At 45.0% G+C, this 144,179-nt stretch overlaps 7 protein-coding genes across 11 annotated transcripts in view; 3 read left to right on the forward strand and 4 right to left on the reverse strand.

Annotated features, from left to right (window-relative positions):
- Positions 1-1,615, forward strand: part of oprd1a (opioid receptor, delta 1a) — a 7,258-nt gene extending 5,643 nt beyond the window's left edge. The window contains exons 2-3 of the mRNA XM_047019478.1: positions 142-497; positions 1,086-1,615. Of these exons, the coding sequence (XP_046875434.1) occupies positions 142-497; positions 1,086-1,615 (886 nt within the window). The remainder of the gene's footprint in view (positions 1-141; positions 498-1,085) is intronic.
- Positions 1,616-14,987: 13,372 nt separating this feature from the next.
- phactr4a (phosphatase and actin regulator 4a) lies at positions 14,988-27,619 on the reverse strand. Its single transcript, XM_047018918.1, is given in 14 exon segments — positions 14,988-15,410; positions 15,574-15,650; positions 16,316-16,453; positions 16,663-16,721; positions 17,323-17,378; positions 17,606-17,759; positions 17,936-18,204; positions 18,814-19,360; positions 21,347-21,437; positions 21,439-21,668; positions 21,900-23,102; positions 23,238-23,318; positions 23,471-23,644; positions 27,311-27,619. Coding segments are annotated over 14 exon segments (3,156 nt in total). The 5' UTR covers positions 27,372-27,619; the 3' UTR covers positions 14,988-15,394.
- A 19,349-nt stretch (positions 27,620-46,968) lies between these two features.
- Positions 46,969-50,318, reverse strand: edn2 (endothelin 2). Its single transcript, XM_047019322.1, has 5 exons — positions 50,109-50,318; positions 49,317-49,467; positions 49,093-49,206; positions 48,413-48,505; positions 46,969-48,301 (listed from the first exon to the last, which is right to left on the reverse strand). The coding sequence occupies exons 1-5, from the start codon at positions 50,170-50,172 to the stop codon at positions 48,211-48,213; spliced, it is 513 nt and encodes a 170-aa protein (XP_046875278.1). The 5' UTR covers positions 50,173-50,318; the 3' UTR covers positions 46,969-48,210.
- Positions 50,319-53,789: 3,471 nt separating this feature from the next.
- Positions 53,790-75,687, reverse strand: hivep3a (HIVEP zinc finger 3a). 5 transcript variants are annotated; one of them, XM_047019782.1, is made up of 8 exons: positions 75,370-75,687; positions 68,667-68,805; positions 59,316-63,589; positions 58,883-59,046; positions 56,790-56,965; positions 56,568-56,666; positions 55,792-56,471; positions 53,790-55,161 (listed from the first exon to the last, which is right to left on the reverse strand). In XM_047019782.1, exons 3-8 carry the CDS (start codon positions 63,189-63,191, stop codon positions 54,580-54,582), a joined length of 5,577 nt encoding a protein of 1,858 aa, XP_046875738.1. In that variant the 5' UTR covers positions 63,192-63,589; positions 68,667-68,805; positions 75,370-75,687; the 3' UTR covers positions 53,790-54,579. The 5 variants fall into 5 exon arrangements, with proteins under 5 accessions (XP_046875738.1, XP_046875741.1, XP_046875736.1 ...); XM_047019785.1 differs by lacking the exons at positions 68,667-68,805; positions 75,370-75,687 and adding an exon at positions 66,796-67,021 and having other exon boundaries at positions 53,790-55,158; XM_047019780.1 differs by lacking the exons at positions 68,667-68,805; positions 75,370-75,687 and adding an exon at positions 66,796-67,021.
- Positions 75,688-77,475: 1,788 nt separating this feature from the next.
- Positions 77,476-82,378, reverse strand: serinc2 (serine incorporator 2). Its single transcript, XM_047019809.1, has 10 exons — positions 82,207-82,378; positions 80,668-80,829; positions 80,256-80,449; positions 80,023-80,102; positions 79,790-79,927; positions 79,510-79,679; positions 79,288-79,378; positions 78,902-79,055; positions 78,545-78,760; positions 77,476-78,210 (listed from the first exon to the last, which is right to left on the reverse strand). The coding sequence occupies exons 1-10, from the start codon at positions 82,243-82,245 to the stop codon at positions 78,072-78,074; spliced, it is 1,383 nt and encodes a 460-aa protein (XP_046875765.1). The 5' UTR covers positions 82,246-82,378; the 3' UTR covers positions 77,476-78,071.
- Positions 82,379-83,798: 1,420 nt separating this feature from the next.
- Positions 83,799-94,551, forward strand: LOC124467301 (cAMP-dependent protein kinase inhibitor alpha-like). Its single transcript, XM_047019541.1, has 3 exons — positions 83,799-83,990; positions 92,231-92,394; positions 92,610-94,551. Exons 2-3 carry the CDS (start codon positions 92,253-92,255, stop codon positions 92,690-92,692), a joined length of 225 nt encoding a protein of 74 aa, XP_046875497.1. The 5' UTR covers positions 83,799-83,990; positions 92,231-92,252; the 3' UTR covers positions 92,693-94,551.
- Positions 94,552-105,578: 11,027 nt separating this feature from the next.
- On the forward strand, positions 105,579-108,461 carry LOC124467556 (stathmin-like). Its single transcript, XM_047019865.1, has 5 exons — positions 105,579-105,631; positions 107,025-107,059; positions 107,151-107,323; positions 107,501-107,692; positions 107,775-108,461. The coding sequence occupies exons 2-5, from the start codon at positions 107,044-107,046 to the stop codon at positions 107,835-107,837; spliced, it is 444 nt and encodes a 147-aa protein (XP_046875821.1). The 5' UTR covers positions 105,579-105,631; positions 107,025-107,043; the 3' UTR covers positions 107,838-108,461.
- The last annotated feature ends 35,718 nt before the right edge of the window (positions 108,462-144,179 follow it).

Genomic DNA, 144,179 nt, shown 5'->3' on the forward strand with positions numbered 1-144,179 from the left:
CTTGGAAAAGAAAGCTCCTGAAGGTCTTGTCTGCGTTGGAGCTTTCACGTTCATACCAAACTGACAATTCCACATACCACTGCTCTCATCACTGCTAACACAAATCTGTAGCTCAACACATTTCTTTTCATATCTAACTAGATACACTAAGATGAAGACCGCCACCAACATCTACATCTTCAACCTGGCTCTGGCAGATGCTCTGGCCACGAGCACGCTGCCCTTCCAGAGCGCCAAGTACCTGATGAACACCTGGCCTTTCGGGGAGCTCCTGTGCAAGGTGGTCATCGCCATCGACTACTACAACATGTTCACCAGCATCTTCACCCTGACCATGATGAGCGTGGACCGCTACATCGCCGTGTGCCACCCCGTGCGTGCCCTGGAGTTCCGCACGCCTGCCAAGGCCAAGATGATCAACGTGCTGATCTGGGTCTTGTCCTCGGCCATCGGTGTGCCTATCATGGTCATGGCTGTGATCAAGGAGTCAGACAGTGGTGAGGAGGTTATTTGAATGAAATTGGTTGCTCTTATTGTAGTATTGCTCTCAGACCATGGTAAATTATGATTATTAATGATACTTTTCAACATCCTAAGAGACCTAAGTTTATTACCAAAAGTATTCACATAGCTATCCAAATACTTGAATTCAGGTGCACAAAGCAAGGGCCATAAAGACATGGATGAGTGGGTTTGGTGTGGAAGAACTTGACTGGCCTGAACAGAGTCTGACCTCAACCCGATAGAACACCTTTGGGATGCATTAGAGCGGAGACTGCCAGCCAGGCCTTTTCGTCCAACATCTGTCTGACCTCACACATGAAGACTGGTCAAACATTCCCATAAACACACTCCTAAACCTTGTGGAAAGCCTTCCTAGAAGACTTGAAGCTGTTATAGCTGCAAAGGGTGGGAGGACATTATATTAAATCCTATAGTTTAAGAATGGGATGTCACGTTCATTTGCGTGTGAAGGCAGACGAGCGAATACTTTTGGCAATATAGTGTATATACAACCAAAACCAATTTAACAAAGTAATCTGGCAATCACATTACCTCTCCTCCTCCTCTCCTCCCCCCTCCAGGTAAAACTATGTGTATGCTGAAGTTCCCTGACCCTGACTGGTACTGGGATGGGGTAACCAAGATCTGTGTGTTCCTCTTTGCCTTTGTGGTGCCCGTCCTGGTGATCACCATCTGCTACGGCCTGATGATCCTGCGGCTGAAGAGCGTGCGTCTGCTCTCCGGCTCCAAGGAGAAAGATCGCAACATGCGCCGCATCACCCGCATGGTCCTGGTGGTGGTGGCGGCCTTCATCGTCTGCTGGACGCCCATCCACATCTTCATCATCGTCAAGACCTTGGTGGACATCAACACCAGGAACCCGTTGGTGGTGGCCAGCTGGCACCTGTGCATCGCCCTGGGCTACATCAACAGCAGCCTCAACCCCGTCCTCTATGCCTTCCTGGATGAGAACTTCAAGAGGTGCTTCAGGGATTTCTGCCTGCCCTGCCGGACCCAGGTGAACCAGAACAACCTGTCTACAGCTCGGAACGCCACCCAGGAGCCTGTCTCTGTCTGCGTGCCCTCGGGGGTGGGGAAGAAGCCGGTATGACTAGGCATGGACCGGATCCCTCGTGGTTCACGATCTAGAAGGATCCAGCAAGAGCTACATTCAGAGGTCACGCAAATCTCTACCACTGAGTTCTAAGAGGCCTTGAAGGATCGGTTCACATCATCCAGTCTGCACATTTAGACTCAAAACCACCATTGAAGTTTGCAAGAACAGGCAATCAAAGATGTCATTGATTGCTTTTCCAAAAGGTCACCTTGGGGGCGGTTCTAGAGATTATCTACAGTAAGAGGAAGATTTGTCTTTTAGGCAAAATGAGGACATGGGCACTGGTCCGAAGGAACCAATAGTTGAACATGTTATTAACCGCCATGTTCCCAATGTTCTCATGGGTCATGCCAACCACGACAGTTAGAATTAGGTGTCAGTTCTAAAAGGAAGATGACAGGGTAGATACAAATATACAGTAATTCAGTTTTAGATGAAATGTACATGTCAAATGTGTACAATATAGAAGGTTACGATTGTGTAGACCTTTTAGAGATAGAGGGAGAGTTTGAGTAAATGTGTTAGAACAAGTTAAGTGTGAGATGGCTGTTTGCATCTTGTAAATTATACAGTGTCGTGACTTTAAATCATTTTCTGAAATCACTCAGACATTCATTTTAAGTTATTCACTCACCCATGGCCAGTCAGAAAAGACAGACAACAGAATGTGTGAAACTACTGCATTCACCCGTCTAATATGAGGTCTAAGCACTGTGACAGAGCGCACCCCTCATAAGCCTTGACAAACACACTCAAATGGAACAAATAAGCACAGCAGTACAGGAAAGGCCAGTTTCTGAGGCCTTTGTTTCCATGGGAATGGAGGTTGAAGCTCTTGAACTCCTATAAACTCACAATGCCGAGAATCTCCAAAGACACAATCATGCGACACGAGACGCAATCAACACATTGGTTTTTCCTATCAGAGAAATGTTTTTGGTAGGCTTATTTACTATAAGAGTTTTAACTTTTCACCTCTTCATCCTCCTCAGAGCAGAGGCATAACACCCACATTTAAAAGAGAACAAACCGACAAGACAAAACAACTTGTCAGCTATGTGATGAATTGAAGACTCCCTTGAAGAGCGAGGAACCATGGTGTGAAGGCACGCAACCTTGGAGGAAGTGGAGTATTCAAGTTACATTTCCGAATTTGCAATGAATGAAAAAACACAGCTTGATTACTTACGCAAAAGGAAAACTTTTGTAATGTAAGATCTTAGACTTTGGTGAAACGTTATCCAGTATATTAACCTCTCTGTGCTTGTGCCAAATTCAAGATGGTGTTGAATCTTGTATGCCCACTAATTGCTTAAAATAAACGTCCTTCTTTTTCTGGGGTGGTTGAAGCTTGAGTGGTATCTCTGAGCAGAATACAAAACCTTAATACAGTGACAATGGATGTTGACTCTGGGACACACAGCACAACTTAATGTTATGAACTGTATGAATGCATTGTTCTCTGTCCAATGTTAAATCGAACAGCAGCAGCAGAATATTCACTGTGGGCAGAAAAATATCCAACTAAGGGACTGTGTCTGCTGAATCAGTACAGTGTTTTATCAGCTTCTAAAGATTAACCAAGAGTGAAAGATTCTGAGGACTCTTTTGTCCCTCTAATATGTAAATGCTTTTCTACTTCGCAATGCTGTAATTATTTCCCATACATATTTTGTCTGTACTCAAATGTGGACATGTTTACTGCAACTTACATACAGTATTAAATATAGAGTAAAAAGAAAAATGTAACAATGAGTCGCAGTGTATTCTACTACTTTATCTCAAGTTTTATCTATGTGTATTGTTCAGATTTGATCATACAGTAATGTAATGTAACATAATGTTAGCGATTTGTTCAAATAACCTCAAACAATTTTCTAGACATTCTCATAAACATTTGGCTTGATCTCCAGCAACAGATTTCTTCAATTTCATCACACAGACGCTTAATGCTTTTCTTGTTTTAACGACTCCTGTATTGGGACATTGGCTCAAAAAAAAACTACTGTCTCTAGCAAGGTTTGTAGAATTCTCAATGCTTGGTAGATTTACATTTTCTAATTTTCAAGAAGTGTGACTCGAGATTGAGATATAGTATTCAATGGCAACTGTTAATGAATCATTTTACTAGAAATGTACTTAGAGATTTAAAGACTGGCTTACCTTATCACATGCAAGGTGATTACTTTACCTCTTTGAACAGAGTTACAGTAGGATTTTTTTATAACTTATTATTATAAATATTTCTACGGGGATAACTAAAAGGCGTGGTCCTCTGGCCATACTGTACTTGCCATCTCAATATTAGATCAGCATACCTTTTTTGACTCAAAATTGTGTGTTTTGAACTAATGTGTATTAGTTCACTGTTATCACTGTTTTTTCATGCTTTAATATTTTAGTACAAGCAAAACTGTGAATATGTTGATGTGCAAAAAAAGAGTCAAAAAAACTTGAAATGTTTTGTAAGATATAGTCAGCTTGCTTAAATACTTAAGTATGCGCTAAAAGCTTAAATCTGCGCTGTTGACACTTGAAGCCCTTATTGCCATGTTCAAGTAGTAATTTAACTTAATATTGTCCGCCATACTGAAAAGTATCTCAGAGTCAAAAGCCTGTTAAAATGTTTCAACTAACCTTTGAACATAAAATACATTGTGAAGAACAACAATAAATAATATACAAAAAAATAACATGGTGGTGAATCTATTTTGGATTCCTATACTGTGGGTTATATGGTTAGTATAGGATATTATGTGTATTATAGGTTTAGTATACTCTATTGTTTATTATTTTGTATATTTTGAAGGTCTATTATGTTACATGTTAACTTGTCATAGGTGTAAATTTGTTCTGAGTACTTATATGTCATGTTATGCCAGGTTGCTTTGCATTGTCTTGTCCTGAGAATTTCAGTGCCCAGTCTGACCCTGTGTTCGTCTGTGCATCTGACAATAAAAGACTTGAACTTGAACTATGGAAAAACGTGAATGAAAATAAACACTACAGTAACTGTTGGTGGTTTCCTGGTCCTGGTAGACTGAGTTGCTGAGCTACCAACACTTTGTCATGCACAGGCATTATTGCTCCTTTAATTATTAAATTACTCACTTTCCGTGACACAAATACATTTTAAATGTCCAAAGTCTATTATAAAATGCAGTCATGAAATCAAATAGCAACTGTATTTCCAAAAGCCTCCAATCTGGGAAAGCCAGAGATGGCTGCAAGCTTGCCTAGATTCTGCTCAGAGCCGCTATCAGTAAATGAAACTTTCAGCCCTGCCTCTCCTGCAGATTCACACAGCAGCATCAATTGCCATCACCATGGAGACCGGCACAACAAACCATCGCGCCCAGAAAAGGGAGTGAAGTGTTTCTTTTTAATTAAGGAGGTTCGCCTCCCAGTAGCTACTTCCTAATTATCTAGATGGCAATAAAGGAGACAATGGAGAAGAAATGCATGTTTGATGCAACCAAAAAGGAACACAGGCCACGTAACTATATAGCATGGCTAGAGCATAGAATGAGGTCTTCTGCGTTTAGGGACAACAGTGAATGCCCGAAAAGCAAATCCTCATGATACTAATAATGCAAAGCTGTTATTGGTTTTCTATATACATTGGTTTCCAAAAAAATTTAACCTCAAAAAGGTTAACTAAGTGTGTGACATAATACACAGTCCCACTTAGACAGGATCATTAGCCATGTTTACAGAAAGGCATTTCATTCTTGATATGTGAGCCTTTTTGATGCTGAGTCATACATTGCCTTTGTAGAATAGAACATGTAATCATGTGACCAGAGTAATGAAATATGAATGTGACTTTCATCCTATTTTAAGTTTATAAAGGGAAAAGTCGAGAGAGAGCATGGAAAGTGTGGATTGTGGAGTTAAACCAAATTCGATGGGTGAAAGAAATACAAGACAAAGGATGAAGGAGAATGATTTAAAAAAATGCACGTGAAAAATATATTGAACACAAAAGGAACAGAGAGTGGCATGCACATCCCTTCACCACGCCAGAAGAATACCTGTTGAAATTCAGCCACTGATTTTGCAATCTTTACTTCTATATGATGGATCCCCAAAACATGCATAGTCAATTATAACTGAATGAGTTTCAAATAGAACGGAACAGCTTTTCAAAAAAATATACAAAATCGAACTTTTGGCCTTACAGTTCATGTTGTGATAGCGTGAAAGCCTGCATGCCTAACGGTTGGTGTTGAACATTGTGGGATAGGAGTTTTTCATCTCGTGTGTCTTGTGCACGTAACACCATGGGTTCCTGTTCCACACTCCCTGTGTTGCTCTCAACAAAAGTGACTAATTGAATACATCTAAATGTTAATGTGATGGTCTGAGAGAAATGAGGGGAATCCTATTGCTTGAGGACTTTGTCAGATAGGGTAAGTATGTCCCAGTTGAAGAGTTACAAAACAACAACCGTTGGGGAACAGATATAACACTTCAGATATTCAACAAACCAAAAAAACTGTTATAACCACAAAGGTCAGTGTTGGTTTTTAATATCTCCTTCTGTCCAAGGAGAGGTATTATGTGAGAAAGACATCCTTGGAATATGATGACTCAGCCCGTACTGTTGGGATATGTGACAGGGGGTGAACACAAAAAGTCACAATACATTATGCTATCAGTCTGTCCAGTCATTTACGATCAATCACAGTCTGCCCTTTTATTTAAATGATTATTCAAATGACTTCACAGTTACCTCAATTAAGTAATGCTGAATGTTTATCATAGGTGCCAGCGTGAGGCTGTCAACCGTGTTTAGTGAAGAAACAACATTTTCCCTCAAATCTCACATTTGTCAACAAGCTGACATACTCCATTAAGCAGGAAGCTACGCTCTCATGGTTGTCAGTCCCGTCGAACCCTTCTCCATGCTACTGCATCTGAATTGTAAAATGGTGAATTATAAATGCTTCAAGGTTTACCTTTCTCACACATTTCACCCTGAATAATACAATTTGATCAAACATTTACGAGGACGTGACAAGGCTTTGACAAGGGCAAGTGACGTCACTCCTTGGTTATTCCATAATGGGATACTTAACTAAATACGATTTTGAGAGTAACCCTCTATAACATTGTTTATCATGCAAGGGATGAGACATTGGATGACAGCATTCATCCCCTGGTGTTCTGATTGGTGAACTGGTCACTAAATTGGTCTAAAGAGCCGGAGGTAACAGTAAAGAAGTGATGAAAGGGCCATGCAAGAAGACTTTGGTTGGTTGCCCGTTACTGTAAATACGAATATTGCCTGGTGACATAAATGTAAAATGCAAAATTTTAAAAAGAATTGCCTATCTCAATTTCAATGCTACACATTTCAGTTTGAGGCTTGTTTATCAGGGTCAGACAGTTGGTGGTTGTGTTGTACCCTGCATGGGGCCGCCAGCACTGTGGAGGACTGTGGTGGTAGTTCTGAGTAGCCCACCGGGTATGCAGGGAGGAAGAATGCCTCCCTGCTTGCTTCTCTGCTCGCCTTCCAACAGCCGTGTGGGGCAGAGCAACATTTGATTTGCAGCCTCCTGTCTGTGTTCCTTCATACTTGCAATAAACCGAAATCCAGCAGGGCACAACTTGCATAGTTGGCCAAGTGGTTAGGGTTACACCAGAGACACTGAGCGAGGATTTTGATTGGAAAGGGAACTCCTCAACTTCTCCTCAACACCCGTTTCCAGATAACTGAATGGCAAAGTCAAACAGCTGGATTTCTGCTGAGGTTGAATGATTGAGACAAGTACACAAACAAACAAGAATGAACAGAGTCTACGGTAAACAAGATCTTCCCCAGGCAATTTCCGCTTTCTCCTTCTTATTCAAAGGAAACAGTTAAAAACGAACATGCTGTAGATTGAAAACATCAAATACCTGTTTTATGTTTATGGTTAACTTGCTACAGTACAGTATGTACACAGGTTACAACCATTCAACTTTTAGGGGGTGGGGGGCTGACAGATGTTACACTGCCAGCCAATCACAGAACTGTGCGGATGATACGGTATGACGTTGGTGGACAAAAGAGCTTGATATTCTTTTGAGTGACATCCAAAAAAGTACCCTCCCATGGAGAATGTTAAGATCTGCATGCAGACTTGTTGTGTGAAAACAGCAGCTTCTCCTTACCTTTATGCATAGCACTCCTCCAAGGGCATGCTTTCAACACCTGACTGCTGTCTGTCTGAGCAGGCCATCTGTCACATCCCTGGTTTTGAATCTGCTTGAATCTAAGACACAAAGCAATGTGAAAGTTACAAATTGATGGTTCACAATTCTGTGGTCCCGTCATCTCACGGTTCAAAGAACCAATCTCATTATGGTTGTGCTATCAGTCCCTCACACATATATCGAACTACATTACACAAACTCAACATTCATCATGACTGAATGTGGGAGACGAAAACATTGAAAAGGGGACAAACAAGGGCGTTTGGAGGCAAGCCAGTCTTTGTCTGGAATGGAAAGAAGCCCACACGCGGTGCGACATTGACATGGCACTGATGGAAGAGGGACATCTTCAAAGCTGAATTTACATCAGTGAGGCGAGGATAGGAAGAAGAAAAAAGGGCAAACCAGATGGAGTAGCAGTAACATTCAGATCTGCCCTCTCTCATTCATGGGCCATGGGCCCATCAGAAACCCTTCATTAACCACCATCCATTAGTGGCCAGAGATCCATCAGATCCAGCTGTCATCACAAACTACTAGACAAAATACTAGACAGGCCCAAGAGACACTTGCGTTTTTAACAAGCTAATTGTATTTTTTGTCCCTGGTGACACGTAAAATAAGAATAACCATCTGGTCATGCTGGTTAAACCATCTCACGCCATGTAAATGTCAATGAACAGAATATTTTTTACACACATACATACATTTACATGTATTCATTTAGCAGACACTTTTATCCAAAGCGACTTCCAAGAGAGAGCTTTACAAAAGTGCATAGGTCACTGATCACAACAATGAGATAGCCCCAAGCATTGCGGGTGGCCAAACATGAAGCATGCATTGTGAAAAACCAAATAAGTGCCAAAGGCAAGAACCTTAAAAGTGTTTAGTTAAACAAGTTACAATTAAAAAACATGAACCTCAAAAGTGCAAGAGTGTACCTGTAGAAAGCAAGCAACAATAATATGGTTCACAGCGAGTACAATCATTTAAAATCAGTTACAACTAACCAACAAAAGCAACAAGTCTCTCAATAAGAGTCATTGTGATCCTGGAGGAAAACCAACATCAGGTCCAGCAAATCATTCCTAAGTACCTTTGTCCTCCCGGAACAAGTGTGTCTTGAGCCTTTTCTTGAAGGTGGGGAGAGTGTCTCTGATGGGGGTGGGGAGTTGATTTCACCATTGGGGGGCCAGACAGGAGAAGAGCTTGTGTTGGGACCGAGCGTTCTTGAGTGGTGGGACCACCAGAAGGTTGTCAGAAGAAGACCGTAGGTGGCGGGTGGGGGTGTAAGGCTGTTGGAGAGACTTGATATGGCTGGGTGCAGTTCCGTGAGAAGTTCTGTTTTGGCGAAGTTCAACTGGAAGTGGTGCTTTGTCATCCAGGCGGAGATGTCTTTGAGGCAGGCCTCGATCCTCGTTAAGATCCCCGGGGGAACGACAGGTACAGCTGTGTGTCGTCAGCGTAACAGTGGTAGGAGAAGCCATAGGAGTTGATGATTGGTCCAAGTGAGGTGGTGTACAGGGAGAAGAGGAGGGGTCCAAGGACGGAGCCCTGTGGGACACCAGTGGAGAGCTGGCGGGGGGTCGACACTTTGCCTCCCTAGGAGACCTGGTAGGAACTCTCCGACAGGTAGGCTGAGATCCACTGAAGTACAGTTCCAGTGATGCCCATCTCAGAAAGTCTGGCGAGCAGGATCTGATGGTTAACCGTATCAAATGCTGCAGAAAGGTCCAGCAGAATACATACATACATGCATACATACATATAACACTTATTTTACTTATTTACTTATTTACACACACACATTAATCACTATCAATCACCAACTGTTACTGTTCTTTTGATTTATATTTAATTTACATGATTTACTCCACATGTAAACCGCTTCATACTTATAAACCAAGCTCTAAATTATGCTTCCTCTTTGGTAAAGTATATAAACTATAGTTGACTGAGGCCTGTAGTAGATTAAGCTGAACTGGGAACGATTTCACTTGAATTATCATGTATCCCACAGTCATGATCTAAATTTGGCCTAACTGTTGTTAATACAATCACATACTGCAGTACTGCCAAAAGGAACAGGGAACAGAGAGCACTACAGGTTTTCTAATCTCAGTAGGGTAGATTGCCTGCCTCCTCCCCACAAACTACACTTGTTGTTGTTTTTTGCTCATTGGTATTTTCAGCACTATTATTAGCCATGATGAACGCACTAACAACCCAGCATTGATAAACGCTGGTGTACTTCAAAGCGCTCTACCTGAAAGCCCTTCATTCTTTGACATCATATTAGCATTAGTGCGTCAAAGCTACAGATTACTCTACCCTCACTGCCCTACTGTACCACAGACACCAGAGCTAATGGTCTCCTTCAAAGACATTGCCATTTGCAGTACAACCCATTATTGAGTTCAGACATTTATTTTATTATGTCTCTTAATATAAAATTCTCCCCAGAAAAACTTCTGTCTACAGTACGCCCGCCCACTCAAATCAATAAGGATCTTTCTACTCCTGCGGTAGGGCCATTAAGTGTACCTTGAAACCATTAGGATCAGCAGCTAAGAAAGAAATATTTGCCACAATAGGAACCAGTGGCCTGGGAGGACACCTGTGAAATCAGAAGAAGCAGCAATCTAGGGGGCAGATTCTGACACTGTAGAAACTAGCAGCTAATCAGCCTCCCAGGATCCTCAGACTCCTTGAGTGCTTGATAACTGTGGAAACTGAGCTTAATGCTGGTCTACATTCCTTGTCAAACTGGGCTGTGGTGAGTGTTCTGCAGCTGGAGATACACAGTGTGTGTCTCATGGACAGCTTAATGTGAACCCCACAGGCATTTCGTTCTTAATGCCATGATAACATGTCAGATTTCTCGCTTGGCTGTTAATTCCTGGCAAAGACCCGTCAAGCTATCTGTGTGATAAGATCAACATTGAAAACATTGAGTAAAAAAAAAAGTGGTCCGGCATTCATGACGAGCATGGTGTCATGCAGAGCAAGGCAGTGGAGGCAATCAATACCCGGTCAGTTTGGCCCAGCTTGTGCCCAGGTATCGCTGTGAGGAGACAAACTGGAGCAGCAGGAATCCATCTCCTGCAGCTTCACAACAGCCTGTCACCGATATCGGCTGCTCCTCCTCTCAGCACCTTCGCCTACTTCAGATAGACTGATGTCCTAGAATTGTGAACCCCATTTATTGCTACTGTATGTGCCATGAAGACATAGAGATATTTCCCAAATCACAGCTTTAATTGTTATATTTGTCACCAGATAATGAAATGAGTTTTGCCTTAGATTTACTCTTTGCATGCACTCCACAGCAGAGCATGTTTGTTGTTGCTGTAAAAGGATGTTTCAATCCCTGTTTAGCAAGGGATGAACATTTTACAAGGCAAGTCAATTTTTTGAGTGGTAATTGGAAAATCTGCTAGCCTTTCTCGCTCCCTGCTTGAGTGGAAATAATTGATGATTTTTCTGCCTGCTGCAGTTCAACGTCAAGCGCTTATTGTCCCTATTTTGAACGAGATCTTTGAAGGAGGGCTAAATATATAAAAAAAATGTTTTTGAGAACATTTGAGATCACGTAACTCAAATGATCCACAAAGACGATTTATTTTTCCAGCATAATGCCACTGTTTGGAAACAGATAGGCCCAATGTGGACAACTATCTTATGTTAAACACATGTGACATGACTTCCAAATCTTAAGTCTCAAAGGAATTCATCCAGGAGGGTGAACCTTGACATTCTAGGTGAGGTTTTAAATTGGCGGTTTTAGACTAATTCACTTGAAACAGTCTCGGTCTCAGTAGTCAGTAGTTTTCTCTCAAAATACCCTTTCAATTAAATAATTAGTGGAGAGCTGTCTTATATTTCCAGCAACATTTTCATGATGCTGAAAACCAAATGGACCAACTGGATATTCCTTCATGGACAGGCTATAAAGCAACGCTAGTGTAATACAGAAGTGCTAGCCTTACAATAAAAGAAATTGCAAAGTAATTGCAAAGCAACATTTACTGGTAGCCCAGCATAGCCAAGCACAGCCTCCATGCCTTTTGAAGCAGAGTAGCCTACTTTGAATACATTTGGCAGACATTTCTTTACCTCTAGCAGTACTGCTAGGAGAGGAAAGACTACCCTCTCCATTTCTGCAAGGTACATGATTTTCCGGTACCACATGAAAACCTTTTACTGTGGAGACAGAAAATACGATGTGTGGTTGGTTGTGGTGGATCTCTGAGAAGGGGTTATCAGAGCAATTCCTGTGAGTCAGGTACAGAACACCTTTCCTCCCTGTGTTGTAATGATTAATATTGCAATTGAAACTCTCCAACACTCCAACCATGAGAGACCTTTAAGCCATGGAGGAAGGTAAGGGAGCACTGCAGACTCGTTGGAACATGCCCAGGATCGTACATGAAACCAGGTATGCTGTGGTGCAGACCTACGGTGTGGAAAACCTCTCCTACATTCCGTACACCACTGCCAAATGCATCACAATGCTCTTTGGGAAAAAAGAGGCCCAGCTGAAATCTTTATGGCCACATGGCATTCCTAAATCATGCTCTGGTGCTCGATCTTCTCGGTGAGTTTTGCCCTGATTTATCCCTCGCAAAGCCCCGTGGCCGAGCATTAACGCCTAGCACGTCATTTCTTGCTGAAGCTGGTAAACACAGGTACAACACAAGCAGCACCAATCGCCATTAAACAGTGTGTTCCTGTAGGAGAGGCGGAGAGAGAAATGAAAATGAGAAAGTGAAGAGGGGGGGAGAGATGTTAGAGACTCTCATATTGTAATTACAGTCTCGCATGAGTACCCCAACCAGAGTTTTCCCTTGGGCGAGGAGTGGAGGGGTGCAGGGCTATTTGAGATTCCCAGTTCCCCCCTGATAATTCACTGATGCAGCAACTCTCGCATCAATCTCTCCTTTTCTAAACAGTGACCTCCAGTCTGCTCTGGGCTACTGCTCTGGGAGGCAGTTTGTCTTCATCAAGTGCTTTGCCAGCACTATTAGACTGCCTGCCATTCTACTTAACAGGGCAAGAAACTCTCAACAAGACACACGTAATCTCTCCCTGGATTACCAAATAGTCCCTTTCCTAAGAGGACAGGATAATTATGTGACATATGAATTCCCTTAGAATAAGGACGTGATTTAACGTTGCGGTGACAAAATCAAGAGAATGCTTGGGCGTCACCACAAACAGACTCTGAATACTATTCTTGGTCGTCAGGTACAATGAGCATTTTTCCAGAACAAACTCATAAGCAAGAGTCGTTTCATATGAAGGCAAAATGCAGAAATCCTTCATGGCATGGCAGTTTTCAACAAAAAAAAGAAGTCAGTTCCATGCATTTAAATAAGGATTTTGTTCCACTTCTATTAATACCACTCCACACTTGTGTTGATGAAAAAAGAAAATATGTCCAAATGTATATTGAAATGTGTCCTTTGCCCAGTGTAAAGGGTAGGTCTCATGTGCCCTTTCTAAATTCTGTGTTCATAGCTCAGACTTTGCAACAGTACACAAAACAAGGACAAAAACACCAAATCGGAATAAATCAGCATACAAAAAAGAATAAAATGAAAGGGAGTAACTTCACTTAAATAACAGTTACTTTAATATGCCAAACCTAATTAACTGGTTAAAAGATGAAACACCAGAGAAAAGTGGACACTATTAAATCGTGTCCAGTTCATTAGCATTTCAGTGGCTCTCAAGTGAACAACTGGACCCTGATTTGCTTAGAGGGTTAGGTCAAACCTGACAAATAAATAATCTTCAAAAAAATAAAATAATAGTGCACTTCTGAGGAACAATGACCATAATCAATTCAAGGGTTGGGGTTTAAAATTAGAATTCAAACTAAAAATGGAATCAAGGAACAACAGCGCCCTCGTCTGGCCTTCCACCAGCGGATCAAGTGAAGTATTGACAGCAGAAACATGCCTTCTCATGATCACATTTTCTTTTAATTTGAATGGGAGTTGACCATTTATACAGTAGTAGCTTGCAAGAGAGCTTCATAGATCTCTTTGTAAAAAACAAACGAAAAATAAACAACAAAAGAAACTATACATTTGTAATAAACCCTTTTCTGTACCAATTTCTGCAACATTATTGGGTCATACTGCTTTGAAAAAATAGTTGCATAATACTTTAATTCAATTAAACATTTGTTAGAATTAGACAGTCATGAACATTAAAGAATAAATCTAACCTACATGATGAATCTAGAGTGGAGCGGCGGTGACCGCCCTCCAGTCCACACACAGTGTAGCGCACAACCATAGTGAAGTCGAAATCATATGGTCATTCTCCAGCCGTAGTTGCCAATGCCAACCATCAAAGAATCGTAGTGTAAGCTTGGAATTCTAAAGTCACATTATTATTTTTATTATACAAATGACAGTTTTCATGATTCCCATTTAACAGTAAGGTGCATTAATAAAGATTATTCAGCACACAGAATCTATATATAAATGTATCAACTAAATAAAAATCAACCAGTGAGTTATGGTGCTCCATGCCGTAATAGACAAAGTTTGTTCATAAATGCGGGTTTTATACCAACGTGGTTGAAACAGACACACCCTTTCATGTACCAACCTGGTCTCCCCATACCATTTGACAAACAGTATGAACGTAATATATATTACACTTAAAAATGATATGCACATAAGATTAACCCGTCACATCCAAAATAAGGCTGGTACACCAGTGGGTACCCTTGAACAGACATGCATGTCTATACACACACACAATGTGGTTTATCAGAAGAAAACACTATCAACAATTATCAGTTTGAAGAAAAATTATAATTAGTACCGCCTTTACAAATATAATATGAAGATTTAGGATAATCTCTGTACACTATCTTCCCCATGAGGAGATAAAAACATTTTCACAAACTCTAAAATGAAGTTGAAGGCCTCACTGGATCTGTATAGCCTGAGGAGGACGAGAGAGAGAAAGAGAGAGAGACAGAGAGAGAGAGAGCAGACAGAAATAACAGAACAGGAAACCAACTGTCACAGTCTCTCTGTCTTTTAACAACATCTCCTTCCAGACACGGCTCTGCTCCTGTCGCGACAGAGCCCAGAGGAGAACCCCCCCCCCCACCCTCACCCCCCACCCCCCACCCCCCACCCTCAGTATTGGCACAGGGAACATCCAGCGTGGCCCAGGTGAAACAGTCACCGCAAGCTCTCCGTTGGCAGTGAACCGCCATATTTCCTCCTCTGCTTCTGCTCACAGTTCGGGGGCTTGATCTGCATATCTCTGATGCTGTGGCGGCAGACACGCTCAGCAGGGTCTGCAGTGGGAGTGGCAGTCAGGGGACCACAAACGGGAGGTGTTTGGTACCGAGGGCGGGCAGTGTCTGGGCTGAAGGACGGCAGCCCTCGTCCAAGGTGTCCAGACGTGGAGGTGTGCATCCCAGGGTACTTGGAGAGGCGGACGGGGCTGTGCCAGGGGGCTGGGGTCCCCACCATGCCCCCCCCCCCCTCAAGCCCCGGTCTAAGTGCTTATTCTCAAGTGGACACGGACAGTCAGCTAAGGCCGGTGGAACCTGAATACAAAAAAAGGAGAAGGCGTTGGGATAAGGAGACTTTTAATTTCATGTTTGTGTGTGTGTGTGTGTCTCTGTGTGTGTGTGTGTCTCTGTGTCTCTGTGTGTGTGTGTGTCTGTCTCTGTGTGTGTGTGTGTCTCTGTGTGTGTGTGCCACACTGACCTGGTGTAGATCCTGCTCTCCTCGTGGACCTCCATCTCGGAGCTCTTGAACTCGTTGAGTTCCTTGCGGATGGCGGCCTGGCGGGAGGACAGACATGGGCTCAGGTACAGCACAGGTACAGCGCAGGTACAGCACAGGTACAGCGCAGGTACAGCACAGGTACAGCACAGGTACAGCGCAGGTACAGCACAGGTACAGCGCAGGTACAGCACAGGTACAGCTCAGGTACAGCTCAGGTACAGCTCAGGTACAGCACAGGTACAGCTCAGGTACAGCGCAGGTACAGCGCAGGTACAGCGCAGGTACAGCACAGGTACAGCACAGGTACAGCACAGGTACAGCACAGGTACAGCACAGGTACAGCACAGGTACAGCACAGGTACCCCACACAGGCTCCAGTGAGACACACTGCTCTCTGCTCAGAAAACCTCAGAAAGACTCTTCACCGGCTTCATAACGTTTGAACACCATGCGGCTGGCTCAGTTGTGGGGGCTGCATTTGAGATCGTTACCTCCACCATTTATTTTCCTGCCTATTTCACCTCGCTTCTCTGGAGCGGATAATTCACAAGGTACAACTCAACAAAGCCACGGCATTTTGACGCCAAAAAATTGCATCTATTTGGAATGCAAATCTTATCTGAGCTGATTACCCCTCCGACCCTGTACCCCTGTCTCCATGAGTGGAGTTAATGAGCAGTTAATGAGGATCACCTGTGTGTGTGTGTGGTGCACGTCTCACCTTGTCGGCCGGGGTGAGCTTGGTCCAGGGCTTGTCTGCGCGCCGGTCGTAGTCGTTGGCGTGGGTACACTCCACGTACTCGTGGAAGCGCAGGATCTTCCTTTCCTGCAGCTCTGCTATCGTGGGCCTCTGGGACAGCTGGAGGGGGGGGGGGGGAGACAAACTCAGCTACTAGCCCTCAGAGATAGGCATCATGTGCTTGTGACTTGTGATGAGGCTACACGATGAAAGGTTGTCTTTAGAGACATTCAAGGGCATTTTGAGAGGTTTAAACCTTTCATTCGCGGATCGGAGGTCCGTGAGTATTTGTCTGTGTATGCGTGCGTTTCTGTGTGCGCCAGCCTGACCTTTTTGGTAAGCCTGCGCTTAATCTCGCTCCTCTCTGCCCGTCGATCCGCTTCGCTCACTGGAGAGAGAGAAAACATTCCGTGAGAGAGAGAAAGAGAGAGACACTGCCGCCAGTCTCAGGTAGAACGGACGAGCGGCTCTGTAACACGAGCCGTTTTAATCACGGCCAGCACAAGGCCCGCCATTGTCTTAGGAAACGCTCGTCGCTCTGGCTTCACCAGACCCGTCTTGAGGACAACCCCTGATACTTCAGTCTGCATCCGACCGGCATCCATTCAGTTATGTCATATGCATGTCATGTTAATGCCCTTGGGAATTTATGATGAACTCAAAAGAGCAATCACGATCAATTACACAGCAGGATGGAATCGCGAGCAGGACTTTCATGCAAGTACTGTCACAGGCCACAAGGTGGCGTCTGAATTATGCGACAGTCTGAATTTTCAGCCCGCAAGAGCCAATTACAATAGTGAAGAACGGCTCGACCGAAAAGAAAAACAAAGCGTGTAAGCAAATGAGTGCTGCACTCAGCAAAGACTATGGAAATCGACCGAGAGGCGGAGAGGACGCCAAGGTGAACGTGCGCGTCCGAACAATAGGGGTGCGGAAGGGTAAAGAGAGAGAGAGAGAGAGAGAGGGGGGGGGGGGGGGGGGGTTACCTTGGAAAATGTTCCTCTGCTCCAGTTCCTCGAGTGAAGGCCTCTGGCTCAGCCTCCTGTTTACAGATACACGCAGCAGGTTCTCAGTAAGGTCCTCCATAAACAAACATGGCTGAGCGGGACCATGGGACACCCACACAGCATGGAGGCTGCATCACACAAACTGTTCTCCATTCACACACACACACAAAGACAGACAATAAAACACCCACAGACTGGCAGACGCACATTCTCACACACACACACAGAGACACACACACACAGACAGAAGGCCAGGGCTAACCGTGTGAGCGTGGTGCTGATCTTGTTCCTCAGAGCCTCCCACTGCTCCCGGCTCTGCCAGGTGGTGCCGTCCTGGTCACCCTGGGCCTCCATGGCCTGGCGCTCCAGCTTCAGCGCCAGCGTGTCCTTCCTCCTCACACGGCTGGCCAGCCCGCCTGGGACACACGGACACCGCGGTTACAACGGGCCCGTTTCACTGAGGCATACGAGACTAATACACATGGACAGACTACTATGGCTGCTAGGCTCTGTCCATGAGAACAAGCCATTCCCTTTAGGCCTCCTGTGTCCTTACTGATGAAAGGCTTTGAGAAAGAGAAGGGTTCCTTACTGGGAGGGCCTTCGCCCTCGTCTTCATCCGTGTCGTCTCTGTAGAGGATGGGCCCGTCCGAGTCGGTCTCCTCCGCCTCCTCCTCCTCCGAGTCGTCCTCCTCGTCGCTGTCGCCGGGGCCCTCGGGGATGACCGACACGCGGGGGTCGTCCACCAGGAGGCCTCTGCGGCTGCGGGGCTCCAGCTCGGCCTGCCAGGGCCCCGGGGTCCCGCGCTCCTGGTTCAGCTTCTCCAGCTCCTCCTCCAAGTCAAAGTCGTCGTCGTCGGGTCTAGTTGGGAGGAAGGAGCGAAGGGGAGGAAGAAGGAGAGAGAGATTGACATGGAGGGAGAAAAGAGAGAGAGAGAAAGAAAGAGGGTAAGAGAGAGAGAAATAAACACAGACATAAGGAGAGAAGGGCGAGACAAACACATTGGTTCCCAAACTGTGGTAACTGGTACGATCCATATATAAATGAAGCTCCAAGGCTTGTGAACGGATCATGACAGCTCCAGGGGGTCTGGCGTGAATCGGACACTATTCGGAGCAGACAGAGAAAGAGAGACACAGAGAGAGAGAGACAGAGAGAGACAGAGAGAGACAGAGAGAGAGAGAGAGAGAGAGATAGCGAGAGATAGCGAGAGAGAGACAGAGAGACAGAGAGAGAGATAGCGAGAGACAGAGACAGACAGAAAGAGAGAGATAGCAAGAGGGAGAGAGACAGAGAGAGAGAGACAGATAGAGACAGAGAGAGAGAGAAAGACAGAGAGAGACAGAGAGAGACTGACAGAGAGAGAGAGACAGAGAGAGAGATAGCGAGAGAGACAGAGAGAAAGAGAGATAGCGAGAGACAGAGAGACAGAGAGAGAAAGACGGAGAGAGAGAGAGAGAGAGCACTCACAGTCTGAGAGGCTCGATGGTGACGGGGAGAGAGTAGCGGCCCCCGTGCTCCACCAGGAACTCCGGCGGGGACTCGAACAGCAGGGAGTGGGCCCTCTGCGAGCTCCCTGGGTTGGCCGGGGACGGCCTGGGGCTGTTGTTCAGGGCCTGCTGGATCAAGAGGTGCAGGGGGATGTTGGGAGGGTGGCTGGGGGGATCCGTGCTGGGCGCCGGAGGTTCCCTCAGCTGTGGGGCGGGGGCGGGCAGCGGCAGGCTGTGGGGAGGTGACGGGGGTATGTGTGCTGGGGGCGGGGAGGTCGCGTCCGAGCTGCTGTTGTCAGGACCGGGCCCTGCCGGAGCAGCAGTTGGCAGGGTGATAGAGACTGTGGGGTTGGGGCCGGAGGCGGCCCCCGAGGCTGGGGTTGGGGCTGGGGCTTGGGAGGGCGGAGGCAGCGACTCCTCCGATTGGCGCTTGGTGACGGGTGTCATCCTCTTGGGCGGGGTGGGTGGAGAGCGCTTGGCGGGGGCAGGTACCACGATGACTCCACTGGAGGGCTGAGACAGCTCGGCTGAAAGACACGTCACACAGAGACCATCACACACCAGCAGCCCACAACTCAAACAACACTTTCGGATTCGGATTTGAAGGGTTGTGTCTGCATGTCATTTGTGAAGACACGTCAACTATCGACATTGGGAGCAGTAGGGTCGAGGGAGAGCCAAACAGAAAGCCGAGCACATAGTTGCAATGCGAGACGTGTTCACAGATAAAAACGACAAGTCTCATCCTGTGCTGGTGAACGGGCCTCAGCTCCAAACACCCTGAGAGGGATTTCGTTAACAACAGTTGGCAGGCGCACTAGGCTGAGGTCATCGGTCCACACGGTACACTCCATCGCTACATGCAGTTCAGAGGCGTGCTGGAGGGAAGCGCATGCTGTGACTGGTGGTGGTAGGGGGGGGGGGGGGGGGGGGGGGGGGGGTGATCCATGCCGTTTGATTGGTTATCAGAGCCGGTGGGGGGGTGGGCTGTGTGGCCGGGAGGTGGCTCCCAGCAGGGTACCTGGGGAGGGTTGTCCAGCACGATGGCACAGGTGGCTGGGCAGGGAGAGGTAGTGGCCCTGCTCGCCCTGCCGTCTCCAGCTGGAGCAGTGGTGGGGGGCCGGGCGGGCCCTGGAGAACCTGTGCAGGGTGGAGGCTGGTGGGGAGGGGAGGCGGAGGGGGTCAAGGGCGGCCAAAAGGAGGGCTGGAACACAGACAGGGCCTGGTCGCAGGGGGAGCACCGTCCTGGTACTGTGTGGAGTGTGTGTGCCCGTGCAAAACTCAATCGTTTGGACCATGGTGAAGTCAGGAGTACTAGGTTGAACACCGTGAAGGTGGGAACGGTACAGTAGGTGGGAAGCTGATGAAGGTGAAGCCAAAACAACCTAGAGCTCAATGCTCTTAACACAGTGGAGATAGTTGTGAACTTTAGCAAGATCACAGCCCCACTCTTTTTTTTCATTATGTTTAAATGTTCACTGTATGCACCTGCCCACCAAAGTAAATTCCTTGTTTGTGACCACTTACTTGGCGATTAAACACAATTCTGATTCTGGTGAACGAGTCAAGAGGTTTTTCAGGCGAAGCTACATGTGTGAGAGGGGGATATTGTTTTCATAAATACCCCTAGCGGCATTTTGGTTAGAAATTCATAGGGTCTATTTTGTTTACAATCTACTGTTCTAGACTGAAACTCATGGGAGTAAAACAGCAGCAGCTGCAAATCTTAGGGCTCGCAGCTGAGTAGGCAGATACTGTACACTCCTGGTGTGTGAACGTGCGTGTGTGCGCCAGTAAGTCCTGGGAGGCTGAGAGACAGTAGGAAAACACAACAACAAGCCAGCGTCCCAGGGGCCTCTGCTCCTGCCTGCTCAGCCAATCAGACCGGCCCTCTGCGAGCAGCGAGCCTGTCAAAGTGGAACGTCGCTGTCACGCCCAATTAGATTTAGAGGCTGTGAGTGCAAGTAGCATATGTATGGCAACCACGCCTCCCAAACAGGACAGGAATGTTTGAGATTCAAAACAAATGTTACTGTGCGTGTATATATATATATATATGTGCGTACAGGCATTACTGTGTATGGGTGTGTGTGGGTGTGTGTGGGTGTGTAGATCCTCGCAGCAGCAACTGAAACCTGGACAGGCAAGCTAGGGCAGAGAACACGGCGCGCTGCAGAGGGAGCATGTGCTGGTGGTGAGCCAGGTGTCGCGGTGGAGAAGCATCGGGCTTGCAGCTTCCACGCAGCGGAGACAAGCCCCATCCCGCCCTCCCTCAGGACACTGCAGCTCACACACACAAACACACTGACCCAGCACAGCCTGTGCAGTCCTGGGGCGCAGGGGGGGGGAATACAAATCCAACGCTCCTGGAAAGGCGACAGTCACCCGTCTGTCACAATTCTGCAGAAATAAACGCGTTCCTCGATCGCTGTGGGAGAGCGGGGAGCTGAAAAGGAAAAAGCTTTATTGTGTCGAGGGGGTGCGTGGAGCGAAAAGGCGGGGTCTAGACTCACCAAGCAGTGCGGGGTTGCTGTTGCGGTTGCTGGGCTTGGGCGGGGGGACGGGGGGCTGTTTGGCGTGGGGGGGCACGGGAGGGGGGGCGCTCGACTCGCCGGCGGGGGGGGGTGGCGGAGGCGGGGCGTGGAGGGTCGTCGCCCATCAGGGAGACGGTCCTAGGGGGCTTGGCCACTGGTACAGCAGAGGAGGAGGAGGGAGGGGCGGGCTCGAGGGAGAGAGCAGCAGGCTTCTTGGGGGGCAGCATGGCCTGTTTGTGGGGGGGCGGCTCTCTGTGAGAGTCGCGTGCAGACTCGGGGGCAAACCGGGCACCGACAGACCCTACGGAAGGGACAAGGCACACACACACACATTTAGCAGACGCTCAAAGTGCAAACACAACACGCGGTGGTGACGCAAAGTGCTGAGTGCGTAGTACAATGCAGAGCTGAGGAAAAGCTGTTGCTCAACACCGTCAAATAAGCGGCTTTTTTCAGAGTTCAGCCGGAGTGGGTGGGCCTCGTGCTCCTAATCTGCCCAGGTTAGTGATTCACAGGGACACTGGCGTCTTACCTGTGCGTGGTCGGAACAAGTCGGGTGTGATGTTCCTGGTGAGCGAGGCCGTGCCTGTCATCTCGGAGATGGGACGAGGCTTCTTGTGGTCTTGGTACAAGACTGGGCCGGGCCGAGCCTCAGTCTCAAAGTGGGGCCTGGCTGGAGGGCGGACCTCCTCCACGGCTCTTTTAGGATCCGGCCTTCCCTCGCGAGCTTCCTTCCTCTCCCTATCCTCTCTCCTTTCCTTCTCATCTCTCCTTTCCTTCTCCTCTCTCCTTTCCCTCTCCTCTCTCCTTTCCTTCTCCTCTCTCCTTTCCCTCTCCTCCTTCCTATCCCTCTCCTCCCTCCTTTCTCTGTCTTCCTTCCTCTCCCTCTCTTCCGGTCTCTCCCACTCAGTTCTCTTTTCCCCACGGTCGTCCCTCCTCTCCTCTCTCCGGTCGTCTCTCCGGACCTTGTCGACCCTCCTCTCTCTGTCCTCGGGCCTGCTCTCTCTCCTCTCTCTGTCGTCCGCCCTCTCCCGCTCCTCCCTCCTCTCGCGCTCGTCGCGGTCTCTCCGCTCCCTCTCTTCCCTCTCCGCCCGGTCGTCCCTCCTCTCTCGGCGCTCCTTCTCCTCCTTCCTGTCCCCTCCCTCGCGCTCCCTGTCGTCTCGTCGCTCCCGCTCCCTCCTCTCTCGGTCCTCCCTCTCCTCCCTCCGGCCTCGCTCCTCCCTCTCGTCGCGGGGGTCTTTCCTCTCCTGTGGGTCTCTCCTCTCCTCCTTGTCTCTCCGCTCCTCCTTGTCTCTCCTGTCGTCCTTGTCTCTCCTGTCGTCCTTGTCTCTCCTGTCGTCCTTGTCTCTCCTGTCGTCCTTGTCTCTCCTGTCGTCCCGCCGGTACCGGCCCTCGTCCTGGGCGCCCCCTCGCTTCTCCTGGTCCGAGGGCAGGCGGACGCGCCGGTCCGCCTCGGCCGGCAGGCGGGCATGGGAGTCCACGTCCAGCGGGGCGCGGCTGCTCCGCGAGGCGTCTGACGACACCCTGCCCCGCAGGTCGCCGGCGGAGAAGCTGCTGTGGCGCTCGTCGACCTGGGGCAGCCAGGTGGGGTTCAGGCTGGACCTGGAGTCGGAGGAGGGGGCGTCCCCCCCCTGGGACACGCGCCTCCCCGACAGAGAGATGTGGTCCACGTCTAAGGCGGGGCCGTGGCCGTTCTTGGGCAGGGGGGCTTTGGCGCGGTTCACGTCGTTGATCTCTGTTGCACACAGACAGGCGCAAAGGGAGAGAGAGAGACACACAGAAAATATGGGTTTGAGGATGTCGTCGTGTATTTTTTTGAGGCAGGATGATTGTGTGTGTGCCCGTCAGGGGGTTTGTGTGTGGGACCCACCATTTTCGGGGATCTCTCTCAGCACCCCTCTTTCGATCAGCTCCTGTCTGGGTCTTCTCATGGAGATCTTCCTCTCCAAAACTGGAAATAGAATGACAGACGCACTTTGTAATCAAAGATAGAAGGCTAAATATATTTTTACAATATCACTGTGATCGAAGATGGCAAAGGAGAAGGGAAAAGTCCCTTCATGGCACTGGTAGACAGTGTTTAGCCTAAACCGCTTTACAAACCTATAGAGGTTTCCGTGAACTTCTCGCTGGCCTTCTTCTTCCTCCACTTCCAGGGCTTGAAGATGTTGCCGAAGGTGGTGAACTTGCCCTTGCGCTTGGACGGGGGGCTGCTGCTGCCCCCAGAGTTGCCCCCCACGCTCCCGGTGGAACCGCGCTGCAAGTCCACTTCATCGCCTGAGGCACGCCGGTGCAGGGAGAGGTGGGACAACAGAGAGAGAGGGACAACAGAGAGAGAGGGACAAGAGAGAGAGAGGGACAACAGAGAGAGAGGGACAAGAGAGAGAGAGGGACAACAGAGAGAGAGGGAAAAGAGAGAGAGGGACAAGAGAGAGAGAGGGACAAGAGAGAGAGAGGGACAAGAGAGAGAGAGGGACAAGAGAGAGAGAGGGACAAGAGAGAGAGAGGGACAACAGAGAGAGAGGGACAGAGAAAATGAGAGCGGGAAAAAAAAGAGGGAGAAGGAGAGACCACAAATGAGTCTGGTTATCACTTTTTCCTTGTGACAGATCGGACAGACTTCAGGAGTGAAACGTCTCCTCGTCTTGATGCCTCGGAGTAGAGGTGACCAGTGCGTGCCGACACGCCTCACTCATGTCTTGGCGTCAGCGTCCATGTTTGTGGTGTGTACAGTAGCGTGAGGTGTTATGTCTGAGCAGGGTCTGAGACTGGTGCGACATTCCTCTTAGAGAAGACAGGCAGACAGCCCGAGTGAAGGCTGGCAGACGGTCCTCGATTATTGCCAGCCAAGTTCCCCCAGCTGTCCCACCAACAGGAAAGACTACCAGAAGACCTAACTGTCGAGCTGGGGGGCTTTTTTAAACAACATATCTTGTAGGTCTAGAATCTTAAGGATTAAGACCACATTCACGGTTGGGTATCAGGTAGAGTGGAACCTCTTTACAAGTCGAAACAACATCACAAAAAAAGGAATGATCCCAAAATACACTGTAAACAAAGAGGTGTGATCCTTGTTGGAAGGGATTACTCAGACATAAACTGAAGTTTATCCCGCTTGGCTAGAATGAACTACTTATGAGTCAACACCGGGCGTGAAACCCATTTTTAGATGATGATGAATCTCTCTCTCAAAAAGTGCACGCACACACACACACATTGTGTAATATTGTTCTGTGGGGATCTAACAACCTAGCCAAGAAGTGCCTTGCCAAATGAGAAAAAAAGCCAAATGAACCCTTATTGAAAGAGGAAGAGAGAGATAAACACGGTGATCTGATTAAATGCCATGCCAGTATCCTCATATCCATCTGTCTAGCTCAACTTCCCAGAAGAGATGATGATTATTAAAAAGGGACTCAACAGAAATGCCAGTTACATATGCACACATATTCTCCTCACATAAGGATCCACTCTGGGACAAGGCTAATTTACAACACCCTCCTCCTCCTCCTCCTCCTCCTCCCATACATTACACCCGGAGGCAGGTGAACTCTTAAGAATGGAGGTACAACCAGTGCCAGTCACTGTTGCGATGGGCGTCTGTCTAACCTTGCTAATAAGGAGTGGGAGAGCAAAGCAAGGGAGCGTTTGGAGGCAGAACAGGTTGGGAGACGAGTCCAGGCAGGTTGTCTGAGCCAGGTTCAGGATCCCAGGTGAACACAGCCTGCTGGGGTGCCACATCCATCTCACCTCCACCACATCCCCAGTTCGACGGAGCAAGAGTCCTGCTTTTTACAGAACAAGCGAAACCTTGTGCAAACCCACGCCAGACACGGTATCTGAGCCGGGTCTGACCCGTCTGGTCAATACAACACGGGGTATTTGAGGACGCGGTCCTGGTGACAGTGTCACCTGTGGAGGAACAATGGAGTAGGCAGTGGCGTCGACACGCCCAGGGAAACGGTGACAGGGCCTGATGCAGCTCATGTAAAGGTTACATGGACTCAGTCAACCCCTAGAGCTCTCAGTTTAACTTACATGAAAACAGGAATTATTCTTTGGGCTAGGGGACAACTCCGAAACCAGAACGTATCAAAGCAGAGGCCTGGTGAGAGCCTCAGAGCCAGCAGAGCCAGCGCGATACGTCGACTCCGTGGCTCCTGTTTCACCAAGGCTCATTTGCCTACCGTCGCTTGCAGTCTCTCCATTTCCTAGGCACGCTCTAGACTCAACACATGGGTGCCACTCCTTTTTTAGTTGACCCCTGACTGCTAACACCCTTCTCCCCCGGTGAGGTCCATTCATCTCCCCAGGATACACAAGGCTGTCTGGCCTCTCTGCTAGTCCGGTGGGGGTGGGGGTGGTGCGATGGTGTGTGATCTCCACCCGTATGCTGCTGAGAGGCGAGCTGGCTGCAATGTAGGGGGGTGGGGGCCCTCCCTCTCTCCCAAACACACTTGTCTCCCAGCTGTTCCTGACACTTAGCTTGGCCACCAATGGGTGCAGAGAAGGAGAGGAAAAAGGGGGGTGGGGTGGCCTTGGGGTTGGTGTGACGGGGAGGGGCTGGGCCGTGTGAGCCGTGTGTGTCTGTGTGTTGGCATGGCTGGTTGTTACGGGCGCTGAGCAACCCTTGTGCTACAATGGAAGGCGACAACGTGAGATGTCCGGTATCGGTGAAGCCACCGGCAGGAGGAGGAGTGAGGCTGGACGCTGGACGCCAGCGAGGGAGGGCCTCGTGGAACAGACCACCACCACCAGCCCATGCAGCCTCTGCAGCCAAACCTACAGGGTTAACAATGACGGCAGGCTAAGCTGGACTGAGAGCAGCAGAACTTGTTGTAACATAAAAGAAAATCTGGGAACCGTTTTGTCAATGCGCCTATTGTTCTTCAGGCTCCTGAACCCGGTGCCATTGCAGTAACATGGCCAGAGGAGGCCTGGGTGCGCTTATGCAATAAGCAGCAATGCAGTAAGTCCATATGACCCATGCCAAAGGCATGACAAGCCACTGAGTCATTGAAGCTGTGGTAAAAATAAAAATACAGAGTAGACACACACACACACACACACACACGTTATGGTTCACCTTGTGTCCACGTTTGTGTGAAAGACTTACTCATAAAGTGAGTCTTACCCCCCCTCAGTTGTCCTGCAAAGACTTTACCAGCCGTAAGACATTTTAACGATGTAGCCTACCATAACTTCCCTCAAAGTCCAGGAGAAAACAATGCCAGCAACTACAAAGTCCACCACTTTCCCAGTCAACTGTGACCATGTCATGTGCTTTACCCTCCCAGAGGAAACATAACCCCTTCTAAGTGAGCTTCCAAGCACAAGATAGACAACTTGAAGAGGGCTATAAACTGTAGCAACTCGGTCTACTGACAACACAAACAGGTTCCTATGTGTTTTCTGGAGACAGTGCCTTGAGGGCAAACACGCAGTGCAAACACACATCATCACACACGGCAGGAGACAGGATACCAGCATCCTGGGCCCGGACTACATCAACCCAGAGAGGTGGAGATAAGGAAGCATCTGGTGCCTAGCACCCCCAGCTCCTGCAGTATGTTCTTCATGAAAGCCTCCCGTGTTCCAGAGCAAGGGAAGAGAGGGGGGGGAGGGAAGGAGGAGTGCAGAGAGATGACAGAGTCAGGGGAGCTTCGTGCCTTTCACAATCACCGCATTCCATCGGCACACATTCCCCTACACCTGTCTGTGCCTGCTGCCTTTGCCCCTGTACACACACACACACACTCACACACACACAAACCCCAGTGTGTGTAGCCTCCATTGTAAAATCCACATTGACTGGGGGGCACGCCAGCTCTGCTCAAACTCCCACCCCCTCCGGAACCTTCCACCACCCCACCCCAACAGCAGGCAGCCTCCAGGTCCACAGGGGGCTCTCCAGTCCCCATGTCACCCCATGGGAGGACTCACCGGTGTGGTTGTGTAGCGCTGGTTGCTGGGCTGCTGTCTGAGCGCTGGCGCTCTGTCCCATGCTAGCTGAGTCGTGGCTGACGGCCCCGGCCTCTGTGGAGGCCCCGGCCTCTGTGGAGGCCAAAGCCCGAGGCGCCACGGGCTGCGGGTGGAATATATATCGACCGTCTTGCGCCGCTCTTCTGGAACCTGCCTTACAGTGCTCCTGTAACCTAAGACTCTCCTGCTCACCGAGTTGTGCTCACTCTCTCTCTGGACTCGCCCTCTTCCCCTCCCTTCACTGTATGTTTTGGTCTCTCCCTCTCTCTCTCTCTTTTTCTCTCTCTCTCACACACACACACACACACACACTCACTAACTCCCTCAGCCGCCAAGTCCCTCCCTTCCTGGTTTTGGCTTCATAAATAAGGTACGGCAACAAGGCTACACCGGCAGGCTCGCATGCCTGTCATTCTTGAGGGCAGATTTTCAGGGGGCAAAGTTCAGGAGAGGCGAGTTGTCGTGGAGGAGGGGGGGGGGGGGGGGGGGGGGGCTATGATCTGGTTGTCAAGACAAGAGGAGTTTGCAGTGGGGCCCCTCCAGTGCCCTTCCACGGGCTGACACCCAAAGCTCCCCCAAGGGCAAGAGGAGGGCTCTCCAGGGTAACATGAGAAGTGGAAGGTGAGCTGGGCCTAGGTGGAGCTTCGCGCCCGGCAAGAGGAAGTGACATCACGGAAGTGTCAAATGACATTCCGGGATCCGACCATATATGTGCATGCATAAGGGAAAAAAAGGCACTTCGGCCGGCATTGTACTGCCTCGTAATTCTGTGCTAGGAAATAATACCTGAGGATGGTTATCGACAGGACTCAGGTTTTCACTGAGAGGGTTGTTTTACAGCCAATGTGCTGACTTGTTTTAAACCCTTTGTAAAGTTTTAAAGGTAATTTGGAAATGCTTGACATGCTTAAAAGTATCAGAACGTGAACTACTAGACCCATCTGTCTACCTTGAGGGAAAGATTACACCCCCCCACCCACCACACACACACACACTTGCAGTAGGCTACTAGCAGGTCTAACACTGGGTCTCACTTGTGTTTTTATGTATTTCACTCTGGTCTTCACAGCAAGCCATGACACTGACAAACAGTGCATTTCAGCGAGTGTTAAATCTGGCATGAACTCCACAGAGAGTTGTAGAGACAGAGCAGATTGCCCTGATGTCGACATTTCTCTCAGGCCCTCTGGCTTATGTGTGTGGGGGGGGGGGGTTGTGATTGGGCTACCGGACACACTGATAAGGAAGGAGGGAGAGGGAGGGGGGAGGTCTGTCCTACTGCAGGAACAACCATCCCTCTACCAGGAGAACCCCGGTTAGTACAGGCAGGCACACTGGAAAGTACAACAGCAAGCAGTGACGAGGCAGTTAGTCCAGATGGAGCCAGGATAAAGCAGTGAGCCATCTTGTGTATGATGACACAGACACTAGCTAATCTGGTGAGAGAGCACTGAACCTTCTAAAGGCAACACGGTCCTTACTTATACATTCCACGACTGAGAATCTTATCAAGAAAGTTACAATGTTGAAAATGTCCAGCCCACCGTTGCCTGGCAAACTAGGCACAATTGAAAGTAAACATATTTAAAAAAACATTGATATTCTCCGCCATTAGAATTTTCACAGTAAAAAGCAGAGGGCAGCTTCAAGCTCACTATACTTTGGACCATTCAGGAGAGGGTGAACAGTGAACCTCAATGAATGAGTTACAGACATGTTGCCTGTAGGCATCTGCTGGCTTGTTTACCCTTCTTAAGGACCTATGGGGGAGAACCCAATCACCTGGACCAGAAACCATTCAGCTTTGACTGATCGTCTGGTACACTCTGCCACAGTGTGTCACTGTGAGCAAGTCAAGAGAGGAACTAAGCAGTGAGTGTTCATGACTGCTAACAAGTGGGAGGAGCGGGAAGCAGTTGAGAGACGCAAAAAGAAACAACAAAAGAGGTCTGATTTCCAAAAACGTCTTAATGGATTCCAAGAGATCATCATTAAGTAGTTGAGCAACTGGGCTTGTTTACGGGTTATTGCACAGGCCTGTGGCTCCCTCTAGAGTGCCAGTGGGGTTATGGCAGAAAACGAGCCGATTTAGAAAATGACAGGCAGGAATGAGTGGAATGCAAGGCTATGGGTCAGCTTTATGATAAGGCGAATAATTAGGAGCACAACCCTGGGAACTGAAGCTGACTGTCTCATCATATGTTACTGGCAGACAATTATCTCGGGAAAATTGGGTATATTTGAATTCAAATTAGAATTTGGGGGAGAAAGATAACATCACTGGAATGAAAATAGGCTCATGACTCACGAGAACAACACGAAACGTTTCGTCCTCAAAGCACGTCGATGGTTCTAACACAGTCATGGGAGGAAGATAGACACACTGGATGAGTTCAGTTTCACAAAGGAGAGTAGCTTTCAACAACACACTGAGCTTACTGCTGCAACAGGCACAGAGACTTGTATGCACATTATAACACAGGTCATTCTGAAAAAAGTCAGTCTTAAGACAAGGCAATAGCCTCATAGTAGGCATACAAATACAAAAAGCAAATATTTATACAAATTAAATCAAAATATATAAGTAAAAAGAAGTGGCAGCAATTAAAAGTACATCAGGGAGTTAAATAGTATCAAACAAAGGGTTGGAATGCCAATGCTGGGAACAGTCCCCATATTACAGTGAGGGAACAAAGCTATTTTTACTGTCAATCTGGCCAGGCAAGGATAAGAAGATCAAGTCACCCAATCTGTTTAACCCTTTGATTTTGTTGTCCCAAGACCTGACTTAGCTTGACCTGTGCTGTGCTGAGCCAATGAGGGCCCGGTGTGGTCTTGACCCACTGTCCATCACTGCTAGGATTAGCGGGGCCACTGTGGGCCGTCCCAAAAGGCACCAACAACACCCGTCACACGGCCCCACGCAATTCAGCTCTGTCGCATCTCTAAAGCCTGGAGAAGCCCATTTCTATTCAGTGGCCTGCCAGTAATTGCCCTCCAGAAAGACGTCCAAATGCCCCCAGAAAGACGTCCAAATGCCCCCGAAGCAAGAGAAATACTCACACCCAGTCTGCTCGCACTGTACAGCCATCCTAGCTGTAGTCCAATTCAAAACCCAGATTGGTAAAGTCCCCCTGGTGGGAGAGGTGAGGTGCCGGCGTGACACCCGAGTGTGTGTACTGTACCTGACACCAGTGTGTCCCCTGCTCCACACCCACTGTGGCCTGTCGAGAAACTGAGCTCTGGGCCTTGTGTGTGGGCGTGTGGGTGTGTGTCTTTGTCTGTCTTTGCAGGTGTGTCCTCTAGACAAGGCCCTATCAACGACAAACAACGTGTCACAGGCCCGCGTCACTGCCCCGGCCAAGCCTTGAAGGATAGCGTAGCAACTTAGCACTCAGTGTTGACTCACTGTTTTCTGGCCTACTGATACCATGCCTGTCCCTGGCAGGACAGAGACTGGCACACGCAGCCAGAAACTGACAAGTACCTCGCATGAGTAAGGTTTCAGTTACAGAGTTGGAATTACATCATGGATAATAAATGTTGGATAGTCAGCAGTGAAGACATAAACTTGTTTGTGTGTGCGTGTGCGTGTGTAAACATACACACTCATAAGGAAGTGTATTTTGTGTTTTTCTCACCTTGATTTTCCATCACAGTTCCTGCGCAGTCAGCAGAACCTGAATAAGACCAAACAAGGTAAGAGAAGCGGATGAGTTCAAAACAGCTGAAAAAGCAAAGTGAAGCTAAACAACGTAAAAAGAAAACATGACACAGATAAACATGTTTAGTTCCTAAGCCTGAAAACAAAACATGTAAGGACCTTATATCTGTCAAGGGACACTGTCAGTCTTGCATCATTACTGTCTGTCTGAATCCTCAGAATACCTCAGAGTGGTGGTTCCCACTGTACACGTTTAACGTTTGAGTTTGCTTTCAGTAAAGTCTCATCAAGACTATATTTGGTGTTGTACTGAGTAAATGCTCGGATTATTACTGTGTCAAAATGTCCAACAACTTTGATCCTATTACAAAAGGCTTCGAAACGTGCGGAGCTTTGAAAATCCATCTGGCCCTGAGCCATCCTTCCTGGCCTGTCTCACTGTGTGTGGTGACACTGACGTCTCAGTCTGTCTATGGTGGGAACTCCCATGTCACACTGACTGAGCAACCCCACTTTTCTAGGCCACGCCAACGCCTGGATTTACACCGCAGCAAATGGAGAGCAGTTGGGAGAGGAGGAGGTGACCTCACTACAGACGGTGCCAGGGAGGGAAGAGCAGTTAAGGGGAAGGCCAGGGAGAGTACATGCCTCGTCTGTGCCCCACATTCGTCACATGGCGAGGAAAGCTGGATGCGTTCACAATCTATTTCACCTGAGCTTCGCCGCATTGACTTGCACTGCTGAGGCTGCACAGCTAGACCACAGCAACCATGTGTGATCGTCTGGGTGTTTGGAATGTTGATGTGAACAGGCATCGATGGATCGGGTTAGGGTTAGTTAGGGGTTGTCTACAGTTGTGTGTAGACATGATGGATTTGTTTTGGGAACCTATCCAATTATTGCATCATGGGTTTCTCACAGTAGAAAACATCAGAAATTCTAGCTCAAATCCTATAGGGTATGGGTTTGGCCAAGTTTGAGTCAAATGTTCTTAAATGTGACATTATGGCTCTAACCCTGCAATAACTGGGTTTCTTGCTTTGAGGCCTACCTCTGAAGGCTACCGCTGAGGACTAGGCCTGAGGACTAGGCCTGAGGACTAGGCCTACCTAAAAAAGCAGGGCCAAAAGTAAAACCACTAACAGTATTAGTAAGTGGAACGACCTTACTTCTCAGGCAGACAGACATGTGTTCAGCAGGACCATCAGGTGTTTCTTCCCATGGCGTTAATCACAGTTTGTCTAGCTCAAGGCAGCTTCCAGTCGCCCTGAGTGGCTCAGAGTGGCACTTTGAACCAAGTCTGGGAGTGTCCAATCCCCAGGCCCTCCCAGGGCAACATCCAGCCTGACGCTAATCACCAGCCGCCAAGCCCGTAGGAGTGTTTAGCTCACACATTCACAGCAACAACTTAACGGCTGGCCAGCGTGTCATTGGCCGCATCGAAAGTAGGTGTGGCCAGAGCCTGACAGAACGATGGGGAGGGGGGGGGGGGGGGGGGGTATCGGCCAGCGTTATGGAATGTTTCCCACTCTGAGCAAAGTCCGTTCACCAAAACTAGCTCATATCCTTGCCCATGTGACTAGCTTGTGTGAAGAATGATAGAGAGCTCGAACCTGGAGTCAAGCACTTGACCTGCATATCACTGACACGGGTTCGCTTGGCAGGCTGCCCTTTAGCAGAGCCACAGAACCATGGGAACCGCAGGTCAAGAAGGTTCAACTGATTATATTTTCATTCAGCACATATAAAGACTGTTGACAAGCTGTAATTGCCTAGATGTCTTGGGTACATCTGCTGTGCTCGCAATGAGAACTGGGTACAGTACTCTATACTCAGCTAACACAATGACTAGAGAAAGCCTCTTGCTTGAATCCCATTATCCTCACATTCACTATTGACCAGCATTGACCTTCTGACACTGTATTCAACCAGGATAATCCTACAGCCTGTGCAATTCCAGACACCAATGAGAATATAAAGACACATCAAATGAATCGGATTGACACTTTAGTGCAAACACAAAGGATTAGTTAGGTTAAAACAAACATTACAGTATGATTCCACATGTGGTTTGAAGAGAAAAAATCAATTTGTGAGGGTTTGGCAAACTAGGCTATGTTCTTATTTGAGAAGGCTAGCTAGCCTAGGCTACTAGTATGATTTTTCATATCTTCTAATGTTCATTTGTCATTTCTTTCTTATTTTGCCTTTTTCCCACTTGCCTGTTTGTGTCCTCACACTATGTTTATTAGCAAACAAATAACGTACTATGTTTGTTGTTGCATCATCAATAAATACTACGTAATGTAATACCTTACTTAGTAATAGACCCATGTCGGATTCAGATTATTTTGCCTGCATTATGGCAGGAAGTAAATGCATGCCTGGTCAGATGTTGCCTGCCCAACTGGTTTGGTGAGTCCAGTATCTTGTACACCTGCACAGCTGAAGGGGCTTTCTATCTGAGTGTCACACAGTGCGCACCCTGTAACTGAGCCTTCTAATCCACAGAATGTGGGAAGGATCAGGCAGAGATGAACTACAGTGTACTGCAAGCCTGCCATCATCTCTTCACCCAAATCACCAATCTCCCCTCAAACAGATTAGGCTAGTATCCATCTAAGCCTGGATAATGTTGAGTTGGGCCGTTTAGAAAAATATAAAAAAGTCTCCTTTTCAGGGGTTTATCATGTGGTTACTTCTTAAAACTCTCACGTTACATTCTTGGCAGATGCTTTCGTTCAAAGCAAAGTACAGTGCAGGAAGTACTGCAGAAAAGATTAAGGACCAGAAGCGAACGGTTGGATAAACTGTATTTTGGTGGTAGGAGTCAAGGAAAGGTCTATAGCCACATTGCAAACCCAATTGATCTCAAGCTACTTCACTGACATGTTAAGAAGGAAGAGACCGATCACATGCCCCTGGGTCTATTTGAGATGGCCAATGATGCGCATGGTGAGAGCAAACTGAGGTTTCCTACAAATTATTCACTAGACAACTATCAGCACTTAAGCTAGGCTTCCCTGTTGTTCCGTACTCAAATTTCCAAGCTGTGCATCAGGTCTGCCTGACGTGCCACAACTTGCCTCTGAAGGACAAACACCTTTCGAAATGAGCAAGCAGAGCAAGGCAAACACAGAAGTCAAGGTGTGAACACAATGCTTTCAGTGCAGACTACAGAGGAGCACCAAGATAAGGCATGAACTGGCAGCAGAACACACAATAAACACACAGTCCGCCATTTTACTGAATCTGTTTGGTGAGCCCCAGGCAGGTGAGTGATGGCCTGTTTCGGCCGGCTCTGTACAGTAGGTCATGTTTGTACAAACTTTGTGCGCATGCGGGGTTTGTGTGCGATGGCCTAAGCCTCCACGAAAATAAGAGAACAAGGACATTACAAAAGGAATAGCTGAAATAGCAGGCTAGATGGAAGCCGGATTTTCAGGTTTGGTCATTACAGTAAAAGCTCTGCAATGCACATCTCACATGAACAACCAGTTTGACCCAGTATGAAATGAGTTTAACTTCCGTCAGACTAAATCATATGAAACCGGTGAGACCGATTTGATTTTTAAAAGCCTAAACAGAGGACAAGCAGCACCGCTATGGCCAAGCCTAATTATAAACTCTTATCAGACCCTAACTTGCTGCAGCATCAACTGTCCTCTATTTACCTTTGTTCTGATAAGTCTTTGCGAACATCCTACAAAAACAGCCAGTGCTGCTATTCACTACTATCGACGCAATGGCTCATTAGGGGCCGGAGAGAAGAGTGGAGAGGAGCTGGGCTGAACAGGGCACAATCACCCATTGTGTGGAGTTCATTCTGCAAGCTTGGCTTTCATCTCATAAAGTGCCACGTTGGGGTTAGTTAGCAAATGAGCAACATGGCTCTGAATGAACTTCTGTCAACACTCCCAGTTGATGTCATGCTGACAGCTATGCAGTATCCTGCATACAAACCTACAGCCTAAAAAACAATAATTCAGTTCAGTAACATCAGTACGGTTGTCTGGGAAAATCTGAAACATCTGCACTTTGGGCTGAAAGAGACTAAAGGTGGGCACGTTGAGTCAAGTCTGGTGGGCTAGTATAAAGGTTCTCCCTTTCATCGGTGACTGATCTTCCCCCGACTATAGGCTACCACCTGTGATCCCACCTGTGATAAGAGATGGCAGTCATCAATGGCCGCAGGGATCTTAAACCATTAATTAAAGGAAGTAACACAATAGCCTCTCAGAACAGTTTGAAGCTTTTCTTGAACTGAGAGCATAAACATTCTTTTGTTTTTTCCCCCACTTCCTTGAAGTAATTTCAAGTGATAATTTCAAGACCTGTGGTGATTTATTATACAAACCCCTTTATCCCCATTGTCATCACTCAGAGAAAATTTTGACAAAAGCGCCAGTAAAGGAACGTTGGTAATGCTGAAAACGAAAAGTCTTTCGTTTTAGTAAACAAGTGGCAATACATGCACAACTAAATGAAAGTAGATGCACACAATGTTTGTACACTTTCTAAGAACCATTGTTTTTTATTACCACTGTCTTATATTACCACTGTTTACTAACTACTTAAACCTGTCAGTATTTGGTGTTTCACCATCTCCCAGAATACTGAGACCATGTATACATTTACAGCCTCTGAGACACTGATGCAGCTCTGAGGATAACAAAAAAGTCGTGAAACCTATTTTTTATTACTTTAAGTTATCGTTTTACTATTTAAAGTTTAAACTCCACTGGTATCAGAGAAGCTTTCCCTGACATATCTCGTAGTACTATCAAGCTAGCTAGTACAGTACTTTGGCACCACTACAGCGAAGTTTCTGCTAGCTGACCCAGCAACAGGTGGTATGAAATGTAGCTAGTCGATGTAATTTAACTAGTTTACGAAATCAATTCCAAAACATACTAGATAAGGCTAAGAAATAACGAATGACAAGTTCAAGATCTACACTTACCGCGATTTCGCAAGCTATGACAAGTTCAACGCCCCCATCCCCGCTGATTTCTGTGTACAGCACCCTTATCGTGCTCAATCACTTAGCACTCAACACGGAACTCCAGTTGATTCTAGCTTGTAGCTAGACTAGCTACAAGTAGCTAGTCAGTTAGCATGCCGAACAATTAAAGCACATAACAGTGACCCAATAATCAAATATGCCAAACCATCAACGTAGTAATATTTATAATTTACCAAAAGGACGTTTATAAGAAATAAATGTAAATACGAACTTGTGTTTTCCAAAAGTTCCAAAACCCAAACAGGTGTCAGTAGTCAAAGTATAGTAGGTCTTCCACTTGAAAGATTACTGATGCACATGCGCACTGCATGGCTTAGGAAAACTGCCCAGAGAAAGGCTCTGACCTGCCCTTCACTGATTAGCTAACCTACCTTTCAGAACAGGAAACGAAGCAAATTAACAACATTTTTACTTATTGTTTTATAATGTATACTTTCTGGATTATCAAAATATGTTTTGAACATACTAAACTGGGATTATGATAACACGAAAGTTACAAGAATCAGAATTGAACATTGTATGTGTTTGTAGTGTGTATGAGATGTGAGTATGAAGTGTAGTAAAGAGTTAGAGTAGTATGATCTCTGCTGGTCATCAAATGAATAGCAAGGTGGAGATAATGTGAAAGAAGACATCGCATAATAGTTGTTGTGTATGTTCTGCTGCCATCTACTGGGTCAGTGAGATATATCAGAAAACTGATTACAGTTTTTCACAATTGTTAACACACGTTTCTCAAAACAACAAGGGCTTTCTCAAAAACTGCACACACAAAACAAAAAAACCTCAGACAGAAAATGCTAAACTTGACTCTCCCTTTGCCAGAAGGCTCTTTGCCATCAAATCTCTTTACTGTTTACAAAATGGAACTCGTGTTTTAATTTGGTATACACAGCCATATTTTCAAATGACACACACAGACCATTCATTGAGTACACACAACTAAGCATTTGTCTGCACACCAAGCATTTACATCACACTGAAGTGCAAAAGTGAAAACACAATTATAGAAATGGAACACACCATATGAATGACAATGATTCTGGAGAATGAGCCATTTCTCCTTTTGTAAAATGTGTCAGTATTGGCCTACTTTTTTCCATAGTCAAACATAAAACTCTCCTCCTACTTCTCTACCTGCTACTCCTCCTCCCCATTGTCCCCCTCCTTCTTGTCCTCCTCTTCCTCCTCTCACTGTCACCCCTCTCATTCTCTGGTTGTCGATCTCTTCAAAGTTCTCCATTGTTCACCGAACAAAACAGAGGCTCAAGGCACTTTTATGCTGCAGTCCTGATTGCAAATTGCTCAACAGACCTGAAAGTGTAGATATTTGAATATTTGTTTGTTGTAGGTTGCTTGAGAAGTGTGTGCAACAACTGTACATTGTGTGTAGTGTTTTGACTACAAGGTAATTGACATCAGTGTAAAGAAGGAAAGTCAGAGTCTAATGCAGATAAGAGAGTGTGAAGTAGTGCCAAATTGGGTCGAGCAATTGGTACATGAAGTGAAAGTTGTGCAAATTGTTCCGAATTCGCGCTTTTTGTGTGTTAACAACTGACAAAAACTGTAGGTAAAGTGTGTGTGTATATGAGTTAACCAATGCGAAGATTTCACTCATGTAGCTGTGATCAAATTGTGTGCCCTTTGCTTGGTTGGCATTAGAGAATAAAACAATGCCCTCTTGTGGGAATATTGGCCATTCCTTAAGACATTCCCAGTCTTATGGTAAGTTTTTTTCTGTGTTGGTTTTCTGCTAGCCAGCTCCACTCAAAACTGTGAAAAGCAATTTTTGTGTTGAAGGGAGAAATATAAAACAATAACCGCTTCCATCTGGGGTCTTAAGTTGACACAGTTTAAGCATTTGACCATGAGACAACCATGATTCCCACCCTGAGATGCAGGGTGGGAATCATGACTATAATTTATAGCAGTCTATCCCTGTGGAAAATAAGATGTGCCTGGGATCTTTCGTAAACTAGTTAAAGATTTAGATAGGTAGGTAAGTAGGTATGTAAGTAGGTATGTAAGTAGGTGGCTAGTACTTTATTGATCCCAAATGACAAATTGCAACAATGCCACAGGAAAAAAGTGGAAATACACTTGGAAAAACATTAAAAACCAGGTTACCTGCACAAATTACAAATATACCAAATATCAAATACCAAAAACACATTGGGCTGCACACAGTAAAAACACAAGGTTCAATTACGGGATCATACACATTTGGAGAAAACAATTTGACGGTGGTGGCTGGTAAATATTTTCTGTTTCAGTTTCAGTTATGTGTTCCAGTCAGTGGTTGCAACAGACTGAAATGATGAGAAACCAAGGGATATTTCAGATTTGGGGACTTTTAACTAACAAGTTCAGACCTGATGTTGTGAGTAGGGAGATGCTCGGTGCAGCAAGTGGAGGTAAGGGAGTGATAGTCCGAGGAGAGTTTAGTAAATGAGAGTAAATATTTTGACGAGTAACCAGGGAGGGCCGGTTAATTAGAGAAGACAGTGTGCATATGTTTTACAGGAAGCATGTATGGCACACTAAATGGCTAGAGTAAGCAAGCGTGTCATGCTTGTAAACTAAAGGATATGTTTGGATGCAGATCTACAGTATTCAACTAGACCAAGGGGGCACCTACCTACATTTACCTCATCCTTTTCTTCCTGCATCCAAGGCTGGATGGTGTTGAAGGTGTTGAAGGCACTGGGAGAAGTCAGGTGGGGGACTAGAACCTCTGGAGCGGATTCAGGTGGGAGTCAGCCCTGTGTAATCAGTGTCTTCCTATTGATAAACTGCTGGGATAGTACGGGACAGAAGGCAGTAGCATCCTGCAGGTGGGCGGACAGACATACTCCAGCTCCTGACATTAGCTAACAGCTGAGGTATTTGTGGCAGCTGTGCTCCAACCCTGTATGGCTGAATTTACCTAAATCAACCTGACTACACCCTTTAATGAATTTCTGACACACTGTGCAATAACTTTGAACAATTACTGATGAGAACATATCAGATATAATCTGTCTCCTTCTTGTGTTACAGTTGTGATGTTAGACCTTTCAAAGGATAAACCTCTAGATTCATGCTAACCGGACCATTTGGCTATGTTTGACTTCAGCATTTCTGTATAGGTTTTTTTTCACACAGCTTTTCAGTCTATAAAGGTCTTTTTCAATGGCACCAAGAATCCTAAAAAGTGTACTTTGTGGAACACCATTGTGATCTAATTTAGAACATTCACAGCTCATTCATACTGTACTTAGAAACAGCAAACAAAAAGAGGAAATCTTTGCCTCCGAGTCTTGGAAAAGGCTTACTATTAATATGCTTGATATTTCAACAATGTCATGGTGCATAGCAAAAAAAAAAACTGTAATGTGTGCCTCGGTATGCCAGATGTCTTAGAAACTATAAATAGTCCATGAGTTTAGACTACAGCTGTTGACATGCCTCTACGTGATGGACATTTATCTCCCATGACAAACTTTCATGATATGGCCATTATGAGGAAGATGGGTGTTTCCATGTGAAAAATCTGGGCAATTTTTCCTGACCCTCCTTTTCACCTACTTGCACTGACTAGAAGAATGTTGCCCTAATATGGACTTTCAAAGATCAGAGCCTGTTGCCATGTCTTGTCCCATGAAGCTAAAATATGAACTCTAGTTCATTGCCAGTTTAGTCAACAAAGAACATTGTAGGCTACGGCTCCCAGGAAGGAACCATATCTTGTTCCTCTGTTGACATTTTATTTGCCTCGATTTTAATGCTCATCCAGTTTCATTCCATTCACCTGGATATAGTTATGTAACATAGAACAAATAGGTAATGGCATCTCACAGCTGTGTTGCCCAAAGTAATTCCATTCCAGTGACAGGTCTGAGTGTTTTAGTACATCAAAACAGTTGTCCAATCAGCAGAGTGCCACAGACAGGCACACAGGTAGCCTACAAGATTGGTCACGTCCTGTCGGTTTCTGTTGACTTTCACCTTGATTGACAATACGTAACACTTAGCCTACAGATAGCTTTCTGCAGCTTTGGAAGAGAGGTAAGAGGGGATTACACACTCACATGCTAGCATTGTGGGCTACCATGTTCACATTCATTAGTGAACTAGAGTTTTTCTACTTGCAGAGCTGATTATCAGTCCAGCTCATATCAAGGTTACTCGGGGGAACCAGTTGTTTACAGTATTTTCCCATCCTTGCATTGTGAAAAGGCTATGCTTACCGACAACTGAAAAGACTGCAGAGCAGCATACCAGCCCTATCGCTGAACGCCATCTACGATAAACATTAGAATTCCTTTGTTATGAACAATCCAAAACTCATCTCATTTCAGGACTTGGGCCCACACTCAAACTTTCAAACAATTACGTTTATCTTTACGTCCTCTGTATTTGGAATTGATTAACTTAGTGTCTTGACATCTACAAAGTTTGAAAATGAAGGTCACAGACAAGACATAATTAACATAAAACAGACAATCCTTGACTCAGTGTACTGTCCTGTGTATAAAGAGGGGAAACAATAGCACTGAGAATATTGCACTGTTGTCATGTGTGGGTTTTATGACAGACAGTAAACCCATGAGGTTGGAGACAGACATGTTCATGGACAGTGGGGAACTGAAACCAGAGATCAGTCATTACTGCAGTCTGCTTTCGATACTGCTTTGGAGTGACTCATGGTGGAGCCTTCCACAATGCCTGATGTACAAGACCTCACAATACCCGGAATATATACCGATATCACACACCGCTGGAGATGCCCTCCTTGTACGGCTAAGAATAGGAACTTAAGGATCACCTTACTGGCGGGCGGCAGAATGAACGCAGGGATGAAAGGAGGAAGGGAGGGTCGAGCTGTGAGACTGCAACACTCTCTCTTTTATCTCCATTTGACGTTTGTGACACTGGTATGCTCACAGCACCGAGGCCCCTGGCTCAGAAGGACAGCGAGGAGAGTTTGTGACGTCACAGCATAAGCTTGGACGTGCTGCATGGACAGTTGTACTCCAGATTCTTCTCTCTTGTGGGAGTGGCTGATGGAGAGGCCTGATAGACAGCTGATGATGGCATGACTGTACCCACCAGGAGAGAGATCGGCTTTTCATCCTCCAACCAGCACATCCCATTGTTGACATGTCAGAATCATAGTGTTTATTTCAAATCAACATTGAGTAAGCATTGCCTGTAAGACTATGGCAAAAACTTGTGTATGACGATGTATGAGGTTATATAATGACTGGTAAAGTACACCTGATTGATTTTTAACAGTAATTATGACACATTGTCTGTCTATGAACTAACGTCCCAGACACCGAACGTCGGAATGTTATTAAGTCGTCCCACGTCACTGGTGACAGTAGGTCTGACAAACCCTGCACAAACACAACCTGGCAGATTGTCAGGTGAAGAAAACACTTGCACACCAGATTGAACGTTTGTGGCAGTGTCATAGACCTACTGTGTGTCTGTGTAAGTTCTCACATTCCCTGGCAGCTCAATATCTGTCAAATAAATTTGGCAAAAACAAAACCAATCTTGAGTAGTGTTTTAATTGTCCTGAATCACTGGATCATGAGAATGCAATTGTCAGTGATAACAAAAAACTACTTAACTGCACAATTATAACCATTCCAGGCATAGAAAATGAGTCTGCTTTAATTCCCTTCAGACCTTATGGCAGGGGGTGATGGGTATTCGAGCAGGGAGATAAGAGCACGTGTTTGTCTTGTGCCCCATGCATGCCAGGGTCGCGTGGCCTCATTCTACCAGCAGACAAGCCAGGCAGGGGAGGCTCTCTCCACCCTGTGGTTCTGGAGGATACACCCCTGAGTCTGACCTCACCTTTGGAGATAACCAGCAGCTAGGCTGGGCCCGACCTGCTGTCTCTCTGAAGGTGAACACCCAGAGGCTGTCTGACTCTGTGATGCCCACCAGGCTCACTACCGCCCCCTCGCCTCTCAACACCTCACAGAGGAACAAACAACGTCATTCTCTTTTTCCCTCTTCGGGAGAGCGAGGGATCGGGATCTGTGTCTCACAGCCGCCGAAACATCACGGAACCTTGATAAAGAAAGTTATTTAAAGAGATTTAAAGGCTCTTTGTTTTAAGCAAAGGTTATGAAGACTATAATTAGAACAGCCTCATGCCTGGAAAATGTCAGATAAAGTTAATGCAGAAGATACATTTCCTTGACGGGTATTTGGGTGTTTCCTCTTCAACAGGGTAGACATGTCAGAGCTCAGTCCTTATTTACGTAAGTTGGGCTGTGATTGGGTTTCTGTGTTCTGAAAAGGAATGTGACTCAGACGATTAATACTCCACAGTGGATCACTTTACCCTGATCTACAATGATGGTTAATGTTTTGTTGCAAGGTGACATTTACTCATCCCTTCAGGCATTTTGATCCAATCTCTGCCTTAAACTGTTAGGGCTTAGACTGGTAGTCATAGCCTCAGAGCAGACTCAAGTCAAGTGTGTCACCTGTGTGTTTTTATGTGTGTGTGTGTGTGTGTGTGGGGGGGGGTGCCTGTGTGTCCCATACACAGTAAAGAAACCCTTCCAGAAGGAGGCATGGACACAAATGTGATATAGCATAGAATGTACACAAAGTTCAAGTGTGATTAATGTGAAGAAAGATGAGATGTCATTAAGGTATCCAAGTTTATTTTTAGTAAAGCTCTTTATTTGCATTCTTTTGAGAGTTGTCGCACTTCAGGGAAACCCTGCAATGTCTGGTATGCAAATTCCCCATTTTAGATTTTACCCTCTCATCTTCTCAGTAGGACTGTACAGATTGACTCTGAAAAGTGATTCCAGTAGTAGTACTGGTTACTAAAAGGTGCAAGCACAAAAAAAGAGATACAAATTTCTTTCTGAGTGAAATTGACACAAATAACTGGTGAGGGAAAAGCTAGTTTCATTTCTGAACAGAGAGGATTAGTGGTACACACCCAGGTTGTTCTCACCCTCAGCAGCAACATTCTGTCTCCGTAATATTTGTGAAACAGAACATTGCAACTCTGACCTTTCCCTGCAAATCAAACAAATGTGGCAGATAGCGTGCCTGCAGACCATTTCTCTGTTCAATTGTGGACACATTCTAAGAATGTCTCTCTCCCTCTCTTTCTCTCTCTCTCTCTCTCTCTCTCTCTGTCTCTCTCTCTCTCTCTCTCTCTCTCTCTCTCTCTCTCTCTCTCTCTATCTCTCTCTCTCATTCTCTCTCTCTCTCTCTTTATCTCTCTCTCTCTCTCTCTCTCTCTCTCTCTCTCTCTCTCTCTCTCTCTCTCTCTCTCTCTCTCTCTCTCTCTCTCTCTCTCTCTCTCTCTCTCTCTCTCTCTCTCTCTCTCTCTCTCTCTCTCTCTCTCTCTCTCTCTCTCTCTCTCTCTCTGAGACACACAGAAGCAAAATGGACGACTTCATGCCTGGAGAAGGTGAGGAAATACTTAATAAGTGACTGATTCGAGACCCCACACGCTGTCTTAAAATGGTCAGAGCCAACAGTAAAATAGTTGCCTACTCCCGTCACTTGCCCATCTAAGGTACAATTAAAAGTCATCCATTTCTGTTGAATTTCAAGATAAAACTACAAGTTGCCCACTGAACGCATCCAATTTAAACAGTGCAATCCTGACGGCATACCAGGTGAGGAAAGAACTATAATAGATCTGCCTACCCTGCTTTCCCCTGTTATTGATACCACCTATCTGGCCTGTGTTCCCAACCATCTGAGGCCATGGAATGTTCCTCTCGAACCCAGCAGCTTCCTCCAGTGTGCCAGGCAAGAGGCAGCGCCTTCCCCTACCCCCCCTGCCCCCCCTGCCCCTCCTGGCCCCAGACACAACACAAACACAATCAACCCCTGGCCACACAGCCAGGCCCCGTCAACCCGACAGAGGGAGGGAGGGAGGGAGAGAAACAGAGGTTAAGGGAGCTCTGGAACAAGCATGAGTGTGTATTTTTCTTGTGTGTGGGGTATGTGCATGTGTGTGTGTGTGTTTGTGATCGAGAGACTTGTTTGTGAGGGCACTGTGAGGAAGCAGCCCTTTCCTGTAATGGAGCCAGTGGCTGACCAGTCTGGGCCCCCTGTAGATGAGGCTGAACACAGGCACACCTCAGACAAACCTGTTATAGCCAATCATTCAACCCCAACAACAATCCACAAAAAAAAGTTTACTTGCACAGCCTTGCATGACTCTTGGGTCACATTTATGTTGGAGCGAATGTCTTTAGAGGTCTCCAAAGAAAGCAACAGTTGATGAAAGCCCTTCCTTTTCGACCCTGTGATAAAGGATGAGGAAATTGCATATCAATGTGAACTCTGACCACCTGTATGCCTCAACCTCAAAGGTAACATGTCGATGATGTGTCATTGACATCTCTGAGACAAACTGCTGTTTACGGACACCATGCGATCGATGCATCTGTGTGACACGTCTACGTGTGTGTGGCCAGTTACACGTGTGTGCTTCGTCTGCATTCTCTGTCCAAACACAACAACTGCGTGCTGATCCTCCCTATGATGGAGGGATACGCAGGTATGGCTGCCACCACGAGTTTCCTCCGTTTGTGCTTTGTCTTTTGGCATGTCCAGGGGGTAAGCAGATGGTCATCATCGGCCGTTTGAATGGACAAATTAAGATCGCCATCAGCTGCTATGAATGGAAGACGGTGTGTGTTTACAGAGGCTGTCAGGTTGTTTACACAGAGCCACAGGGTCTCGTCGACCAACCGGGCAGCTACCTCCTCTAGCGTACGTGTGCCCAGACACATGGGAAACACAGATGACAATCAACACGACGACTAGCCCCAAAAATGTCATCCAGTACAAACATGTCATAGACAAGTCTGAGAAATCCACGTTCTGGTCTCAACAGGAATGTCTGGTATATGTGGTCTGTGAAAGTAAACGCTTGTGATGATCTGGGACTGGAATAACAAGAAGAAGGCTGACTAATTTAACAAAGAATGGGTAAACGGCTGGATTGGAATGATCGAACCGCAGGGTGACGAGCCTCACCTTTGAACTTAAATACTGAGTCTACATGCAGGAATGTGTGACCGTCTTTGAGCACAGAAATCCTTCTGGGGACATTCACTATTCTGTCCAGGGGGTTGTTTTGCTCCAAAACACTGCACACGTTCCCTTCTAAAGTACGGGCCACTGTTTTTTTTGTATCCGTTAAACAAACGTGACTTTTAATCTGGACCTTAGTCCTTGTTTCCTTTCTGCTGGTGTTTGCCAGGCCCAGACCCAGGGCTGCGGTATCTAACGGCTCGCGTCTGTGTCAGACTGCAGTGACAGCCATGCAGGACGAGCGCCGTCAGCGGTCCCTCTGTGTCCCCAGCAGCCAGCCACCTCACGGTCCCCAGCAAACAAAATCAGGAAGAGAAGGAATGTGCAGATACCGGACCAGACTGTAGCAAGTCTTTATTGTGTGCTATGGAGAGCTTTCTCTGATTGGAACCAAGCAACAGCATAGACCAAGTGATAGCATGTGCAGAAAGAAAATGGTACAGTGACACAGAGTTGTCCATCACTGACGGGGCTCGTCCTGCATTGACCAATGGGGAATAGCATCGCTTTAGAGCAGTTACAATGTGTCTCATCCTACCATAATATATGTGTAGGTGTGTTGTGTGATGACTGATTAAAAAACATTAAAAACATTTGTACAATTTATTTGATGAAGCAGAGTTTATTAAGTGCATGAAAAATCATTTTGCGGAACAGCCTTAGTGAAAGTAAAGGCAGGCTGACACTAAAACACAATCGGTTGTTTCGACTGTAAACTGCCAACCAGTTCTTCCCTCCTGATCAAGATTTGCTAAAAACCGACAACAGACAAAAGAAGAAGAAAACTGTAGGTTGAGAGAGAGTTGAAGAAATAAAAGAAAACAAACAACCCAGCAATGTTATGATAAGCGAGTGATTAAGCGGGCCAAAATCACAACCTCCATCCATTTCGTATCAGTTCCTATCACTGGGAGGAGTGGACACATTTTTCCACTGTTTTTCTCTCTTGTTCTCTCCTGTGCTATAGGAATGTGTCGGGAATGTGAAAAAAGCATCCTGTTTTCATTTCTTACTCTTAGTCAGCCATTACATAGGCCACATAAGTCTGTGCTGGGGGTCTGTATATCCTTCACGATGTCTGGTTAAATAAATATTAAAGGAGTTTGGTCTATGGTAACATCCATGCAGGTTCACTTTTGACCAGCTCTTTGTCTCTAAGCAACCTGTTCATCGGACAGCCTTGTGTGAACAGCTAAGAAAACTGCATTACTGAGAACCACAGTTCTTTGAAATAGCAGAGGTATGTGGGACTTTTCTGGGATAGTAAAAAAAACTACAAACAAAGCACAAGCATCATAAGTTGCTTCACCAAGATACCACATTGAGATACCCATGTCAATACAGTTGAGTTACCTTGAGTGAGTTGTCTTACCATAATGCATCCATTGTGCTCATACACTTGTATCTATACACCTGCAGAGACATCAGCCTCTGTCCTATACCAACTAGCAGTATCTAGAATAAACATCAGTTCATGGAATAAGGCGAGACAAAGACTGCACACATCAGGGATAGATAACAAGTGAAATTACACTAGACACAGACCATGTAGATATACCATAGAGTATACAAAACAATACTGTACTTTCCCTCCAGACTGGAGACTGTGTACACTATGTGTCTGTATAGAGGCACACATGGGACTAAACAGAGGAAAGTGCATACTTGTTCCTGCTTTATTCATCTCATCCAAAATCTGAAGTCAGATATTAGACTTTCCAGTCACTAGAATTATTGTATTAAATTGCAATCAGAAATGAGATGATTTGTTGATGGAAATCTTAAAAAGGTTTAAAAAAAATAATAAACAGAACAAGCATGTTAGTTGATGTATATTTATTCCAACACAATAATGAAGTAACTCGCAACAATAAATATATATATATATATATATATATATATACATACAAATAAGTTAAATAAATAAATTAAAATGATACCATCTCTATAGTTTCTTTTCAGAGCAACTGAATGTGAAGGTAAACTTTTTCTTTTTTTCTTCGAGTGTCTTTGACTGGTAAACATTCATATACGGAGGACACATTACAGCATTTTTATAAACCTAAATCCCCCAAATAAATACAGCACTGGAATATTGAACATGAGTAAAACTTCAACAGTTCACTGACACATATGAGGCCACATATTGGTCAAAGATTGAGGGATGTCAATCCCAGCTTGTAAATAAACAAATTCCTTTGGAGGTTTGTAACATTGTCATGATTTCCCAATGGGTAGTTACTAAGGCATTAAAAGGACATTTTGTTGAGAGAAAAAAACAATTACTGCATTTTTGGCAGGGCTCATGCTATTGAAACCTGCTGGCTTATCTACAATCAAAACATTAAACAGTAGCTACGCAATAAATACTTCCGCCATCACAATAGACCTGCTTTTCTTTTGTGTCAGTAAGATTGTGTGTGTGTGTTTGCATGTGTGTGCGTGTGTGTGTATGTGTGTGGTCCACATATATTTATGGATAAAGCCTAGCTGAAATGAGTATTACAAATAAGATCTTTTAGGATCTGCCCTTCATTATATTTAAGTGATGCATGGACCAGCTCAAACATAGTGACATCTGATCTTATAGTTTCAAGTATATTTTTTGCTGAAGACCAATAAACTTAACCTCTGATACAGAGAAAAAAAAGGATAAAATATTGCTAAATGTATCAGTCTGTACATGATGATTCAGAGTAGGCTAGGCGATGAGCTCTACACCCAGAACACTCTTCTGCATGTGGGACTAAAAGTCCTTCCTAAACAGTCCAGCAGAGTCTCAGAGAACTGGTTGGGGTCCACTGTTTAGGGCTCTTAACAAGCCATGCACACGTTTAATTAGAATAGTCATCACCCTCCCAGTCTAGAGCTCAATATCCACAGGCACTTGCAAGGATTAGATCCTTACGCCCTTCTCCGCTTAGGTCCAGATGTCCAGTCCGTACCAGACCAGACCAGGGAGCAGGCTGGCAGGTAGGCAGGACCAGGCCAGGCCAGACCAGACCAGACCAGACCAGACCAGGCCAGACCAGACCCCATGAACAGTCTGTCATTTTGTTCCATGCTCGCCTCCATCCAGCTCCTCCTCTACATGATGTGGGGTCTGTTGGCTCTGGAGGATTTCTTCCTTGAGGAAGCTGGCAGACGTGCAGCAGTCATATTGGCTTTGACCACATTTCTGTTACGACAAAAATATAAATAAATGTTAGGACTATAAGAGTTGTCTTTAACAACATTTGCAGTTTCATTTTCAGCCATTGTACCATCGTCAAATGTTGTGCTGTGTTACCTGAGGGAGGTCAGAAAGGTTTTGTGGCTAACGTCTGAGCGGGCACCCATCTCTTCGAAAGGGCTGACCTTCAAAATGCTGGAATTCTCAGAGCTGTGGATTAAAATGACAACCGTGTTAAAATTAGGCCAACAAAGAAAGCCTCTTGGCAACCCTCCAGTTGTCTTTTGTATATATATATATATATATATATATATATTGGCAGACAACATTTTTATGGTTTACGACAGATTTCAACTCTGCTTTCACAAACCCCCCTGGCAGGGAACCTGTCCCTGGATAAGACATCGAGGCACCGACTAATCCTCAACCTCGGTTTCATAACCGCAATAATGTAGTGCTGTTACAAACTTCCCCTACGGTGAGGGTGAAAAAGAAACCATCCAAAAATAGAGACATGACTAATAGACCTGCAGCGGCGTGCAGGTACTTCCCTTCCACTCCTACAGTACCATCATAGCCACATCACAGCCACCAGCCCTACTCCCTCTCTCCCTGACTCTCACTATGACCTGTCTGCTTACAAACCACCCTCATGCTGCTCACACATGAACTATCCACTGGAATTATCCTTGAGATAAGTCTCTCAGTTGATACAATCTGGAATGCCCAAATGTAGACGTGAGTGGAAGGAAGTGCCTTGGATCTTGGGAGACTAGTGGGGATGAGGATGGGCTCACCTGTCGTGGCAGAACCCTGAGCAGGTCTTGTCGTCAGGGTGGGCGCACTCACAGCGAGTGGCGGAGCGCCGGCGCCGAGACAGGGGGCTTCCCAAACCATAGGGGGCGATCTTACTGTGGGGGAGAAGGTAGATAAGTCAATGGGTGCAGGTGCGTGTGTCTCTGCGTGTGTGTGTGTGTGATTCTGTGTGTATATGCGTACAGCAGCTGTTAGTCAAACTCACCTGGGAGTATTGACCCAGATTATATCCAGGTGACAGAAGTAGACACATTCTGTGTCCATCCAGTTGCTGCAGGAGCAGCGCTTGGTTCTGACACGGTGTGGGGCAGACTTGGCCGGAGACTCAGACTGACCCGATAAAGGCAGCCCAATACCTAGATAGACACAAGATCGTATGTGGTTAGCACTAGACAACCGCAAAGGTGCTTTAAAGTGATACTGTTTCACATGAACACTGTGGCTGATTTGCCATTCAACACAATTGACCTGGATTTATGTGATAGCTTTTCTAATCTATTGTGAAACTTCATCCAGGTGTTATAAAGTCGGCTCAATATCTTGTTTTCCTTCTCTGCCTGGTTTCCTAGGCGTGGCTGAACCTGCACCGTCTAACAGTGAAACCAGTCTCTGGACAACCAGCAATAACACCCAGGCTGCTTAGACATGATGCTGTAGTGCAAGCTGCTTCTCTAGCTTTCAACATCAGGGGTCTTTATAATGTTATCTCAGATCAAAATGTCTAATGAAAAAGCTAAAGGTATAATAAATATTTATTGTTTATTATTTGAATTCTTTTTTTTTGTTTGATATTTTTTAACAATGCATCCATGCCACTTATGTTTTGTTCCTGATAACAGTAAGTAAAAAATGTTTAAGTCTATGCAATCCTACAATGCTAATCATACCAGTTTTATGTTGAGGAAAACTTCTTCAGTACTTGCAAACTTTACCGGTCTATCATAGAGACCTATAAATAACATCTAAAAAGTGACTAAAAATGAAGTAGCAAGCTTACCCTCTTGTAAGACCACACATAGTGTGAGAGTGACAGTCAGCATTCTGAACAGAGAAAGAGCCATGATCAGTCTCCTTGTATGATGACAGGCTAATATCCAAGAGCAGGTTTTTCACACACACAGAGGGTGCAGTAGAATCTGTACAGTCCGGATTGACGGGTATAGTCGGACAGAGAGGCAACAGGTGCTTTGTGCTGAGCAGTCTGCCTGGCCCTGCTCTTATACGATCATATCCCTGACCCCGCCTACTACCTAGTAGGAGGAAAGCCGTGTTGTTACAAAACAGAGCGTTCCAGCTGTCTCTCTATACATTCCAAGACTCTCCTCTGGCGCGACCTCCACCAGGAAGGAGGAAGTTGAGTGTCAGACAACGATAGAGAGAGGGAAAACTCCATTGAATGTGTTGTTTTGGCCTTCAAAGGGCAGGTCATTGTCAGCCAGAGACAGGAAGTCCAGTGAAGCCATGGAATGTCTATGGGTTTTTCCGAGACGCATGGCAGAGAGGGGAACCTGGAGGTGGGCTAGACCCCAGTTCCATCAGGAAGGGCAGGAAAGATAGTGGCTGATGGGCTCTTGTTTTGCATGTGCCACAAGGCTGATATGGAGTTGAGGGCATGCCGCCAGGCCCCGCGTCCAGCTCCCCTACGGAAACTGATGTCACGGCAGACACTTCCGGGATGAGCCTGCTGCCACACACAAGCCCACGCTATCTAAGCATCCTCCCTGCAGAATGGCATGCGCCCTGACCTTCTTTAGAGATATACAGTAGGGTGACAGACCTTTACAGCCCCGCTGCCCTCAAACACCCACATACACTATGTATCTGTTTGCACTGCTTTGACTGTACCAATGGTTTTTTTACGGAATGCCGTGTGATCAAATTGAGTAACTGGAAATCTTGATAAGAAGAAGGGAGCTGCACTCCACAGTCATTGTAGATAGACAAATACAAGCCAGTTATACAATCTATTCATTGAGCAAGTGTTTTTTCTAAAGCGACGTACTGGGTGGAGATTTGAACCTGCAACCTCTTGATCTGCAGTCAAATACCATCTACCACAGAGCTAATACCACAACTTTGCCCCTGGTACCCTAACTACCAGTGGACAGATTTGAAAACATGATTCAATGGCAAACTGTGGCCACTGGAACCCAATATGCATTTGCTAAGTGGTTATCACACAAGGTAACAGAGGTGAAAGCTTGCTTAAAGGATGAGATGGCGACTATGAATTGGAACATGAACTCCATATTTGCGTGTTCACAAAAACAAACCCATAACAAAGATTTTAGGTACAAAGATACTTCCCCTGAATGGCACACAGGTGTGCACTCTCGCTGCTGTTCTAGAAAACATGAGCCTCAGCAAAAATCCAATGAACAGATAACTAATACGACAGCACCCACGATCAATCCACAGTCCCTTTGTGTCCCTAATGCAACTGCTAAGAGAAATTCTCTCGCTATTCTCACGCGCTGGGGCGCTCTGCAGAACTGGTGAACGCAGCAGATTTAGTTAACCATTGTACTTTGTCATACAGTATAGCAGTGTTTGAAGGTCTCAGGAAACACACCGAGGAATCCTCTGCAGCCTTTTAAGAGCTTGCTGTGATCTCAAACACAGGGATATCACTAGGACAAGGCTTTGGGGACACCTAGGCATGGACAAACAACAGTTTTCAATGACTGGGTAAGAAACAATTTGGGACATGAAGTGTTTGCGAGGGGGTAGACTGAGCGGTAACGGAGGAAATACCAAAGTAATGTCATAATCTACAAAACAATGGCATTTCAGAAACTATTTGTTCCAATGGGGGAAAATATCTAAAACAAATATTTGTCTGATGGCAGGGTGGCGAGAGAGGGAAGCCCCCCCTTATCCCCCCCTCCTCCCCCCCTCCCACTTTCTAGACAGCCAGTGACTCTGCAGTCACAGTATGTGTGCCCTTATCCCATTTTCACTTCCGGAGAAATACGAAACGATGACAAACACCAAGAGACGAGTCACTTGTTCATCCTCTGGATTTCATGGAATTCATTTAGGTCTTTGAAATCATAAACCAATGATCTCACCACACTCACATATTGGGTCATAGAGAGCGAGGGAACTATTAAAAGGGTGTTTAATGATCTACCAAACTGACCAGGATCTTGTCCTAAATTAGATTGGAATGTAGAGGTCATGGTAGATGTCACAGATGACTTGCGTGTTGTCATTTGTGACATATTTTCCTCGGCGAAACCCGGTTAAACATATCATGGATCCTAGTGTGAGATGGAATGAAAAAACTCAAAACATAGATTTGGGATTAGGAAAGAGCCCGGGTAGTGAAGAAAGCAGCTGTATTGTAAGAATTTGCAGCTGTACAAATTTGCACACTCCTTATCCTCTTCCTCATAATTCCAACAGTGTGAGGGTTGAGGGTTCTACATAGTGTAAACAAACATAAACAAGCACAAAGAGCATTATGTTCGTATTTATCACTATCTCTATTGTGAATACATTTACATTTAGCCATTTAGCAGACGCTCTTATCCAGAGCGACTTACAGTAAGTACAGGGACATTCCCGCCGAGGCAAGTAGGGTGAAGGTGCCTTGACCAAACGCACAACGTCATTTAGCACGGCCGGGAACCAAACCGGTAAACTTCTGATTCATCTCAGCCATCTGACCCCCTACATACAGGTGTATCACTGAATCAAAGAACTAGTAGTTGATACACTGGCATTGCCATGGTGACAGAGGCACAATCGGACAGTAGGAGTCACTTACTCATGCATCATAAATATTCAGTATCTTATCATGCCAGCACCACAATAAACAGAGGACAATGTGTACCTCTATTGTTGTGCACTATCATGATCGGGTATAATCACACCACTGTCAACCTATATGTCTCTTTATAAGTATAAGTTTAAATGCACTAGAATATGAATACTGGTAATATGAGAATATTTGATGTAGATTGAAAATTGATTTCATTTGCCAGATGTGATCGAGTGTTAAGCCAACTAACCTATCTTTGCGTCTAAATGATATTACATTGTAATGTCAGTCAGATTACCAATGTACCTTTTTTCGTAACACTTTAATAGGTCTATGGACATGTCCTGTTTGTCTTTGACAAAGTGGGCCGAGAGGACGTGTAGCCCATGATGTCACCCTTTTCACCAAGCTGCAGTCTCAAGCCCCAGGCAGGGAGGCTGCATGCTGACACCTAGTGGCTGCTGCAGGCAGGTTCCTCCATGTGGAGACAAAGGAAGGCAGCCTGGACCACCCTAGCATCTCTCCAGCTAAACACCAGCAGGACAAACGTGCCAACAGAAGGGAAATCATTACTCCATCAAGCAGCTTACATGTATCAAACTACCTCCATATGACACTACTGAACAACCTTATAGCATATGCTTTGTAAAAAATGGTCCCATTTTTGAAGACATGTTCATCTTGGTCATTCCCTGCCTTAGGGATTAATGCAAACACAGGGTTGTATTAGATCAATATCTAGATTGTGAGACACTGCACCAGACTGCAAAACTGGTGCTCGTTCAAGAAAACGGGGTAGTGTTTTTTTTGTTTTGTTTGGCCACAGGGTGGTGCTATTACAAGATAACACAAGGCACTGTACACATAAAATCAAAACATACACAGTGACATCATTTCATTATAAATATGTAAAAACGAGAGCTTTAATGGCAACAGACATGGAAATGACAGAAGTGACTGTATAAAAACAACACAAAATACATGTATCTGTTACATATGACAATATCAACTGTACCATGTGAATGATCATACATGTTTTTGGAGATTATCAAATCATCTGTCAGTGCACTACACGTCAAAATGTGTTATTTCGAGACGTAACCTTCTGAAGATAGTAGAAAAGGATGATGATTTTCTAACCCTGCTTGACTACTCAAACACAAATAGAGGACACATGGTAAACATATTAAAGTCACAGCCTGTAAGTATGACAGTTCAAGCCACAATCTTGACAGAAATTGCACTTCAAAATACTGGTCGGGGTGAATAAATATTTCTAGTACCTTTCTATAATAATTTTGGTCATACAGTACATCGACACGTGAGTATATTTAGCTGTCCAAAAGGTTAACAAGGTAAAGATGGACAGAATAAAATCATTATCATCTAAATTTCATTCCAGCTGCTCTCTAGCATAGTACAGAATTGCATAAGAGCACATCAATAAATTAACAATAACATAAAAAAGAAAGAAGGATAAAAAAAGATTAAAAAACATATACTGCATATTTAACATACATGTATCTATATATTATTCATGTAATTACATAACAGCACATCGTCAGAAGCAGCACAGGAGTACTGTTCAAATTTCCTTTGTCTTCAGTCTCCAAACCAGAACAGGATACAAACAGTACCAACAGCTCCTAGCTTGTAGAATGAAGTCTTTTGCACCTTCCCTTGAGCTTTCCTCCACCCCGCATCAGAGTTTAGTCTGGCAGGAGGGAGGAGAGCTCTGGCCTTGAGATGTCTCTGGAAAAACAGAGCCGTCCGGAGTGTGTGTGTGTGTCACTCCCTGGGCGTGTGTGTGTGAGCTGTCACCCTGCGCAGAACAACAGGGCTCACTCTCCTCTCCGGGGCTGCCCGCTGCTCGCGTGCCCAGACAAACCCGAGGCGTGCACTTCCTATCTCTGACCTCCCGTACCCTGTGGTCCTGGTGGCTGGTGTGCGAGCTCGGTCCGCCCTCTCTCAGGCTGTCCTGACGTTCCAGTGAAGGGAACCTACCCAGTAGGTTCTTCCTCAGGCCAGCAGTCCAGGCTCCGTGCTCCCCGCCAGGGCCATATGGAGCTGGGGCCGTCACTGGACTCCTCACCAGGCTGTAGAGTGGGCTGGTCCTGGGCTGGACCATGTGGATCCCCCCGATAGGAATCATGAGGCTGGGTGTTCTAGCAAGCTGCTGGGAGTGTAGGGGCAGATGGCTGAGAACCCCCTGGACCCCTTGTGGCAGGCCCGGCCTAGGGAGGAGGTGGGGGGGACGAGACCCCTGGACCAACTGGGTCCTCTGCTTGGAGAAGAAAGAAGGGGCAGGAGGTTTCAACTTGATGGATGATGAGACCAACTCGCGGTTATGATTTTCAACTTTTAAAAGGGATAAAATTGGTCGTTTTTATCGCCAGCTGCCCAAGGAAAAACATGTTGTGTGTATTTTAAGCTGCAGCAATATTGGCTTGGTTTGAATAATATAAAAGTAGTTGACTTTCCTTCCTTTTTCAATAAAGGTGTAACTTTAAAATAACCTGGAATATATTAAGGTATCTATATTTGTTTGAATGTTTACTCTTCTGCAATTTGTTTACCCCTTGACAGGATTTGAAAAAAAGGGGGGGATTATTTTAATCTCTCGACTAAACCAGCAGGTAATGGGAGTCTTAGCAGAGTGCGGTGATCATGTGTCCTTTGAATAACATGAATTATACAATATACACACAAAAAAACAGAACACCATAGTAACAATAATGATGTACTCATTTAGCAAACCCTTTTACGTACATAGGGACACATAATAACCTGTGAGCTTGATCTGCCGTCAAACCCTCTAACCACTGAGCTAAACCCGTCCCCTCAACGGAGGTTGTTCTAAACCACCACAAACAAAGGGGATTGGGCCCATGTTATAGGAAATGGAGCGACTTACCAGCCTTGTCATGGGTGTGAAGCAGCCAGCTCGGTCCATGGGGGTATCTGAAGGGGCCTCTCTGGGCGAGCTGGGCCTGTGGAGAGCTGAGGAGCCTGGCAGGCAGGGAGCAGGGGAGCCTGAGGGGCTGCCACCAGGGGACTGAGCTCTGCTGGGGGACGGCTGTCTCCCTGGGGAGGGGGAGACATGACAACTGGAGGGGGACAGGGACGAGGGAGGGGACCCGTGTCGCAGGGCAGGGGACAGCTGAACCCCGAGGGAAGGGCTGTGTTGAGCGGACGGGTCGCTTTTTTGGGAGAGGGTGCGAGCAGGGGACTGGCGTTGGCCTGGGGATGGAGTGCCTGGTGATGGGATGTGTGCCCCTGAGGATGCTGTCCCTGGAGGGGGCTCAGCATGGTGATGTGAGAGCAGAGCTCTCTTCGCGCTGGTAGTAGGAGCAGGGTAGCCTCTCTCTGGCCACTTGGGTTCAGAGGACTGGCTGGACTCAAGCTCCGCAGGCCGGTCTGGTAGGCTGGTCAGCTTGTGTGGGGCGGCGCTGTGGGGGTTGGGCCGGTACCAGGGCTCTTCATCATCCTCATTGTCATCATCATCCTCATCTTCTTCCTCGTCAGTTTCCTCCAGGTCTGAGTACTGATGGTCTTCCTGTGTCTCTGGCCAGCCCGGACAGTCTTCACTGATCCCTAAGATTTCAACATATTCATTTAGAGTACAGACTATATATATATATTGGATTATTGGTCGCCCCACTCCCACGTACACACATACACTAAGTTTACCTTCATCAGCCTCTGTGTAGTCCAGGGAACAACCAGCCATCGGCCACTCATGAGACTTCTTACCGTGGGCCTTGGACTTCATGTGTTTAGTGAGGTTTCCTGCAATCGGGGAAAAGCAAACATAAAAACCTCTGACTTCTAATGATGATGAATGAGATGCATCAGACTTGGGTCCCAGGGCAATTCAAAAAAGAACAGAACAGGTGAGTTCTCCGTCTGTACCTTTGGTTTTAAAGGCGAAGTTGCAGTGTTTGCAGACATACGGGCGAGCGTCGGTGTGCAGGCGGATGTGCTTGTGCAGCATGCTGGGTTTCCGGCAGCGGATGCCGCACTCCTCACACACATACCTCCCCCTGCCTCTTCCCCACACGTACACATACTCCTCATTCGACCGGTAGCTGTGAGGACACCAGGGGAGGTTGGGCTATCAGCACTGAGACATTTTACAGACATTTGTCCATTGATGCGGCTACTCTCACAATGACAACCACAATCGATATGACTGTAAGAGGATCCGGTACAGTGTGGGTCCTGTACTGCAGCACCTGCGAGCTGCAGGCTTGTGTCTTTATTTATCCAGTGTACCGTGTGTGTCTGTTTGGCAAACGCCCTTGTTACACAGTGAACTCACACTCTGGCAGCTGGGCTGGGGGTCCGCCCCTGGGTGTGGGCTGTGTACGGAGGGTCCCACAGCGAGCCCCCCACTTCAGCTTTAACAGAGCAGCTTTCATAACCCCCCACCTCCCCAACCTCTCTCTCTCTCTCTCACTTCCCCCACCCCCTGAACCCCCTATACCCCGCCCTCTAACCTAAGCACACCGCCCGGCGCTCGCCCTCTCTTTCCACACACAGGGAGTCTGCAATCTCGCCCAGGGGCCGGGGGTTTGCTGCTGGCAGCCAATAAAAACAGCCCAGAGAGGGAGGGAAACCCTGGTCCAGACCAGCTGCTCCAAATAAACACCAGGGGAAAAAAAAACGAAAGAAAATAGAAACAAATTTCTAGAACAAACAATCGTTACGATTAGAATCGATGTTATTTTCTCAATCTTCTTAACTCCCACTGCTAAAAATGACTTCCTTGGCTGAATAAATCACAGATGGACCATAAAGGAATACTGTGGGGTATTCAGGACTGAGAAAAACATTGACGCTCTCCGGATACACAAGGGTTATCAAGCTTGAAAACATATCGACTGCCATAAAAGTGACAGCCGTCACGCAGTGTTAAACGATGGCCATTCACAAATTGAGCACAGGCTTTATCTAGAGAGACGGCCCACACACCGAAGCCCTTCACTCACTCACTCCCCCCATACAGGACCCATCGTGAAAGGTCCTTGTTTGACTACCTGGCTCCCCTCCGCTTGGTCTTATCATCCGCCACACACCCCGAACAGACGGCGTTGACGGCGGGAGCGGGCGAGAGGATGAGTCACTCGGAGGAGAAGGCTGTGATGAGTGTCAACGTGAGTCACGACGGGGACCGGCTCACAGACGCACTCCGAGCCACAAAACAACACACAGATGGCCCCTCGCAGCACTCTCCGGTATGACAGGGGTACGTTATTTCTGATAACTAATCGGACAGCGTTTCATACTGTGTGTGATTCAATCGCAGCTATCGAGCTGGCAGTCCGAGGGATGAATCAGACCGTCTCTCTTATGTTTGCCGCCCTTATATCACTGAGTCAAAGTTATATTTACATCTAAAACACTTTATATGTGATATAAAAATATAAACACTACCCTCATTCACAAAGAGGTTAAGTAATACACTTCAGTATGGCTCTATGGCCTACCTGTGATTTATTCAGCAAAGGAAGTCCTTTTTTCCAGTAAACAAACTTGAAAAAACGCTGCATTCATCCTATCAGTCACCATCTAGAAACCAATGGGCTGTACTGCTACTGGACATGAATGGTGGTGATCATTTATGGACATGGGTGTAAATGGCCCTCTGCAGGGGTACAGGGTGAAGGGAGCTAGGTAGTTTCCTGGCTAGGACGGAACTAACAGACGGGCTCTGTTCGAGCAGACGGCCAAGCCTTCTTCCCTCCTGCAGGAGGAAAGACAACACTTCCCAGCATCCAGCTCTCCGCTCGCTGACAGAACCCAATCGCCTGCACTGTAGGGAGTTTGGACCATGGCATACGCATATAGCCACACACTGGGTTGTATTCTGGGGGTTCTAATCTATTTGTGAATGCAGGGATTGGGAAGGTTAAACATGATGTGGTATAGCCTGCATTGCACTGTGTTTGCAGTTTTATCATTTCAGCTGGGTTAGGCCGGAAATGTGATGAAGTCTTACTCACCCTCCTTCACAGACCCAGATCCGTGACGGTTCACCATCTTGGTTGGATGACCGGGGCTCCCCTTCCTCCTTTTCCTTCAAAATGTTCCCCTGGTGTTCTGCTGACCGTTGATCATCCTTGGTCTGAGCCTGGTTGTGATCACACGCTGTGACAGTGTCGTGGACCTACATCCGAGAAAGACATGGGCAAATTCACCAACTCTGCTCCAGCGTGCCAGGAGACAGAGATGGGGGGGGGGGATTCTCATTCAACTTTGTTTCATTATGTATCTCTATGTAAACAGTTGTTACTGGTTTGCAGTTTGAATTGGACAAAAATACAGCATCGTCAAGAGAGGAGTACATTTTTGATGCCATATGATACACACAAGCAATGTACTTCCTCCAGGGAGGACGGGTAAGAGAGATTATCCCAAACATGCTACTTTAATTACCTCAGAAGAGCACGGCTTCGGGGTGTCAGAAGGCTGTGGAGTCTCGATGGTGCTGGAGGACATTGCAGACATGGTGTAGATGGAGGGGCTGGAGCTTTGCTTGCACTGCAAAAGGGACATGGCCGTCTTACTGGACAGGCCCGGGGGGTTGGGGTCGAACTCGCTGGTGGACCACGAGGAATACACCGAAGGCTGCTGTTCATCCAGGGTGGAGGGGTTGGGTTTGATGTAGTTCAGGTAGCACCAGCTGAATGAGGTGCTAGACTGAAGACTTGGGAATGAAGGTCCACTCTGGCTTGCTGGAGAAGGATGACTCTCCTTTTCCTCTCTGGATGTTTCTGTTTCATCTCCAAACCTTTCCTCCTCCTTTTCCTTTTCATGCTCCTTGACTCTTTTCTGCTGCTGTTGGGATTCTGGGCTGAGCTCTATACTGCTAGAAGGGGAGAGCATCCTCTTGTTTCCCCCTGAACCTGACGTTCTGAAGCCCTCCATGGACCCCATCTGGCTGTCTAAAGACATGGCCACGGGGAGTTTATATTCACTGGTACCAATGTTCAGTGCCGAGCACATAGGCTCCTGGGACCTGGGACACATGGTCTGGGACATGGTGGTGTATATGCAACGGGCTGGGGAGAGGGTGTCTGCATGGACACGGACTGCTACTGCCTGTGACACGGGGGGCCTCAGCATCTCTGAGCTGGGGGTGATATTAGGTTGACGTGGTGCCATTTGCGAGGGGGGCGTTAGCTCAGGTTCTACATGATCCTGTGAGGGGATTTTCAGTTGTAGTCCTGTAGACATGGGGAGGTAATGAGCCCTGGCTGCCCCTGTTGGGAATTGGGCAGATTGGGGAGGGAAGGGGTGAATGGAGATGCTAGAACACTGTCCTGATTGGATGAGTTTCGCCAATGGGAGGGGTTCATGGGCTGGGTTCTGAGAGGGTAGGACATCTAAACATCTGGTTGACTGTACACTTTGACTGAGGGGTGTTGAATTGCATGACATGGCTTCAGTTGACAGGGAAGAAGCAGGGGTGGAACTGAGAGGGAGAGGACCTGGGGAGGCTCTGGACAAGGCGCTGGAAGAGGTCGGGTCAGGGCTGGTACTGGAGTGGGAAGGGTTCATCTTCAGGGCACCACATTTGGAGGGCTGCTCCTCCTCCTCTGGGTCTCTGACTACCGTGTGTCTCATCAGGAGACACTTGCGCCTCTCCCTCCAGCCGGCCGCGGAGCGCTCTGGTGACAGGCAGCTGTAGTCAAACGATTTGCTGCGTGTTTCGGCCATGAGGACGCTATGCGGCGGGTCGTGGGGAGCCTGTTCTGAGGCTGAGCGTCTCATCTCTCGGTGCGGGTGGAGTCCAGGGACCGGCAGCGTGTGAGGGGCCCTCGATCTCCTCAACGGTGTTGTCGTCCCTGCTGCCTCCATGTCCAGCCTGTTGGACTCTTCAAAGGAAGCAGAGCGACTCGACGCGTACGAGGCGCTGCTGTCCTGACTCGGGCTGTGGGGGAGGGATGTAGAGTCGAAGCTGGACTCCCCCGATGACTGGGCTGCCTCCGCAAGGCGGAGGCGCTTCTTCTTGGGTGGCAGCTTTTCGATTGGGAGCTGGGCCAGGGTGGGGCTCCTCTGTGGCCACTGAAACTCGTCTGTCCGCTCCATCTGTTTGGGTATGGACGCCGGCACTGGTAACGACACAGACACGCTGGCTGTGTTCGAGTCCTCTGTGACGAGTATCTCTGGGACCTGGACGTTGTGTTGGCGGACCAGCTTCCGGGGTGCTGGTTTGGACGGCGTCTGCTGGGATCGTTTCTGAGACTCCTTGTCGGGTGGAAAGCGGGCCTGCACCTCCTCGAGGGCTTTGCTATCCCCACAGAGCGTCTCCTGCCTCTCAAATGAACTGGTGTGTTGGATTACAGAGAAGCCTTTCCCTGAACTCCTCCCACTTTTTTCCACCTGTGGCCATGCAGTCCGACCGGGCGTCTCGTAGCACTTGCTGCTCTCGTCTCTGCCGGGCACGGACGAGGGAAAGACGGGTAGGGACGTCGCAAGGACGGGGGAGGAGGGATCGTCCAACTCGAAGCTCTCTTCTTTCCTTCTCTTGCGGATCGTTAAGGCGCCAGGCCTCGTGAGATGGTGTGTCAGATTGAGACGGTCCGACTGACATATTGCTATTTCGCCTTCTAGGGTTCGTTGTGCCAAGCAGAGGCTCTGTTTGTGTGTCTTGTAACCTTCCCAGTCCCTGCATCCGGTGCCACAGGACTCACACTCGTATGGCTGTAGCTGACATTGCTTGTGGTCAGGCACTGCGGACATGTGATGATGGTAGTGGGGTTGAGAAACCGGAAGTTCCTCTTTTGGTAATTCAGCACCAATGGGTAGTTCGATTGCAGGCTGTCTTTTTAGGATGCCGTAGCGGCGAGACAACTGTGTTTCTGAAGCTTTCTGTTCATCAAATGACTGGCTAAGGCGAAAGCTACGTGGCCCGGTTCTTGAGGCATCAGTTGAGCTAGCAGCAGACGGCATGGATTGACTTCTCAGAAGAGGGGCGGTAGATGTTTGGCCAGCAAAAGAGTTCACGTTTAAAGACTGGTGATGAAACTTATTACATGGAACACCCATAGTGATGGAGCCACTGCTTTGGAAGCCGGGCTCTGCAGCTTTAGGGCTGTTCAGAGTGGGTTCCTTAAGAGATGACGCTTTCGGAGATTCTGAGCTACTTCTCCTGGAGAGAGAGAACCTCCTAGGCTTCACGCTGTCGATCTTACTCGTGTCCACCACGGCTTCGTTGATGGTGATGAGCTTGGTGATGTGGTCTATGACCTGCTTCTTGGGCACTGTGAACGGGATGTTGTTCTCTTCTTGACCTGATGGCTGCTGGTTGTGATGCCGAGACATCCTCTGAAGGTGCCCCAGGCGCCCGTACTTCCCCAGGATGATTTCTGCATAGCTTTTGGCACTTGTGTTGGGAGGGCTATCTTGGGATTGCTCAGTGCTCTCGGAGCGAGAGAAATAGCCCGATTCTGTGCTGCCCCTACTCGCTAGAATCAGCGAGGAGCTCTTTTCATCGAACGAGCCCAGAGGTCCACGTTTTCCGCGGCTCAGACGCATGGCCAACCGTTTTTTGACGGCAAAGGAGTCATCCATGCCTCTAGGAGGCTTATTAGACCTCTCGGAGTCAACGTTTTTGGTCGTACACACACTCCCTTGTCTGTCCATACTTGCAGCAGACGAAAGCTGTCTGGACTCATCCTCCGACTCTGTAGCCGGCTCTTCTAAGGCCCTCGGCTCGGCAGTGGCGAGCCCAGCCTTCACCCTGTGGGTGTGAGATTTTCGGTGCTTGTAAAGGTTACTCTTGGTCTTGAAGGAGAAGCCACAGGGACCGCAGGGGTAGGGCCTCTCTCCTGTGTGGGAGCGGATGTGTTTTTGGAGGACACTGGGCTTAGCACAGGCACGTCCGCAGTAGGAGCACACATATTTCCCTGGCCTTTGAGGCTTATGCTCCCGTTTCTGCTTAAGGATGCCTTCCTTGCTGTCCTCCGTGGCCCGGGTCTGTGTGGACCGGCTAGGAGTCGACGGTGTGGGACCCGGAGGTCCCGATGATACTCGGCCCGCTCTCTGTGAAGCCGGCTCCGGACGTTTACTCTCCACTCCTGTATCCGAGTCGACGCTCTGCCTCTGGTGCTTGAGACGTTTGCGCTCCGGAGGCTGCCTTTTAGGCTGCTTGTGCTGCTGGGACGTGTCATGGGGCTGCTGTTTAGACTGAGGTGATTGGGGCGGATTTTTCGGGGAGGGAGATCTGGGCTGAGGAGAACCGGGCTGAGGGGGTTTGTGAACTCCGGACTGCTCCCCAGTCGTCAAGTGGCTATGCAAGGCCTCCATAAAATGGAAAAGCGGCCTCAAGTCGACACCTGGGATGTGTCTGCCTGAGCCAGGCCACTGAGGTCAAGCCAATTCATTCAATGGATAATAGACTGAATGTAGTCTAATTCAGCCTTTATGAGATCTGCGTCGACTGGCTGTCTAGACTCATAATTATCTTCAATATTATTGGGCTTTATTGCTTGACAATGGGATGATGCCATCAGAAAGGAAACGGCAGCGCCAGCAGAGGCAGCTGTGATTGGTTAGACTGTGCTGAGAAAAATCTTGTCCATTCGGGCCTGAGGCCTCTCATGTCGTTGGCACACAGGGTGTACCTGCCCTCTCAAACCAGTTCTGGTGTCCTAAAGTATGGAGAGAACTGTCTTCTGATATCACCTCAGTCCACCTCAGAACATCTGGAAGACATACACAGACTCGACAGATTAGATGCCTGACAGACACACTGAAGAAGGTTCAAATCCATCTCTGTTTCACCCTTTTTTACCCTCCACATCTGCAAAATCAGTTATTCCATTCATTCAACCATTCTTCTGAAGTTTTCTCGTGGCTTGCCATAAATCTACTTCAGTAGTTCCAAAATGTTCTTCACCTGAAAGGTGTTAGTTAAGTAGCAAAGTTGTTAGTTAGGTATATTTATGCATCTCTATCAAATCTTTCACTTGGAAGTATGAAGAACACTGACAAAAAACAGGCCCTTTCAAGGCTTTTTAATCATTTGGGTGCTTAGTCACAAACCACTTCCTTGGAATCACACTGTGCAGGCAAGTGAGACTGATTTCTTATCTTGATTGCCCAATGTCCTGAGCTTTTGTTGCAGCCAGATTCTTCATACGCTTCACTCACTCTTTCTCGCTCTCCCAGTTGCTGAAGCTAGTGAAAAAAGGCCAAATGCCAACTCTGTAGTCCTCACATGCCACAGCAGGGAATAAACAGCCCTCTCTTCAACGTTATCAGTAGCACTATCAGTAGTGCTTCTTTGTCATTCAGTCGGTCTTTGTCCCTGTCCTCTGATCTCTTAACATCGTAATCAAGATCAGCATCGGGCTGAGATGGCAGGCACAGTGTTCCTGTCATTGGTGAACATCTTTTCACTCGAGCTGCTCATTGATTATGGTCATACCTATAGAGTTTGACCTTCTGATTGGAGCACTGTAACACGCCGCCTATCTTTACGTTCATATTTGTCTTGTACTCGCATTCCCGACATCCCAAACCCTGCCTCACTCGTCTCTCGGTCTGCTAATTTTCATCCCAACAATTGTGGCATGTTGTAGTCCAAACCGAGTGAAAACATAGTGTTCTCGGTGCTGTGAAATGTATTATCAAAACTGAAAGAGCATCACCATACAGATGTGCATAAAGATGTGACTTGTGTTGTCTATGAACAGTGCATGGATTTATTCTGAATGCTTCATGCATTAACTGAAACTGAAAAAGCTGTAGATGGCTAGAAAACACCAAATAAGAGCCATGTTTATCACCATGGAGAAAAGCTGACCGTTTCCAGTTTGGATAGCCAAGATGACCCAAAGTCCAGTGCATGCACTGGGTGAAAATTCCAGTATTCTTCAAACCACACCGACTGTAACAACAAAACATGCCATCCTACTCACTGACCAGCTGGTTTCTACGCCCACACTCTCATAGAGAAGGGCAAAACCATGTGAGAAGCTGCTGGTCAATATCCAGTATAACAGGTTGACATATCTATACTGAGGGTGTGTAGTTACAATGACTTGCTGGCAGTCACAAAGTTGGAACGCTTGAATGCATTTAAAGAACAAGTCACCAATTAGAACAAGTATAAGTAGGTCAGACAGGAACAGTGCTGCAGATTAACGAAGGGCTTCAAGAAGCGATCCAGGCATCTCACAGAAAATAACACCTGCTTCTTTCTCGGCCTGGCAATATCTGCGAGACGTTCCAAGAAACGGTGGCACGCTCTGAAGCCAAGTGATGATTGGTATGAGAAGAGGCTACATGCAGTGCTATCACACTCCCAGCACACACCCCATAATGTATTCACACGATAAAACAAAAACAACCATATTTAATCACTGAATATCACCTCTCCCTCAAAGTGTAAATGAGATTTTCTGGCAGCTTGTTCCTCATGACATGTACAACAGTGTACAGTACATGATGTCTACGGGTAAGCCGTCACTTAGAGACGGACACACAGGTGGTGCAGGGAAAGACTCATTTCACAGGGCCAACTGATAATAACAGGGCCAACTGATAATAATATTATAGACAGACAGAACTAATTGAGGGAACAATTTCCATGTTATTGTTGCAGCTTAACTCAAATGAGCTAACTCAGTCAATAAGTATCTTCATGTAATGGACAACTGACAGCCAACCACACACCCCCATAGATAGAAAGCCTGTGTAAAAGTGGGTTATGCAATTTCACATAATTGTAAGACTTTTATGCATTTCAGTGTGAAGAAAACATTGTTTAAATGCCTATTTTTTAAATCAAGTCCATTTCCTGCTCTCACACTAATGGGCACCCAGCGGTGGTTCCTATGGTAACGGCCCTAAACCACGCAGCAGCAGATGGAAGGAGAGCTGGAGGGCTAAATTTATCTCCCAGCATCCTCGCTGACTACAGAGAGAGTGAAGCAACCAAGGTGCCACCCTTCCACAAAATACAAACCCAAATCTTTTTAGCAAAAAGAAAACGGTAAGTGTCCAAAAATCTATGCCAGAGAATACTGAATAAATTCCAAACCACTATGTATCCCTCTAGTAGTATGATAGCATACCAGACTACTGTGGCCAACACAAACATAAATGGACTCATTTTGATTCTGCAGTTACTCATTCTGACTAATTCATTCTAAGTGTCCCTCATGGCAAACACAAAATATCCCTAACTGAGCCGTCTACCAGTGTCATGTGACCTTGCGAAAAATTACAAATCCAACTCTGTGGACTTCTGCCGGTGTTATCAAAGCTGGAACCAGCCTGGCATCAGACGGAAAACACATCCCCATCAACAGGCTCTAAAACTCTGCCCCCAGACACCGAGCAGGACCCACAGGGCTCTCCACACAACACACAGCCTTTCCTACGGCGATTGTGTGTGTGCCCGCGCGTGCGTGAGTGCGTGAGAGTCTGTGTATGTGTGTGTGTGTGCACACCTCGGGGAGCCCATAGAAGAGCGGAATGCGGAGCGCGGGAGCTCTGTCACACAGCACAGGGAGCCCATTCACTCCCAGGCGGAGCAGTACGCTGCTACACCCTGCAGAACCACAGCCTTCGCAATCATGCTCTCTCTCCCCTCTCTCCCTCGCACGCAGGCACACACACACACACGCTGAAAACACCTCCACACGCAGCACTGGGCAGCAAACATTGTATGCCATTCATTACACACCACATTGTGTGTGCTGTAGCTGAGACACTCCACAAGATATTTACATTGGATGAAATCCGATTATTATAGAAAAACATGTATCAATACTTAAAAACATGTATTAATAACAAAATAAATACCAACACAGCCCTCTTCCGATCAATCACACTGCTGTCCGACTGTCAGAAAAATGATTTATTGAGAATAATATGGTATAAAAAATATCAATGGATTTACCCGGTAGCAGGTGTTTATTCGTCCAGGTCTGAATGGCAGAGAGAGGAAGAGCAACAAGAGGCGGCAAGACAGAGAGAGTGAGACAACAAAAGAATGAATGAATGCCCGTACGATGACGGAGAGGGGTAATCGAGGCTACACTGTACGTGCTCTGCGCTGACAAACAGGTAGCAGAGTATATCATGCCTATGAATGGGGAGGAGACTGTCTCTCTTCAAACCCTCCCTCTCTTTCCCTCCCTACCTCTCTCTCCCTCACTTTCTCTTTATCTGCCTGTCTCTCTCTCTCTCTCTCTCTCTCTCTCTCTCTCTCTCTCTCTTAGCCAGGACTCACAGATAGTAAAAATGAAGTGGAACCTCCTTATTCGGAAGGCAACGTCAGGCTATGTTGCTCTTGGCTGAGGTTTCAGGCAGCACAGCTGGCAGAGAGCTGAGAGGGGGAAAGGTAAAGGGCCAGGGTGTGTGCGGTGACTTTCACATTTGATAGGGGAGGTCACTTTGTATTTTTAACGCACAGTTTCTCCATTCAGTCCTCACTTCCCGGGAAGGCGGGAAACAGAGTGCAGCTTTTGCTACAGAGTTCTGAGAAACCCCTGAAAACCCCTGAGAAAGCTGAAAACACAAGGACCCAGGTGGAAAAAAGGCTCAGGGGTCCAGTTTTAGCGAGTGGTTCTGGAGAATGTCCACACGCCACGGCCCCTTTCCCTCCACGTACGCCTGAGAGGGATCCAGCTGAAACAAGTCCAGGCAATTCTGACATCACTGACTTCTTTCATGCCATGTTTTTCTTTTCCCTGTCCTTCTTTCCTTCACTTCAACTTTTCAAGAGACTGAAAGTGTGCCGACGTATGTGGTAATGAGGGAATACCAGGCAGCTAGTGGGTGAGGAGGCTGGCCGGACCGCCTTTACTCCAGGCTGCCTGGGTCAGAGAGGACAAGCAGGTAGTGGAACAGACCCAGACCAGACCTAGACCTAGACCGCCACCAGACCCATCCCCAGATACTGACCTATACCCAGACCCAGACCCACACCCAGAGCCAGACCCAGACCCAAAGCCAGGATCTAATAGGCCCAGCAGAAGTACAGGGAAAGCTTCTGTCCTGTCACAGTCATTACTGGAGTGATAGACCTTTTAGTGTTCCTTTCCAGTCTGGGTCTGGCTTATTTCATCTGAGACTAGAGCTCAATGGCCAGGCAGGCCTCAACCGGACCACATAGCAATTCTCTATCTAACAATCTCTCTGTCAATTAATATCTGGGTTCTATTAGTGACCACGATATGGAAAGAGGGAAAAATCCACCAGTGGGAGCTTACTGCATTTTCACTTAACCAAGAACTTGAGAACCTTCTAGATGAGGCCATGCAGAGCAGCCGGCAGTTTATTCAGGAAATAGGGAAAAGCATGAAAAACACAAAGAACAGATTCTTTGTGAGCACTTATACTATATATTTACATCTTACGATATTTACAAGTGCATGTCTGTGGGTTTTTCCTCCATCAAGCCTTATGTAAAAACAGTACTTAAATCAGGTCTTACATTAAAAGTGCATATGCGCCCTACATGTTCCCACTCATTTCCATTGTACATCTTATCTATTAATTGACCGCAATCAGCGTCCCCTCAATGCTCTACAGCGGGAAACGATCAGAGAGTACCTGTTGACCTTTAGAACGGCAGAATAGGCTCAACAAATGCATGCTGAATGCCATCCCGAAGCCTTTGAATGGGCAACTAGATGTACAGCACCAGTAGGTCACAGAGTGAATCCGCAGGGTTGCTTTAAAAACACAAGCGTTCCTTGGTGTGTGTCTGTAGCTGCCAGTTTCCTGAACCACCCTTATTATGGCTTTGCCAGCAATAATACACACCCGCAATATCCCTTCTGAGGCAGGTAGAGGACCTGGGCCGGTGTGTCTTAGCAGTGTCCTCCAGGTTGCTCCAGTGAGGCTCACTGCCGGGCTCTCTCCATCCTGCCACGCCACGGGGGGAAACGGTGCTGCGGGTCACCTGACAAGAGGAGAGAGAAAACCAACGTCCTCAGCCTTCCTGCGGTCCAGGGGGAATACACATGACCTTTAAACGCCACTAAGACAACTGCATCGGTCACTGACATGCAGGGACTTCTTTAATACGAACGTGAACGTTGGTAGGTAGGATACCTAAATGACTGTGTTGTTTGTTTTTGCACAAAATAGGGTATGCTATAGACTGGAGCAGCGTGTACTTGTCTGAGGACAGGAGAGACGTGGGCCTTAAAGGAGAAACTGGTGGCAAAAGAACGACAGTCTAGTAAAAAAAAAGGTTGCCGCAAAAAAGTAAGCCTACAACGCCTAATACATCTTCGCTATCGCACCACCATCCCCGCCCCCACCCAGACACAGAGCAACAAACCAACGAGACAGAGACAGTCTTTTCACCTCTTTAGGACCCTGCTCGAAGACCTGGCCATGGAGTTCTAAAAGCTACCTGATCAAACCAGACGCTGCTGACAGACACCGTCCAGTCGGCCTGTGTGGTGGCAGGTTGGGTGGGTGACCCATGTTCTTTACACAACTTGTAATTAGGTGTTCCAACAACATTCTAATGACATGTATGCATGAACTGTGTTTGCACGAGAAACCGTAAGCGGCTTTCCGGGAATCTTTATTTTGGAGACAGAAACCGATTGCTGCGCTCACCTGTTTAGCCTCCCTCTCTTTTTCTCTCTGTCTCTCAGTCTCTTTCTCATGTTCTAGTCCATATTTAAGACACCATTGATATAAACAGCTGCGGGCTTCTTGGCCAACAGCAAAACCCCACATAGTCAAAAGAATCCTTTGTAGACATGGGTGATGCACTCATCTCAAAATAACTAAAATACAGTCTATAAAGAGGCGGCGGGGGGGGGGGATGACAAAAGCCATTTGAATGATAGTTATTGTGTGGAGAGGGAAAACATGCCATATAAAGAAAGAGGAAAAGCTCAATTTAGAGTGTTGCTGACCACCGTGGCAAACTTAGGCTGCTGCAGAGAGGTGGGTGTGTGTGGTTTGGTCTGTGTATTTGTGTGTTAGAGAGGGGTGGGTGAGGTGTCAGGGTGGGGTATAAACACTGATTGAAACTCTAGCTTTACGTACTGCACTGCCATCTGGAAAGCTCGGTGTCTCTTGGATGCCAACATTACAAATGACAGTATTGTTCTCTTCTAATGGGCAAGAAGCCTGATTGCATGGGCAAAGTAAACAGCAGTCTATAAACTGGCACAGAACTGTTAGAAACAACCACACATATGAAAACAATAAAGGCCTGGACCATGACATGCAAAGCTGCCCAAAGATGTGATGCAACAAAACAGACAAATCAATAGTACACTAGCGAAGAGATACATTTTCCGAGAGCTAGGTTAACCAGCATGTAAAAAAAATGTTGGGGTTTGGTCATTTTGACTCTGGACTTTTTCAAAGTGCAGCTCAAATACCAGCCCTTTGAGAAACAGTGTTTTTTCCATTGTCCCTTTGGTTAGGCTGGACTGTAATAGCAAACCAATCTGCTACAATATCAGGTGATGTAATGTGGAGAGGGAGCAGCCATATGTTCTCTTATTTCACCAAACACTGAATCAACAGACAGGCTGAGGCAGTCGGCCAACTCACTACCCCCTGCCCAGGAATCTATAGCAATCACTGATATGGAGAGATGGCGGGGTGAGAAAAAAAGAGAGAGAGGGAGAGAGAGTGAAAATGCACAGTGAGATGCGAAGGACAATATTTTGACATGTACTGCAATGAGGACATTCATCACGGTGTGTCAGAGCTGTCTCTGGAGGATGCAGATGACAGGTCTCCATTATTCAGGTACACAGCTCCACACTAACCTGGAACTTAACCAAATCACTTTGTTTACTTAACAACTCTATTTGAAAAAGCTATCATCAAGGTCTCACTGGGGAAATGATCACAAGAATATCTGGAGAAAAAAAATGAAAAAATTACGCTTCTGGCCTGGATAGCCTTGAAGCCCTGGTGTAGTCATCTCCCTGCGAGATATACCTCGATCCTAGCCCTTGACATGACCTTGATACAGAATGACAATGTCAACAAGTGGCAAAAGTAAAGATGATGTGTGATGATAAGAAAAGTCCCCTCAGCTCACCATCATTTCCCCTCCCTTCGCAAGTGAATGAGGAGAGAAAAAGATAGGGGAGAGAAAGAGAGAGAAAAAGTGGGAGAGAGAAAGAGAGAGAGAGAGAGAGAGAGAGAGAGAGAGAGAGAGAGAGAGAGAGAGAGGGAGTGCATGTGCACGTGTCCATGTCCATGTAGGTGACTTATGAATTAGCCCTACAGCTGACCAGCCTTCTGCCCGACAGGCTGCTCTCTCCACAGGACAGGGGGAGAGTTGAGAAAGAGTGTCTCTCCACCTGACTGAGACAGCAAGCTGGGTCCATACGCCTGGCCCCAGGGTCGCAGCAGCATCCAGACCCTCACCGGCCTGGGCAGCACTTCAGACCAAGGGCCAAATGCCTCAAACTGAACACACGCAGCCTTGCATTCCCATACTCTGACCTGACAACAGAAAACCATGCAAAAACACTTTTACGAGTGACATACACGCACTGAAGAGCAGGGCGCGCGCACGTGGCGCATGCACATTAACAGCAGGTGTGCTCATTTACGTCCAGCACCACTTGTGCTAACACACACGTCTGTAGCTACTCAAGTGTGCGTGGGTGTGCGTGTGCGTGTGCATGCACAGAGGCAAGTGTACCCTTTCATTAACGAGGATGAGAAAAAAGATTCAATTTCCGCTCCCGCCGTCCTAAGCCGGTTGCCAGCAGGGAGAAAATCTGTTCACTTAGGGGCAGTTTTGACATTTCAGCTGTCGCCACAGCGACTGGGGAAAGTCCTTCTTGATGGATGGATGGCCAACTTGAATCTCAGGTTCTCAACCTCACTGTGAGGGCTTTCTGCTGCCGGCGGAGGACGGATGTATGCTTATTACTTTTGTCTAGGACTGTATGTAGGCTACATCCTTGAACAAAAGGAGATAAGCCACACTAGACATTCAAAACAAATGTGTGACCGCCAGGAAGAGGTTGTGAGTGAACTTTGGCAATGTGGGAGTTTGGAGTGTTGGCCAGCGATTATGAGATGTCATGTGAAAAGAGTGTCACTGAACTAGGAGGTATAAGGGCTGGACGTAGTGTACTCTAACATTATAGATCGATGGTGAGATCCCATTTCCTGTAGATTGTTATCGCCTTAAGTAGGACACTGTGTGGCCATAATTGGTGATCTGTTCACTGTCTCATTAGAGGATGGCCAGTATGAAGATGAATATGGCTGCATGAGATGTGCATGGTTTCAGAATGAGCTTAGCTTTTTAGCTTCAAACTGACTGTTGAAAGCATGCGAGCATGGTTAGACAACTATGGTATTAAAGGAATTTGAATTAAAATTGCTTTAAACACCTGCGTATCTTTAGCAGAGCTAAATTCTGACTGTGGTTTAATGACTGGGTTCATGCTAAAGCAAGTCAGCAATGTGGCCATTAAGACTGTCTCACTAGAGAAGAAGTCCCCTCTCATTCACCTGCTCCCAAGAAGGACACTGTAATGACTGACACCTGAGGGATGAGGTGCATGACAGTGACTCGGTAAGCTAGAGGAGCATGAATGTCAATGTTGTCCTCACCGGTCCGGCCGCCCTTGGCCTGACAGAGGGACCTTTGACAGGCAGAGAGAGAGAGAGAGAGAGAGAGAGAGAGAGAGAGAGAGAGAGAGAGAGAGAGAGAGAGAGAGAGAGAGAGAGAGAGAGAGAGAAGAGAGAGAGAGAGAGAGAGAGAGAGAGAGAGAGAGAGAGAGAGAGAGAGAGAGAGAGAGAGAGAGAGAGAGAGAGAGAGAGCATGCCATTTCACAGTGCAAGGGTAACAACATGCCACACAATTTCAGGGCGCACTTTAGGACTCCATGAGCTTCTTCAATGTTTACCATACCCCCAACTGTATGCGTCCTGGGCAGGTACACAGATCACTCTTGAGTCTGCTCTCGTTTTGGGTTGTGCTCGTTTACCGCCTTCCAGAAACCACACACCATTCTGGCTCGGAAGGCAAACACGTTGAAAGCTGTTTGGGCTCTGGGCCTATCTGTGTCACAATCACGGCACTATGCTCCATCTTTGTGTACCACCGGAAACCAAACTACACAGTGGGAAATTCTATCCCAATAAGATTCAGGATTATTTCAGATTGATGAAATGTAAGATTGTCTTTACTGCAAATCAACACTCAAAAAGAGTGCCACAGTGACTGAAATGCAATGTGTACTGTCGGGAATCCTCTCTCAAGCTTCAGATTGCATTTTCCTTTTGGATTTCTACATGGTTGTCCAGGTATCCATCTATCCACATTTTTTGACATTACTATGCCATGAATAGAATCTGGGATGAACTTCTGCCACTGGGTTATTGGAGTCTATGTGAGTTCAGCAATCCCCAAACAATATTGTTCAGGAACAGAAAACAGAAAGCTACCTAGCCCTCGTCATCAATTACTCAGGCGGCATTGATGTAACTGTATAACATCAACCTTGACCAATGGAACACACCGGTCTGTTATATAGCCTCTCTGTCACATGACTAAGAGGGAGAAGGACGACGCTCGGAGAAAATAAATAATGACACTACTGCTGGCTTTTCCATGCAACCACAGGGGAGATTCCCTGTGAAGGCACAGTCTGTCAGAAGAATTTCAAAAATCCTACCCCTCCACACAGTGAAGGAGTTACACAGCATGCTCTCTCTTAGCATGCCAGACTGACACACAATATTGCAACACAGGATTAGGTTCCATGGGACTCAATATGTCAGAATTGATTGGTTCACGGCACCAGACTTCTGGCCTTCAGGTCAGATTCAAGTGCCAGTTTTGGTGAGCAACACAGTAACCCAGTCAAAGTGTTTCCATATTGACTCACCCAAACTAAAATACAAGGATTAAAGAAATCAATTGCACCTTGTTTTCTAAAATGCATGTTTGGGTGTACTACAATCTAGTTTGTTTTTTATTTATTTGTCTCTTCTTGAAATCACAACAAGTTCTGAGTCTATTCTTGAAATCACAACAATCAACATTTTAATATGGCATAGGCCTGTACAATCATCAAAATCAGTTAGGCCCTCCTTGGCATGTAGCTCCAAGGAGTAACAAATACATTTTAGGGTTTTATACATAGCACTAAAGTTGTGTCCTGAAATGCCCTCGCGTAAACTACTCTGTTCCCCGTGATTTGATACTCTAGACTTAATATCATGTTGAAAATTGAAATTATATGAAGCTGAAGGAATCAAATAGTTTTTCTGGACATTGATCTGTGAGATGCTACGACTACTACACATCCCATTACATTGGCTCTATTTTGATAAAAAGGAGGCCGTAAAGCATGCGTTGTAAAGCAGTGCGCACATGATGCCTTATCGGCGTGCGTTCATGGACGTGAACTGCGGAATAACTCGTACGTTACAAGAAATGCACAGAATGTATTTCATTTTCCCCAGTATTTATTATTGTTTTTTTCTTTTATTTATAAAACGCGTGTTTCGGAAGATGGGATGGGTAGCCTAATGTCAGAATTTATCTCAGAAATAAATGCACTCGTGCCTTATTCACTTCGGTAAGCATATGGAGGATCTGTCATACCGCGACACCTATTAAACCCAAACAATGCGCAACACGAGTCCGGCATTTGAGATTATGTAATATGTTATTCATATTTGTTTGATTCTACTGTTGACAATGTCGTGAGCAAGGGTATACTCTCATCTGCGTTGACAATGACACGTAGAAATCAGATGACAAGAACAAATCCACGCAACCCACACGGCTAGATACAGTAGCCTACTATGACTATATTAATTCTTATTATTCTCAATGAAATGCGATGGACCTCCATTTTATTGAAATAAGGAATTCCCGTTCCTTGTTGGACTGAACTAGGCATCCCGATTTGCAGTTTATGGTCGTCTGCTTATCTGAGAGGGACATTTTCTTTACAGGCTTGGGCTGATACATAAATACAATTCCAAACACATGTTCTAATTGAAACCATAATGCAATAGGTAGGCTATCATTACTGTGCCAATGTTTTTTGGTGATCGACAATGGAACAAATTCATTCATCTCACAATCTTTACTGTATGTTACAATATTGACTGACAAACCACATGGCCGGTCGAGCATCGACTACTTCAGTTTTCATTTTACAAGATGCCTGTGATTACGGTGGGGCGAAACTGAACAACGGCTTGCTTCTACATCCTCAAATTCCACGTGAACAACTGGGTAACAGTTAAATGCCAATACTAAGGTAGACCTCTTGAATACTACACATACCCCATAACTATCGATAATGATGTATTTTCCGTTTTATAATAGGCTACAATCATAATTCATAGAATCGCTGATTGAAGACCTTTAGGCACGCGACATGGGGCGCGTGAGGAAATATACATTTCACTCTCCACTGTGAAAATAGTTCGGCTACTGTACCGTGATCCTGAACATTTTTTGAAACAATAACACGTTGTGTTGGACAATTACCTGCAGAGCTGCTGAACTTCACTTCTCTGCGGTACCGAGTCTTCTCCGGAAACCACCTACCCGTGTATTAGCCAGGGGGATATGCTAAAATATGGTAATTGCACCCGTTGCTAAAATTTCAATTTACTACATGGGAACATTTAGCTCCAGCCAAGTGAGTTATTCGTCCGCGGAGCCGTCTTAATGTTGGGAATCACCACGCACAGCCTACTAAGGTGCTGTGCAAGGCAGAGCGGATTGGGCTTCTTGTTCTCCTAGAACCTTGTAAAGTTGATGCTGCAATTTCACACAGCGCCAGTGTCCCACGCACACAGCTGGTCCGCGCGACAAACATGCTGCCTCTATCCACGCAGAACCGGCGCTGCCCTCACGCACGAGACCCTCGACATACCCCGCCCACTTCTACTGTACTGTAATTGCAGATGCGTCGAGGAAGACAAGCTGTACCTTTTGTCCGCCGGTGGAGACCAAAGTTACTACAGAATGTTTTGGCCTTAAGGCAATTGCTTGATATTGTTAAGGACGGGAGGGGTCATGTATAGGCTAATGTTTTAGTTTGAATTTAAAATTATTTATAGTAATTCTGTAATAATTATGCGTTGACATTTACCTTTTTCTTAGAATGTAGCTTTAGTCTCCTGCTTAAGAATAATTCACCACAAATGTCAGTTTGTGATCCATATCCTGTTTTGGCCTATGACACAATCCTAGTGTCAAGAGTTCCTGTATTTGTGTGTATTGATGTATGTCCTCTCCAAAGAGAATCGCAGGGGGAAACCCTTTCCCCTGCGACATCGCATTTAAGGCTATATGTGTGACATAGCTCCTTTTAGATTGTTTTTCCATCATGGTTGCCAGGTTATGCTTTACACTCATGGCTCTGGGGAGACCTGTCTGTTGGCTGGATGATTCTTCCTCGCTCCACCGAAGTGCTCCCCGGGGCAGGATGAGCTAACTGAGACGCAAAGAGGAATGGTGGGAGATCTCCGTCCCAGTGAGAGCAGGATCCTAACCAGCTTACGCAACCGATGGCTCTCAATCTATCTGTCACTCTATCTCTCGCTCTATCTCCCGTTCTGTCTCCCTCTTTTGCTCTTTCTCTCTCTGTGTCATGGCGCAACCCCCCCCCCCCCCCCCCACACACACACACACACACACTCTCATTATATAACAGCATTAGGTTTGCCGGCTGCTCACAGCTGCACTGGGGAACACCACTATTGACTATTCCCAGGGTCGATAGGGGGTCACTCCATTATAAACAAGGTCACCAAGATAGACAGTGTTGTCACACCCCAGTCCAGACATTGGGTTGTGATGTCAGGGAGGGTGGGGATGGGTTTATCATAAGAGGTGCTAACACACATCCTGAATTATAGATGTCAGCACCCTTAGTGCAAATCAGAATGCTTTCAAATGTGGGTGCAATGTACTTTGGGACAAGAAGAATAAAGATCTTGCCCAAGTGCTCACAAAGAAGCTCACTTCAAATCAAAACAGACAGATAGAAACATCAATGGGGAGGCAAGACTGACCCTCTTTAATGTATTACTGCCTGCACAGTGTTTGAATGTTTGTTTTAGACCGCATATGTATGTCTCTGTGTGTACACACTCAAGCTGTTAGTCTGATGGTTGTGATTTGATTCCAGACGTCTGAGAACAAGTCTACAAATGTGTCCCTCTCTGTGTGCGCTCCTCCCCAGCACCAGCCCCTTTGCTTCGCATAATGAATACGGGTCTTGTGTTCAACTGCCTCCTCATGGCGATCTTGTGATGGGGGAAATCACATTCCCCCTCCGTCTCCTGCCAAGAGTGTGTGTGCGTGTTTGAAGGGGGAATCCTGCCACACTGGGAAATAATCCCACAGGAGAGAAGTCATGTGATCAGAGGGGGGAGTGAGGGTATGGGAGGAACTGGAGTCCCTGTTGGCAATACTTGGTGATGTCATGTGATGTGTAAATTTGTTCATTTTTCCTCTGGATTGGGGATTAATGCTTTATTGTAAAGCACTAGTTGACCTTAGGGTGGCCGATGCCGGAAAATCAGAGGTTGGACAGTGGAAACAACACTTAGCACATTGAGAAAAAAACAATATCCAGTGTGATATGTTGTCAAGATGGGTCTTTTATATCTTTATTATTCTGTATGTGAATGGAGTGGATGGGTTTTAAAGAACAACAGTCCCACCTACAGGGCACAACTAAATCTTGACTTATATACTCAAGCAAACAAGACCATTCTAAGATATATACCATATATACCATTGAGTATAAGTGTGTTCTCAAGAAGAAGAAACGTTTCAGTGTAAAAATATATAAAAAGATAAATCACTTATATTGACCTACAAAAGTAGGCCTGTATTACAAACACAAATGCACTTGTGCAAATGGTAAAAAAATAAAATGCGATATTGTAACATTAACTTTTGTACTTGCGGATTCTAACAAAAGACCTAAAAGCATTTAATCAAAGCAAACAAACATTATTGCCAGTGTCCTGATATTTAGAGAAAAACATATGAAACTGGATTTGATATCTTCCCCATCTTCAATTTCCCCATAGTGACATTATAAGGTAGTGTATAGTGCAAAGCCAATTGATACCTGAAATATTAAGAGTAAGACAATAGGGTACAAAACAAAACCTAGCTTATAGCCTATATAACGATAACATTCCTTCTAGAGGGACACAACCTGGAGACTAGTTGAATTCACGGTCTGGTAGTATGAGGGGGGCCACTAGCGTCCACAGGTAGAGTGCCAGACCTACCCAGCTGGAGCTGATCTTCACCCACACAGCAGGCATGGTGCTTTGCATGGCCTTGTAGTCTGTTTCTGGCCTGTGGAGTGATAGAGGACAGGGGGGAAATGAGGGTGTGAGTCATCCTCCTAATCGGATCCGTCCTTCACCCTCACTGGTTTCGGAAGACCTATACAGACCCTTCCTTAGCTCGAACCACTCACATGCTGAACCGTTCACTTCTGATCCTGATATTTCTGCTGTATTTTCTACATGCACTAATAGCACGCTTTGGATCAAGCAGACTACATGAATAACATGTAAGAGCCGTCATTATTGTAAATCCCAGAGGCTGAATGAATAATAATAATCCAAATCGACTCCATCCCATTCGGATAAGATTCAAGAGACACCTACTCCGACGGCACACTTACATGTACCAGTTGGTGAGGGTCATCATGATGTAGAGCGAGGCCAGGCAGAGGCTGAAGTGGAAGAAGGAGTAGCTGTAGGTGACCCCGTCCTCTTCGTTGTCCACGGCACGTCTGACCCCGCCCTCACCGTTGGCGGCCTCGTAGTCTGCAGCCAATCCCTGGCTCTCCTCTGTCTGCATCAGCTTGTTTACCTGTGTGTTGTTGGACGAACGGATGCTGTGGAGGACAAGCCGAGACGATTGGACAGGTTTTTTTTGGGGGGGGGGGGGGGGTTTGCTTTAGCCAAAGGTTTACTGTGGGAGGGGTGTTTATACCAGTTGTTTACTGTAAACCAGCTGTTTACGGGGGGTTTCTTACCTGGCATAGAGCGTGCAGAAGAAGAATATGAGCAAACCCACAACGCTCTGGGCGTCCCACCACTGCACGTCCTCTTTGACAGCAGGGGCAGGGGGAGGAGTGGCTGTGGGTCCTTGACTGACCATATCCAGCAGACTGGGGTTACACTGGCGATCTGACAGGAGGAAGGGAGCAAAGAGAACATATGTTTTGCTAGAGACAATATATTCTGGAGGGTTGAGGTGGAATAAACTACGCCAATAATGGGATTTCCTGCAACAACTCAAAAAAGGAAAGAAAAAGGTGTGTTCACAGTCCATTGCGTGCAAGTGTCCTTGACAGTGAGACTCCAGTGAATGTGACTCATGGTGTGGTCACCAGAGTGGTGAGTCAGTCAGGAGACTTACTGGGATTGTTAGTCATGGCGGACCAGGTGACATACATGGTGTAGAGGGTGATCATAGAGGCCTGAAGCAGACCCGAACTCGGCTGGGACTCCTGTGAATAACACACTGTTTAACTTGTGGTTTAACATACGTTTAGCTTCGCTCGATGACTGAATGAGCAAGTCACAGATGTATAAAAGTCATTGGTACAGTAGAGAAGGCCTGAGGAGATTTGGACGTCACCTGGACTTTGGGCAGGATGGCGACGATGGAGACGACAATGCAGAAGATGAGGTTGAGGCTGATGAAGACCTTGTGCTCTGTGCAGTCATCAGGCAGTGTGTAGTACACATAGAACAGTACCATGGAAGCAAAGGCCAGGGCATAGTGCACTATGGTGAATGACAGGAGCGCTGCAGGGGAGATCAAAGGGTATATCATCTGGAAACGCCAGTTTATTGTTGCAGTTGCTTAAGGGTTTTGTCCAAGTAGGGGAAATAAAGAATGTTGACAATGTTGACACCTGCAAACCAGCACTTGGAGTTGCCCTCCTCTGCCTTTTCCAGCCAGGACTGGTTCCAAGTATGAGCAAAGTCTATCAGAAGGATGAGCTGGATGATGATGAAGGCGAAGGAACCCACCACACCAAACCAGAACCACACTGTAAACGACAGAAACACTGTTAGTTATTCTGAGGCAAGGTTAGGAGGCTCTTGGTTTTGTAGTTGGTTTATGTCTGGATGAGTTAGCCTGTACCTGTGTTGAAGATGCCATCTGGAATGAAGAAGGCACCCACAGTAATTCCAACCAGTATGAGGAATTTGAAAAACCAGAATCTGTCAAAACAATTCAACGGATCTTTAGCGCATGTAGTGAAAGAAATATGTACAAATAAAATACAAATGTTGATCAAAAGATTGTACACGTGCACTACATTGTCTCCCCAGCAGAGGGCCCCATTGCCTCCCTGAAGGAACAGGGTTACGTACCCGTTCTGGATGGACGCTCGAGGGTCCTTGCTGCTGCGCACGCGGATCATGATGACAGAGAAGAGGAAGAAGAAACAAGCCATCGCGAAGCACATGCGGTAAACAGACTTGTAACCCACGATGATGTCACAGTTCACCTTGCCTTCTATCCCAGGTATGGAAGTGCCAGCCCCGTCCACACAGAACCCTGGAATCTGACACAGGTCAGGGGACATTGTGAGAACAAGGGGACAGGTATGTGACAACAAAATACATGGAGGTCAACACAATCACCTATTACAATATGAGCAGGCGCACACACGCATGCATGGTTGCACGCGTATACAGAAACACGCACACACACACACACAAACACACACGCACACACTGCTCTCTCACTCATGGTGGTTAACTGTGTTAAACAGTGAAACACCTTCTTGAGCTGGGCCTCCATGCCTGGTAGGATCATGATGACAGAGACCAGCGTCCCGAGCAGCAGGAGGAAGGAGAAGGCGAGCCGGGACACCACAGAGTTGTACGTGGAAGGACAGCATCCTGACAGGAGACAGGGCGCCGAGCCACACAAACAAGATGCCTGGAGATAGGAAGAGAGGCAGCCTCGGAATTAGGACAGTACACACAATGACTCACACTTTGGCAAATCTGAGGGAAATGGCTCGGGTATGGGAGGGGGGATAATCTGTGTAATGCATGCATGGTTTGCACTGTAGATGGGGGGGGGGGGGGGATACTGTGGAACTACTGTCATGACAACCACCCATTTTGTCCTACGCTTGATTCCATTGGGTGGAGCACAAATAGCTGATTATGTTGACAGTAATCAGGCCAGCTAGCCACTCATTTAGAAGTAATCATGTCGCCCTTCCTCGTGATGTGTTTACATCGAGTGGATGAGGTCTCATTGGGGTTGTCAACAGAAGACTGCATCTTCTTGTTCTCTGGTGATGCAGACAGACTGCTAAGGGAGGTGTGCCAATAAAAACATGGTGTACAGTAGGATGTAATTGTGGTCCAGCCAGTCATCCTTCACTAATCAAGTTCTGTATTGCTCCAGCACTAAGCATTGGAGCAGTAGTTACAAGCAGTGAAGGATATAAACAATGTGTAGCAGAGGCTGCTTGGAACAACACTTGTCAGTTGTCACGAGTAGGCCTTAATGAAGGAGAAAGGCCCACATATCGCCAACTAGATCCTTGACTTAAACTACTACAAATGTATTCAATGTGAGCTAGAAAACTGAGGGCCTATTAATTTGTGAGTCTGTGACTTCTTAAAGATAAAGTATTTTGCCCTTTTCAAGACTGCCTCTGCATCTTATTTCTGTTTGCACAACCTGAACTAATTTACAGAACTTGTGACATGACTTCTTATAAAGCTTTGGATAAGTGACAAAAAACTGCTTTTGATTGACTTTTTGTTGTCATACTAAAGTGGTCTACTACACCCCTCTCAAAAATGTATCATGGAGTCTTAAATAAATAAAAACGTGCCTGGCAAAGGTTTTAATGTAACACATACAACTTAATTGAAAAAGTAAAGGTTGTGGAAGTAGTCTACACCAGACATTGTTAGAATACTCTGGTGTCCGTTTGAGGTTTTATATTCATAAAAATATTATACCGGTCATCACATGGTTCCTCACGCGAAGCTGCAAACTAGCGTTTCACGAATGTTTAACGAATGTTGAATGTCGAATATGAAACTAACTTCACCTCGCTATTAGGCCGCTAAAGAGCTAACTTCATATGCATTGCAATAAAGTATGCAAAACTGATTTACAACATCCATTTTCAGTTACTTTTGTAATAATCTGAATATACTTTACGTGTATGTACCATACAAGAAAAAGTTAATCTGTGCTTGTTTATCTAGTTACGTGCGCCACACGGAAATAGCGAAGGAACTCCAAACAGCGACTTTACGGAAGTTTAAAAAATAATAGACTACTTACACAGCTGGCAAGTGAACACAATGCCATACACGCTCCCATTTTACTTCAAACAAAAGTACTTGCCCAGAAAAATAAAGTGAAAAAGGGGAACAGTAACAATAAGTTTTAGCGTAGGCTCAGTAGCCAGCGATGAACTCAGTCAAGAGAACAGGGCGTTTCTTTGCATCAGGGAATGGGGGCGGGATTACTTTGTTTCGGTAACTCAAGACATCAAGGATTGGTTCACAGATATTGAACTCCAAACTCTTGAGTGTTCCTCCTGGTTTTAACAGATATGCATTAGGTAAAAGACAACAAAAAAAGCGAAGAAATCATTTGCTACCTTACGACTTTCTGAACAACTGCAAGAATAGCTCAGTGGCATTTTGTTTCAGAAAGTGTATGAGCCTTTAGATAATATGTTATGAATGTTTTTCTACTGATTACAAATCTGAATAAAATCAATATTTTCACTTTTGCAATGCATCGTGTAATCTATTCCTGATGTTTTCTAGAGCAACAGCAAATATAGTCCATTGGACTCTCTCTCTCTCTCTCTCACTCTCTCTCTCTCTCTCTCTCTCTCTCTCTCTCTCTCTCGCTCTCTCTCTCTCTCTCTCTCTCTCTCTCTCTCTCTCTCTCTCTCTCTCTCTCTCTCGCTCTCTCGCTCTCTCTCTGTCTCTCTGTCCCTCTATATTTTACCCCAACATCGCCACCATAAATTGAAGTACTCTGAACTGTTAAGCCAGCTTCAGGACTAGACTACAGCCAGAGTGCACCAGACCTGGGTCAGCAAGACATGAATACATAATCAGAACTTTAAAATGCATCTGCAGTCATTTTACAGATTGAAGTGACACTTCCCACTGCCCACTTTCATGCCGTTCAGACGCCACTTGTTAAGCTTTAATATATGACTGAATTCTACTCATTTGATAAAAGGAAGTGTGGGAGACACGATTGGCTGAAGAGAATGTGGTCATATGACATATGTTGCTGATTGCAGACCAATACTGTTTTTTTTTAACGAATTATAAATAAATAAATGTAAATGTAACAACAGTGTTGCTATATGCACATGCATATACATTTAACAGTGTAAATAACAGTCTAAAAAAACTAAAACATGTTATAGTGTTTCTTTATGTATGGGCTCATTACTGTTTTACATGCGGTAACTGTTTTACATGCTGTTGTCCAACTGACACTGATCTACATAAAAGATATCCCACTTTGGATGATTTGTTATAATAATTCACCTGTTAGATGACAGTTCAATTCAGGATAAAACCTGTAGATTTGGACGCTGGATGGTTGAAACGCCTGAAACACAATGCTTTTGGACAAAACCGCGTTCGTACCATATTAGGGTAAAATACATTACCAGGTTCTATTCACTCTTTGACTGTTGGGTGTATATTTGCTTTAAAACAAACAGTATTTACAGTTGTATACGCATTTTTAAAAATAAGAAACACAATCACAAACATAATTCTATATTTTGTCATATTAGGGGGCTTCTGTTACTCGTACTCCCCTGCCTACAAGAATCTTGGTATTGCCTTCTCAATTGTGCGATGAGAGCACATTGAACAAGACGGAATAGAAGAGCGAGAAACCCTTCTCCTGCCGCTCTACAACAAACCAATGTCTGCAACAATTAGCCCGTACGGGAAAAGCGTTTTCCATATAACAAGAAAGCTTTATTTTGCAGCATAACATCGTATCTTGCATTGGAGAGGATGGTGGCTGGGTAGTTACAACTTTTTTGGATTTTGATTTTGACACGCGCACTGATCCTGTCGGTGAGTGCTCTACAAGTGTACTATTATAATGTTGCTGTATTCATACAGTATCACTATGAAATGAAGGTTACGAGAAGCCGTGCTTTTTACATGTGGCATTCTGATCACAGAATAGATTACACAAAAACATATTTACTAAGCTAATAGGTCACCGAGGGTATATTTTACTATTTACAATTACAAGTTTGGTAATCCTTAACTTGAAGTTGACATGGTCAAGAAAAAATTCCATAAAAAAATGGTCAGGAACGTATCCAAGAGGTTCTGTCATTCACTGAACCTGACAGTCGTTGGAGCAACTCACTCCGAGCCTACCACTGCTGTAGCCTAAACTAAATGATGTTGTGCAAATATTGTCTGAATTTTATGTTGATAGCCAAGGCCCCAACATAATTACAGTGAGGTTACCTCACTATACTGGCAATGTTAACAGGTAAAACGTCATTTTCCCCCCAACTGTCATTTATAAATGATAGATAATGGCCTATTGGAGCTACATGAAAACTTACAAAGCTATTAGAACTATATAAATCTATGGTAAACAATCACTACGCTCAATTGTTAACGCAATAAGTAAATCATTAATTTACAGTTGGTCATTTGTTGACTTCTTCATTGTTCAAAAGCCATGCTTCCAAAACGTTCTAGAACCAAAAAAGACATTCATTAACTCCCATATTACAATTCTGCTTCTTGATTTGTTTGTCATATACACCCAGGAGGGGTGCCTGTGCCACGAGCCGGGTTTAACAGCTACACTTCCTTGTCAATCCTAAACAATTCATCACCATAACCTCCCTTTTCCACTTAACTTGAATGTAGGGTTGTATGTTTGTGTGTGTGTGTGACAACTATTTGTATGACCTCAAGGTTTTGGTGCCCTGCCATTCATACTGTATATATGTTACATAGAGCTATGGCTCCAGACAATCCCTCACTGGTGGGTGTTGAGTCAGACCCCTTCTGTCATCTCCGTCACATGTCCTGGTCATTCTGCCCCAGACAGTTGCAGATCACCCTGACCGCCCCTTGATGTGGCTTCCCTCCCCCTGGCCTGGCATGACTCCTCTGAAGCATGCTTGGTCCTCTATCACAATGACTCACTCCTGTTTTTCCATCCCCGGGCACTGTCCAGACTACTGACATTAGAATGCACAACCCTAATTGCTGTGTTCAGATGAAGCCAGAGTCAAACAGTCTCTGTCATTTTAATAAGCTTCACCACTTAACCCACCCTCTTATTCATTCCTCAACATCATCTACCTCGCGCAGAGCGCTTCCCCCCCACAAAGTCTTCTGGAGGGACCATTAAAAACATGCGGGTCATGGATTACCACCTCCCTCACCTCCCCCTCCCACTGAGACAGCCTGTGGAGCCCCTTCGGAGTCTTCCAGAAAGTGAAGAAGAGAGGGAGAGAGAACAACAGCTGACGCTACTGTCGTTTTCATTTGTCTCGGTGTCGCCCGTGGTGAAGGTATAAACAGACGGATGTTTCCTTCACCACGGGAAAGCGTCAGTGTAATTTGATGGAGGCCACTTACGCATAGCCAGATCACTGTGTACCTCAGCTGTTTGCTTCCCATGGAACACTACTTGATTGCGTTTCCCTCCAGAGGGAACTCTCCATGTGCGTTCATCACAAGGATCCTCCTGTATCTGTTTTCTGCTTACGAATGGTTTATGAAGACAAGTTGTTGTTGTTGTTGTCTAATATACAGACATTAAATGGCGTGTGAAAGGTTTGGAGGGTAAAAACTAATATCTGGAATAAAATGGCAGTTGGTCATTAGCATAAAGGTGCTCTTTACTAATCTGTTTTACATTAAACTTTGACTAGGCACCACTGGAAGCTGAATTTGAATTCATTTTTCCTGTCGACCAGTGACCTATGAGAATGGCATGTGTTCTAGTGCTTGGCTGAAGCTAGCTAGTAGCCTTTACCGTGACCTATACTTCAGAATGGATGATTTCATTTCCAGGCCACGACACGTGTCAGTCAGGAATTTCAGAACAAGAGTCTGTCAGCCAATGATGTGGGTTTTTGGTTTTACAACAACAAAACAAACAACACCACCATAAAACCACATATGCACACATTGACTCTAATAAAGGCACTGAAACCAGTGTATAAACTGGGTCAGATCAGCACACACACACAGACACACACACACACACTTTGAATAAACCTCTGTTAAAAGACGTGCAGCCCAGAGGACGAGTGACTAGAGGAAAGTTTCTCCTCTGAGGATGAGTTGGCTGTGTTAAACGTCCATGACCCCAACCCCACCTTCCATTCTCCTTCCACCCCCCCACCCTGTCACCCCCAGTGGCAGCAGCAGAGATGATGGGTGCAGTGAGCAGCTGTAACTCAATATGCTGGCACTTACAGCACACTCCTGTGATTACTCCCTATGTGGAATTCCAAATGAGGACCTCTGACCTGTCTTGACGTGACATGCTGGTGCTCTCTCAATGTCAGACTCCTGCTGAAGCCTTGGTTCCTGCCCGACAGAAACACCGACCAGATGGAAGGCCACCCTGGAGACAAGAGTTTTTATTTTTTTATTCCCAGAGCCTTCCATCCACAGATCAATGGCCCAGCCTTTAAGTGAATCAAGGCAGACAATGGATGCATCTGCTTTTGTTCCACTGCCAAATTATTATGCATAATATATCCTGACCCATCCAGTGAGTGTGACATGTAAAACCCTTGAAATGGTTCGTGAGACATTGTTGGAGAAAGTCTCATTCAAAAGCGCACCGTTCGCAGTCTCGATCTGTAAGAGGGGTCTAGCTCCATGACTGGTTCAATTGCACCTCTTCCGCAACCATTAATTAAGCCTTCCATAAACGGTCCCTCTCAAGGCCCGCACCAAAACACAACAATGCGCTTCATGTCCCCTGTGATGATTGCAGAGGGGGGGACTGGTTTGAGAATGTGCACCCTTTAGACAGGACATGGCTGCCCTTTTGTATCTATGCCACTGCCCCTTTTGCCAGTGTTGTTGTGAGAGAGAGCTGAAGGCTCATGGGTAGCGAGCGGGCAGTGTGGGAGAGCCACGTGCAGGCGCAGCGGGCCACGGGGCTTCTATGTTTACGTGACTGTTGAGAACGGGCGAGGGGGCAGTGGGGGCTTGTAGCCTCTCCTACAAACTCAGGCTCAGGGCTAAAATATTGATGTTTTGGTTTTGGCAAACCGCACAGACCTTCTTCCCAGTGTCACAAGGGGGGTGGGACTCGGAACATCACGTTCAGTCTTCTCTCTCTCTCTCTCTCTCCCCCTCTCTCTCTCTCTCTCTCTCTCTCTGCATACAGTGACTCATCCCCCCTCTGTCTCGTGCCCTCTCGTTGATGATGTCCTCTAAACCTGCTCTAATCAGCCGTTGTCAGACTCGGTGTTTCAGGGACGGTGTTTGAACTTAAACCCCGGAGGACTTGAGTCTGAGATTTTGTACCCAGCTAAATTGTGATCCCACATGAGTGGCATGCAGTAGGAGTCCTCTCGCCAACTGCAGAGAGAAACAGTAACCTACATGCCAGCCAGACAGCAAAGCACTCTGTAAGTACATTAATTGGTCTGAATGGCTTTGTTGCTGTGTTGTGTTTGACCCCTTTGAAGGAGCTCGCAATTTATCTCACATTTGGCGAAGAGGAAGGCATTTTGCTCCCACACACTTCTGTTGTCCTCTTATAATGCCTTGCTCAGTCCTGTTTTGGTGGTATATTGTTTTGTATTCCTTTTTACTTCCTCCTCTGTCAGACCTTGGACCTATTTGTGATGATTTAGTGGTGTTTAGCTAGCAAATGCTTTCCATACTGACGTCAAAGATTAGATAAGGGATCCCATAAGCAAGACAACTTGAGACCTCATTGGCTGTAGTTTTTGAATGGTGTTGTGTTGAATGCTGTACAAAGAGAGACCCTGTCCAAGCAACAGATTTTCCTCCCGTCGTTTGAAACTTTTGCCGGTTGTTTCTAGAACAGAAGTCAAAAGACACACAAGCGTTTCTGAAGCTTCTCTTAGCCAGCAGGCTCTTCCTAGAAGCCCCCGTATAGCCTGAAGCACACAAACTCAAACAGAGCTTGAGTTTGTAGCTTTCAGGGTTCACTAAGTAGAAGAGCTAAATGAAAGTCTTGGTCGATGCCTGTGAGTCTGGGCGCCTGGGTTATAAAACATGAAAGACGCCAAGCATGCTTTGTAAATAGCTAGGGATCAGTGGATACGGGAAAAGATCAGCCAGGCTGTGGGCAAGATCTAACAAAAGGGCGGATCGAGTTGTCTCACCGGATCAGTCCACCTCCCTGCTTCTCCTCCTCCTTTCTACCACTCAGTCTCTCCTCCTCCTGTTCCTATAAATCCCGCAAGCTGCTGACCAGAATCATGCTTTCCCCCCAACAAACTAAAAATAGACATTCGGAGGTCCTGAAAGAAAGGACGGCCGTTTGGACACAGGGTGTTAAGACATGCTGTCTCTGTGTGTCTCACTCGCCCATCCTACAGGCCACCCCTGATCACAGCGGTGCTGTTACCATGGCAGCAGCACGTTAAGCTTCATGATAAAGAAGAGTAGAGGAAAAGGAGAGAGGGATACAGATGGAGAGAGAAGTACAGGAAGTAATCGTAGGCATGAGGAATTATAAATAGAGGCACAGTAATCCCAGCCATCATTTATTCAAGAAAAACGTACTTTGTCCCCTCCGTAGACATCATTTCCTGCTTAGTCCCGTGTGAGGGTGTCTTCACAAAGTGGGTCACATCCAGTGCAAGGTTCTGACATCATCCATGAGATAAACCTGCTCATTTAGGGATGACACTTTCTATTCTGTAAAGGGTGGAACACAGTCACCCAGTACAATAAGCGGGTCACTCAACGACCTCTGTCACGGATGCTACAGAGCAGTTTGGATGGAACTCTGCGGTTGTTTTGTTGCCGGCTGCAATGTGTCATTGGGCCAGCAGCAGAGAGTATGAAAGTGAGTCCAGTATCCCTTTCTCCCACACCTCTTCAAGGAGGTGAGGCAGTGAACCCCCCAACCCCCAACCCCCCCCCCCCCAGTCTAATTTACACGTTGCCGTGAAGCCCCGTTTTGTAATAAAAAAGTCCTGAACTCCTGCTTTTTTCCCCTCACACTCCTTGTGTTACACTGATGAGAAACAGGCAGGAGACCAGTCTCAGGCCCTGGTGAGATATACCCATGGGAGTTGTCTGCCTGACTGGTTGTCTGCCTGACTGACCTGCTGCTAGTGGAGTGCCTAGAGAAGAAGCAGCAATGAAAGTTATATTTCCCTGTCCATGGTGCTGAAATAAGAGCAGAGCTCGTCCCTAAACAGGGCATTGCACTTACATATACATATTAATTTGCACAAATCACGTAGCGTTCTAGGTTTTAGACTGAAAGACCCTTGTGAGTCTCTTGCATCTCAGAGAACTAAAGAACTCACAGCCTTCAGAGTTCATTTCTGGATGCATTTGTGTTTAAAAGGACCCATTAAGTGTTTTTTAGCTAGAGAAATCGTGTACATTTTCAGGTGGATATTGAATGCATACAAAGTGTCCTGATGAGTTGAGAACTGTATTTGCACATGGATCGGAGGAAAGATTCATGAATCGGAAAAATTCTTTATAGATTTTTTGCTAAGTCGCCAACTGGATGGAATGTGGTTCAATCATGTATCCTTTAGCGGTCAATTAAAGAGGGGAACGCATTTGGAAATAACACAGGTAGCAGTTTACTCGATTAATAATAACCTTCTTTAATGACAGGGTGGTCCGTAGTCTAAAGAGGTAATGGAAGTAAGAGATCCTTCTATGCCGGTTCAACCTTTTGGTCCTACAAAATCAAGCAGTAAACATCCCCCCTACTACTAGAGCTGAACACTTTCCTTTCTTTCTTCTTTATTTTTTTCAACGTCTGGCTTTATAGTGTCTAATACAACCTGCTCCAGCATCTGACGGAACTTCCTTTGAAATTATATAGGTCACAAATTCTATACAGGATTATCTCAGTTAAGCCCTTAGTGGATTATCACCTGTTCAACTGCACTGCTTTCATTACTCTCTTTCGAAAGTCTTCTCAAGTTGACCTCCATCAAACAAACCAAACAATAATATTTATATACATATATGTATAAACTCAATAGTTTTTGAGCCCAGATTTCTAACACACTTCAGATGGGGAAGGTAGCTCATCTTGTCTCCTGGGTGCATGTGTGTGGGAGGCAGAGCAGACCTGTGAGGAGAGCATGTACCCCCCTGGTGCATGACGGGCATGCTGGCTTCAGTTTGGTCCTCCTTTTGTCCTTTGGTGGTCTCCTGTCTGCCACCAACGTGCCTGCCACTCGCAAACCGGCTCATGCTAACCACAGAGTGTCTTCTCCGCCTCAACGGCTGACACAAAGGGGCACTCTGGCATGCTTTTGCGGCGCGTCAAGGCAAGGCAGGGAAGATGCCCGTGCCCTGGCTGCAGACCTACACTGTCACCAGGAAGAAGATGTTAGGGTGAAGGACCACTGGCAATCTCATCTACAGCACCCCCCCCTCCCCCCACCTGATGGCCTTGTAAACTCAGTCCTCTTGTTCTTCTACAGTTAAACTGCACCCATTGGATTATCTGTCCTGTGCAATAACTCAAACGAGAAGCCTGAAAGAAAAGGCTTCTCATCAAGCTCATTGAATGTAAAACTGGAGAGTCTTAGAATGACGTGTGCTATTATAGTTGTCCTCCAGAGATGGGGCTGAACTAGTCAAAAGAGGCGAAATGGAGAGTAAAGAAGCTGGCAAGACAAACAAGCAGTGAATGAGTGGGAGTGTTTTATAGGTTGAGAAGCAGAGAGAGAGAGAGAGAGAGAGAGAATGGGAAAGTGTTGCAAGCAGAGCCCCAATTATCGACGCAAGACTAGCTGGCGTACGCTCCCCTCTGTGCCCACGCAAGTCCACACAGAAACGCCATGTCATTATGTTTCCACTGTTTATGGCCATCATCCTGCAGTTGCAGAGATTGATGAGCACCAGTCACGCTGTGACCCATAATATGGTGGAGAAAAGTGTGTTCATATGTAATACCACAGCATGGTGCTTGTGAAACCATGTTCAAATTGGGACGCCACACAACTTGTGTTGGATAACAACAAAATAACCCTTAAGGGCAAAACTAGTGCTGAAGGCAAACAGATGGCCAACCTGTGGCCCCCACTCTTGATGTCTGAGTGTTTGTTTGTGTGTGTATGAGAGTGTGTGCACATGTTTCAGACTTTCAATATTTATAAAGAAGATGGAGAAAAAAACAAAATGGAATGCAGATTGATACTTCATAACATGTTAGGGTTCATTTATGTCAACAACCAAGAAAAGCAGCAGAAAGAAAGATTTCCAGAATGCTTTGGACTCTTGCATTTGCTAAGCCAGAGGTGATTTTTCATCCGTTGCCATAGAAACAGCAGCTCACTCTGTGTGTGTGTGTGTGTGCGTGCGTGCGTGTGATTGCGAAGAAATGTGTACTGTGTTTGGTGCTGCTATATGTGTATATGTCCACTTGAAGAATGAGTGTTGGTGTCTTTCCTATATACTAGTTTTTGTTGGGGTGGTTTTCATCATGATTTACAGATTGTATGCATGTGTACATGTGCTGGCATGTGCATGTGTGTATATTGTGTATGTGTGTGACAAGGGATATAATTCAGACTGTCACTTGTGTAGCCTTGAGCATGACCAAACTGCTGGTGCTCATGAAAACACACCGACACATCCACTACAGTGACCAACTGGGATATTCCAGATTAAACCAGAAACCTCATTGGGAGTATTTTGTTGAAATAAAAAATAACTGAACAGGTCAGTTAAAACTCCAATGTGAGAAAATGTTCATTGGGGAAATTAAACATTGTCAAGATAAAGCTACTCACAATGCTATACAAATATGTGTTGTTACTGTAGATGTTAGTGCTCGTTGTCGAGCCTTGAAACAAAGTAAATGTTGTTTGCAGCAGTACAAAGCCATGTATGTTTTTGAAGAAAGGTCTCCCCCCAGTGGGCAAAAATTATACAATAAATCTCTCTCTTTCTCTGTTTGTCTGTCTCTCTCTCTCTCTGTCTTTCTCTGTCTCTCTTTGTCTCTCTCTCACTCTCTCGCTCTCTGTCTCTCTCTGTCTGTCTCTCTCTCTCTGTCTCTCTCTCTGTCTCTCTCTCTGTATCTCTATATCTGTGTCTTTCTCTGTGTGTGTGTGTCCCTGCTACCATAGGCAGTAGTGATAGGTCCCTGAGATGACGGAGGTGGAGCCTGTGTTGGACTTTGCATCGTCAGGTCGCTCGGGGAGGAGGAACGCCCTCCCAGACATCTTGGGCTCTCCAGCCGGGGTCAACCCCACCGACCTGCCCCTCAAACTGGCCGAGCTGGCTCTCACAGGTGAGCCCGCCCAACCTGGCGCCGTCTTACAGGGCTCTCTCTCCTGTTACTGTAAACACACCACTGAGGAGGATTTCTCTCTACCAGGGTACAATAATGTCTTTCTCTCTCGGTAATAATTAATATGCCACACATAAAGTTACATTGTGAAGCATGATGGATACTTTCCTGAGTGTGTGTTTGTGTGTGTGTGTGTGCGCGTGTGTGTGTATCAGATGGTCCAGGAGGGGCCCAGTCTCCCACCTCGGAGGAAGGTCAGGCCCCTGCAGAGAGCTCGGAGGGGACAGAGGGATCGTAAGGGCCCTGGGCCTCACTTCACCGGAGGCCTGCAGAGATACCTGGAGAGGAGGGATGGAGGGAGCGAGAGAAGAGGATCTGTGAAAGAGCCATGGTCCGACCGGCTGGCTGTGTGCAAAACAGCTGAGCTTCTTAAGAGGGATGAGGACCCCTATATCTCAACAGACACAGAGATGTGGAATTGTGTGTGTGTGTCAGTAAGTGTGTGTGCGTGGAACCGCTTACTCTACACACTCCTGTGTTGAGAAACGAAGAGACATTTGCAGAACGTATACTGTACCACTACAATTTTTCTATGACTTCACTTATAATTAGCAATGAAGATCTCAGTGCAAATATAAAATGAATTTGCTTGCATTTCCTGCAGATATATACAGTATCTATCTATCTAGTATCACTGATTTTATACACCTTGTAATGGGAGGGAAGGTTTCCCACAGTGGCCTACTGGTTCTTGGCTTTCTGACGTGGAAATTGTAACTTGTAAGTGTATTTGTATAAGGAAAATGGACTGTGTTTTAAAAGAGGCAGGCTTCCTCTTAGACGTTGGTGTGTGACAGTCATGTTTTTTAACTAGCTGGGACTTGGATTTGAAGTGTGAAATGGGCATGTGGTATATTTTTTAATTTGCATTTTTTACACAGTGTTAGAAGTTTGAATGCTAATAACCAGATCAGCTGATGACCTTGGTGGAGATTGGTTAGGATATTACCTGAGTTGTTCATAATACAAACCAGTTTTTGTCACAGTAGCCTGGCACTAAAGGTAATGGGTAGGACAAATCCTAATGTCGAAACATTCCTTAAATGGCATTTCACTGCCAACCACTTTCCACCACATTAAATATGCTGAGAAAACTTAAGATGATAATAAGCTCTGCTCGAGGCTCTTTCAAAGGCTGCCACTTTCCCAGACATTTCCTCTGAAAATGTGCCTAGTTGCAATTGACAAAAGATTGCATTGCACTCTATTTCTGAAATACTGTTATCCAGTATCGGGCTATTGACACTTCTTTGTAGTCTTTTGTAGGTAAGTCATAAAACATCCCAGCTGTTCAAACTGTAGAGGGGCTTATCACTTTGTCCTCTCACGATCCAGTGTGGCTTCTGAGAGCACACTGTAGGGCATGTGCCGGCCTCGCCACCCACCCAGTCACAGCGAGCGGCCCACGGAGCTTAGCTACACACGTGCCACTCGGTTGGCAGCATATGCCTGACGACGACTGGGCGCCAGAGCAAGCATGGCGTCACACCTCCACTAAACACCAAACTGTTTCACAGAGGGCCGACTGTGGAAGAAGATGGCGGCATGCCTCGCCTTCTGCCACTCAGCAGACTGCGAGGGGACCAGCCTGTTTGCACTCATCAACACGTTTAATGGAGTCTGTGACACAGCATCCGATATGCAGGATTGTCGGGAGGACTGTTATGGTGTAAACACAGGCAGCCATCACCATATAGAACCCAGAGAGACAGCCATAGATAACCCCTCAACTCATTCCGGTTGTATATATTGTCATGCAGTTACACTAAACTCACCCACTTGCATACAAGTCGATGGGCATATTATTATTGTCTCTATTTTAATCTGTTTGGGCTGTATGTATATTTGTATGGTTTTGTCTATTAAATGCACATAGGGTAGGCTTATGTCCATCAGGTTCTCTACTGGTCCTCTATTGTAATAAAATGTTCTCGATGATGACTATGAAACTGTTCTTATGATAATATCTCAAGGTAAACTTATTCAAAAAACTGTCCTTAATCTCTCAGTGGTACGTGCAGTATATATTTTACTCAGCCTAACTTGACATTTTCATTATTTGGGTTTAACAGGAAAATGGCATAATAAATCCATAAGACAAGTCTCTCCTGTGTCTGGTGTGATGAAACCTAAGTAACACGTGCACCTCAAAAGCACACGCTTGTCCTTGTCACAGTGGTGGTGCTTTACCAGCCATAGGACGGTGTCGGCTGATTGCTGCTATGTAACTGGTCAACAGATTATCAGAACATCTGAGATTTGAAGTCCTGTGTTGTACACCCTAACCTACAAGATAACAATTTGGGCTTGTATTTATAGAAATGTCATTGATGTATCATAGACATCATCATATCAAAATGTATACAGTACCCTGTTGTTTTATGAGTCATGTCCTCTTGTATAACACCAGGTGGAGACATTTATTCATAAACCAATACCAAGACGTCATAGTCCTGTTGTGAAAACCTCTTTGTTATGTCTGGGCACAAAGAGAATCTGTCTGGAATGCAGATTGAACAGGATCTATGACAGATCCCCTGCTCTGTCATGACCCACATCTTTGTAGTATCGAACCCTTGACCCGAGCATCTAATAAACAAAACGTTCTTATCAAACCTCATGGTTTTCGCCACACACCCAGTGTTGTAAGTGATGCTGCAGCTACGTGGGCTGCTCTCACACAGGAACGCAGGTCTCCATTATAGCTGAGAATTGTTGTTCTATGCAAGTTGGGTTGTGTGTCGGGGGGGCGAGTGTTCATCTGTCTCTGTCTGTCTGTCTGTCTCTGTTTGGAGTAGCATGCACATCTGTCTGTCTGTCTCTGTCTGGAGTAGCATGCACATCTGTCTGTCTGTCTGTTTGTCTGTCTGCCTTACTCTCATCATTCCATATCATCTCATCAGGATGTCCTATAATCCTAATATTACTCTGCTTTGACACGTTACATCACAATGTGTGATTCTAATATATTGATGGAATTGTTGTAATGGAAGGAATGTGTTTTTCAAAGATTCCCCCAATGAGTTCCTCCTCTTGTCTACACTGTCCCACCATCTCACACCTCCATGGTGGGTCCCTGGCCGTGACGGTTGCTAAGTAACTTGTTGCTAGGGTAACCTACCCCTGAGAGAAGCCTTGTACTGTGTCTCATATTCCATAAAGTTTTTTTTGTATTTCAGGTATGAGAGAGTGCTGTGTCACAGAAAGTAGCCATGCTGTCGGTGCATACAGGACAATACAGGGATTCTTAGATGACGTGATACTTTAGAAGTTAGACACAGTTGGGGGAGAGGAGGGGTGCCAACATGTGGCTTGATTCATTGTAGATGTAAGGGTTACATTTGTCAACAACTGCCAGTCAGCAAACACAGCTCCAAATCTCCGATTACAACAAAAGGGAATTACAGCATTAGGTTTTTGTTCCCGTCTGAAAATGACAAGCAGAACACTGGCCTGATATCCAGCTATTGTACATTCAACAAAGCCAGACAAGTAAAGCTCCATTAATTCAACCAGAAAAGGTCAGCACCAACAGGCTGTACATAGATTCCCTAACACCAGTCGAGAGTCGATAATTGCCCCGTTGAAATGGACTTTAGCTCTGTTACAAACTCATTCCAGTATCAATCGAAGCAAAGTCAATGAACACCCTCCCTCCTTCTGTAATCCTCCAGCCCCGTGCTGAGCATCCTCCTCTGCTGTTTCACCTCTCATGACCACGACACTGCTGGCGGGTCTGTCTTCTACAATGAACTAGCCACTACAGACTGAGGGGGAGAGAGAGTAACGAGAGGGAGAGACCTAGACAGAGGGGAAGAGGGGGAGAGGATGCAGAGACTGATAGGCCGACGGGCAGACAACGGAACGGATGGAGAAAAGAGAAAGAGAGGGAAAGAATAGAGTGGTGAAGTTAGAGAGGCTGACACTGGGGCCATGGAGACATGGGTCAAATAGAGTGTCTGGCTGATGGGCAGGCGGGCAGCATAGAGCAGGCTTCACATGCAGCTCAACGTGCTGCCATCCCCATCCTTTCCCTGCACAGCCCCAGGAGCTAGACAGACAGAGAGAGAGAGAGAGAGAGAGAGAGAGAGAGAGAGAGAGAGAGAGAGAGAGAGAGAGAGAGAGAGAGAGAGAGAGAGAGAGAGAGAGAGAGAGAGAGCATAAGTGAAGGGCATGAAACAAAGAGCAAGGCAGATGGTGAGAGTACAGAGGAGTACACTAGTTGAGCATGGCTTGGAAATTCATGGCATACTAGATAGACTGTGAATCAGATGTGATCCACTGTTGTTAATCCGAGGCCAGATAAACTCTCAACCCCCTGTCGAGTACGCCAAACATGTTGCCTTTCAGAGCGTTGGCCCTCTATTCAGAAGAGAGGACTGTGACCAAAACATTTCTCTCAACTGACCTCTTAATCCTCTCTTTCCCCAGAGATGTCTGGAAGGTACCACTGTGACACGACAAGAGGGGTGTAGGCAAATTATAACAGGGGATTGTATGTAAATTAGATTAATGATGGACCTGCCTGTTTGAACGGTTCAGCCTCAGTGAGGGAAGTGTTATTTATTATCCACAATGATGTAAAAAAAATCTGTCCTTCTGGTGAAAGCCCCCCCCCCCCTTCCTCCTCCCTCCGACTGGAGCTCAGCTCGCCAGTGACTTCATCCTTTGTCCAGAGCCTGATCACAAGGCTGTGAACACACCCGGCATCCTTGCTCTTAACACTGTAATTGAGCACCTGTAATCAAGATGTTACTGTCGCTATACATTTGAGCAATTGAAATGGTGTTGTTGCACTGTAGTATCATTGTAGTATTGTAACACACGATCGTCTTATTTTTGTTCACAGCTTCTGTTAGTTGCGGTGTAGTTACTTTGCAGTGTAGTTAGTAAGTGCAGACTATTCTTTGACTTGTGTATTCTGATCTTTGATCTTCTACTGTACTTTCCACTTCCTACTTCTACATCACTTTGGATTAATGAATAAATTGTGAATGTAAACACAAGCCCCGGACCAGCTGCATCAGCCATGTGCCAACGGGGCGGAGACTGGCAGCGTCAGCTCGGCATCACCCACTGGGATGGCATATCTCTCTGCCCAGAAGCTCTCTTTTAGACAGCCTCAGCATGATATCACTCTGTCACACTCGGTTCAGAATGAGCTTGACTCATTTTTACACAAACCTTTAACAGCGGATACAGTCCATGCATGTTCTTATTTTGTTTCTAAAGTGCACTGATTGTAGACATATGACTGCCAGGACTGCCAAATTTGAAAAATACACCTGCATGATTCACTGATTGTTCAAATCCATAGTTAATCTAAATTGAGAACATTACAGAGCTCAAGATTGCCTGACACTATTAGCACTATTAGCACAGAGCTAATAGTGTCATATGGCAGCCAGTGTAATATGTTCACAGATGGGATTAGGATAATCCAGAACGGTCCTTGTACACAGCTCAACACTGCTGCAACCTGCATTTCCTGTGTACAGAGATATGGAGAGGACATGGTGTCTGCTGGGTGTGGCAGAGAGGGCAGTGATGCCATCAGATAGCAGGATTACATACCATGTGGATGCCAGACGGCAGACATCTAGCTGGTTTTAGTATTAAATTGGATGTTGGTACATTGATGTCAGATTAGCACCCAGATTGGGATTACCAGTCAATGTTACGGTAATACACAAACTAGGGGTTGTGTTTGTCCCAGTCAAAAAACGGCTCCTGCTTTGTGAGCTGTATTGTTTGAAGATATTCAGGTAGGCCAGTCAACCCATGCTGAGTGGATAACGCTGAAGAAAAGATTATATCTGTAGTCCAGTTACAATCATTATCTATGAGTGGTTATCTATCCCTCTCTTCTCTGCCAATACTCCTGTGGTGGCTTTTCTGCCACCAACTCTCCCTCCCTCCCTCCCTCCCTCCCTCCCTCCCTCCCTCCCTCCCTCCCTCCCTCCCTCCCTCCCTCCCTCCCTCCCTCCCTCCCTCCCTCCCTCCCTCCCTCTCTCTCTCCCCTCCCTCCCTCCCTCCCTCCCTCCCTCCCTCCCTCTCTCCCTCCCTCCCTCCCTCCCTCCCTCCCTCTCTCCCTCCCTCCCCTCCTTCTCTCTTTGTTTGTCTGTCCCTGCCCTGACATCATGGCCCCAGGGGGACCCAAGGACGGTAACAAGCCCTGATTCAGCAACAGTCTTATACCCCACCCCCATACCCAAACATTTAGTTGTCGCTGTCTGTTCTGCAAATCTTGTAAATCTGTAAACAATTCTCTCTCTGTATTTGTCATTCTCGCTCTTCCCTTGTTCATCAATGCCCCCCTGCCCCCTTACATTATCTCTGACTCACACTCTTTTGTGCCCACCTCCCCTCTCTTCCACCACCAAAAAATGAAGTATATCAATATTATTCTAAACAAAGACACAGTGTGATACATACTCCTATTTCCTATTTGTGTTTCAAGATACTTCCTCAAAATGTCAACAGGGGTAAAGGCAATGTGACTGTATTATCTGTGAAATATATATAGACAAACGTATGTTCTACATAAAGACTTACATTTGGAAACATTTACAAATCCGACTACACAGTTGTAGACCCAAGTTTTTGCTTCCATAGTAAATATTTTAGCTTTCCCAGGCTTGAAAATGCTTTTGAGTCTGAGCAGGTTTTATAGCCCCAAAACACATTCATTATTAGTGCTAGCTCATTGCAATATTCATGTCCTCATTTAAAATATTAGCGAAGTTATTAATGTTTTACTCTATAGGCTTTATCTCTAAAGATCAGAGGCCATACCATAGGGGCACACTACAGTCCAGGAATTGCCCCCTCTCAGTGGAGAAACGCTGCAGTGTTATCTTAGCCCCACAAAGACAGACCAGCCTGTTACTGAGAAAGGAATTCCATCTGTTGTTCCTCATTAGGCGCCTAGCCTGTTATCTGTCTGACGCTGAGGAGGAGTCAAGGTTCAAGGGGAGGAGTCGATTTGGGGAGGGTAGGGAAGACAGGGCCACCCAAAGGAACATCAACAAGGACACGCCCTGACCCTGGAGGTGTGAGGGAGGCAGGGTGAGGAGTGAGGGAGGGTAAGGGGTGATACAGGGCACGGAGGGAGAGAGGGTGAGGTGGGTTTGAGAGAAGTGAGGATTGAGGGACAGTGTGAGCCATGAGAGAGAGGGATGCAATATAAAAAGTGATTGAGAGGGTGATAGCAACCGTAGCATCAATCATATATTACCTCAAATGTGTCATATTGAATGGGCCACTCTCTCTTTTTTCTATTTCATTCAATTATTGTAAATGCATGGAATTTCCACAGAATACTTTCCTATCAGGAGAAGTAATCAAGTCTGTAATTCGTCTGAATCTAGCTCCAAACCTTGATGGAAAAAGACCACAGTATTTGTGTTTGTGTTTACCGAAACTTGCAGATTGCTCACACACACACAGATGCACTCACACACATATACACAAACATAACACACAGACACACACACAGTTAGTAGGACTGAGGGAGGGGGTTGGGAGGTAGAAACCACTTCTCAACAGCCTGCGGCCTCCTAGGGAGGAAAGGGGGTTATCATGTAATGGTGGATTACATAAAACACAACAGTTAGTGTCTCTATTGATTTACATACAATTGACAATTTAAATGTAAAAACCAATAGGCTAAATCATGATTTTACATACTGTAAGTACAGTATGTTTCAGTAACTGTTACATGCATAGATCAATGAAGCATTTCATTGGATGAGAGTATCACATATGTTCTTTGAGTGTCAATTTCTCATTTAGTCAATACCTGAAATGTATCTCTATAAATGTCATCTAAGTATATCGATGTCATGTGGTGGTTGTGAATAACAAATGTTCCCACACTGCCTGCACATCCGTCATCCCCTTTCCTGTTCTCTCTCAGTTTTCTTTCTCTCTCACAGCCAAACATGATGTCCTATCCTGGTCGTAACAAGACAAACCAACGACAGCACAGCCTCCTAGGACTGCCTCATGCCCAGTCCTGAGAGGCTCCTCAGTGAAGAGTCTCCCTGCCTCTGAGGACGGGGGATCAAACAGCCCATGCTGTGTTTGTGAGGAGCAATAGTGAGCCATAGAAAATGGGTCATCGTCCCAGCTCCAGCCACAGCACATACAGTCATGCTTGAGTGCTTCTGAAAGAGAGCTGGCCTCCCTTTTGATCAAAAACATGCTGCCTTTAGATCAGCTGCAGCTCGTGTGTGTGTGTGGGTGTGTTGAGTGTGTTTGTGTGTGTGAATGTATTCACCCTCCCTCACAATGGTAGCGCTGCAGGAACCCATAAAACAATAACAACCCTGAGTTCCAGTTCATGTCTTAGATCTCCAAGCTCCACCACAGCCAATTAGTTAATCTAAGAGATATATGTTTGATGCCACTGTGTGTGTGTGTATATTGTATTTCCACACTGTGGTCGAAATGCAATCACTCAATCAATCATTTCAAAGGAATCTGCGATTTTTGACTCTTCTTAGACACATATCTTTCCAAGAAGTACTGTATATCTCTTGTATTTTTGGGGGTTTGGGTTGTTTTGGTTTGAACACCATAGTCTCCCTATAGCATAGGAAGACTTCCAGCATCTTGACCTGGATAAAAAAAGCTATTACTTTCATCTTTGACACATGGGGCGATATGTGACAAGGAAAATCATCTCCAAAGGATGATCACACACACCCGTACACAGACACTCGCACACAAACAAATAACTTCATCCGGCCCCCCAAAAGATCCCCTGGCAAACACAATTCACATCTGCCTGCACTGGTGGCATTAGGGACAATATTAGCGAAGTTATTAATGTTTTACTCTATAGGCTCTATAGACAGGAGGCCTTCCCTCCTGCAACACAGCTCCATCCATCTTATCTGCCCATCTTTGTCTTGTGGAGGACCAGTGGACTGGTCAGTGGAAGAGACTGAAGCTGGCAGGCAGTCAGCACCATCTGTTCCTTCTCTCCAGGGCACCGGCTCAGATCCATTCCCTGACTAAATGTGGTGAGGGTGGCAGACCAGCCTGCAGGTCCTTGTTTATTGAGAAAATAACAAATACAGTGCCCTCCAAAAGTATTGGAACAGTGAGGCGAATTCCTTTATTTTTGCTGTAGACTGAAAACATTTGGGCTTGACATCAAATAATGAACGTGAGACCAGAGATCAACGTTTCAGCTTTTATTTCCAGGTATTTACATCAGGATCTGATGCACAACTAAGAAAATATCACATTTTGTTTGAATCCACCCATTTGTCATGTGATCAAAAGTATTGGAACAGATATATTTAAAACATATTTAAGTGAATAAGACTTAATATTTAGTTGCAAATCCTTTGCTTTCAATAACTGCAGCAAGTCTGTGACCCATTGACGTCACCAAACTTTTGCATTCTTCCTTTTTGATGCTTTCCCAGGCTTTCACTGCAGCCTCTTTCAGTTGTTGTTTGTTTTGTGGGGTTCCTCCCTTCAGTCTCCTCTTAAGCAGGTAAAATGCATGCTCTGTAGGGTTTAAGTCTGGAGATTGACTTGGCCAGTCTAATACCTTCCATTTCTTGCCCCTGATGAATTCATTTGTTGTTTTGGCAGTGTGTTTTGGGTCGTTATCTTGCTGCATGATGAAGGCTCTGCCAATCAGTTTGGTTGCATCTTTCCTTAAATTGGCAGACAAAATGTTTCTGTAGACTTCCGAGTTCATTTTGCTGCTGCCATCATGTGTTACATCCTCAATGAAGATTAATGAGCCCGTCCCAGAAGAAGCCATGCAAGCCCAAGCCATGACATTACCTCCACCGTGTTTCACAGATGAGCTTGTGTGTTTGGGATCATGAGCAGTTCCTTTCTTTCTCCAAACTTTAGCCTTTCCATCACTTTGGTAAAAGTTAATCTTTGTCTCATCAGTCCATAAAACTTTGTCCCAGAATTTTTGAGGTTCATCTCTGTACTTTTTGGCAAATTCCAGCCTGGCCTTCCTATTCTTCTTGCTAATGAGTGGTTTGCATCTTCTGGTGTAGCCCTTGTACTTTTGTTCATGAAGTCTTCTGCGAACAGTAGATAGTGATACCTTCACTCCTGCCATCTGGAGGTTGTTGCTGATCTCACTAACAGTTGTTTTAGGGTCTTTCTTTACAGCTCTTACAATGTTTCTGTCATCAACTGCTGATGTTTTCCTTGGTCTACCTGTTCGACGTCTGTTACTTAGTACACCAGTAGTTTTCTTCTTCTTCAGGACATTCCAAATGGTTGTACTGGCTATGGCCAATGTTTCTGCAATGGCTCTGATTGATTTTCCATCTTCTCTAAGACTCACAATTGCTTGTTTTTCACCCAAAGACAGCGCTCTGGTTTTCATGTTGTTTTCACCTCTGAATACAGTCTGCATAGACAAAACCTATCTTACCCAATCTGAACCTGAGTGTAGACATTCAGTGGTATTTATTGATTGAATAATGTATGTAATAGGACACACCTGGGCAACAAAACACACCTGTCAGTCACATGTTCCAATACTTTTGCTCACGTGACAAATGGGTGGGTTCGAACAAAAAGGTGATATTTTCTAATTTGTGCATCAGATCCTGATGTAAATACCTGGAAATAAAAGCTGAAACGTTGATCTCTGGTTTCACATTCATCGTTTGATGTCAAGCCCAAATGTTTTCAGTCTACAGCAAAAATAAAGGAATTGGCCTCACTGTTCCAATACTTTTGGAGGGCACTGTATATATTTTTAGCATTTAACGGAAATATAATTGGGACTGATTTTGCTGGCTTGCTTTGTCACTTCTATGTAAAAACTGTGCCAGATACCATAGCCTAACAGACAACGACATGGAGAGAATGTCTGTAATGTTAGATGACTCAGCTTTTGTAGGGCATTAAGTGGCTAACAGGCTATCTGCAGTCAAATCAATGAGCACTGACTACATTGGTCTGCCAACAGGGCAGTACTGATATAGTACCTAATACCTGACGAAACATCTCTGTTTCAATGCCTTGCTAAACTGTAACCGGTTGATTGGAATTGAGATAGACATGCAAACATACCCAATAACAACAGCAAAAGCAGATCTAAATATAAACCCAGGAACTTTTTTTCATATTCAGAGCTGAAAATGGCTGAGCTCATACATGAAAATGGAGGATAAGCAACCCATAAGGAGGAAGTTAAAGGAAACACTGATGTCCTAACATTATAGTCTTCATTACCTGAAAGACCGTCAGGTAGTGGGGGATGTGACACAGTCACACTGACCATCTTGGGGACCATATGGGCACCCATGTGAAACACGGATGTCCTGGATATACGGATGTATTGCTGGAACAGAAATCACTCATGCAATACCTAGTTCCCATTGAGTATTGACTGGGTAGAAGAGGGGTGACACAGAGCAGACAAATTGGCTGTGGATATCTCCTTAACTGTTCAGTGTGTTTCATTTTTAATATGAGATGAGATCAATACTTAAGTTTTAATTTCTCTTCTCTACATTCAGTACACAACTCCCTTATAGTGGTTGTGCATACACCCCCCACCCCCCCACCTCCCCTGCTATGCTGTGAGTTGTTGCTGTTCTCGTGCCAAGGCACTATCCCCGTCAGGATTTGCATCCCCTGGCCGCAGGAGATGGGTACACCCAGAGAAGCGAAGTTTAACCATAGACTTGAGTTTAACTGCTGCACTTCGAATTCACCTCTTAAATGGAACAAATAGCGACGTGGAAGACTCAACAGTGTTTTCCATAGTATCAAGGGACTCATTTATCTAGATAAATACGTTTATTTGTGGAGACGTCTGCTCTTTTCTAGCCAAACTTACAGAGGGGATAAACATTATATCAGGCCGTTTTTTCACCTGATATAATGTGTGTACCTCCTCCCCTAACATGCAACGGGTCTGTCCTGCCATCATGTATGTTATTTTCTGTGTTCTTTTGGTAACAATAAACAACATGAGATCATATGGAGATGTCTGCTCTTTTCTAGCAAAAGTTACAGAGGGGATACACATTATATCAGGCCGTTTTTTCACCTGATATAATGTGTATCCCCTCTGTAACTTCTGTGTTCATTGACAGACCCTGTGCATGTTAACGGAGGGGTACACATTATATTAGGCTGATATAATGTCCCCTGATTCCCCTCTGTAACTTTTGCTAGAAAAGAGCAGACATCTCCACACATAAACGTATTTAAGAGCAGACTTCTCCAAACATAAACGTATTTATGTAGATAAATGAGTCCCTTGTTACTATGGAAAACCCTGTCGAGTCTTCCACGTCGCTATTTGTTCCATTTAAAAGGGGAGTTAGTGCAGTAGCAGTTAAACTCCGCTTCTCTGAGTGCACGCGCGCTCCCGCGGCCAGGGGATGCAGATCCTGGTGGGATAAGTGCCTTGGCACAACACCGGCGTGCACGTGCAGAAACATGACCCAGCAGCACACTATACTAACAGTATTTTTGACAAAATTCTTTGTCCTGTGTTTTATTATGATCATAATCATGATCAACTAATCAGAAAATCGTTCAATGATCATGAAAAATCTAATTAGCATATTGATGATGTGTTCACTTCATAAATGGTGATGCATTGCTTTCCCCTACACGAAAGTAGATAAGCTGCTTTTATTAGTAAAAAGTATCGGTATTGGGATTGGCAATACTGGCCCTGTATTTACTTACCAAATGTTGCAGTATCGCATACCCGTATTATGCCATATTGGAGTCTTAATAATAAATAGTCTGTCAATTCAGGCATCAGGTGCAGATTTTGTTTGATAAACGTCTATCTGTATAGCAATCCAAAACAATAGCCTATCAACAAAGTGTTGCAATCAAGTAGGCCTACATAGGGGAGAAACAATGTGATTTAGCCTACTAAAGCCACAAACCAAATGCTTTCCTAATATTTTCTATGATGATCAAATCTTCTTGAGGGAGGGATGCCACTATCGCACGTGTATCTCGGTAATATGTCTAGAAAGACAGAAAACTACAATTACCAGGAGGAAAGGAGGGGTGTTAAGTAGCCAATGAATTTACTGGATTTTTAATGACGACATACATTTGGTCTTTTTATGCGCGAATTTGCCATGCTCTAGCAGAATTCACAGGGAACCTTGCTGAAGAGAAGTCCGTCTTTTTTCCTGAGAAGGTGGGTGTCATAGTTTAGCTTTCTCATATTTTATTATGAAACACAAACCACTGTATCTTATGTTTTCGTTTTTGTGAAGTTGGTTGGAAACTTCGCTTAGTATGAAAATGTTTACCTCAGACTTTTTTACATTTAACTACTGAAACGTTAGCTAGCGTCGTTCGTGTACTTTGATGTGCTTCTGTTTTTTTAACCTGATAGCAAGCACGTTGGCTACCCTTCATTATCTCTTTCTGGAGATATTTTATTTATTTAACTTAAAAAAATGATTCACACGTTAAATGACTTGAGGTTGCCGAGGTATACTGTCACTCCAATATCTTAATCAAGCAGGTAGAAATAAAGGCTCAATGGCTCGCGGATGTTACCTCTGTTTTGCTTGGATTTGCAATTGGGTGGTTGATTGGCTTTCACTGTTTATAGCTACCACGAGTGCATTGAGCGTGTATCTTGCCACTGTTTGGATTGCTCGATCGTGGAATACTAACTATTATTGGGTTTAGCTTTGCCAGGAGCATTTTACACGTAAAACGGGCGGAGCTGTTCAGCACGCGCTCATGCTGCCCTTTGTTTGCAGCTGCTCTCATCAGATTGACATAATCAAATGCTGCTTTGTTTCACCCTGTAACCAATTTTCCCGACTGTTTTAAATTGTTAACCCGCTACACAATAAACTGAAAGCAATGTTTAGTGGGACATTCAGTGGTCAAGTTGTTACATCTATAGAAATGCATCCATTTCAAGTTGTGACTTTTGAATTTATTAGTCTGCCTTAACTCATTGTAGGTAGCTGCGTTTGTGATGGCATCTAAGTAATTCAACGACAACCTTTGAGTTCATCCGGTAAACCACATCTGGCATTTCCGTCTACATAAACTGTTTAGCGCGCCTTTTTAGGGTTCAGTAACCCACACCCTTGTATTGTGCTGCGCTCTGCGGTAATTGGTGCGCTGCACAGTTAACTAGTGCTCACTTTCGGCCTACAATCTTTTTTGTAGGCCACACCCACTGCTGCGTGTGGGAGCGACAACTTCGGAACTTCATAGCCTTTTGTCTCAGTGACTACCTGTACGTGACTGAATCGTCGTGGCAATGCCCTTATTTAAACTTTATTGGTTGAACTGTAACCTTGCTACAGTTCCAAGTGGTCTACAAGCAACAATTTCATTTCATGCAGCAATTTTTGAATATCAATGCATTGTAATGAGTTGCATGGGTGGTTTTGCTGTTCATGTTGGCCTAAAGAGGGCGTAAGAGGAATGTTTGGCCTGGAATGTTGCTAGCACTAGAGGGTGCTGCTGTTCACTGTCAAATGTCTGCCAGCATGCTGGTTATTAATGGAAGGGAGGTGGGTGTACCACTTGCTAACATGATGTTCTGCTTCCCTTCACAGGTATTTTAGTCCTCTAGAAATGGCAGCCTCCGGAGGTGAGCTGTCCCATTTAGCTGTTTTGTCCATTTCAAGACTTTTATCCTACCAATCTTTAGTCCTAACTGGTCTGTGGTCTACTGTCTTCAGACATTCAGATTAAGGAGCTGGACAAGCGGGCCTCTGGCCAGGCCTTTGAGGTGATCCTGGCTCCCCCGGCACCAGATGCCAGGGTAGATTTCCCTCTGTCCCCTCCCAAGAAGAAGGACCTCTCGCTGGAGGAGATCCAGAGGAAGCTGGAAGCTGCAGAGGAGAGACGCAAGGTACGCAGGTTGCACACGCCATCTTGTCTTGGTACTCAAGTCCTTGATTTTAGCATGTGTAAAGTGGGTCTTATTAATGCGAGGCCCTGAATGCTTGTCTCCACTGGTGTCTGTCAAGTAGTCCTGTTATAGCAGTATGCAAAGGTTTTGGAGCACTAAACGGTCTTCTCCTTTTAGTCTCATGAAGCCGAGGTTCTGAAGCACCTGGCTGAGAAACGGGAGCATGAAAGGGTGGTGCAACAGAAAGCTCTGGAGGAGAACAATAACTTCAGCAAGCTGGCCGAGGAGAAACTGAACCAGAAGATGGAGGCCAACAAAGAGAACCGCACCGCGCTCAAGGCAGCGATGGAGGAGAAGTTCAAGGAGAAGGTACGTTTTTGCGTTTTTACGTTTTTGAGTTATGACTATAAATGTCCAATAGAACACCACACTAATCTTTTGTGTTCCACAGGATAAGAAACTGGAGGAGGTTCGAAAGAACAAAGAAACCAAAGAGGGCGCCTCAGAAGACTGAGCTGTGCGAGGAGGGGGTTGTACAGGGGTTTTTGTATCCAAAGATTTATTTTCAGTTTGATGGCCAGTATTTGTGTTCTGCCCACCTTAAGAAAAAGCAAAAAATATATTAAAAAACACTGAATATTCCAATGCTCTGTAGTCTACCTGCAATGTGTTTGTTGCTTAACCATTTAGGATATGTAGCTTGTGGCTTCAGTTAATGATTAGCTGTGAGTACTTTTCCTGTATGGAAGCATGTGTCTATGCATAGGTAAACTTATCTATTCCATAGTGTGCTTTTGGAAATGTGTGCCTGAGTCTCACCGGTTCATGGCACTGAATGAGCCCAGTTTGTTCATCTGGATACAGTCATCAGTGTCATGCTGCTTTTACTGCCCTGGACCAATCTTACTCAGAAGTCCTTACTGCTGTGGCCATGTTCTGCATTTGTAAAGATGGATTTGTCTCAAAGCACTTCATGAGTTGTAAGACCATAGAAGGATTTTGCTACACCTGTAAATGGATGTCATCTTTGAAACCATAAAGGGGGGTCTACACAAGCAATATACTGACATCTCCATTGAGGTTGTAACTAGTTGACTTGGAACTGTTGTACTGACAAATAAAGTTTAGTAAACTTGAATGTGGTTGTTTTGTATTATATTAACCTGCAAGACCTGAGTTGTGGTATATTGTGCTTTGGTTAGGTAAGCTGAGCAGGATCAATAAAATCCCCTTGACATGACATGGATGCTGTATTAGTGCCATGTAACAGATGATGTAATGGTTTTGGGACTGAAATACAGCAGTGCACTTTGCCACATCTATGGGTGGGGTTCTCAGTGCTCATCCACAAGTCTTGGGACTTGGGCACCATCTTGTGGTCATTAGGGTGAGAAATGCAATGGCACTTTGCTCACAGATCATTAAATGTAGGGTCAGTCATGGTGCCACACCTTAAGCCTTATAGGCACTCAGTGCTTTAAGGGCACTTGTCAGCCTTGTTGGTGGACATGAGCAGGATCAGATCATCTCTTAGTTGTCGGCCCACATCTATGTTGTGCTCCAGTCTGTTATGGGATCAACGTTGTAGCCTTTGACATCACTTATCTAACCACTCTGCTGCTAGACCAAACTCCTGAGTTTAACATTGTTTTGTCTTTCATTAATTCCTGAGCACTGATGCCACTTGTGCTAGGGTTTGGATTTGTTGTCTTATTGCAATATCATGCTGATTCTGGAAATCATTCTCCATCTATTGAATACAAAGGTAGCCAGGAGACAAAATGTTAGAATTGCAATATATATGTCTTATGCTTGCAAGCAGAGAACTGGCTAACTCCTACACTGTCTCTGAGCTGCAGCTCAGTGACTTCCTTCCGGAGCATGTGTTCTCTGGCATGAGACCACCGTGGGAAGTTGGCACACATTGTTCCAGTTCCATTATTTATGCAAGCAAAGGTAGCCTTGATCTGACATGATACACAAACATTGGTTTTCTCAATCGGTTCCCAATCTTCAGCCCATAAATGACCCAACAACAACATTTGACCCCTCAGCAGCTGGGCCAGGCATATTTGTACATTTGCACAGTGATAATAGTCAATCTTAATACATTTCCACAGCATTTCTTGTTCCAAGCATATCTATCATAACATTTATATTACAATGGTCACGAGATCCCTCCAAGCCTGTGCTATGCCAATGTCACAATCTCTCCAGTCCAGTCCAGACTTTAGCTAAAAATGGCCGAATAAATAGGTTAGCCACTAGATGGCAATGTTGCACTAATCTACAACCCCACAGTTCCTCTCGCTGTCTTTCTCACTCTCTCTTTTCTCTTCATACTGACCAGAGAAACAGTGAAAGACCATAAGGTCATGCATTTCAGAGTTAATTTGTCCCAACAGCACATTTATAATCCTGTTACGATGTTCTGATATTGTTCTGGATTCTAATTAACTTCATAGGAAATACTGTAAATCCATAATGTACAGAGAAACACAGCTAATTGTTCAATGTTTCTATCATGTTAATCACTTGTCTTTTTTCGTTTGTTAGGTTTAACAAGCAAAGACAGGAACAGATGACACAGAGACAGACAGGCGACTTGCTCTGTATCGTCTTGCGCATACAGCATGCAGCAGCAGCCCGGTCTATCCTGACACCATCTTAATGAAAACGTCTGAGAGTAAACACCAAATAGGACAGAGATAAACCTACAGGCAAAAGCTAAAGGCTAGACGGTGACTGGAGATGAGAGCCGGATGGGAGACTTGGGCAAATGGTGTGCAGGTGGTAGCAGGGTCAAAGAAACAATATCTGAGAGGTAGATGAGTGGAGGAGAGAGTGGATGGGAAGATGTGAGAGGGTAATGGGAGAACAGATGAGGGGCGATGATGACTGAAGAAGTTCAATTGGAAATGGAGCAGAGAGTGAGGTAGTGCTGTTAGCAGTTGTTGGGTCTCTCAAGGATATAGTGAGCCCATAAAAAAAAGGTTTCCTGGTAGAATTAGTGTTATGTGGTTTGCTACAACTGTGCTAAATCACTGACCAAGGTCAGACAATTTACCGTGTTAGTTTACAGTTGTGGTGGATACTGGTGCTTTCTGTATATGTCTGTCTGTGGTCCCAGAGTTTGTTTTGTTGCACTGGAGGTTGTTTCCTGCAACTGAAGACGATGCGTGGAAATATATAAATGTAATTTCTTTCATCTCATCGAAACACAAATAATCTCTGACTTCTGTAAGGATATTATGTTTCTCAGCACAGTCAATAGACATCTGAAGGAAGTTTATACAGTGCGAAACAGGGGTTATTTGCAGCAGAGTACTCTGAATCTCAGTTCACTCCTGTGATCTGTGTTTCATGTTCCTTGTTATGCAAATGGCTCCGAAAGTCAACAGCATGAAAGAATATTTATCAGCGTAAATGTGAGTGTCTGGTGTAAGAGTGAGTGAAATGAGAACAAAGAGAAGAGGGTACAAACATCAGTATTCGAGAAAGTGATACAAAATAGGAGAAATGAGTGGCCGATTAGAAATAGTACTTGTTAAACTTTTTTCTTTCCTTTACATAAGTAAACTTTGCAAAATGTATACTTGTGTTGCCATGGTTCTTTTAGGTAGATGCCTAGGGCTTAGGTTTACAGAAGTCAGATACAATTATCTGTCCCAGACTGCGTGAGATTATTAAGAAAATGATTGCGAAAGATCACTGAAGAAGCTTCAGAAGCATTTTTTTTGTATATTCTGTTTTATGTTGTGCTTTCCTTTGTGTATGAGAAGAGGTCCATGATACAGAACACAGGGTGAGAGGAATAGAAGGTTACATATCCTGTCAATAGAAAAATACTCAGAAAAACAACTGTTTCTCTCTTTAAAGCGAGACGTGCAAACACAGGCAGAAGGCCAGAGCAGATACCCACATTCTGTTCAGGGCAAGGTTGCCAAAGTTTCTCAAAGCAACTATGTCTGAGAGAGTGAGGTCACTGTTGGAGAGGCAAATGAAATAGGGGATTGATGATATGGCCAAACGGATAAATCTTTCTAATGGCCAGACCTCAGGGCAGTGGAGTCTGAAGAGATGAAAGCAGATCCAACCATAAATGCTATGGAGGTCTCTGAAGGACAATATTAACTGACGCTTCCACTTGGTAAAGTGTCCGGTGTAACACTGGAAGTGTAAACAAGGATCTGATAGGGGGAGGTTAACTCTTGGGTTGAAGCCCACCACATGCTCCCCTCAGAATCAAATGATCCTGGCATGGGTCCAAAGGAAAAACTTGAAATGCATTGTCAATATGCTGGCCCTAGATTGCACTCCCCAAGTGTGAAGGAAGTGTCAAGAAAAACAGCAAGATGGAGGAGTTGAGTGCATGTGCAGCTTGATGGGAGGTAAACAGCTGTTCCCTCATTCAAAAGCACACCAAAAACCATCGAGATGACACTTTACAAATGATATAGAATATACAGTACATGTAGTAAACCCATACATTTTCCAAGCTCTTATGACAGACATGACTGTGGATACATCTGGCACATGTACACAAATCATTTAATTTTCTCCCCCATACAATCTCAAAGAACGTTTGACTTTCGATCATACCTTGGCCCTTCTCTCCCTCCTTTCTAAAGCCTGACACTGAACTTTCACAGCGTCAACAATTCATGAGAGTGCAGTAAAGGCTTTCATAATGCCATAAGTTAGAGCCAGAGAGGGACTTAAAACAATAGGGCATTTGCATTCCTTTTCACCATCTATCGGGAGGCAGTGGCAGCCCTTAGCAGCCATTCATCACAGCAGTAGCAACAGCCAGCCAGCCATTCAGGCCCCAGGCATCCTCATATACAGTATATATATATGAAGACAGAGGCAATGAAGGGTATATCCATAAAGCCTATGTAATACTTGCATGAAGAATAACCAATATAGAACATACAGCATTGGTGTGAGGACAAATATTACAGAGGCCATGGCAGGATAAACATTTTCTATATCTGCAGTGACTTATAATGTTGTCAGAAAGTTACAAACTTCCTATTAGATACAAATTAAATTGTGTTTATATTTGGTTTTAAAAGGACCACAGTTGTGAGTAGTTGAGGGGAGGAGAAAGGTAACTAAGTGTACCCTTTTGATCTAGATGTTTCCACCGTAAATCATTTGGGACTTTGCTCCGAGCTGCTTTCAGGAAGGAGATCTCCCCTAGCTAAGGCTCATCTGAGTTGGCCAAGTGGCTGACTAAGCTGCAATCCATTACGCTGCTTTTTAATAGAGGAGGAAATTAACCTTAATGTGCACTTTGCTGTTTGATTAGCGACCCAGGCCCACTTATTAAACAGCTCTCTTTTACTCCCCTGCCTGTTTGGTTCCTCCCTTTGTCTCATTCGGCGGGGGAGAAGGGGGGGGGGAGGTCTAACAGACGCCAGCAATGCCCCAGTCAGAATGGCCCTAGTCAGTCTCTCTGGGTTCTCTCCACCTTCATCCCTCCCACTCTCTCTCAGAGGCTGTGCAGTGTTGCGTTCCATAAATGACAATTAAGGGAAATTTAAAACCAATTAGAGCTGCTTTGTGCTCAGTAAATCTGATTCTTCAGAGCCATGTAGAGTACGTTTTTTTTTTACAAAATCAACAGTCATGGCTGCTGACTCCGCCAGCTCCTATGCCAGGCTTATCAGTCTGCTGTTCAGACCTCTGGCTGCCACGCGGCCCATATAATCTGACTATAATGACATTTACGTAAGGCAATGAAGAGCGTTATACCAGACATTTCTCAAGTCTCCACCGTGCTCAACACGCAACATCAGAGACAGTTTTATGGCTCTTGGATGTAAAAATGTCCATATTTGCATAATGATGTCCCCTGTTTGTTATGAACCTGTACATCCATCTCACTAAGCCCCATTGAACAAGCAGTGGAATTAGAATGCAAATGGACTATAATACTGTAGAACAACCTGTGATGGGCCAATAAACGGAGGCCCTTAAAACGTTAAATGCACCACGGACAAATGAGAAGGAGACCGTCAATCAAACTTCAAAAAGAAAGTTTTCAGTGCAAGTCATGCAAAAAAACAGAGAAAATGTTCTGGATAGCGTGGTTAAACCCCAAGAGAAGTGACAGACGGCCTGATCCACTGCTAAACAGACAGACGAGAGAAAGAGACAGATTCAAAAGAAGATCAAGGGTAGCTTCCAACCTCCGTTTACACAGCTTTTAAAATGAGAATTCTCACAGGGGGGGGTCCTGATCCAGCCTCAGGGTTCAACTTTGACCCACGCGAGTGCATGTTAGAGAGTGTCTCCTGAACGTAGCATTACCGGGCAAACTCTGAACACTAAGCTCAGAGCTATCAGCTCACCTTGGAACTGTGGCTTCAATCTTTTAGTTGTTCCAAAGGAGTGAATAGCTAAGATGAGACATTCTCATCGACACAGACCCTATTACAAGAATTTCTCACCAGTAGATCTTTGAAATATTGACTCAAAACCCTGAAAACAGTGTGTCCTTGATCTGTGATATTTTAATACTTCGGTCCTGGTTTTCGAGTTCAGCTTAGTGTTTAATATTTACCTTGCTTTGCAGTGGAGGGCAGATGGTCCAGTCTGGCAGAAGGTCCTTTTTCCTCAAGCAGCATTTGAATTAGATTTCCGGATAAACAGATTCCGCAACAAAGGAAGCTTTGACAGAAGATGACCCAGGTGGCAAAAAAGCTAATCAATCTCACCAGTACAGTTCAAACATAGGAGCTTTCCATACTTCAGATAAGATTCCATGCCAGTATAAATTGAGTTTGAGTCAGGTTGGAAGGAGGACATGATGTAGACATTGATGGCTATGCTATACTCATTTAAGTTTTACAGTTTAAGTCTGACCTTAAAAGTTGAACACCCTATTATATCCTGCCTAACTAAAGGCCAGTGGTTGAAATAGATGGTGAAATAATTTTAGAAATAGAATGTGTTTGAATAGACATACTGTACCTTGAAAATGCCACATCATGCCCTTTGAAATGCCATTTGAATAAAGCTCAGTCTGTCCAATATACATACTCAGGGGTATTTTTCCCTGAAATGACAGCAGCTGAATGCACACAAAAATTATGGATTTACGTGGAAATTTCATTTCTCGTTGATAATTACATGATTGACTGTAAAAATATCCATCATTTTAGTGAATTCCAAATGAATGCATTTTTTATTCAACATAAGAATACAATTGACCTTAGTCTAACTGCCTCTCACACTTCTACTCATTCTGTCATTTTATCGATTCTGAACAGACAGAAGTCTGCAGGAGAAACAGATTATTCGGAATCCAAACAATGATGTTGTTAACCATTGATAGTTTAGTGTGTGAAGACAGTTCAACAGGGGGCGCTAGTGGGACACAAATACAACCGCTGTGGTACTTTGACATAACAGTGAAGACAGAAGCACAAGACCATGTCAAATTTATAGAGTGCCTATGGTTCATCTAAACAATGTATCAGTGTATAAATCTGATACTTGACTCAACGTCTTTTGCCGTCTTCACCATCGAAGTGAATGTCTGAAACTCAACACTGTTTGGTTGGATCATCGAACATCCAGTCATGGCGATGGGCCTTAGGCGTGGACAAATAAATACAATCACTTTTCTACTGCTGGTCTGTGCTCTCTCTCTTCATCCAAACTGTCTATCTGTTCTCCCCATCTCTGACCTTCCATGCCACATCATGATTGTTTTTGATCATATGTATATCACAGCTGGCCAGTGAGCAAAAGTAATATGATTTATATTTTTAAATTGGATCTCCGACACCTTGTATTCCTTAGACAAACAGCAGGTCCTGACAGGAACTCTGGCAGAGACAAATAACCTTCTCTGGGTAGTGTCTAGTGAACAAGATCACACAGGCTAGAGTAACCCAAGACTTTCCACTTTAATGACGCATTGTGCGCTAATAATGTACTGTTTCAAAGCAGTGAAGAGGAAAGTGATCAACTTACAAGGGCTCCATCAATGCCTAGGGCTAAATGTACTGTGGAGACAGAGTGTTATTGCTGGATTCACGGTTCCGTGACACTCAACTTCCTTTCTCAGTGTCTGCATTCGTTTCAGTGAGCATGTTCTACAGCACGTTGAGCTTGTCGCAGATGTGAGGAAAACTAGTAATGAGTCCATTCTATAATCATTATATTTCTTCAGTTAAGTGTTCATTAAAACGCATCGTTAGTCTGCTAATTCTGGGAACCGATCATGTGCTGGACGTGTGTGCTATGCTGCGGTGGCCGCCTGCATCCCACCCCACAGAGCCCACCTGAGAGGGGCACAAACAGCGTACGGTATAGACAGTACATCCTCCTGTGTTAACACCTCAGACTCACAACAATGGAGCAGTAAAAGAGGATTATGCTTCCTCCCAGACACGCAAAGGAACCACCATTTCAGGTTTTTTGAGGAAGGAAATCTTTATTTTGCCACGCCGACCCTCATACTGAACTGTCGGTGGGAATCTTTTAACTCCAAGCATGACCTGGGGCACTGCTGCTGGTGAAGCAGCACACATGCTGTGTCCGGGGCCAGAGCTGCTGGAGATCTCACCTGCTGGATGGACTCTCACCGCGTCCCGCTGATGCGGAGGTGTGTCTGAGAAGGTTGCACTTCTGCTGAATCTGCTCAGTAGCTCTGACCTGTCTGTAGCTGATAGATCGATCACTTTGCAGAAGCGCGAGCTCATCCACTGGTCTTTAATATTCCAGTCATGCGTGGCTGCATTTTGAGGGGTAATTGCTGTTTTTAGACATCAATTTAATGAGGGGCTGTATGCAGACAGCTTTCCCCTGTCTTAATTTCCTCTGCACCAAAATTGAAAGGAAGAAGAACGACGGTAATAAGACACCAGCTCACAGCAATCAGTATATTTACGTGATAATTATAGAATGTTTCCCTTGATGTCAACAGAATACTTCACAGCGGGGAAGTGTTCCACTGTCACTTAAAGAGAGCAGGGTAGTCTTTACCACTTTTTTCGGGATGTTGTGTGTGTGATGTGTGTGTGTGCATGCGTGCGTGCTTATGTGGGCTTACGTGTATGTGTGTTCACACAAGTCCAAACATCCTCTTTCTTGAGGCAAAGGACACATGGTAAGACTACTCCGCAAACGTAGTGCTCGATACCAATGTCTGCGAACCAGTACCTACTCGACTCAAGGGTGGACAAAGATCCTCGTCTCCATTATCAGCATTATAAGCACCATTTGTAGTTCAATAACACATTGCCAATGTCTGGTGTCTGTCAAATGCAGCTGTGGCGGCAGGCATTCTTCATGCTCCACCACCCCCCAATCAGGGTTAGGGGCTCACACGCTCCCAATGCCATAATGAGGTACTCCGAGCGAAAATGCCAACTGACCATTAAATGAAGCATGACAATGGGTCCTGTCCTCTCTGTTTTATCGTCGTCTGAGATCCCAGCATGAGTGACATTTCTGACTCCAGCGTGGCGCCTGTTCAGGACCATGGTTGCTAACCGAATCCAAAGTTGTGCCGAGTTTGAGGACACAGGTGAAAAGGTTGCCCATGAATCAGAGCACTGTGAAGCTCCTGGCCGGTAGAGAGCTGCTGGTTTGGAGTCAACAAGAAGATCTGAGGGCGGATGGCAGTGCTGATGAGCTCCTGGGGCCCCTGTGGTTCATGGTAATCAGCCCGAGACAATCTCTGGAGACACTCAGCGTTGTGATGGCTGCTTGCTGCTCCACCCCCACCCCACCCCCCTCCGTCAAGTGTCTTCACCTAGACGCCTACATTCCTTGATGAAAGTACAATCCGTGAAGATGTTGAGGTTGAAGAGCCTGATTCTCTTTGGACTTTAAGTTCTCAGATCATAATCGTGACTCTACGACTGTAAGGGACCACAGCTCTCCTGAGTTCTCTCTGATAACGTCATTGAAGTCAGCCAGCAGCATTATCCCACAGGGCAATAAAAATGTCCCGTGTTACCAAACAGCCTGTACTTTCTTTGAGCTTTTGGCATTATGGATTTTATGAGGCTGGTGTTGCCTGTTAAAGCCATAGATCAGTAGATGAATGTGGGTAAAACACAGTTTACCAACAAAGGCTCGTCTCTAGGGAGCTCTGCTCTCTCACATTGTTGTCAGTGTGTCTGCCAGCTAGGGAGTCTCTCAGAGCCAATGTAACATGGAGATTGTCAGAAGACCCTCCTGCCAGGCTTATTCAGCTGAGGTTGTACCATATGTTCACGAAAAATTGAGGCAAACAGTGCCGATCGGGGCATGATTTTAACCCCAGGGAAGAGAAGTTGCTGGGAAATGCTTTGTCACTGGCATATAGTTCCTGTGGCTCTAGAGATGACGTCCACTGCAACTGGCTGCCATTACATTGTGTGATATGACTACAAGGAAGGCTTTGTTTTGCAGCTTTCCTTTACAGTTTCAAGGTAATGGGACACATACTGCCGTAACAAGACCAACCACAGCACCATGATGATTGGACTGTGTTTCATGTGCTTCCCACCATGAATACAAACTGGGGTTTTGACTCTTTGTTTTAAATGACAAAGGATTCAAGAAACTGTGTTTTGAGCCAGCTTCATATTGGTCTGACGACCTCACCACGCTCTCCCAAATTGCTTGTCTCCTTGGGACTCACTGATCCCAGCTGGTTATTAGCATGCAGATGTTCAGCTCTATGTATATTCCTGTGTGTGTGTCTTGTTTTACACCAAACTCCTGACTCTTAGCTAGAGTAAGAGTGCTGGCTAATGCAACACTGGCCGGCGTCTCCTATTAATCACTTCCTCCCTAGGACGAGGGTTCATTAGGAAAAGATTCTCTTAATGGAGAAGAGAATGGCCTGCAGTTTAAGTGAAGCCCAGCCAGGGCAGGAGAGCTAAACTTGCCTGCCAGGTGCCAAGTGTGAGCAGGAGTGAGGGGCCATCCTCAGGGGGTCCTGCTAAGTGATGTCATCTGACAACACGGGAGCCGTTCGCACAAACGACCCCAGAGGAGGCGCCCTGGGTGAAACACACTCTACTCTGCAGGTGCACAGTGGCTGCTTGCTCTGCCTCGTCGTCACACCGCTGTGTGGATTAGATCAGTTCCAGGCGGAAGAAATATGACAAATTAATCTCATCGGGTAATGCGGTTGTCTCGGTGACAAATGTCGACAGCGTACCTGAGCAGTGTAAGTAATTATAGCCAAATGAACTTGTCAGGGCTTGTGTGGAAACTCTCTCTTGGCTTGGTATCTGCTCTTCACGACTTCTCTACAGCACTGAGATATCTGCTAGCTGACGTGCTAACAACAGCCAAACAAGTGGCTGGAGAAAATGCATGTCGTCTGACTTCTAATGCAGTGTACTCTGTTGCCACAGTGTGAATTTGCTGTGTCATGATTCCTAATAAAAGAACCTCATTGTTCAGTCCTGTTTATAAGGCCAAACACAATCAGTCCCAGGAATAATTTCAGAGTGGACTAAGAAGCAGGTTTACCGCACTGCATTTGTTGACTTGATTTAATCAAGATTTCTTCAGGATTCTCTTGGTATGATTTTTCTAATCCATATGGGTTGACGTTATTAGTGTGGAACTGCAGTTCCTTTTTATATTCCATATTGTGCATATTGGATCTGATGTGCTCTACCTTCCTCGTATCCTTGTGCGGTTGACTATTTGTTTCCATAATCGTGTGAAGATGACCTGGACGTCAGAATTCTCTTTTTTGTTGCTCTTTCCAATGTGCTTTGTTCTTTAATAAAATAAAGATTTAGACAGTTTTCTGGCCCTCACTGTTAGTAAACGAGACAAGACTCAAACACTTTTCATTTCAACCCCAAGGCCTCCTTTTTGAAGATGTCAAAAGCCATTATTCCAAATGAAGGAACTTGAAAAAGTGTCCTAAAGCATCTGGCTGAAGTTTACATGTTAAAGAACTGATACAAACCATCTGTTTTGGCATAAAAATAGATGATCTTTATTAAAAGTGAATGCAGAAGCTTGTTTTCATGGACCAGTGCTTTGAAGATTAATGATTTGACATGGTGTTAATGAAATTGTGCTTTCGTCAAATGCAATACATTCTTCAGGGCTGTTTTCTATAAGAGCAAAATAATCAGAAACTGATCTAGCCTCCTAAGTTGGTAAAAGGTTGGACAAGTTGTGATAACTCACTTTGTGATTTATTTTCAGATTTCCTTATGTTGCACTTAGTCAATGAAATCAACGTTGCACTCTCTCTTGCTCTGTCTGTATCAACCTGTATCCTCCTTACATCTTTCAGCAAACAGAAGAATGTTGACACAAAAATGTTGCCTTTGTATTTGTTGTCTTGGAAACCGACACTCACTCCATCCAGCCTAGTTTGACCTTGATGCTCCTTGCCTTGAGTCCACAACAAAGCAGACTAGAGAACTTCCAGATCAATACGAAGTGCCACAGCTGCAGTATATTCTATGGCAGAGGTTTGTTGAAATTCACTGGCGGTGTCAGTGTAGCTGTTTGAGAATGCATGGAATAATGGGAATTAAGCGAACTCCAATCTGCGAAGCTTAGCCAAGTGCCTGAAAGGAACAGGACAGAGAAGAGGGAGGGAGGGAGAGAGAGGGAGGGAAAAAAAAGTGACACGTTGACAATTTTCAAATGCAGCTCTTCACTCAATCCGAAGAAGAATGAACTCTGATGCAGCTTTACTCCGGGATAACACCACGGACCAATTTAAACGTGGCTGGCCAGGAAGGTTCCGGGCGTTCTCGTTCCACCTGGACTAACACCTTTAAAGATGTGAAACGTGAGGCACCTACATGTAGTCTCCCCCATAGAGCCCTCCTAACACCGCTGTCAGGCTGAGCTGAAGGCCTCCCTTTTTCTCATCTTACTAACCTTGACATGAGACGGTTCTCTGCTCCACGCTGTAGAGCAGAGTGCTGATTGAATCCCAATGTGAGAGAGTTAGAGAGAGGACTTTGTGTCCTAGCTGTGGACACTTGATTGGATCTTCGGAGGCTGCCAGGGTTGAACATTCCAGAGTGACTCAATCACAGCTCTCTGATTGGTGATCTTAACCCCTGTGACATCCCTGAAAATGGACTCTGTATCACAAACTCTGAGAAATCCAAAGGCCTCTCCTTCTCTTTCTCATTAACAGTGTGAACACAATCACTCTTATAGTCAACAAAGATACTTTCTAGGAAACAATACAACAATATTAAAGACATGCTGTTGGCTCCATTGTGGATCTATTAGTATCTTATTAAAACACATTTGTTTCATCCACACCACCCACCTCGCCAGCAACCCCTCACATGGTAACTGGGTAAGGCATTTTGATAGGCTGCCAGTTAGTTGTTGACGCTCCAGGAGCTTTTTAAGTGTGTCTGCCCTCCGTAGAGTAGACCAGGCCTGGAACATACTCCAGGAGCTCTTCTTACTGTCAGAACCAACAAGCACGAAGACAGCCAGGGTGTTGCTCTTTAATTGATAAATCACCCACGATTAAAAACGGTGCTAAATTGGGAGGCAGAGGGAATGGGAGGACATGTTATATTCCTGTTTTCTTCGCCTGAAGCGCTATCCTGATGACATTGGAAAAAAAGATTGAGAAACAAAACATTTACTTTAGAATTCATAACCTCACTGACCAGGAAAAAACCCAGTTGTGACCTGGCTCCACACAGGTTCATCTCACTGCTCTGGCCATTCACAGTAGAATAGGTGTTTTAACAGAGAGATGATTTGACCTCCTGAGGATAACTCCTTGGCGGCAGTGATGTTTGACCAGGTGTGGAGAAACACATTGTTGTGAAAGTTGGTAGATAGGTTTGCTTTACCAGGGGCTGTTTGAACTCTCTTCGCCTCACATCCCATCTGTGGGTGAACTTCAGTTCCTCCAAACAGTTCTTGTTGAGAAACGCTTCAAGGCAATGGTACACACAGACACACACAAAACACACAAACGTCAATACTTAGAGATACAGTGGGAAATACATATAGCAGAGTACAAAACACATTGAAATTCAAGATGCTTACCCATGATGCATTTCTACTCCCTCTGTTGAGCTGGAAAAAGCACTTCACCTATCTGAAGTGATATCATGGGATATGAAATTGTCCTCGCTGTTTTTCCCCTTAGCTCAAACAGATGAAACCATAGATCACCTGCACATGATTTTGGAGAAACATACCTCCCCCAGAAAGATTAAATAGGACTGTTTTCCTCCCTCTAGAATGCAAGTACGTGTGATTTTAAAGTCCACTGGGCAATGAGAGTTGGCAGTATGAATGATGGTCATTACTCTCACTAGTGAAGCTGAAAGTGCCTCATTCCTGGAAGAAGCCTTATGGCCAGCATCTTTAATGAGCTTCTCAGGACCAGGCATTCATATATTTACTCTTTCGGTGATTAAATTGCAGAGCTGGCAAGACACCAGACAAAGTGGCTGTTTATTCAACAATGCATTATCGTTCTGCGCACAATCAATCTATTCAATTCAGGACCATGGACAGCTTCTTTCTTTGCACTGAGAATCCGAAACACCTTTCATACATCAGGGCAGGATTTTGCAGGGAGAGAGGCTGGAGGATTAAAGAGAATTTATGTCTACACTGAGGTAAGTCTCAGTTTTAAATGCCAGCAGGGAAGTCAAAAAGTTGGTTGAAGAAAGGCAAAACAGGTTTGCTGTTTGTCAGTACTGAACACCATTTGAGTGGTGTGTGGGAGATAAGACCACCGTCTATGTCCTTAGAGCGCCTCAGATATTTTGCCTCCATTTATTTTAGTCTTGTTCTCAATTGATTGTCTTAACAAAAAAAACGAATCCTTCCGGCTACTGGCAGAGTAAGGAAGTGGTGGAATACATTAATTCAAAACTAAAACGTTCTCTAAAATGTTATGAAAACTAAAAAGTAAGCAGCTGTTTCTTTGGACATCTCATATGAGAGACAACCTATGTTTTCAGCTGTCAAAATAACTGTTAGAAATCAGCAGGGCTCCTTTTAATCACCATAAAGTGTGTATTTGTTGTTGGAGCAGTGTATCCTTGTATCAAAGCCCGTCACTTCCAGTCGCACATCAGTGACACAGCAAGTGAAAGATCTATCAGGGATATCTGTGACGTTTTCTGTGTTTGTTTACTGTTGTTAATGTAATTTTAAGAAAATAAACATTTGAAAATGTGTCAGAGTGATGAGTCTAATCTCGATGTCAGAAAAATAATAGCAGAGCTTTGTACTGTTACGTGTGTGTGTGTGGAGGGGTGGGGTGCTTTCCAACTAATGATGGACTAATTGACGTTTGTGATGCATTGCTCAGCAGCAGTGATACTCTCACAGCCTCCATCCGTGCCGGGTTTGGATCCTCTTCTCTCCTGGGCCCCATCTGCACCCCTGATCCCATCCAAATCTCCCCCAATCCCACCAATCACAGAGCCCCAGGTTTCGGCCATTGTTCCTGGCAGACCTAGCCTCTTTACTCAGATTTAGAATGAATCTGCAGGCTCTTCTTGCTCATTACCGCTTTTTGGGAAAGCTAATTCTCTCTTGTTGATATGCCTTCTCTTCGTTGCCACTGGTAAATACATTTCAGACCTGGCACCCAGGGTAGAGGGAGATGGTTGGGGAAGGCAGGGTGGTAATTCACTCTCAGGACCCATCTGGTGGAAGGCTATTTTCATCGACTGCAGACCCCTGGAGCACAATGATGACTGACGCACTGTCACTAGAGTCTAAACCAAGGAAGAAAAAAAAAAAAGACTGAAACTAATCTATGTGCGAAATCTAATCAAACTTTTGCCATCAAAGACTTGGTTGAGCGCTAGTGCTGCATTGTTAGTGTGCAACTAGGCTGTGCCTGAGCTGAGTGACTGAAACAAACAGTTGCAGTGAGGAGTGACAGTTCCAAGGTTGGTGGATCGAGGATGGATCTGGATGCTGCAGAATATGTGGGAAGACTTGATCAAAGAAGTGCCCATATATAAGTATGCAATGTTGGTGTGTTTGTGTGTGTGTGTGTGTTTGTCTGTTTGTGTGATGTCTAAAGGTTGGTGTAATTCTTGACTGTTTTGTTGCAATTATCAAATGCTGCATTGCATGTTGATCTTTCTACTTTGGTCATTTTGCACTACTGTACATTGTAGATCAGTGGAGTATAATAAAACAATATAATACATTTCTGTTAAAGTTACTGGTGAAAGATTTTGTTACCTCATCCACCTGCCTTGGCATCACTTTGTAACTGTTATCCAGCTTGCCCATTGCTTTGGCTGACAAATATCTAGGCATTGGTCATGTTCATGCTTTACTAAGACCCGCCCATGCCTGACTGCTCTGCTCAGATGCAACAACTACCTGGTGAGCAGAGCAGTGATTGACAAGATGAATTGTGTGCTCCCTGACCGCAGACAGACTCGCAGGTAGCATCAGCGAGGGAGCGCTCCATCTAACAGAACGGGCCTTCAGCTCTGACCACAAATGCTTCCTTCTTGTCTCGAAGGATTCATCTACCTCCTGCCATTTAGACAGGCATTCATGGAGGAGTTTATGCACAGTCCGAATAGCCTATTTGATACACTTTTATTTTGATCTAATTCAGTTCTCATTTAAGTTAATGCTCGAGTCCATAGCCAACTTTAAGATACAATTTACAACTCAATCATGAATAAAGAAAAACTGATTGATTCAAGTTTCACGAATTTTAGAGAAAAGAAAACAAATCAGGGAACTACTTAAAGTTCTACATGTAACACATATTGGCCGGGTTTCCCCGATTTGTTAAGAAGCTCTTAACGCTAAGAGCCATTTTTTTTGTATTCATAATTATATATTTAATGGTGTACACAAGAACAATTTATGTTTTTTTTGTTGAATTTCTTAATTATAGTATGAATACCCTCAGATGTCGAAATCATCCATTCCTCAATTGCTGTATCAGCAACTCCATTCTAAAGCACTATGAAAATCCCAAGCAATTACCTCTCAAGCCAACCTCATTACAGATAGCAGAATATAACATATCACTGGGGGAGACCAGGGAGTACCACTTTTACTTTGAACTTCAGAAACTCAATGGTTGTTCACTCTTGATATCTCAAACGTTGATACACTGTATTTGATGCTCTAATAATTGAATGCGCTGCATGAAGTGGACAATATTTCTCGACTTCCTCTCATGGATGTCTTGCACACCATCACGGATCATGTGAGTTAATGTCAAATAAAAAGAGTTCTGTTGTTGCATCCACTACTATGGTGATTTCTAAATGTAGATGGGGAGACATGTAACAGGAGAAGTAATATTACAGAAAAAATATCCACATTATCCAGTTTATGCAACAGTTAATAGTAAACAGTTTGAATTAAGTGAACAATTTGAAGTGACAGAAAAACAACGGACAATGTATACACTTGACCCACACTTTGTTTGGCCTTGAGGTTGCAAATGTTTGGCAAAAACTGTTCTCGATACAAATGTTTACGTTCTTCTTTTTGGTTGTAAAATCCACACTGTTGATCATAGAGACATGCCACATCTCTCGTAAGGTCAACATGTAAAAGGGGGTGTAAATATTGACGGTATCACCACTGTTCAACCACTGACAGTGTTACAACTAAACCAGTGTTAAAACACTCCCCAGTAAAGGGAATTACTTTGCCTTTCCTCCATCTCTCAGATGAGATTTTCCCTTATTGTTCAAATCAGAAGGTCACTTGCACCACCTGCTCATGCATTCACCAGGCTATGAGAACCATGCCTATTCTTCTGGCACACATTATCAAATGATGACACAACATTAAATTTAAAATATTTGACTAACTTGACAAACCATCTGAACATTGAGCTGCTTCAACAATTTAATATTTTCTCCTCCTTTTTAAAATGTCAGATTGGCCTATTGATGGATTGTCCTGTATTGATTTTTTTATGAGAAATATAGTCACGTTTAGGCTATTATTACACAGACGTTTTTGGTAGTTGCAAAGACCATATTTTGGTGTCGTTTTGCAATGTGCTTTCTGCCAACCAGGCACAAGTCAACACCGTGGGCCATTTTCATTGAACATTCATCCGGACGTCTCTGTCTCATCTATTTTCTCTAATCAACCCCCCCGCCTGAAATGAAGTAAAATCAATCTTTCAAAGATGTCAACACTGTGTTCCCCCTACGGCTGACTCTTGAGCATTCTTTTCCGCAAGATTCAGTTGGCTTATCCTATTAAAATATGCACCGAACTCCAGCCGCTGTCAAAATAATTCATGAATATCACTCTGGTGTTGTCGCATCTTTGAAGTGCCCTTTGAATGGGAGATGTGTCTAGACCTCCTGTTGCATACTCTGCACCAATCGCGGTACCCGCCTTCATCTGGCCGTCTGATGTGGCTTACCGACACGCCGAGCGCTCTGCCGGAAAAATCAACCTGCACACCGATTAAGCCTTAAAGAGACGCTCAGTCGCCGTCCCTCCTCTGCAATTACTCTAGTGAGCGTGATCTGACTACAGCCCCGGCTTCAAAAATGTCATTAAACCTTCTCTGCGCTATGCCTTTTTATACCCTACCGACTAACCCTAAATCCCGAATGACATTACTAACGCATCACTCAAACATAGACAATTGTGCGTAATCAGGCAATCCTAATGCACCTGCAAACGGAAGTCTCTTTCCTCTTAGTACACGTATCGACTAAATAAATTTGTAACATAACCAAAGAAGAGACAGAAGTCTGTCTGAATGTCTCCCACATCCTGGCACATTGTGGTTTAAGAGATGGTATGACTGTTATGAGGATAGCATTAGCATGCACATGACAGGGACACTCAAGATCTCTCTGAGGAGCAGTAGGCCTAGTTAGTCTGTTAAACAAGGCATAGGCAAATGGCATAGATTAGCACGTCTGTAGATTTATGTCAGATTTCCTTGTCCATTCATCTCTGCTGTCCTTGAGTCAAGACGAGATCGTGGAGAAAGACCAATATTAATTCATTGACTGACATAAGGAAAGGATATAATGCACCAATACAGCAAATGCAACTAGGCTAATGAAACAATAGTGCAATGATCCAAATTGATTTTAATTGAATTAATTAATTAATTAAAAATGATTTAAAGACGAAGTAAAAGAGGAAGGAGACATCATGGCTAAAATATGTGCTTGAGTGGTTTTAAGGGTGCTGTTGATTAAACGTTTTCAATGATTGTTTTCAAGTAATTTTTTCTTTTACTTAAAATGCCATTGAGGAAATACAGCAGCATTTCAACTTATCAAAACATGTTTTTCATTTTTCTCTTTTTGGATTGAAATTAAGATTGGATGATACTTTTTATGGCCTTTTGAATGTATTGCTGTAATAGCTAAAACATTATTTTCTCACACTCCTACAAGTAACCTCCACTAAGCCGGTATCTATGATTAAATCTTCTAATCATCTTACACACATCTAAACCACATTAAAACTTTCAGGACTAAATTAAACCTTTTATAAGTGCACAGCCAAGCTACAAAACATAGATGCCTCACATCATTGAAGCAAATAGAGAGCAGAAGTTTACCAAATGATACCTTCAGTTGATCAACTTGAAAAAGTACTATAGTTCAATGAAAAGTCATCATAAAATACAAATTATATAAGATTGTGGAATTGACAGAATGGTATTTTAGGTGTTATGTAATTGGATTCGGCTTTCAAATTACACTGTTAGTTTGAACTTGCCTTTTTACCTCATGACATCGACACATATTGATAAATGTGTGCAGGGCTATTTCGTCTAATTAAACAACAATTGACATAACCATCTCGACTACACATATTTGTACCGCTTTAATTGCTTTAATGAACAAAGCTATTTTCATGGAAGAAAACTAATTTGGTTGACCTTTCAACATTATATTGATTTCAAAATGGATTTGTTAATGGTTGGGAGGATTAAATGCAGCACAATGCCACAGTGGCAAGAGCCTTAATGGCAAGGAAAATGTTTATGCTTTCCCACCAACGTGTTGGTTTCAAACAGAATGTATTTATAATATGGCTGCTCTCTGAACGGAGGTGAATTCCAGTGCATATTCATCATTAATCACCTGCAAGAATGTTAGCTGTGGAAAGGTGGCCGTGTGTGGAAAGAAATGGCCTAGACTTATTCACCTTTCAACTCAATTACTTTCTCCAATCTTCTTACTGCTGTTCAACTGAACTGCAGCCCCATCTATAACAAACCAGGTTGTGAAAGATGTAGCAGAGCAAGGTTGCCTCTTGGTTACTTCTCTCTGAAAAAACTTGTCTCAACACCAGGCTGATTAACCACCCTGTAACAATGTGAACTGCAGGTTTTCGTAAACGCTGACTTCCAAGCAAACTTTGCGTTCACATACAGCTTTACTCATTGTTTTCCACATTTCATAGACCAAATGCATCTGAATGTGTGGGCACAGGATTGTTGTCAATATCCAACCTCTGACTTGCCTCAAAGCAAGTCATCATGCGCAGTGGCATTAATTACAGCGTGCTCATGAATAACATGCATCACGCTCACCACAAACCAGATGTTAGAGCTGACAGCCCTAAGGAAGACGGAGAATGGCGGTTTAACAGAGTAAAAAGAGAGTAAAAAAACATAAACATGATTAATGCTAATTAGAGGATTCCGTTTAAGTGAACTCTTTCAGCAATCATTAGGTGAAGGAAGCCCCTGTTTACTCATAAATAGCTGTCAATGAAGGAGATTGATACCCTAAGAACCCCACAAGGCTGCACAAGACGGCAGAGGCTACTGTACAGACGTGTGTGCATATTGCTGCCAGTGCAATTTCACGGCTTGTGCTTCTCGATATGGTGTGTGACATGAATGTACTATGCATAATAATATTACTGGTCCATATACTGTACTCTCCACAACAGACTGCTAGTAATATATAACTACGAAAACACCAATGTCTATATCCATGTATGTGAATGTTAAGATGGTCAAATGAAACACTTGTGTTCTGTGCAGCCTATCGTTCACATGACTTCTCTCCCGCCTTGAAAAGGGCCTGGTCTTTGTTATTATTTTGTTGTTCTTAAGTCGGAGGAGTGTAATGGCAAGACGAGGAGCCTGGGGAGGTTTTGACAGAGTCAGAGCAGAGCTAATGGGCTATTACGCAGAAAAGGGATCTTTTTTGATGTGAGTGAAGTAGAGAGAAAGAAAGAGAGGGAGGGAGAGGCAGAGAAAGAGAAGGAAGAAGGAGGCAGGGCGGGAGGGAGCAGGCGGCAGAGACGAGAGCAGAGGGAGAGAAGGTGAAAACAATACCAGGAAAGCAATCATCTTCTTGACATCCTTTACTTTAGGTTTATGCTCGTGGAACAAAGGACGGCCTGAATCACTTCAGATGCTGATTTGATTTCAGATCTTGGATACGCACCCAAGTTTGATCTGTTGACGAGCTTTCACTAAGTCACAGTATATTTTCCCCCACAGTTTAGCCAGTACCATTCAGCGTCTTGCACACAGACTCACAAACCACGCGCTGCTGCTGCGTTTGAAGAGCAGAGCATCTACATATTGCTTATGTGAGAAGTGAGGTCCTTGAAGGTACACTTTACAGTAAATGAGGGGTAATATAATATGAGGGGATAGCGTCGCATTGGTCTGGACCTAATACATTAGTGATTCCCTCTCTGAAGCCACCCCTAGGCTGCTTATCTAGCTCTGTTGCCACTCTCTTGTTTCTGACTATTGCTCCACTTCAGTGTATAGGTGGGATATTCAATTCCCTTTGGTTTAGATGTGGCCTGTTGCCGGTGAATTATAGATGGGAGGGGGCAGGCTTGTGAAGACGTATGCCTGCTTGAGTTCTGAAACAACCAACCATGGAGAAGTTGGTGCAGATGGGTTTTTAAAGTCAGAGAGGAGCACTGTGGGGGACAAGCATCTCGTCCCCACTTATCTGCTCCGACAATGCGTGTTGCTCTGCATGTAGGAAGATCCATTGTGGTATTAAAGCCTGGCTAGACAGGCAGAGCACGTGATCTTCAGAGCGGCATGTGGAATCGAGAGAAAGGGATGAAAGAAAGGATGGGGGAGATTCAGGGGGAGAAAGACAGACATAGAGAGAGTCAGAGAGAGAGAGGGGGGGAAAGAAAGAAGAGGGAGAGAGAAAGAGTGTAGGGATGAGGGATTGAGCAGGGAAACGATAATGAGAAATGAGTTAGTGTTCAACAAAATGTCACCTCTCAGAAAGCAGTCTGCACATCTCCGACATTCCAATGAGATGGTTGCTACAGAGGAATTTCACCAACAAAGCCATCAATTCCAGCATGCGTTTTTGCTTCATGGATTTTGCTGCTTTAATGACAGTGTGATAGGCAGAGGGGTGACTGATAGTGAAAAGCTTTTTTATTGTCGGTGGGATTTGGCTTACTAATAGGACGTGGCTAAAAACAGCAAAAAAAAAAAACAAACAGCATATAATTGCACAAGTTCTAGAGTAGGATGAAGAATATCTGGTTGTGCTTTCCTGTAAAAACATAATATTGAGTGTTTAACCTTTAATTTAATGAGAAGGACAAACACTTTCCGTTTCTCAATGCTCACACCAGGATGAAGGACATTTGAGATGGATAGCTGACATCTCCAAGTGCAAAGACTATTATGTTGAGGTCAGTACTTGTGTTTGACTGGGGAACGGTAAGTTTGACGAGGACTGGAGTGAGACGACAAAGTTATAACTGACAGTGACGTCATAATATAAACCTAATTTCCAGGCTTTTCTGTTTGTTTTCATATTTACCTTTGGATCTACAAAAGATGGTACTAAAGTTCCCTCTGCTTGCTCGGAGGATGGAGATCAAAATGTAGATGTTGGCTTCAGAGAGAAATAAGCCCTAAGACAAACTCAGTGGAGAGATGGAAGAACACATGCCCTAACCACCAGACAAACAAGCCTTCATATTCCCTTGTTTTTATCTCATCTCCCAGCTTTTGTTGATGTTGTTACTTGCCATGCTGTGAGCTTGTGGCAGATTCTTTTTTTAAATTTATGCTAATGCCGAACCCCAGCTCATAGATGGAAGGTGTAGACTGTCAAAAAAATACATAGTTTTGATGAGAACCAATTTCATGTGGTGCAATTATGTCTGTGAAATTAGGGAAATTCACCTGAGTGAGAATTGAGGAAAACACTATGAAACCCAATGTTAAAAAGGCATCAAAACTAAGCTGCTGAGTGACTTGCATGTTTGTTTGAGTCCTTGAGGGAGGGGACACAGAGGAAGTGAGGACCCAGGTGTTCAAATTGTGCCTGTGGAAAATACAGACAAGGACAGGTTCTTTTGAGTGACACGATGGTGTTAACTAAAAGTAGATCTACTTATTCTTTATTTGTTTGAGCCGGAGCCATGTAATGTCAGGGGCATTACAGATCATTTGCAGATGGGAGGGGTTATTGCTGTGGTAAAACCGAGTGGTATAAATAATTGGATTTGAAAATATGCCATCAATTCAAAAAACAAATTCAGATTCAAGTTATTTGAAATTCCTCAAGCGTCCTGATTGAGTCGAGGCACTGATCCGTCTGTCCCTTGAATCCTCACTTCGCCCTCCAAATATGGGACGCAAATGAGAGGGGGAGCAGTTCATTATCTTTAATCCTCCATCTTATTTTGGGGAGAAATCGTGTTTGCTGAACAATGAAATGCTGATTAGCGCAGAGACAAAAGACGCTATGATTGACAGGATTGTATTTAAACAAAGCCGGTGGTTAATCGCTGCTCTCCGCACGAGGGCACAGAGCCTAACTATTTGTTCTCCATCACTAATTAAACAGAATTACATCCGGTAATACAATGTAAAAGGTGGGCTGTGTTTCCACCTCGCTCCTAGAGACAAACTGTCATTTAGTATGAGGAAATGAGAGTTGATTGAAGGAAAGTGAGGGAGTGTAGAGATGTGTAAGCATGGCTCAGCATGGACTTGCATTCACCAGTGGACGGCCTGTTGAAAGCCTCAAATTTCTGTCATAGAATTCTTCGCAAAAAAACGGGGCAAAAAAAAGGATGTGTGTGTGTGTGTGTGTCACATAGGACTGAGAAGAATGTGGTGCAGTGATGGAGGATAGAGAGGCCCATTCAGGTGATAGATGGTGCCATGCCTCTGAGCCAGAGCCGCTCCATGTAAGATAAGGCATGATTAAACACTATCGATTCATATTCAGCAGCTCCATGGAGGAGAGCAACAGGCATTCGTCTTTCACAGTCTCATCAACTTCACAGTCATCTGTTTTCGGAGCTAAATGTGACTCACCCACCCCGCTGTGACAGTGCCATACTTAAAATGTGCCATGAATAGGTACAGATTGAATAAAGGGAAAAAGGGAAAGACCCAAACTGAGAGATATGCACAGTGGGTTCTGAGGAATAAAGTGTGGTGAAATCAATTGTCACAGGATTTTACTCTTGTGGCCATTGAAGCTCCCTCTGTGCATTGTCTGACTGATCAGTGGGGAAGGCACATCCAATCATTCAATCATCTTAGCCCACGAATAATCTCCCTGTCATGACAACCCAAAACAATCTATTCACTTTGAACCACAACAATCAAATTGTACTCATCTCTTCCTGTCACTCCACCTTGTCAAATGGATTCAAATGAGCTGGTCGGTGAGTTTCCTGAAGGTGAGTCTATGGAGTGCTGACTGTTTTGACTGACTTCTGACAGACCGGTGTTCAACTGGTCTGGTAAAAATAATTTCTGTCACCTCACCCAAGTGCTCAGTTTATCTGATAAGACCAAAGGTGGACAGTCCATTTTTAAACCCTCTACAAGACAGATCTTGACTTGGACATCTGAGAGAACCTCTTTCACCTTCTCTTTTTATAATTGATTTGGTTTTGAGTAAATCAATGCCAGTAGGTCACAATTTCCCAACCAGTTTCAGGAAAAAGTACTTGAGTTCATGAATGTTTTCACCCGCTGTAACTCAAAAAGGGCATTTCAAACGAAATAGCCTAGGTGTGCTAAAGAGCCCCTCCATTTTTGTGTTGTTGTATGGAGTTGATAATGAGGTGCAAGCTTAGTATGCTATATAGGAGTGCAAGCTAATGAGCTGAAACGCTAGCAGTAGACTCACATCAAAGCACATCACAAGCGTGAATAGACCAAACCGAATGGAGGCAGGAAGCCACACAGACAGCCTGACGAGACTCTGCTCCTGTGATACCCATCTCTGAGAATGCCAGCTTTTCCTGCAATTTACCACAACATTAGCTTCATTACAACACAAAGGCAGTAATGACATTGATAATTAGATTGTTTAGATGGTGGCACAAAAGGCTTGCTAGAGGCGGTGTTTTGACAGACCTCGGTCGTCCGATGCTCTTTGGAGAGAGGTGAAATCTGAGGCAATGCGGTGTCATGGTGACGAGTACCCTGCAGGCTGACACTCGAAAACGGCTTAGTCACACTGATATGACAGCGCGTCCAGCACTCTGATTGTCTCAAAAGGACCGGTCTTGACAAACTGTCACAAGGCAGGGTGATAGTAGTCCCTTGGTTGATTAGTGCTGGCTGCGTCTGACAAGGTGTGTAGGCTATATTATCATCAGCATCAGATAACAATATAGAGCAATCAATATCTGCACACCAGAGGGACAGTTAAGATGTTTTGTGTGCCTGTTGAAGAAAGGCTTGGGGAAACTGAAACCAGACATGAATGACATTGATGATTTCACTATAAAAGATAATCAGCTGGCCATTGAAAACAAACAGGATGATTCTTCCCATTTCATCCTCTGTTTTATAATAGATAAGTGCTCCCTTTCTTTCTTCCCCATTATTTACAAAAAAATAAAAAAATTCACAACCTCCCAAGGTAGGCTACAGTTCTTGCTAAGCTGCCGCACAACCAACATCTAATTCTCAGGCTTGTGATGTTCAATGCTCTGGATGTTCACTCACTCTTCCAGTAGCCAGTGCTGATGTGTGAAAGGGCCTGGTCCAGGGCCTGTCCTGTCCATGCTAAGAAGGTAGCAGAAGGGCATAGGGATCCAGATACACTGGGTGGCAAATGGCCTGTGATGTGATGTGATGAGCCGACGACAACAACAAGTGCTGAGGAGGCGCAGAACGCCTCCCACAGAGCCCTGGGGGACTGACTGTACATTAGTGCATCCTTAGTAGGAGAGTGCCCTCTGTCTTTGCATAGCGACAGACAGATCTGCCCATAAAGCAGTGTGGTATCCTATTCCATCAGAGGCTTTGTCTTCATTGAAATCTCTTGTGAACCTCAGCAGCTCGTTATTACTAAAGCGAGTTTCTCATTCGTCGGGGTGTGTGTGTGTGTCTGGAATGCAGAGATTGACTGACTGATCTTTCATTTGTGTTTCTCATCTCACCTGATTCTTTTAGCTATTCTCTTTGTCAGGTTTGTAAAATTTGGATTTCTCTACAACACGTTCCCGAGGCCACCCGAGCACAGGAATGATAAAAATGTTAGATATTAATCATTCATATCTTTCTCACTTTCAAAGAAGAGATTTGAATGCAGAATTATGCAAAACACGGATGACGAAAGAAGTTAATGAATTGGAAACACAGGAATGTGAACAAAAGTCTTAGTAATAAAGCCATAACAAAAATGCAGTAGGATGCCTAAATTGATTTTAGAAAAGGCAATATAATAATTGTCATCTCAAATGGCCAGATAGAGAAAACGGAAAATTCCACACAGGAATTGTGGCTACAGAGACAAAATGGGGAAGTTAACAAATGAGCCCCTGAAATAGCTATTGATTTCATGCTCATGAGAAATAAGAAAAGACTTTGTTCATAATTTGCGTAGTCCAATCGTAATTTTGGTCAACAGGCACACAGTCAACACAGTTCTATCCCCATTAACTTACTGTTGTATAATACCCAGGCTTATGTCCAACGTACCTCACTGTACATCACCAGCCTTAACTCTGGGAGAGATGTTCTATGCTCGCATCGCAGCAGTTCCACCCCTCTTTCTCTTGAGCAGTCATCTCTGCTCTCTCCCTGCTGGTCTGTGAGGGCGCTGTCGCCGTGCGTCTGACAGAGACACTGAGATGGATGGACAGCCTCGTCTCTGACTGCAGCAGACTCCCCCCCCCTCCCTCTCTCGTCTCGTCACACCTACTGACGAGCTGCTGAGAGATGGCTACCCGGGCATGACCTCCACCACCACCGCCACCACATCTCCGCCCCTGATGGATGGAGAGATGGCCGACTCCTGCCTCTGTTTCCCAGACCCCCTCCAGCCCGTGACGGATCATCATGGGGCACAGGAGGAGCCAGGACAGGTGGGGGGCTCCCCGGGACAGCCCGGTCAGCCAAGGCCCCCCCGATTATTGCACTGATGAATGACATCCATCAAACTAAAAGGGCTGGCTCCCTTTTCAAGGAACTCGGCCACTTGTCAATTACGATTATTAATCTGTTATTATCCTCCCCCCCCCCCCCGACTCAATACGCCCAGCTTGTCAGTCCCTAAATCAAATTACTTGTGAATAAATGATGGTGTGTCGCGATCTATTCCTCCAATGACCAGAACCACACTCTTAATCCCCCATGCTGTTGGCTCAGCTGAAAAGGAGGTACATTTAAATCGATGAGTGTTCACATTGGTTGTGACAGGCCGTCCTATTGTTTGGTACGGCGAGATGACAACCCCTTATCGATTGTCTAGTGTCCTGAGGCTTGAAATGGCATTGTTTTTCAGACGCTGATACTCTACACTGTTGGAACTGCTTGGAATCATAAACAGAGTAATGGCTTGGGACATGGACTTGAATCAGCTTAGTAGGCCAAACAAGTATGTTTAGTTGAGCTATGTTTTACTGAGTGTTTTTCATCTGGTGAATTACATAGCTTATAGCCTACTTTATTTCCAAGGGAAATCCCAAGGACCTTATGAAGTTGTTATGTAATATGGGAACATATGGAAATAGCGAAGAATGAAATCCGATGCTGAGTTGCATTGGCACTTGGCAGAGCTAATTAGCAGGGGTCAACACTGACGTGCAATCTCCTTCCCTCAAGGTTAACTTCCTTGTTAAATAGCTGTCTCCACTATTGTTGCTGTGACACACATAATGAAGTCACCGTTGGTGTGACCTACAGCATGGAACACTGTTTCTCTCTTCAACATCTAAACACCCCCCCCCCCCCCTCCGCACTTCCTTTCTCCGCAATATCCGCCCCCATTCCGATACGCACTTTGTAATCCCGTCACTCCGCCGGTTCCCCTTCAAATGTCCCCCTTGTCCCAAGAGCTCTCAGTTGCAACGTCCTGTCCCTGGCCTCCTCATTAATGAACTGTAAATACTCTTGTCGTGTGGCAGAATTGATTGACTTCAGCACACTCCTCCCCAGTAGGCGAGGGGAAGCTGGGATAACAAGATGTATGTGGCAGGAAAAAGTGGAGCTTGTGTGTGTCGCCCCCCCCCACACACCCACACACACGCACGCACACTCTGTTTTCAGTGGCTGTTTAATTTATGACCTGACACCAGCGATTACACTAAAAAGCTGGCTAGCTTCCCAGGCAGAACAATATGCACCTATGAATATATGAATATGTCACAACCTATCTATTTATAAATATTTATCTATACATCTATCTGTACAGACAGTTTGTCAGTCTGTTTTTCCAGCCTATCAGAGATTATCTTTATTTTCTTTTTGTTAGTTTTGCTCGAATGTCACTTAGACTTTTCATCAGGTGTATGTCTGTATAACTAGAAAACACACAGGCAAGAATATCTTTCTGACATATCTGACAATATGCCATATTCAAACGAGTCAGGTCGTTGGCTGTCTTCACAGTTCTGTCAAGGCTTGACTCTGCAAGAAGACTGGGTTTTTGTTGGATACACTCAAGATAAAGTATTTTCTGTGGTACTAATATTCCTTTTGTGAGAGACAAAGATACAATTTCATCCTCAGGCAAAATGTCATCAACTACTTAATCTCTCCACCATGGTTTTCTAATCATCTCAGCAAATGAATTGAAGCATTAGAAATTAGTCAATTTCTTTTTTTATTCATTCATTCTGAGTTCACGCTCAAAGTCTATAGCTGTATCACACCATGGCCTAATATTTGATAACCAATTGTTGGTAGGACATTCAGCACTTTGTCTTGAAAATACTTTGTTGAGATAAGATAATGTTTCAATGGAGTAGCTATTCTTCAGAACAAGGTCCGACAATTGTCCGGATATTATTTTCCTGTGGGAAGTGACAATATTGGACATAGAAATTGGATTTGTGAGAGTGAGTTTCAACAGATTCAGCCGTCTTTATTGCCATGACCTGGTATCTGTTTTTTTGCTGGCAGATAATAGACCCCTGAGAAAGTTAATAGGATGAGGTGAAAGCATCTTACAGTATCTTTTCACTCTTTAACCCTGAATCGGTTACATTTCTTGGAGTTGGAAGAAAGGATAAAGTTTGGTATGTGGAGGTAATTTAAGAGAAGGGACAATCATTTTGTGTATGCTCAGGAAATTACCCTAAAATTGAACCTAAGCTTCAAGAATTCATGAAACCTACTTACAGAATGCTTGTGGTTATTCTGTACTTGGGACAATACATCAAGACATCCAGTGTAAATACTGTTAAAAGTAAAAAATATAAATAAACGTTTAATTACAGTTTTGGTGCAGGCAGACCCTGAGCCATTAACCCCTTAGACTAAACCTGTGCATAGCTGAGATCTTGTACCAAATGAGCTGAGATTTGTTGAGCTCATTGCGTATCTAATGGGCTAATACAGGCTGGTGAAATTGGCACACGTCGGCATTGATCACTGAGTATGAGTGAAGAATTGCTCCATAGTTTAATGGCAGTTAGGCCTTGTCTGGCATGGTAGTTAATTATCTTTAGGCTATACATGTTCCCTCCTCCTTTGTCTTTCTTACACTTTATTTTCTTTAATCCACTGCTACCTGTCCTCCTTAAACTGTTCTCATCTAGCTCTATAACATTCACCTATTTAATAAAAAAGAACTGATCTAAAATACACGTAGGAGTTTTACATATTAGTCACAGAAACGAAACTGAACTTAAATCTTTAGAGAAAATGGTCCTTTGTCCATTGGAGCTCTGCCATGTTCGGAGGTGATAGAGTAGGTAAGTACATCCCGCCGTGTGGATCATGCCTCCTTGCTTTGTTGTTGTGATTGTTGACGATGAAGACGTTACTGAAGGGTGAGGATGGCTGCAATGACAATGATGACCAATTTCACATAATCTTTTAATGGAAATGGCATTTTACAGCGTTCTGTAAAATTGGTTTGCATGGCTTACATAGGCTGTGGGCAGACAATGCAAAACAAGACACTCAACTTAATTATTCTGACATTTTGACCTATGGTAATCTTTTAACTTTGAATTTGTGTTTTTCCAGTACGTAAGGTCAAAGGTTTTTAGAAAATCTGGCATCTGGTATTTCTATAATTTATCTTACAAGCAATGCCTGCACTAGAAAATGTTATAATCTTTGGTAAATGTTACTCCTAGTCATTTTATTTACTGATAAATGTGTTACTTCTACTTGAACTCCAGACACAGTTGATATTACATGCTATTTAGATAAGTTTTAGGAACAAACTCTGTCATCTGATCATCATGCGATGCCTATTATGTCTGTAAAACAGCATGAAACAAGTACATTTGAAAACCTTTCTCAAATGTCCTCTGCCTTCCTTTATATCCTGGTATATTTTCCAGGCATTCATATATAATCTGTGACGTGTCTTTATCCTGCACTTAAAAAAATGAAAGATAATCTATCTGAAATGTCCCAAGTACCCGTGACAGCAGGTAAGACCCTGTCGTCTTGTACAATGGAGGAATTCAGGCAGCTTCCAAATTTCCAACTGCCAGCTCCACACAATTCCACTAAATTACTCCCGAATGACTTCTAATGACAAAGGGTATGCTCCAACAGAGAAAGCAGGAAATAAGACATTGATTGAACGCTGAATATGAATCCTTTGCCATGGTTCGTATTGCGTACAGAGGGTGAGGGGGGTTGGAAGGGAACGATGATGATGATGAGCTGAACACATTGATGGCATTATGCAGACAAGTACACGGAGACTGCTGTCCAGAGTTTCATTTTGAAAGTGTCCTCTATCTGAAGAAGTCCTCTGAGGCCAGTCCTTCACTCTCAATTGGTTACATATTATCATGCACTCTTGTCAATTTTGTATCCAAGACGTTGTTATTTTGCAATCCAATCAGCAATAGGGGGTGATCACAGCCATGGAAAAGTTTTTCCAGACGTGCAAGAACATGAGTTTGCCAAAGCAATGAAAGGATAGGAAAGATTCTCTGGGTTTACATGAATTTGATATCACAACAATTCATTGGTTTTCTTTGACGTTTAAAAAAGGACTCAATACAAGGGAGCTGCTCAAAAAAGACTTGTTTTATGCTCCATTCCTATTGTCAGAAGCACAATTGCAACATTTGAATGTGACACAAACAACACATCTAAATGTAGCACAGCCTAGGATGTCCATTTAATGAATGTTGAGATTCATCTCAAGACAATCTGTCATTCCTAGCCTGATGTCTATGTCAAAGACAAGATAGAGACCAACAGGGAACATAGCTCACATTAAACAGTAGTCCTGGTGACAGTTCCTGCGCAAGCCTAGCCCAGCTGGCCAGCCCAGCCCAGTTGGCCTGAATGCTTTAGTGGTGTCTGACAGGGATCATCTGTGAGTCGCTGATACCTTGGCTGCTGTCTCCACACCAATTCTCATACAGACCCCTCTCAAGTGCTGGCATTTCAGTTGATTTAACCTTTCAGCAGGTATGGGCCTCTCTGCTGTGGTCCACTAAACTCTCGCTCTCTCTGTGATCCATTTTCATTTCAGAACACGGACGATATGGATGTCTCAATGAAGATAAAGGCCAATTATACTGTGTCATAAATTTCTCTTTGTACTTTATACGGCAACCTTGGATGAACTCATCAAAGCACCTGCAAAGAGAAAGATTTCATCTTGTCTCACTGCCCTCACCTCATTAAATCTGAAATGGAGAACAAGAGGTTCTGCGTAAGGTTTACATCAAAATAATGAGTCCTTTTAAATTGCCTATCACAATCTTCACCTATCAGAGTTATTCAGGCGGCACCTATTCATTGTAGTTCAATCAGACAAATTGAAAGACTCATTAATTTGCTTTGTCTTACCACCCATGGTTAGCAGGACCATATTCTGAGACATCACCACTTATACGAACTTAAGAGCTTCTTTCTCAACTAAAAGTTGTAATATGAAGTCAAAATGTAACCATTTTCATGTTTCTTGGTACCCTCTTTTTCGAATGTTTCACCTCCACTTCTGCATGAGAGTAGAACTTGCTCACTTTACCCTTTGGGCCTTTGTCAAAGACTCTGCAAACTACTGTCTGTCCCCCAGCTACACACAACACTGTAACGCAAAAGACTTTAGAGATGATCATCTGTGAGTTATTTCTCAAGGGACCCTGGGAAGACAAGATGCTGTACCGTACAGCTGTATTCCATCTTGGATTTGTATCTCTTTTAACATTCTCCTCTCAGGTATGTTCATATATAAGGTGTCCCTTATGTCACATAAAGACATTACTCTTAGCTGTGCCCCCCCCCCCCCTCCCCGGGACCCCCTTCTCCCACCTCTCTCCAATCTCATTTTTACTTTGTTTCACCTCCGTGAAGGAACATTCCAAACAGATACAAAAAATAATAATATTATGCTAAACTGCTAAAGTATTTGAATATGTCAACACACTATGCATAATTACAAAAATCACAGAGCGGGTACAATTATTCACAAACAATGTGCAAAAAACACATTCCTTTCCGTTTCTTTTTTCTTTGCTGTTTTTCCACAAAATCCCATTGTCTGAGCGAGGCGACATTACCTCAGAGAGAGGACACTTTATTTCCAAGCCACTTGCCTGTTATCGGGTTCCTACACAGGGATCCGTCTCATCCATGCAAACATGGGAGTGCACACACCTGCTCCCAGGATAGACGTGCGTTCCACTGGAGGAGGGAGAGAGGACGGATGTGTGCTTCCAGAAGGAGAGTTGTGGTGGAGGCAGCCAATGTTATCTGGTGTCATGACTAATTGGCTCTGATGGGATGTTGATGCGGAGGAATCGTTAAACACACAAATCCTCTCAGCGCTGGTGCCCATGTCTGAGGTTTCCTCCAGACTTGTGCCGTTTTCTTTGGCGCATAACACATGATACAAATCTGTGATCAATAAGAGAAAATAACGACCTAGTTCTGTGTTCAGCCCAGAGCTGATCTCATCTCTTTACTGCTCTCTCTGCTGACATTAAATAAGGCATCGACTCGTGATGGAGTCATGACCTTGCTTGCCACTGCCATCAACTAACAAAACTATCTTTGTACAGCATTGTTATTTCACACACTCAACTGTGCGAAAGGGTGCAGCTGGTGTGCGGGAACAGCAATATGTGCTGTGTTTTCAAATGACTGTTTCAATAAACCATACCGTGTGATAAAGCTGAGTGTATGAAATATGTGGTTTGATGAACTGGTTCAGTCCCTATCTAAGATGGATGCATCTTCACATTACACAGGGAGGTGTTTCATCCAGACATGCTCTGTAGTCTTCAGGGCCCACTGCTCAGTGATCATATTCAGCCACAGTCTCTCAGTCTCACCTTGACCATGCCACTCTGTGAACAACATGGACATCAGTCACAACTCTCAGATGATGGGATTGAATGAGTCTCAAGGACACACAGAAAGAGAGGGAGAGAGGGAGAGAGAGAGGCCCACCCAGATGTTAGAATGGTTGATGTGCAGTTATGAATTGAGGGCAGGTAGGCAGGGCTCTCTCCTGTACCCAGGGCCTCTCTCTATTCCCCTCCAGTGTCTGATCCATCTCAGAATCTGTGTCATCATCACCTTCAGACAGCCACCCTTGACGAGTCTTCATGGCAATTTAGTATGGAAATTGTTTTGTGTTTATTTATGAACCATGCAGTCCCAGGTGAGAATTAATCAGAGGGAAAAGAACACCCGGAAGAAGGTTGCAGTACAGCACTGTTGTTGTCCCGACTGTGTATGTTCTCTTTATGTGCCCATTCCAGATTAACCAGACAAGGAACACTAATCAACCTTTGTCATACCGCAGGGGGATTGACCGACAGAGGATAATACTGAAATTACGCTCACCTTTAACAAATCTTCTGAGCTCAAGGACCCTCATAACCTCCCATGGCAGTTTGATAATCCCTCATCTGTTCAGGGATCTTCTCGCATAGTTAGCCTGGAGAAAAAGGTGATCATAGAGTTTAATCTTCTCGGGGATTTCCCTCTGCACTTTAGCTCTCTCAACCACGTCCTCATTTGTTAGGCTGACCTTTCTTTTGTCTGCCTGACTGCTCGGTCAAGGAGTTCCCTTGTCTGGATGTGAAACTGGCAATTCAAAAATGTACTTGGCACCAAATAAGGAAGATGGAAAAAAGGAATCACTAACTTCTTGTACAATAAGAAAGCCCCATAGTATCAAAGCAGTTTCCTGAATTCAACTCATAACACCCAAATCTGACTTGCCGTATTCAGCCGCATTCAGTCCCACCTCCAATCGGTGTATGAGGTGGATCTGTAGATGTGGCACCAGCCCTTCTCCCACTCCCAGTCCAATCACTTCCACAACGTTGATTGTCGTGATTGATTGAGTTGGTCCAGTCAATACTGCCCACAGCAGAATAAAGAGTGAAGTGGATTGCGCAGGCAATTTTGTTTGAAAGTCCATGACCTTCAAATCACCTGATAACTCATAACATGTGTCAAGGATCAATACATTATATGATAGAGGAGCCGGAGAGAGTAAGAGCAAAGGTGAAGGAACACTGAGAAAAGGTGTTTGATTGCCATTGGCAATAATCAATATTTGATCTAGTTGAGGACATTATGATCTTAAACTTCAGAAAATGAAATTAGTTTAGTGTTATTGCTATTACCCACTGTGTAGGATGTCAGCCCTCCCGTTGATTACAATGGAATACAAATTGAAATTAGCTATTATCTGATGCCAGTACACATCAAAAAGAGAGTGAATAGAATTATTACAGTTTAGTATCTGCTGCTGTGTGTGATGTCACAAGAGGAGGGAGTTTCCTACCATAAAAACAAGGCAGTTCAATTCCAGCTTCAGTACATTTGCATAGGATGCAATCTTTGTTTAAATGCATTATTTGAGATGAAGCAAATCACGTTTCCTGATTATCCCTTTTGTTTAGAGTGAGAAAACTTTGAATATTACGTAAGACATGGAATCCCTTTTTGTTTAATGAAAGGGTAATGATAGAAATGATGGCTGACTACGGAGATTGTAATTAAATGAAATTAGCTGCCAGAGAAATATGGAAAGGATTTCAATCATTCCTAGATATTCATGTAAATTTAAAACTTTAGTAAGTAATTATAAATTGTATCATTATCCAGCATGACAAATGATTAAGCAATTGAACAGCCACGCACACACAGTGATACATACTTATAGTGGGCATGCACATGACATATCTTTGTTACTGTAGGTGAACTGTTAAAAAACGTTATATATCATCAAAAGGGGATACTATTCCTGATCAACCCAAGAATGGTTCAGATTTGATCACAACTCACATTGTAGAGTACTGAATGATTTAGGAACTGATAAGACAAGTTTGAAAGCCGTTGCCTGCTGAATGGATGTCTATGAAGCCAATTTATATCTCCCTGATTGCAATTGCTCTTCTTCGAAGCATCAAAATTAGTTTCAATACAGATTATTATTCTTATTATAACCTTTATTTAACCAGGAGAGACCCATTGAGATTAAAATCTCTTTTTCAAGGGAGACCTGGCCAAGATAGCCAGCAGCATACATACAAATATAGTTACAAAATTACAAAAGGAGACAAAATATAGGAGTTAGTGTCGTAGCCAGGTACATTAAAAACATTTACATTTTAAGGAATCTCTCTCTAGTTCTTTCGTTTTTTAATTTAAAAGCATTAAGCAAGATTAATTTCTTTAGTTCAAAGACATTATGCAACGTATTCCATGCCGAAGGTGCGGAGTACAGAAAAGCCCTCTTTCCAATTTCCGTACGGGCATAAGGTACAGATAGCATGACGCAGTCCTGCGAACGCAGAGAGTATTTTCCGTCACTGTTCTGCTTTATAAGGACACACAAATAGTATGGGAGCAGACCAAGAATGGCCTTGTATATAAAGGCATACCAATGACAGAGCCTACGGGTGGTCAGAGCAGGCCATCCTACCCAAAAGTATAACTCACAGTGGTGAGTCAGAGCTTTGCAGTTTGTAATGAACCTCAAGGAAGCATGGTATTCTGTGTCAACCTTATGAAGACACTGAGCAGAGGAGTGCATATACAACAGATCTCCATAGTTCAGTACAGATAAAAAGGAAACCTATTGTAATTTGTTGGCATTTTTCAATGTGATAATGAAATTCTGTTGTACACCAACACCTTTAATAACCCCCATGATGATGTTGGGGGTAAAACAGGACACTAACAGGACTGAAAATACTATTTTGTATCATATACATGTTTTTCACTTTGCTGTATGTGTGTGTTAGGATACTAGTATGCTATAGTGTCACCTACATGTATGTTGGGAGAAGTCTCTGATCCTGAAGACCACCAACATCTCCCTATGACATAGAGCTGCCCAATCAGTTGTTTCAACACAATTGTATTGAAACGTTAGTTAATATAATCAGAATGTACTTCATTAAAACTGTACTAAAGTCAGAATTAAATCCAATTTCCTTCAGAGGCAGAGTAGAAAGGTTGAGTTGCGAATTGGAATATAACAAT

The sequence above is a fragment of the Hypomesus transpacificus genome, chromosome 4, assembly GCF_021917145.1.
Source record: "Hypomesus transpacificus isolate Combined female chromosome 4, fHypTra1, whole genome shotgun sequence".
NCBI lineage: Eukaryota > Metazoa > Chordata > Actinopteri > Osmeriformes > Osmeridae > Hypomesus > Hypomesus transpacificus.

What these genes read in the sequence shown, in the direction of transcription:
- LOC124467301 (XM_047019541.1), top strand. Translation starts at nt 92,253, where the DNA reads ATGACGGAGGTGGAGCCTGTGTTGGACTTTGCATCGTCAGGTCGCTCG. An exon ending in GGCCGAGCTGGCTCTCACAG is followed by an intron (nt 92,395 to 92,609) that starts GTGAGCCCGCCC and finishes TGTGTGTATCAG; the next exon opens with ATGGTCCAGGAGGGGCCCAG.
- hivep3a (XM_047019782.1), bottom strand. Translation starts at nt 63,191, where the DNA reads ATGGAGGCCTTGCATAGCCACTTGACGACTGGGGAGCAGTCCGGAGTT. An exon ending in ATCTGGGTCTGTGAAGGAGG is followed by an intron (nt 56,966 to 58,882) that starts GTGAGTAAGACT and finishes GTGTCCTCACAG; the next exon opens with CTACCGGTCGAATGAGGAGT. An exon ending in CTTCGCCTTTAAAACCAAAG is followed by an intron (nt 56,667 to 56,789) that starts GTACAGACGGAG and finishes CCCCGATTGCAG; the next exon opens with GAAACCTCACTAAACACATG.
- LOC124467556 (XM_047019865.1), top strand. An exon ending in CTGCAGAGGAGAGACGCAAG is followed by an intron (nt 107,324 to 107,500) that starts GTACGCAGGTTG and finishes TTCTCCTTTTAG; the next exon opens with TCTCATGAAGCCGAGGTTCT. An exon ending in AGGAGAAGTTCAAGGAGAAG is followed by an intron (nt 107,693 to 107,774) that starts GTACGTTTTTGC and finishes TGTGTTCCACAG; the next exon opens with GATAAGAAACTGGAGGAGGT.
- serinc2 (XM_047019809.1), bottom strand. Translation starts at nt 82,245, where the DNA reads ATGGGAGCGTGTATGGCATTGTGTTCACTTGCCAGCTGT. An exon ending in TGGAGGCCCAGCTCAAGAAG is followed by an intron (nt 80,450 to 80,667) that starts GTGTTTCACTGT and finishes GACCTGTGTCAG; the next exon opens with ATTCCAGGGTTCTGTGTGGA. An exon ending in ACCCTCACCAACTGGTACAT is followed by an intron (nt 78,211 to 78,544) that starts GTAAGTGTGCCG and finishes ATCACTCCACAG; the next exon opens with GCCAGAAACAGACTACAAGG.
- edn2 (XM_047019322.1), bottom strand. Translation starts at nt 50,172, where the DNA reads ATGGCTCTTTCTCTGTTCAGAATGCTGACTGTCACTCTCACACTATGT. An exon ending in ATCTGGGTCAATACTCCCAG is followed by an intron (nt 49,207 to 49,316) that starts GTGAGTTTGACT and finishes TCTCCCCCACAG; the next exon opens with TAAGATCGCCCCCTATGGTT. An exon ending in TCAGGGTTCTGCCACGACAG is followed by an intron (nt 48,506 to 49,092) that starts GTGAGCCCATCC and finishes TTTAATCCACAG; the next exon opens with CTCTGAGAATTCCAGCATTT.